Source organism: Lissotriton helveticus, chromosome 9 (assembly GCF_964261635.1).
Source record: "Lissotriton helveticus chromosome 9, aLisHel1.1, whole genome shotgun sequence".
Lineage (NCBI taxonomy): Eukaryota > Metazoa > Chordata > Amphibia > Caudata > Salamandridae > Lissotriton > Lissotriton helveticus.
The window spans coordinates 742054535-742198713 of record NC_136070.1 but is presented as its reverse complement, the minus strand read 5'-3'; the positions used below and the strand labels follow the sequence as shown (position 1 = coordinate 742198713).

Sequence of the window (144179 nt, the reverse complement as noted above, 5' to 3'; positions counted from 1 at the left end):
GCAAATAAAGCAACATATATGCATGATTTACTCACCAGTCTTCATGTTTTTGTCACAAATGAATGAACAGAAAGCACATTCATGCCGCTTTAGGTTAGTTTATAGCTGTTGCATTAATTTTGGACGTAACAACATCACTTAGTTAGTCGATTATAATTGCCACACAAGCAAATTAGTTTCCCACGTGTACTTGTGTGTGCATTCTATTCTAAGTTGATTAATTTTCAAAACCATACGATTAATTCATGTTAATGTTATGAGTATGTGACTTCACGAGTGATATACAAAATTTAGTTTTTCCACCTCGCTCCATAAACTCCCTCCTTTGGTGATTTATCACCAAATATCTCCCAAAATTTAGCAAATGTTTCTTAACATGTTTCAAGTTCTTTTGATTTGTATGAATTATTCTCTAGTATCTTCTATTTTTCTACTGTCTCAATAGAGTTTCTCTTGAATCTCTTCCATCTCTATATCACCCTTTTCACATTCTCTTTCTTGTTTTTCTTGAATCATCTTCTTTATTGACCTTTTAACATTTCTTCTCTTTCTAATCATGCAACATAATCTTAATATCAAAATCACTACTATTATTATTGTTACTGGGATTAATACTTTACCTATAATGGAACTACCTATTTCATGTAACCAATCTTTAACTGCTGAGAAACTTCTAACAAGTCGTTCAAGGACACTATCACCCTCCAGTGGTTCAATTTCTTTGTGTAATTCCGTAATATTTTCAATATATCTTTCAATGTATTGACTTTTATCTGGAATGTAAGTGCAACAATGTTGTACTTCCAGAATTCCACAAACTCATCCTTCTTTTACCAAAATTATATCAAGAGCAAGACGATTTTGCATTACCATAGCTCTCATAGCAACCAATTCAGTATTTACTATCAAAAATCCACCTGCAGTGTCTGTTGACAAACGATCTACTATCATTGACAGTTTCTGAATTCTGTTTGCATTAAAAGATATCCCCACTGCTGGTATCAGTGCTCCAAAAATATCACCTATTATTTCTACTACACTCTCTCTTTTTCTACGACTTAAAAGTTTACCTATCTCATGTATTACATTAGTACCTCTATCTGCATGAAAAAGTTTAGGAAAAACCAGGCCTACATAACAGGCCTCATACCAATGATCAGGCAACTTTTAGTAAGCCTTGTTCCCACAAATGAAATAGATCCCAGGAAAAACAGGGTCATTACCACCTTTAAATCCCCAACCCCCTATTATGCGATAAGTATCTTCACATTGACTCGCTCCCACAAAATAATTGTCATACACAGTATTGTCTCTACGAATACAAAATTTTCCTAATGATTGGATATCTATATTTATAGCCACATTTACATTTCATCCATCTACTTTTTCATCTTCAGATTCCCAAAATTTAGATTTAGCATGCTTCACTTTTTCATTTTTTATATTCAGTTCTCCTTTCCTCAACCATATCTAAAAATGCTTTTTATTCACTTCTCATTTTACAAGTCAAATTATGTCTAAAAGCGTAATTGAGTCAATTCTTGAGTTTCTAAGAAAAATTCTCCCATAACTTTTGCAGGCTTAACTTTGTTCAATGCATTTATAACTTTCAATTTTTCAAGACATCATCACAATTTGAATAATAATACTATAATTTGCCTGTTTTGTAAAACAAACTTGTAATTACACTACATGTAACCCCATATGTAAGTGGAAGGTGGTGGTAGGTCACCCCTTCTGAAACTGACGCTGGCAATTTCACACAAACATAGCAGTCTCTAGCATCCATAGTTCTAACATACTCAGATAATAACCTTGAAAAACTATTCTTCGAGAAATTACTAATTAATTTATCCCTATGAATTTCTGGCTTATACACATGTACTTTCTCAGTTTTTAATTCATTATTTTGTCCATTCATAGTCCCATTTGCTTTCATTTTCTCAAAATTTTCTCTAAAAGGTATAATAATAGCTAAAATCAACCATACTAATATTAATAATCCAGTACATATTAACCACATTCTACACCATTTTCTAAAAATAGAACATTTCGTAGTTACATCATTAGTAGCAATTTGTTATTTATTTTTTTATACAGCAATTACAACAATTTTTCACAGTTCTTTCTAGCTATTCGGAATTTTGTCTTTAATGGACTTTCACTTTACACTCATAACGTTTTTCTTTTACCAAAGTTTCAAGTCTGGTTTTTACTTTGCAATTTCAGATCAAATATCTTTTTTCTTTCTTTGAGTTTCAATTCTTTACTCACTTTCTTTTTCCTGACTTGTGAAATTCAGGTTCTCTTGGCTGCTGTTTACTTCCTCAATAGGAGGTAAAAACATGTAAGTCCATTTAGGTGATTTATATTTCTGGTTGGTCTCCTCACTTTTTTGGGCCTTCGAACAACCTCTATTGTCTTTCCCAACAACTCTTTTCTGACTTGTTATCTCATTTACTTGATCTTCTGGTTTTCTTGCTTTGTTAACCAGCTTGAATTTCAGTCCATCATTCTCTTTAGGCTAATTATCTCCTTTACGAGCTCTTTTTGTCTTTGGTTCTGTAGTGTTATGTTCCACTATCCAAGTTCTTTTCCTTGAACTTCTTCTCAACTGAGTTTCATCTTCACTGTCATCAGTTTCACTTTCAGTATTTTCAACATTATCCTTTATAACGAATTTTATAATGAATGTTTCCTTTCCAGGATCTATTATTTCTCTGGTCAGTATTTTCACTCTGTTAGGAACATCTCCATAACTGGTACTTGGAATCTCATCCTTGTCGTGCGTTGTTTCCTCTTTTCCAGTGTCAAGATTTTGGTTCCTGCTTTCAGAGCTTTCTGACTTTTCCTCAGTATTTTCTTGATTACCAGTTTTATCTCCACTTTGTTCAATGTCCTTACTGGCATCACTTCTTACCAAATCTCGACTTTCGGGTTGATCTTCAAAATTTGGTATTTCAACAGTGTCACCTTCTCCATCAGATGCAGAACTAGCATCCGATACTTCCAGATGTCGACGTTCTTGTTGAGCTTTAGTATCTGGATTTCTTTCTGGTTCTCCTTCAGAATCAGAATCAGTTGTGCTTTCACATTCCTCGTGTGGATTTTCAGGTTCAGGCACACGGATGGTATGACTTTCATCTATGCATAGAGATACTGAGACGCGCTCACAGTGGGTCATAACAATGGGTCATAACAAACTAGACTCTGACCAGCGATTGATAGAGTGTGTGCAGGTAGTACAGATCACATGAGGACACAGTTATATTGTGTAGATGTCTCCCGATCACTCAGACCACACGAGCGGTGCAGACGTATCCTGCATGATAGCTTTTCAGTGTGGTCTATCATAGCACGAAACGAGTCTTTGACTAATCTAAATCATTCCATCTACATTTGGGGCACTTGTGTATATGTATACATTTTTTGCAACATCGATTACATATGGTCAGTGATTGAAATCATTTACCACTGACTATTCTCTCATTGTTCTCTTCAATTAGAGCGGTGCTCTGCCTACCTGAGCCGCAGCCAGGTGAGGCGTAGTACCTTCCTCCTACCCAAAAGGTAAGCGGTTTGCTGGCTCATATATGGGCTCGAGGTGTACATTTAATTGACACATGAGGTGTTATTAGTTGTTAACACCTACCATTGGCTGTACTTGATACTAAACTTATCTGACGCCAATGTCTGTCTGTTTTTTCTCTCTATGTCTGTCTGTTTGTCTGACCCTACCACCCTCCCACCCTGGACATCCACCATTATCCAGGAGGACTGATACACACCTAGGACGTCCAGGTGATATTATTACGACACGTATTTTGTTTTTCACCACTATTTTATAAGCAGTAGCGACTTTTGGTCCTGATTAAAGCAGCGGATACCTAGCTGAGTCCAAAGACTGCAGAAACATGTTGACCTACACGATCTAAATAGTAGCTATTTGTTAAAACTACTATGCTCCCGCACTGGTTTTTAACTATTGGAAGTCTGAGAGGTACTTAATAAATTTCTTTTCCTCCCGGCTCTCCAATTTTAGACATCCTCACTTTTCCCACACTCACCTTGTTCACGAACTGCTTTGCAGCTATCAGTACACGCTAATTTTTTACATACTCGCAAAACACTGGGGCATCCACTTTCAAAAACAACAAGTGGCTGCAAGATATACTCTTCTCTGTGTGAGAAGTCCCAGATGATGACAAGGGCGGTACCGGACGATAACTGATGGGTATTTTCACATTTTTAAAGTATCTTGTTGTGCTTGGATCACACCCTATCACACATAGTTATAAGTTGTTAGGAGGTTTTTGTCCGACACAGAATAGCTAGCAGATTGTATAGACCCGGATCTGCACGTTCTGCTCTTCTGCCCGTTCTACTCCCGGGCTAGAGCCAAATAGATTGTCCAACTATGCAAGTCCAGGGGTCTCAGGGATTACAGGGAGGCATTTAGAATATTAAAATATGACACCTCCCCTCTGATTGTGTTTGCAATCTTCAGATACCTTTGGGCTATGTGGTGCACAAGAGGCGCCAACATTAAAAAATCCCAAACTGCCCCAATTGTGCCAGCGTAATTTGTGTAATCTAGTAGGTTCCCACACACTATACGCCCAGGGTCTGATCTTCCCTTTTCTAAAAAAAATTCTGCCCGTCTTGTTCTTGTTTTTATTCTTTTTTTTATTGTAACCTGTACAGGATTCTGTCGTGCTTTTTATCATTCTGTTTAAACCATTCTAGGACTTCGGTCCGCAATCTTGTATGCACTACTTGTTTCAAAGGAAAGTTTTTTATCTAATGTTTTAAAGGATAGTTTTTATCTAATGTATGTACCCATGTGCTTTTATGGTTTTTAACCGATAATAAAGCTTTTTGACTGACTGACTGTATAAACCCACAGTTACTCTTTGTTTGTCTACATGACTGGCATGCACCCATCTTTTTACTCTGGCACATTTAACTGCAGTCGTACTGACCAAAATAACTTGTCTCGGTCTCTACCAATGAGGCACTAAGCAGTTTCTTCTTCAGCGTACCTTTATCCGAACCCAATCTCCAGGAACTAGATCATGAGCTGCATGTTTTTCTTTTGTGTTTGATTCAGTTCCCATCTGATGGAACACAGAAGTTACCACATCAGACAGATTTTTGCAGTAATCCAGTATGATGTCATCATTAATAGTTAACAGTTTACTGGAAAACCGTATCGTGGTATGATTTCACGCAAAAGCAGTTTTGCGAGGGCGTGGCTTGCAGCCAAGCATGGCGGCAGCGTAAACCGAGAGCTCCCTGAGGCATCACGGCCTTTTCTGCAATCCGACACACTGATCCGTTACATCTCCCACCCAAAGAAGCGGTGACCGGGTCCGGTGCCGGAGCGGCGCCGTTCGGTCCGACCCAGGCGAGAATCGGAGTCCGGGAGCTGCGACCTCAACCCTGCTGACACTGGGCCTGCGGCTGGAGTACAGCACCGGTCTCAAGTGGCTGACCGACCCCGGCGGAAGTGAGGGCTGACCGGCCGATCCCGGAGACGCCCGCCGCCCTCCCGACCAAGACGTCGCCAAGGGCACCCCCGCGCCAACAGAAGCTAGAAGGACCTCTGGGGCACCGCCGAAGACTGCAACGGCTGAGGTGCTTACCAGAACCACACGTTGGCACCTAGGTACGGCGGCGACCACGAGATCGCGCCTGCGACCGGACTTCTGGCGGCACCTGGCACGAACGTGAACCCCCCCCCAGAGGAGGTGAGAATTCGTCGGCGCGAGTGAAACCAAGCACACACACCCCCTTTCGCCTTCAGCGGCGCCACTACCGGACACGCGTGGCGCTGGCCATCAACAGTGCGTACTGGTGCCCCCGGGGCCCCGCAGAGGACATAGGCGGCGTGAGGGACACATCGTAGGGGCCGGAGGCAGTCCAGACGGCCACAGGAGCAGCAATAGTCCCGGCAGGTGAGGGGAGCAGCAGGGGGTGCCCTGCCCGAGTTAACAACACCTACGTGACTCTAGCCGAGCCACTAAACCCGACAACGCCAGCGGCGGCCTTGCTGACTGGACAAAAGTGAACACAACAGGCTAACACACCGAGGTTGCCGCCACCAGAACGCGACCGGAACTTTGCCCCGTCACTGTGCGGTGAACGCACACGAGCTGCGGCACTACAGAACACGCCACCCTGAACAGACGACCAATTTCCTGGCCAGTGCAGACACAGAAGATAAGCGCCAGACTAGTCGTGCACAACTGGTGAGGGGGCTGGGACACACAGACGGCTACACAGTGGGGGCTCATCGAGGTGCGAAACGGGCATGAAGTGCTGAACACCCAGGTTTGAGGGAGCCGAGATTAGCCAGAGTGAGGTATTCTACCTGACCCACGGGGAGACGGGAGACACACCGAGCGGCTCTCCCCACACCCGTGACGAAAATGAACAGCAGCCCGCAGTGCAGTGACCACAGTACTAACTGGAACTGGGACCAGTTTCCAAAAACCTCGAGCCATGGCGGGTAAAGGAACAAGGAGTGGATCAACCCAGGCCAGACTGGATAAATTCGCCTATAACCAGCACGGACAATCACAGGTACCTGGGCGCAGTTCCACGGGCGCTACTCCAGAAACTGAAGGGACCAAGAAGGTGACGCTAGAAGACATTATGAAAACCCTCTCTGAAGTGCGGACGACAGTGGGCTCCATTTCTTCCGAGGTTACCCTGCTGCGAGTAGACTTCCAAAAAATGACTGAAAGGGTGTCACAGGTGGAAGTGGTTACGAAATCCCTCGTGGAGGACACTTCGGACCTACAAATAGCTATGGAGCGTATGGAGAAGGTCACCAGACACCTGCATGACAGATTGGACGACCAGGAAGGGCGTTCTCGAAGAAATAATGTACGCATCCTAGGTCTTCCGGAGACAGAGGGTAAGAGGGCAATGGACCTCTACGTCGAGGATCTCATCAAAAATAAGTTGCAACCTAAAGGACTGTCGCACTTCTTCTCCGTTGAAAGGGCTCATAGGGTGCCTGGTGGCACGCCCAAACCAGGGGCAGCGGCACGGCCTGTGTTGGCTAGACTGTTCAACTTTAGGGACAGAGATGCCATTCTACAAGCGGCAAGAGTCTCACCACCCGTTAAAGTCCAAAACTCAACCTTGGCTTTCTTCCCGGACTACACGGCGGAAGTAGCCAGACGCCGGAAATCATTTAACGAGGTAAAAAAGGCGCTAAGAGACAGAGAACTGCCGTACTCGATGTTATTCCCTGCCAAATTGAGGATTGTAGCCGAAGGGAAGACGTGGTTCTTTGACAAGCCGGAAGTGGCACAGGACTGGATTGACGGATGGAGACAGGTGGGACGACCTCCCCGTCCACACAGGGATCGACCGAACCATCGCAACGGTGACCACGCGGACAGGCGGACCGACCAGGGGGAGTAACGAGAGGATGTAACGAGAGAATACCCCGATGGGAATCAACGCCCAACTGACTCAGGGCAGCCGGCCCCAGTCCGAGGACAGAATGAGGATGGGTTGGCCCGGATGCGGGCTGTGGACCCTGGACCTGGTGAAGCGGAGTAGGGTGGGCAGAGCCGGTGCCTGTAGGGGACTCACCGACCCCACGAGCAAGTAAGATAGTTGGGAATGGGTTAAAGCACTCTGCAAAGTTGGGGAAGCGGGCGGGGGTTTGTCCGTGGAGCAGGGGAGCAGGGAGGGGGGATGGCAGGGGAGTTTTTCAGTTCATGTTAATGTTACTAGTCATCACATACACCACATGGTACATGACCGCGAGGTATACTACACCACTCCTTGGCACTGTCGCGGAGCGATGCGCTAGCACTGGATCCAGCAGCCTGTCCTTCAAAATACTACCCACACGATCCAATGACCCAGCGGTTACGCACTGCACCCGTTGAGGGCGCTAGTACGACGGTGGAAGTACCCCCCCTGCGCCTGCTCACCTGGAACGTCAGGGGACTGGGGGATAAAATAAAAAGAGGGTTGGTCCTGCAGGCTGTTAAGCGCCAGAGCCCTGATCTAGTTATGCTCCAAGAAACGCACCTCTCCGGGACAACCTGTAAAGCCCTTGATAGACGGGGATATGTAATGGCAGTACATGCGGAATTCACAACAGGGTCCAGGGGAGTAGGGATACTTATAAAAAAGACATCGCCCTTTATGGTGGAGCACCGCCGAACGGACGATCAGGGCCGTTTTGCGGCATTGCACGGCCAATGGGAGGGGAGGCCCCTCAACGTGGTGTCTGTTTACATCCCCCCGGCGCTCCACTCTATAGCATTGCCTGCCCTAGGTAAATTCCTCCTAGACCTCCCGGAGGGAGACACAATTATAGGGGTGATCTCAATGCGATAATGGACCCCACGCTAGATACATATCTCATCAGAGACCGCCCCCGAGGGACTGCAACGCTCCCTAGCTTTCTAGAAGCAATGGGCATTACTGACGTATGGCGGCAACTGTACCCTGCAGCGACACAATACACATTTTACTCTGCGGCGCACAATAGCCTATCGCGAATAGACTACTTCCTGTTCCTGGGGGTTGGACTGGGGAAAATTGACATGATGGACATCCTGCCCAGAGGCATAGCTGACCACTCACCCATATTGCTGTCACTCACCACTAAAGAAAAGAAGTGCACTAGAATCTACCCCTTATACCCCAACTATTTGAAGATCCCTAAGATTAGGAAGAAACTCAAATTGGCGACCACACACTATTTTGAAGAAAACGCAGGAACGGTTTCTTCTCCCACGGATCTATGGGAGGCGTACAAAACGGTCCTGCGGGGGAAGCAATTGCAGCCATAACAGGTCACAAACGAGAATCCCGACAGGATCTCACAGAACTCGAACTGGCACTCCACAACGCGAACAACAAACACATGGCGAATCCCACCCCGGAAACAGCACACTTCCTGCAGTTGCGACAGCAGCAATATCAGGCCCACCTGAAGACAAAAGTCCAAGGATATATCACAAGCACAGCACATAGAATATATGATGTAGGCGATAAGGTCGGGAAAATGTTGGCATGGTTGGATAGGCGAGGGGGTAGTAATAGAGGGATACAGAGGCTCCACGCACATAACGGACAGCTGCAGACACACCCAGAAGAAATAGTACGCACCTTGGCGCGCCATTTTCAAGAGATATATACCCCGGAACATGACATCACTGCCTCAGCGGCATCACTCTCGCTTGAGAACATTGCTATCCCCGAGCTCACACACGAGGCGAGGCAGGAACTAGAGGCTGAACCGACAGTGGACGAAGTGCAATTGGCGGTTCAGGCGCTGCAGTCGGGTAAAGCGCTGGGTCCCAATGGACAACCGGTGGAGTGGTATAAGTCGATGGCTTCCGACCTCAGCAAACCTCTTCTAGATATGTATCTGGAGAGCCGGGATAAGGCAGAATTACCGCTGGACCAGCGTACAGCCACGATTGTGGCCATACTGAAGCCCGGGAAGCCTCCGACCGCCTGCACCTCATACCGCCCAATTTCGCTGCTAAACGTGGAGGCCAAGGTTCTGGCAAAACTACTGGCTAACCGTCTGATACAACATCTACAGACACTGATCCACCCTGATCAGTCAGGCTTTATGCCTCACAGGAGTACAGCACTGAACCTCAGGCGGGTCCATGGGGTGATGACACGTGCGCACCTTCTCCCTGAAAAGGCAGTAATTCTCTCCCTTGATGCCAAAATGGCTTTCGATCTAGTGGAGTGGGAATACCTCTTTGCAGTGCTGGCTCGTATGGGCTTTGGACCGAACTTTATAGCATGGGTAAGACTACTCTACACGAAACCGGTAGCGCAGGTGGTGGCGAATGGCCACATCTCGCGGACATTCCCGCTGGGGCGGGGGACTAGACAGGGGTGCCCTCTGTTGCCCTTACTCTTTGCCTTAGTGCTAGAACCCCTAGCTGTCCTGATTAGAACAACGCCATTGCTCAGGGGAATCAGATGGGAGGATAGAATCTCCCTATACGCGGACGATATGCTCATTTACATGGTTGAACCGGAAAACGGAATCCTGGCCTTATTAAATCTCTGTAACACGCATGGGAAATCGTCAGGCTATACCCTGAACTGGTCCAAATCGGTAATATACATACTGAAGGGTCCGGAGCCGGTGTTGCAGGAGGACTGCCCCTGGCATTGACGGCAAACTCCTTTAAATACCTGGGCATTGTCATTACAAAGACTGACACGGAATTTTTTGATAAAAACTTAAAACCACCTATGGAACGCCTGCGCGCAGACGTTAAACACTGGGCGACCCTGCCACTGACTCTCCTCGGACGAGCGGCCCTGTATAAAATGATGGCGCTCCCCCGGTTCCTCTAAGTGCTGGAAAACATCCCATATCTTGTCACACCGAGGTACTTCAAACAGGTGGCAGCGCTGATCTCCAACCTACTCTGGAGTAGTGGCCCGGCGCGTATAGCGTACGACAAGTTGGTTAAAAGTTGGTATGAGGGGGGAATTGCTCTACCTAACATTCAACTATATTACTGGGCAGCCCAGCTTAAAATAATTAACCAGTGGATCCACGCCCCGCGGAATGATCCAGCATACACTGCGGACTGGTCACAACTGGGGACAGAGGGCATGCTTTCTGTATTGTATAACAAACAACGTGTCAAAAAACTGTTGGGACCAACGCAGCACACGGTGGCCCTATGGCATATCGCACAAACATGGTTGGGGTGGAAGGGGAAAATCACCAAACTAACACCACTATGGGACACAAACTCACTAGGGAACCTCAGATCTTGTAAAGGCTTTAAACAATGGGACTACATTGGAATTTCCACTGTGGAGGACCTATGGGATAAGGGAACGGCGATCACATTCTCACAGCTTCAGCAACAATATGGCCTGAGCCCCGCAGAAACGTTTAGATATGTGCAGATACGTCACGCGCTGCTGCAGGCGGTTCCGGCGGGCACTGAGCTACCAGAGTCCTCCCCATTAGAGGATAGGCTGCTTACTGACTTTATGCAACAGAGCGCGACCTCCCTCACATATAAAAAACTAGTCAACAACCTGGAGGACCCCACATTGAAACTAAAAGAGAAATGGGTCGGGGAGGTGGGTGAGGTTGATGAGGCAGAATGGAATGAAGCACTAGCCTCCCCGAGAGAAGTTGGCATTTCAGCTAAATTCAGATTAGTACAACTCAAAATACTTTACCGCATTTACTACACGAGGACGCTACTCCATAAAATACATAGAGCGCCCCACCCTTTTTGCCTTAGGGGGTGCGGGGAGGAGGGGACTCTGTTTCATACGTTATGGGACTGCCCACAGATACAAGAATTTTGGAAGCAGGTCATGCGCACTGTCTCACAAGCGCTTAAAATCTCTGTTCTACCAGAACCTCGCAAATGCTTGTTGAACATATGGGATCCCAACGATCTGGATAGATATGGGCTGCTTTGGGCTACACTGGCCATTACAGTGGCTAAACGGGACATTGCGCAGAAGTGGGGTGCGCCAGAACTGCCTACAGCGCACAGATGGGCTAACAACATGGACATGCTGATGGTCACAGAAAGGGAGGTTTATGTGCTCAGAGCCTGCCCCCGCAAATGGAACAAGGTATGGGCAGCATGGAATGTGTATAGGGGGGAGATCTGTGAACTCCTTCCGGAAGGAGAGGATCTGGACTCGGAAGAGGAAGACGAGTAGATAACAGGGTGGTGGCTTGCAGAATTTCCAGGATCAGAAGGGGTATTGTTCTGAATTAGCTATGTTGAGTGGCGGGTCAAGGGATTTCTGGGGTGGCGGGTTACTCACTGTACCAATGTGATGAAGAGCGAATTGTGATGACTTATGTTAAGTTTTAAGTTTCAACGTTATGAGGGTTAATGAGCTGTGGAGTACACATCGGAAAGCATTTATGAACTGCGTTAAACATGGCCTTCGAAACAAATAGTTGTGATCCTGAACGTTTTGGATTACACCAAACTAAAAGTATGTAAGAAGCATGTGACAGATATCCTACCCATCAGACGAACGACTACATGTATGCAGAATTGAGACTCGAATGTGTTACTGTATGTACATCTTAAGCATTCAAATCAATAAAGATTGTTAAAAAAAAAAAAGCAGTTTTGCAACAGTTACTCCATCATTCCTCCTGGTGGGGAAAGCTTCTACCCACCGATCGAACAGACAAATGATTACCAGCACATATCTGAGTCTATTACAAGTTGGCAATTCAATGACGTCTAATTGCATTCGTGTAAATGGACCTCCCTCCCGTCCTATGGTTCCCAAGCTCACAATTGTTTTTATTTTTGGATTAAACTGCTGACACACCAGACATCTCTGATCCAGGCTTTCGGCGATCATCCTAATCTTAGGATTATACCGTGTCTGTCTGAACATTCTTATCATAGCATCCCTCCCAACATGAGCTTGACCATGGTACATTCAGGCCATATTTGAAATCATGTTATCAGGCATTACTGGTCTTTCATCTGTGTAAACCCAGATTTCATCTTCTTCTCTTCGTCTACATCCTGCTTTTAGCCAAATGTTTTTCTCTTCCTCACTAGCTTTTTTCTGCATCAGTCTCACTTCCTGCCAAGTCTCAACTACTGTGGTTAGCATTAACCTCTTCGATGCTAATGACAAGGTCAGCTCGTCATGCAGTACCCTGGACATGTGCTTATGACGAGCTGCCCTTGTCATGAACAATGGGAAATAAGGATCTTCAGCGTAGGAGAAAAATCTCCATAGCATTGAAGGTGTTTTAAAGGACTTGAAACATGTTCTTCTTTTCGGTCTCGATTTATGGATGCAAGAGTTCTGGCACAATATTTTGCAATGGAATCAACATACCTATTGCCTCTAGTGACATAATCATCTCCTTTCTTGTGAGCAGCACATTTTACCACTGCAATCTTGTCAGACAACTGAATAGCATCAATCAACATTTTCACAAAATCAGCATTTCTGATGGGGGATCCTGCAGAAGTTAAGTAACCTCTTTGGGACCACAATTGCCCGTAACCATGGACAACCCCAAATCCATATTGACTGTCAGTCACTATGGTGACTCTTATCTCTTTTCCTAGTTCACATGCTCGAATCACAGCAATCAATTCTGCTATTTGAGCAGAACAAATTCCTTTCAGACAAGATGCTTCTAGGACATCTGCCACTGTACATACGGTATATGCAGCACTCAAAGCACCCTCCTCTGTTCTCAAGCATGAACCATCAACAAACATCACATAGTCAGATTCAGTTAATGGCTCATCCTTGATGTCAGGTCTTGGTTTGGTACAATATTCAAGAACATCCAAACACTTGTGATCAACCTCATTTCTTACTTCAGCTTCCATAGCATCGGGCAACAATGTAGATGGATTTATGTTCACACATCTTGAGATTGTCACATTGTTTGCACCTAGAATTGTTTTCTCATATTGTGTCATTCTGTTGTTAGTAAGGTACTGTGTTTTGTCCTAGTGAGGAGAATCTCCACTGAATGAGGTGCATATAACCTCACAGGAAATCCCATCACTATTCCTTCACTCTGTTCTAAACTCACACTTGTAGCTGCTACTGCTTTCAGACAACCTGGCAAAGCTTTTGCAACTGGATCCAAAACAGCTGAGAAATATGCAATTGGTTTCCTCAGTTTTCCATGTCTCTGAATTAACACTGACAATGCACATCCTTCTCGTGTACTGCAATACAGCTCAAACTCTTTTTCATAGTCAGGCATTCCCAACGCTGGAGCTTCACACAAACTTGTTTTTAGCTGTTCAAATGCTTCCATTTCAGTCTAATTCAATACAATAGGGTCTTTGATGACTGCTTTAGTTAATCTCTGCAAGCGTTTTGCTATTCATGAGAATCCATTAATCCACTGTCTACAGTGACCCACCATTCCTAGGAACATCCTAACTTGTCTCTGTGTTTTTGGTGGTTGCATTCCTTGTATTATTGTATTATTTTAATTCTTTCTGCAGTGACTTGTCTAGTTCCTTTAGCAATCTTATGACCTAAGTATTGCACTTCTTTCTGACAAAATTGTAATTTCGAAGGAGACAATTTATGTCCCTCCTTTGCCAAATGGTTCAACAATGCAACAGTATCTGATATGCATTCCTCTTTTGCCTTTGATGCCACTAACAGGTCATCAATGTATTGAACCAATACACATTCTTCAGGCATGCTCAAACCTTCTAATGACTTCTTTAGCAATTGATTAAAAATGGATGGACTCTCAGTATACCCCTGAGGAATTCGGCACCATGCCAAAATGTGATCTCTGAACCAGAATGTATATATTGGCTGACTTTCTGGGTGTAATGGAACTGTAAAGAATGCATTGCATAAATCAATCACGGTATACCATTCTGCATCATGTGGAATTTGATATAGAATCACTGCTGGATTTGGTACAATTTAACAACATGGGACAACGATCTTGTTAACCTTTCTAAGATCTTGTACAATCCTAAATGTTCTGTTAGGCTTTTTCAATCCAATTATCGGTGAATTACAAGGACTGCTTTCTATTTCTCTTAGAATGCCTTGTTCAATCATTTTGTTTATTACTGGTGTTATTCCTTCAATTACTTCTGCTGTCATTTTATATTGGGGAATGTTTGGGTAACTCACTCCTTCCTTTACAGAAACTTTCACAGGATCTACAACTTTCATTAATCCAATATCTTCTCCTGTAAAATCCCATACTTGCTTGTTCACTCTTTCAATTCAGCATGTATCTTTTCTCGATCAAACTCAGGAAACAATTTATTCCTTTCTTATTCTATCACTAACATAGTCATTTTATACAAACTATCTTCATCTGGGGTTTGGAGCTCTATGCCATCTGGTGAACAATATATATCACAGTTCATTTTACATAGAATATCTCTGCCTAACAGGTTAACAGGACTACTATCACACACCACAAATCAGTGCATATCTTTGAAATGTCCAATTTCTACTTCAACTGGTTTTGTTAAGGAGGTTTTAATCTGTCTATTAGCTACACCTACAACTGGATTTGTTCTCCTGAGAGAGGAAGGTTTTGGACTTCCACTGATCTGATGGTAGAACGGGTAGCACCAGTGTCCACTAGGAAAGTTACTTTTCCATCATTCACTTTTCCATTCACAAACTGATCTACCTCAAGAGTGGCTCCAAGCACACACTCTTCCTCCTCTCTCAGGCACCATCAGAAGCTGTCATCCAAATCACTCCCGCCTTCTTCTTGTAACCAATATTGAGGACTCACATTCACTCTGGGCGATCGGTTTACCTGCTCGCCTCCTCTGAATCCTGTCTCTGCACTGTATCTCTGTAAATTTACACTGAGTGGTAGTGGCGATTGTGGGACCTGACCTTGCTGAGTAACTACCTGCTGCAGTTGCTGTGGCTGTTGAATTACCTCATTCTGCACCTGTGGATTCAATGATGTATTTTCAGGATTAATTCTTGGTGGACACTTACACTCTTTCTTCAAATGCCCTATCCTGCCGCAATTGTGAGAAGGATACTTTTTCTTAAGCTCCTCTATGTTCCCTACTAATTTAGGTTTATTGAAATTTCCCTTCATTTTTCCTTGACTCCGTCTACATTTTTATTTTCCAATTGTGCCACTTGATGTTCTGCTACTTTCACTTGTGCCCACATTGCTTTCTCTTTGAGCTTTCTCTGCTTAACTTCAGTTTCATCACTACAGTATTTTGCATGTCTCAATACCTCGTCCACGGAACATGATTGCCATCCCATCAAATTATGCTTAATCAGGGCTCCTATTTCTGGTCTTAATCCAAACACAAATCGGTATACAAAATGACTCATATCTTTTTCATTCAGCTCCTCATATCTACTGTATTGTTTAAATACTAACAACAGTCTTTCATAAAATGCATGTACGGATTCATTCAGTTCTTGTAAAGTCCTGTCAATTTTTACCCAATCAGTTTCTTTTGGTGGAATTTTATTTTTCAAAAACACTATTACTTGCTCATATTTCCTCATTACTTCAGGCGCAGGAGTACCTGTCACTTTGTCTCGAGGATACTCAGTTTTCGGCCAATTCACTGTTATACCACCTGTCGATACCATTCTACTGGTTTTTCTCTCAATCTAGGGAAGTCATTAGTAAATGATAATATGTCCTGTCTAGCTCACGGAACATGTACATATCCTCCTCCCGGTATTTCTCTCATAGGAAATTCATTTACTACTGTCTCTTTTTCTCTCACTGGGAATGCTAATGTAGATTTATCACTTGCTTCTTGTTTTTTCTTTGTCCACTTTGCTTTCCATTTATTCACATCTCCTCATCCTCTTAATAAAACAATTAGCTCTTTTATTTGGGTCAACCTTCCTGCAGTATTCATATTTTCAATGTCTTTTTCAGTAAAATCTACTCTGTAGGTTTTCTGTAATGTTTTATTCTCCATAAAATCTACATCTAATGTACTAGCTAATCCTTCCAATTGGTCATGTATAGATGTTGCTTTCCAAGTAATACTTTTACATATAAACATCAGTTCATCATCCTGATATGTTTTTAGTCTGTTTGTTCCAATTGTTCCAATAATGAATTCTTCCATGTCAACCTTTAGTCTAGCCACATCTAATACTTTAGGTTCATGATCTTTTACTTTCAGAGTTTTAAGCCAATCGCTTAATTCTTGTTCTGTTGGTCCTACTGGGGTTTGTGTTAAATCTATTTTCTCTACATTTCTTTCATGTGTCGCAGAATCAGATTCCGCTCCGGTTGGAAACCTATATGGTAGGCTCTGATTAAAAGTCAAGACAGGCGATATTATGTTACTTTTTCGTCTTATTTCTGATAAATCCGGATAAACTTTCTCCTTTACTTTTTGCAAACTCTGGTTTAAAGGTATCGTCAAAGTTGTTTCTTTTATTTTCTGATTTTCAAACACTGGAATTACAGGACCTATTGTTACTGGAACTGTTAGAGCTTCTATATTTTTAATAAGTTCCTGTATCTTTTCTGTTAATTAATTTGTAGAACGTATATATTCAGAAGTATTTGGGTGTTCTTCAATTTGTCTCTCTACTCTTGCTGTACCTCTTCTGATTTCATAATTTTTCTTAGGAGTACCGGTAAGTCTGGTTTCTACCACTGGGGTGTTTGAATCATATCTCATTTCTACTCTTTCCGGAAGATCTCTAAAATGAGAAATTCATTTTAGGGTTTCAGTAAATCTATCTTCTATTGGTGGAGCATTTGGAGTGGTCCATATAGAACCTGGTTGATATTGTGGTGGTCTCCTATTTAATATCTCTTCCAGCACCGTATCCTCTGATTCACAATCTCCATAATTTCTTCTTCCTGTCTCCACAGTATTCCTTTTCTCTATGCATTTTCGCCCCTCCATTTCATCTACCAATCTAACCGGATACATTCCATCACACATGTCAGCATTTCTCCATCTTCTCATCCTGCTTTCATGTGTTTCTCCCCATAATCCACGCAATCTACCTCTTGGTCCTCGAGGATTTTCCAACCTTTCTCGTTCTAACTCATGCATCTCATCTTCCCACTCAACTAGTGCTTCAAATTGAGTCGGTCTAGGTCTCGGTTCAAGCTTCATCATCTTTTCTCTCAAATTTCATAAAACTGCCAAATTTAAAAGATCCTACTTCTGGAAATGCTAGGGCACCATCATTTTTAGTATATCTAGCCCAATTCTCTAACCAAATGCATGTATGAAAGCCAAATTTCATCATCATGTAGGAAGCAGGTGTTTTTGGCAGAGGTAGTAATTTTCCCTCTCTTGTTACTATCGTCTTCTCTTTCTTGAATATATTACCTATTGAGAAATTAGAATGAACTATGACACATCGATGTTAGGATGAATTCATATAATTGAACATTATAATTATATTGAGGTTGATATGCCCATCCAGGGCTTAATCATGTACACACTGATAAGTTAATAAATGTAAATTGTGTATATAGTTCACTCATTCGTGGATGTACACTCAGAAATGGCGTCTGAATTTTGTTTTACGGAAGAAAAGTGTGTCCGTCCTTTATGTCAATGAAATACACGACACCACGAACAGGCGACTGCAAAAATAAAATGGCAGCGCTAAGCTTGTTGAAATGTATAGCGGTAGAGAAAAGCTTACGCCGAAACGCGTCCCGCTTTTTTGAAATAATAAAACTGTTATGAAGTACCCGAGAGTGCGGCACCTTCTTTGTTTCAAGGAAGTTTTTGAGCTGGGATATATATATATATATTTGCAACGAAATTTAGCTGTGGATAAATTAATATGACTGGCAAATCACAATGTCTGATTTTTCTGTGTCGCCTCCCGGTATATTCGGCAGCTGTGGTGGTTGGGCAAAATGGGAAGCAGGACAAATATAGCAGGGGCACAGCCCCATCTGCCCCCTTATAGAGACTTTTAAAGGTATTTTTACATGCATTTCACCGTCTTTTTCGGAAACCTACAATTTTCATAAAACAAATTCAATAAAACTTATCAAACACATAAATATGCATAAAAAGCTATATTTCAACAGAGCAGGGAAAATGTTCTGTTACATTTAATAAATCAGCATTTAACAATGTACTAATAAATCAACAAATTCATGAAGCAAGCAAATGAAATCCTAACGTAATACATCTTGGGTGAGGCCAATCCGCCTCTTTGCATAAGACCATGGTCTGAAAAGAAAATTCGCGGTCCAAAACTAGACATCTATTAGATCTGTCTTCGTTTGTAAATCACAGTACCAACTAAAACAAGCATTTGCATAGCCAATAGGTCTCACCTTTGGGACTTTATAAGTATTTAGTTATGCAGCACAATATCCTTACTGCAACAACATTAACTGTTACATGGCTAAACACTTATAAGGTTCCAAAGGCGAGACCTATTGGCTATGCCAATGCTTGTTTACTTTTGTATTTTCACCGTTCTTCACTCTTCCCATACTTTTACCCGACATGCTTAAAGAACATCATTTTCCAAATTCCCCTCTTATTTTTTCCCTCTCTCCTTTATCAAACATAGTCATTTCTACACTCATTTGCTCTGCCTCTCGCACTCTAAGCTTTTTTTGCTCTTCTGCCTATGTTTAAAATAGTACATTCTCTTTCCTGTTGCTTATCTGTTTCTTCATCATTCCATTGTCTTGCTTCTTTGTCCCCTCTTTTTTCGCCCTCTTTTTCATTCTTCTAGGACATGCTCTTTTTCCCTCTCCTATTTTACCCCTTACTCAAGTGTTTTCTTTTAGCTCCCTTAATCTTCAAACTTTCTGTCACTCCAGCCTTTGTTGCGCTCTGAAACCTAAAAAAAGTTAGATTTTTTTTGCAAAGTGGAAACTGGAAAACGTAACGAGACACAGGACATTAAGGGGCATATTCTCAAGGACCTATCGCCGAGTTAGCGGCACTTCATTACGGCCAAAGTGGCGATAATTACATCGCACTATTCAAAAGCTGGTGCTAACTGCAGATATCACCAGTTTTCCGGTGATAGCAGCCGCAAAAAACATTGCCACAGATGACACCGGCAACTAACGCTAATGAGATGCAGAATAGGCGATCCCGTGCAAAAAGCCGCAACAACACCACTTCACAACATTTTCAACAACCAGCCAGATCAGTGATAAGTACACAGCACATGCATTAAGGCGCGTTAGCAGCAGGGATTTAACACCTACTCTGACCATAAAGGGAGCCCAGCGCAGTGCCACACCTGAAGAACAACCGATGCCATGGAGCCACTCATCATGCAGCTCGGAGCCCCAAGAGGGCCACAACACCCACCGCTACCATCCCCAGGCCTGCCAACACCCCCTGGACCCCCTCCCCCAGACCACCACAGAGGCTGCGCAGACAAAGACTGTGGACCTTCAGAAAACGCACCAGCCTCACAGACTTAACACCAGAGGATGTCATTGCCCACTACAGGCTCAAAAGGACAACCATTCCAGGCATCCTGACCATCGCTGCCCACAGGCTGACCAAACCAACACAGCGGACAACCAATATCCCTCCGCAGACAAAGTTGCTGGCTGTGCTGCACATGTTGACATCTGGGACCTTCCAACCAACAACTGCCAGAGTCGGAGGAGTCTCACAGCCATCCCTATCCAAGTTCCTCACACCTGTCTTAGATGCCATCATCAGCTTAGTACCCCAGTACCTTCACTTCCCACACACTGCGCAGGAATAGCTGGAAACCAAGCAAGGCTTCTACGCCATAGCTGCCTTCCCGCACATGTTTTGGGCAATCGACTGCACACATGTAGTCCTCATGCTCCCTGCCTCCACTGAACACAATTACCACAACAAGAAGCACGCGCATTCCATCAATGTGCAGGCACTAGAGGTCCACCGTGGACTCTTCACCAATGTCGTCACCAACTACCCAGGCAGCATGCATGATTCCTTCATCTTCCGACAGTCCATCATCAACCAGCACTTTGAGGCTGGCACCTATGACAATGCAGTGCTCGTTGGTAAGTACCAAATCGACACGCCACATACCTTAACTCCACAATCATGCAACTCACAACCCTGGGAATGCACACATTACAAACTCACACCCAACATGCCAAACAACATGCCCACCTACCAGACACGAAAGCACAACTTAATGTGGTGACCTGGTTAGCCATGTACATGAGCTATCAACGGCTTGGCACCTCAGCCACACAATAGCAGAAAGTGGGGAGAGGTGGGACCCATGCATGTGCGAAGGTGGAAGTGACCCATGAATGAGAACGTACACAATGCCAAGTGTGGCGTTGATGCGCTGGCCAGACTGCAGTATGCAGACCACAGACATGCCCTTGTCGACATATACTGCTGGTGTCGGGAGTGTAGTGAACAGTGGACGCAACCATGTTATTCCAGGCAGTGGGGAAGAGCGTGGAAAGTAGTTCATTACGTCCCCCCCTGTAAACGTGAGCGGAGTGGGCTAGCCCGGCTAATGCCAGGCCAGCATAGGGGTGTGAATAAAAGGCCCATAGCTCTGGGCATGGTTCTCTTCTGGATTAGCCAACGTGTCTGCAAGGACGGAGTCTCCCAGCACGCCACGAGGCTGACCCTCAGAGCAACGGTGCCTGCAACCATGTGCGCCTGCTGCACCCCAGGCCCCCAGATCCGTCTTGGCCACTCCTGCGCAACCAGCCCACACTGCTCACCTGCCGACACCGGCATGTGTCAAAGAGGGCCCACAATGTGCCTGTTCAAGCTCCAAGCCCAAGGCCCGCGACCTTGGCAGCATCCTCAGACCATCGCTGTCCTCCCCGATGCAAGCGTGCAGCACTCCTTTCTCATTGACGTTCTCCACCGGTCTACACTGCGATCAGTAAGTCACACATATAGATCTGAGTCTTGATAATACAATGGCTGAGTACACACTTTATGGCTGAGTTTATATCACTATACTTCCTTCAATGTGGCGCCACCAACTCTGTGCCTAGCATCCGAACGATACCTGTCTGTGGTCCCCTGCTGACTACTGCCTTCGGCCTACACTGAGGTCGAGTAGGTCACACATTTGGAACTGAGTCTTGATTTCTGTATGGCAGAGTTCATATCATTGTACGCAAGGAGAGGAATCAGAGAAAGACATAGTTCAGTCTGGAGGAAAAATGCATCCACGTTAAGGGGGTGATCGAACACTACCAACAACTACTCTGTGCATCGCAAGCCAACGACACGCTGCTCTGGGCCAATGCTGACCACTGCCACCGGCCTACACTGTGGTCCTGTAGGTCACACATTTGGAACGGAGTCTTGATTTGTCCATTGCAGAGTTTGCATCATTGTACAGGCATCAACGCCGACTGCATCCCCTTTCCGCTCTGGTGCCACTGACTCTGTGCCCCGAAAGTCATGGACACTTTCTGGTTGGACTTTGGTGGCGTCTAAGTATATGGCCTGGGGGTTGTCTTCATCATAGTGGAGCTGATACTGACTTGGCGTTGTGAATGAGTCTGTAGTATTCATCTCCTCCATATTTCCTGTTTCTGCTTGGTACTGGCCTCTGCATCATGACTTGGAAGAACACCTTCCACTGTCCAGCAAAACACTCTGCGACATTCACCTTGGACATCGACGAGGACCTGCTCCGCTCTTGTGGCCCTACCTCAGTGCACCGCAAGGCACTGTCCCTTGCAGGTGTGCCTGTGCCGGCAGCACTGCATCCGGGTTCACTAACTCTGTGCAGCTCAAATCATGCACCCTGTATGATTGAATATTGGATGGCCTCTGGGTCGATGGCCTGGGGGTCCTCACCACCATGTGTCTGTGACCCTACGCTGACCACTGCCACTGGCCTCAACTGGGGTCCACCGGGGTTCACAGATCAAATCGGGTCCTGGCCAGCCCGGACGACCCCTCACCGCAGGAGGCACACGCCACCACCACCAGGGCCACCTCCAACCAACAACTGCCAGAGTCGAAAGAGTCCCACAGCCAGTCTTCCAGAGTTGCACACACCTGTCGTGGATGCCATCATCAGTTTGATACCCTGCTCAGCTCTTCATGTGCCACTGACTCAGTGCACCACAACTCATGGGCCCTTTCTGATTGAGTTTTGTGCTGTGGACAGCTCACACAGCAATGTCACCCCAGGCAGTGGGGAAGACCTGGGTCGATGATAGTGAAGATGAGGCAGGTGTAACACACCCCACTGCATCTGCAGCAGGAATATCCCGAAGGGACCAACCCTAGACAATCACATAACATGAGCACGCTCGGCTCTGGTGCCCCAACATCAATGCACTTCAACTCACGGACCCTTCTGATTGCATATTGGGTGACCTCTGTACTTGCTTCGGCTACTACCATGATGCTTCGCAGTTGTTTGCGTTATGTTGGTGTTTTCTGTTTCCGCTTCAATAGTGATCACTATCCAAGTTGTTGCTAGCAGCAACCACTACATGAGGGCTGTCTTACACTCACCCCACACCCATGCAGCATAGGCGTCACTGTACATGTGACCCTGGCAATAAAAGGAGTGCCCATAGCCAGTCCTGCAAACTATCTAAGTGTGTCCGTGTGTCCATTATGTATGCATGAGGGACACCGGGGCTCTGGCCATGGTTAAGTTATGGCCTTGCCAAGGCAGTAACTATTGCGTGTGTCTCTGTTGTGGTATCGGCGGTACCCGTCACGCAATGGATAATGTTGCAATGTATCATGCACCCGGAGTGTGGGCTCGACCGAAGGGGTAGATGAGGGAGCGCAAGTTGGCTTGGGGTCCGAGATCATACATGCCAACTGTTGTGTGAGGCGCCATTACCGCAGCATGAGCCAAAGGTCTACCCTCTACCCTCAACCGCAACGCGAGTTCAGCCAGCCATGAACTCTACATCTGTTTCCGCCCTGTCCTTACCATATGCCTACACACACATGACCGCCCACCTTCAACGCACAACATCACTGTGTCGTAGTCAGGCTTGTGGACATGCGCAGACAGGCATGACAATGGTGTGCCATAGGAGTGCAAGTGATGCAACCGTGCTGCGCACTTTAGTAAATAGGCTCGTGGGAAGGGAGGAGCAGCAGTGAGGCTATGTAATACACATTTATACCACTCATTTGCTACAAGCAGTACATGTCAAACAGGAATCACTAAGACACACATATCACACACCAATGAACCAGTGAGCCTGCCAACACATCATGCTGAACCAACTATTGTCTCGTGTCTCTCTGCACTGTCGCAGGTGCCAATATGCACTCTGCCCTTGGATGATGAGACCCCTCCGAGCCCCGAACACAGAAGCCCAGAGGCAGTACAATGCGGCCCACAAATGCACCAGGGGCACATTTGGCGTGTTGAAGTCACTTTTCAGGTGCCTGCACATCACAGGTGGAAGGCTTCTGTATAGCCCAGACATCGTGTGCAAGATGATCGTTGCATGTTGTGTGTTGTACAACATATGTGTACGCACCAATGCCCCAGATGCACCGGACGATGATGAGGAAGATGACGCATGTGGACCACACCAACTTTAGCTGCAGCAGGAGTAGCCCGTAGGAACACCATCATTGACAATTTCTTCACATGAGCACGTCACATTGTCACAGTCCTTAGCAGACATGGGACAGTACAGAATGAGCACAGGCACAGCATGTGGAAATAAAATCTTTCATACACACATTCCCTGACTGCATGTCACTCCTGTGTACAGACATATCACTCTGACAAGTGTAAGTGCAACATGTAGTGCTAACAATTTCAAAAATTTGGAATAGGTTTTGGGGGTGTCACCTCTGTACAGAGAGGCTGTTTGGGGTGTCACTTAGTCGAAATGCCATTTCTGTGTGTCAGGGATAGTACGGAATCCCACACATAAGCGTCTCACATGTGTCCCACTTAATTGCATATAGGCTATCCTTTGTGACCTACAATTTTTTTTAAGTAAGTAATTTATTATGCTTGATTAATTAAAACCTTGCATATAGCACATAACAATAAAATCAAGATTACAATAAATGAGGAGTTTACAAGACTAAAATAACTAGATTAAAAGAAAAAATAATCAATTGTGCAATTAATACTCAGTCACTGAAAAGTCAGTTTGATAAAATATATCACTTTGAACTAATGAGAAGCATCTGCGCGGCATGAGACAGCTGTCTGATGGCCCTGCTTGCAATTTGCAGTACCAATTTAGGAAACCATGAGATACCTTTACTAGGCAAGATCTTGTAGAGCCAGGGCCGTTGAACGGATCTAATCAATGACAACTGAGGGTGCATTTTAGCCTTTTTTCTGTTAGTTCAAAGAATTTTACAAGACGGCAATTGAGCTGTACTAAAGTTGGATTAAGGCACAGCATCACCGCCTGTCTGCAAGACCTGACGCCGTGCAGATTAAAGAATGGTTTCAACAAGGAGATCCGTATATCCTTTAAGTTTTTACAGATACATATAATATGGACGAGATTCTCCGTGCCGCAGGTGCACAGACGACAAAACTGTTTGCCTCCCTTTCTTTCCCAAGGCGGTAGAAATGGGTTAATCAGGCCAACTCCCAGCCGAAGTCTTAAAAACTTTTCCTTGGTGGCAATCTTTGTTTGTGCCATAAGGTAGGGTTGGAGTTTGAGGACTTCATAGTTATTAAGCACAGCCCAACCGTGAGCACGTTTGGACAATGTTTTCTTGTCCTCTATTGATGATATTAACCTTGTTGTCTTTGTTACTAATTTTTTAAACTCCAAGTGGCTGATTGAGATGTTCCAGGCTTCTGTCAAGCCTAAGGTTTTAATGGATTCTTGGAGATACTTGTAAGCTGGTAATTTTGTGGTTCGGTGCAACTCTACCCAGAGATGATTATTTAAGGACCCTAATTCTGCAGCTCTAATTTTGTGCCAGCTTTTTATAAAGGCTCCCATCCTGTCTACTGACTGGTTTTGAAGGCCAAATTCCAGCCTAATTTGAGCTGGTGAAGTGTAATTGGGAAGATGGAAAATTGCTCTATAGGAGGATGCCATTATGCTGTCAAGAGTTGCGGTGTCTCTACCGGTCATAGATTCACTTCCGTAGGTGATTATAGGTTTCAATTTGGCTCGGAGGACTTTTAGAAAAGGGTCGAGAGTTAAGTCCGGAAGCAGCTTCTTCAGAGGTTTCAGCGCCAAGTAGGTCGTGACTCCCTTCCTTCGCAAGGATTCCAGCTGCGGCTTAAATGAGTTGTTATGGTCTAGCAACACATCCAGGTATTTGTAGATTGTTACTTGGTCTAGATGCTTACCGGCCAGATACCAACTAGGTTTTTCCTTCTTGTGATGGTTTACTGCCATGGTTTTGGTTTTTTGAAAGTTTATATTTAGGCCATTCTGTTGCGAAAACTTGTGAGTCGCGTCTAGAAGGCGCTGTAATCCAATGGGTGTCCGGCTGATCAAGACCAGATCATCGGCGTATAGCAAATTTGTTAGTGTTATGCCGCCTAATTTTGGAGCGTGGGAAGAGCAGCAGTTGAGCTTATCAGGTAGGTCCGCCAGGAAAAGACTAAATAACAGAGGGGCCGAAACGCATCCTTGCTTTAGGCCCTTTGTTGTGGTTATTTTGGTAGAAAGGTGGGTCCCAGCTCCTAATTTAATTCTTACCCACGTATTACTATGCAGTTTAATAAGCTGATCTAAAAGGGGTGCTGGTATGCCCCATCTATCCAGCTTGTGCCAGAGCTTCTTACGATCAACGTGGTCAAAGGCTGCTGAATAGTCTATGAAGCAGAGGTATAAAGGATATTTGCCCTGCTTTACAGCATCCATAGTCATTGTTAGGGCCATGATGTTAGTAGTGGTGCCGTGCCATTGGCAGAAACCGGTTTGAGTTATGGGTATGATGTTGTTAGCAGAGGCCCAGCTGGCCAGATCGTTTAAAATGATGCCCGCATAGTATTTGGCTTCAGTATCTATGAGGGCTATCAATCGATAATTGTTTGGAGCTGTCCTTGACCCCTGCTTATGTATTGGGCTAATGATTGAGCCTCTCCATGTCTCTGGAAATACAGAGGTTCTTAAAGCGTGTCCTATCACTGGGGCTAGTGCCTTGCCCCATAATTCTGGGTCCTGTTTATACAGCATTGGGGGTATGCCATTTGGTCCAGGTTCACCCGCCCTTCTGCCTCTTGTTATTTGTTTCTTTATAGCCAAGGCCAGGAGGTCATTTTGTTCATCTGATGCACTGGGCTGATTGTGCTGATCTGGTTGTAGTTCTGTCTCCTGCTGCGTCGGCTCTGATTGTATACTGTCGCCATTATTTGGATGCTTGTAGATTACCACTGCCCCTATTGATTTGTCGGTATTGACGTGTCCATGGTTAAACGGGGGGTAGCAAGAGCCGGTACAGGGTCGTTAAAGTGTTGGGATAGATAATCAGCCCAGGTTGCCTCTGTAATGTTGGAGTCTATGCCACAGTGGTTAGGCCGCTGCAGTTTGTGTACGGATGCCCAGAACTTAGCACTATTTCGCTGTTTTGCATCATAAAGAAGTTGTGCCCATAGTACGTTTTCCTTTGCTCTCCCATCTCCGCTGTTTAGGCGATTTCCTTAGTTCCCGAAGGGTATCTTGCAGGCGCCTATTATTTGGAAATTTCCGTTGTTGCTTTAACGTTTGGTTTATAGATTGCTTTAATTTTTTAGAAGCAGGGCTCTTTCCAGCTTCGGTAGTGGTTGCTGGGACTTTCCTCTGGTTCAGGACTTGCCTTGATGCGAATTTACCTCTAAGGGATGTAACAAAGTTTACCCAACTTTCGACGGGCTGCTCCGAGTTTGCTCCTGCCTGATTGAATAGAGCCTTGGCGGTTGTTGTTATTTTGTCTATGTTACTAGACTTGCACCTTATTCTTTTAAGATTGCTGCTCTCCTCTGGCACAATTGGTCATCTGATTTCTGGTGGGTTACAAGCTGTTGTTTGAAGAAACAGTTCTTGTGGAAGATGGTCGCTGAATTCATTATTGCCTATCCTAAAAGTTGCAATTTTGTTGAACAAATTCAAGGTTGTGAAGGTGTAGTCTAGATGACTTGATGCTGTGGTCGAGTAATACGTTGCAGCTGGGGGGATATCCTCCTTAAACCGGCCGTTTAAAGCTCTCCTATTTAGGTGCTCCAAATCCTGGAGCAAGATCTTCGCTGTTCTTGAGACCTTTTTGTTCTATAGTTGACATTGTGTTGGAATTTCCCAAACATCCGAAAGGGCCTGTATTATTTCCTCGGCCTGGGTGGGCCCTAGAAGCTGCATGTTGAAATCTCCGGCCAGGATAAGGAGTTCTGTTGTCACTTCATCCATTATTCTCTTCAGCTCCATTATCAACTCCTTTGCTGCCTTTGATTTTTGTTTAGGATGTAGATAGACGTTCATTATTATTATATCCTCATTGTGCTGATTGATCTTAAGTGTTACTTTTACAGCTTGAATGCAGCTTGATGGTGATATATGTGTTGTGATATGAAGAAAGTCCCCAATTTCTGTTATTGAAGCTAGGAACAGTAACCCCCCTGAGCGACGGCCACAGTCAGATCCCTTGATTGCAGGTAGTGAGTAGGAGGTATAGCCTTGCAGATCGTATGGCTTCTCTTCCCAGGTTTCCTGAAGTAAAATCATATCAAAAGATTTCAGGAAATATAGAATCTCCTGCTCGCGCATTTTGGAAGCCAAGCCATTAATGTTCCAGATACAAATTGACGTTCCATTTTTCGCTGTGTAGGTTGGCTGTCCTGCAGACTTCTGTTGTCAATTTGGTCGTGCAGATGTTATTAGTCGTTGGGTACCTGTCCAGTTATCGGTTGTTGAGGAGTGAATTGGAACAGGGCGACCTTGAGTTGGTAATACTGAAATTGTCCTTGCTCCTTTCAAAACAGAGAAAGTAGTCTGTTGTGGAAAACAGGTTTCTTTTCGGAGAAAAGGAGTTGGATATAGTTGCTTTGAAATTGATTTCAGAGTTATTCCCCAGTTTTGAAATCTACTTACTTCCCGCAAAATTCTGCCTGCAACCTCCAGGGTTTGCCATCTTGTTTTGGTCGATTCAGAGCTCTGGCTATTGTTAGGTTGCATAAATTCGACTGATAGTAGGTCCGATGTGTCAATGTTGGCTAAGGATGTGATGGAATGTAGGAGCTGTAGAATATTCCCTCTGTTTAGCGTGTCCTCTTGCCCCCGTGTTTCATATTGAGGAATGAAAATTAGGGTATCGGTGTCTTCTTCCTTTGTTTTATCGTTGGCTTGAAGCATTGTACCTTCACTATTTATTGCTATGCAAGCAGGTGTTTAATGATGGTGGCAATGTGAGGTGGTGCTATTATGTAGTGTATGAACAACAGCCCCTTGATATAGAGGATTAACTTTGTCACTTCCTTGGTTTTGACTCTTGTGGGAAGGTATAGGTTGGCCAAAGGAGGACCGGGCATTATCTTGCGTGATCACAGTTTTGACTTAACAATAATGAAGGTTCAACACAGGTGTCCCGTGAGGCTAAATGTTTCAAATCTATTGCTTGTGGATCATCAGCAGATGCCTTCCTGTCTAAGGTAGTTATATGTGACTCTAGACTTGGGTTGGAGTTTGACTGTTTGGTGCTTTGGGTAAAAGAGCTAAGAAGGGGGATGCTATTGGAAGGTTTCCTGATTGAATCGTTGTCGACTTCACGATGGGCGCTGGCGCCGACTGAAAGGCTGGAAGACCTACACTGTATTTCTATGAGATTAGGTCTTGCATTAGATGGGTCCTTTTTCTCAGAGGTAGGCGCTGCAGCTGCTAAATCGGGAGTATCCTCTCTTGTTCTGTCCATTAGGGCTAGAGGAGACTGAGAATGAGTAGCCATATACCGAACCTGTATATTCTGTGTCTTTTTCCTGTCTTTCCTTTTTTGCTTACGACCTGTTTTTAGTGAGATTTCGTTTCCGTTTTGTGGTCCACTATTGGAAACTTGCAGTGGAGCACTTCCTCCTGTTGGGTTTTTGCTATTTGACGGTGATGGCCCTGTCAATTGCGGGGACAGTGTTGTTTTGTCTACCGTCATTTTTCCCTTGTTAGCAGTATTCAAAGTTGTAGCTGCTGGTTTCAGAGCAGTTAATACATCTCCCAAAATTGTCGGGAGCGTTAGAAGTTTATCAACAATTGGAGCACAGCAACATTCTTGTAGCACAGGCAGTGTGTTGAAGGCCGCTTCTTGCCCTCTCTTTATTAGGGCATTCAGATCGGCTAACTTTCTTTCAATCCCAGAAGTGAAGTCAGCCAGTGTTTGAAGAACTGTAAGTTGAAGGTCCAGTTTGTGGGACTGATATTGTAAGGCCGCAGTTGAATATTGCATATTACTTAGTAATGATTCCCATATCCGGTTTTTATTACTGTGGTCAATGTTGATTCTGTCTGCCTGTGATATTTTTGGGGTGGTGTTAGAGTCCTGATTATAAGAAGCAAGTAACTCTTCCCACTCTTGGGAGGCTAAAAAGGACATATCTCTATTGGTGGGGGACAGTTCTCCATTGAAGAGCGATTGACCATTCCCTATTTGCGATTTACCATAGAGTTTGTCCATTGGCGACAAGCCTGCCTGAGGTCCTTGAGCTACTGCGTCTTGGCTGATGGTTGCCAGAAGTTGAGGAGGTGAGTTTGTTAAGTATGATCCTTTGTCGTTTGATCTTTGTTCAATGTCTATTTGTTGTGAGGGTATTAGAATTTCTTCAATAGAAGTTGTCGCGGTTGCAGAAGAAGTATCTTGAAAATGCTGAGTATCCTACCGATCTGAACCTAATGATGAACCCTCCTGCCGCTGCGGTAATGTAGTTGTTAGAATTGGCAAATCCATTGAGTTCTCAGGTACTGGCCTGCACAGTTGAGAATGTGAAGTAGAGTTTGAAACAGTTCTTAAGCTGTCCTGTGATGTGTTTTGTAAGGAGGAAACTTGCTCTGTGTTACTGTCCGTCTGATGCGCAAGTTGGTATTGCAGTTGTTCACTATTGTTTCCCTTGTTTGTGCAGATCTCTGTTGTATTGTCAGCTGCTTGCGTTGCGCCAATTACTGCGCCATGTGTTTGTTCATGATTAACTTGAAAAAGGGTCTCATCACTGCTGGAAGAGCCCTTGGCGTTACTTCCAGTAGATGCTTGATGCCTGCCGTTAGGGTGAGTCAATACTGCGGTATCCTTTTTTTATTAAAGGTTGTTTTTGATCAAAGCTGTGTGTTGCTAAAGCTAGTAGAGGCGCTTGGAGCCCCTCTATGGTCCCGCTTTTTGAGAATATAGCTGAGCCTGGGTCCTTCAAAAAGGAAAATTTAGAGTATATCTTGGGCTGGAAGGAGTACTGGCTTTTCCTTAATTGTGGCACATCTGATCTAGTTATGGCCTGATCTTCTGGGACCAACCTTGTTTTGACTACTTTTTCCTTTGGTCCAGCCGCGACTTTTGGAGAGGAACTCTCTTCCTTGAGTGAAGAAGCGTGACTGATTGCGGCATTTGGGTGCAGACTGCTACAGGGACTGAAGGATGCTTCTTTGACCTTTCCACGTTTTGTTTTGTGGCTGTCTGGACCAAGATCCTGTAAGGTAGTGTCACTGTCACTGGGCCCTCTCGCTCCTTCATTTTTTCATTTGTTGGCTTTGTTTAGTAATTGTTGCTTTGTTTTTGCTGGTGCTTTTCTTACTTGACCCGATCTCATAATTCCCTGTTCTCGATTTGCACCTGCTTATCTCCTGCTTGTAGATTCTCGCCCACCTATCAGTACTTGGCCACTCGCTGCTCTCTGCTCTCTGCCAGCAGGTGAAAGGGGGTGAAAAATAAAGGGGGTGAAAGTGAGAGGCAGTTCTTGCCGCCTTGTTCGCACCTCTGCTGGTCGATACACTCTGCTCTCCTCAGCTCCCCTCAGCTTTCCTTTCGTCGTCAGACACACCTGGAGCCCTCTGATCTACTCAGCCTGTTCACTTAAGAGTTGTAGCTCCTGTCGCGCAGAGGAGTTCCTTGCAGCTGCTACAGAGTTCCACAGTTCCCTTTAGCAGAACCAAAAAAGGACTAGGCTCTCCGCCTTCAAGGAATGGCTCTCCAAAGGAAGCAAGGCTCTCGACGGACTATGTGCCACGACACAACCCGCTGCCTCAGGCGTGCTCAGCAAGCCAACGTGGATCCTCTGCTATGTAGAGCAAGCATTCTCATTTGTAATGTCTGCAGTGCCTGCCGCACTGTACGGTTTTACGCGGATCCTACCGCCCCGGGCGTCGCTGCAAGCCTTAGTAATGGGCAGTTGATGCTCCTTTACCATCCCACGCTAACCAAGTGGTTACCGAGATGAACTACCCGCCACTCAAAGCGGAGCCTTCGCGGCTCCCGCAGCGCCAATGGCACCGCTACAGCGCAGACAGTCCGGTCGCCACGCCACTGCCTGTTGAAAGGGGGCCAGATGGGGGGGGTCACTGTCTGTGGCTTCGGTGAGGCTTTTCAGTGGCGGTTTCAATGTTCCAGCGTTTTTCGGCGCCTCTGCAATGCTCTCAAACTTTTCGCTCACAGCTCACGCTCACTGCTCATGGCTGCCCTCGCTCCTCACTGACTCGCAGGCTCGCTGTCACCAGTTCCCCTCCGCGACCTTCACCTTTTCCCTGTGGTCAGGGGGGTCAAGCAACGATGACAGGGAGAGTTGCTGCTATACTGCTGTGAGGCGGCAGTGCTTAACAGAGAGGATTGCTACTGCGCTTCTGTTTGGTGAGGCGGAATTGTGCGGCTGGGGAGGAGGCGGGGGAAGGAAGGCAGTGCGAAGGCAGTGCGAGCGAGTGGCTCACCTCGGTTCGCTTGCTCTCCAGGTGGGCCCTCCTGCACGACGGCTCTCGGGTCTTGGCTCCTCACACAAACGCCGCGGTGCTCCACCAAATGCCGTTCTCCCAGCACTAGACACCGTATCCTAGGCTCGCACTCCTCGCACTCCTCCCACTGCATGCTGCCCGCCGGTGCTGGCGCAGTGAGGATGGTGGCACGCAGCCCAAAGCCCGAATTGCACGGAGCGAATCCCCACGCTGAAGCCGATGCCTGCCGCCTTCTCTCCGCTACGGGTTTTCGGCTTGCGGCAGTTCCGCAGCTCCGTAGCTCCGTAGCTCAGCTCAGCTCAGCTACTCGCTTGCTTCACTCACTCTCACTCTTACTCTTACTCTTACTCCTCCTCTTCCGCTTCCAAATGCTTCCAAAAGCTCGTGCAGTAATCCAAGACTTCAATATCTGGCACAGTATTTCATAGAATTGTTTCTCCGCAGCAGCAATTTTGGCACACGCTTCTGTCCAGGAAAAGTTTGCACTGCTCACCGAGGCCTTTTTCAGACCTACAATTGACAACGAGGTTTCTTTTGGGGTCAGATATGTACCACCATGATGCAGGGATACACCCTCTGACTGAAGTCCCACAACATGTGCAACATGGACGTAAGGGGGAATCACTGCCCCTACATTCGTACATGCTTTGATACTTTTTTTTTTTTATTTGTTTATTGGCATTTCAACAAATTACATTCCATTAACACAAATGCATCACATTATAATGTAGAACATGACGGAGATTGTACAAGAAGAGCACATCGTACAAAGGCAATATTGCCACCACTGTTCCACTACATGTTTTCATCACATATACAGTGCATCACCACCCTCCCAACTACATGGATGTTGTCAAGGTACAGTCCTTCTATTATATTGCCTGTATCAACAGTACAAACACAATTATCTAGAGTGGGGCTACAGCGTCCGAGGTACAGTCCTTCTATTATATTGCCTGTATCAACAATACAAACACAATTATCTAGAGTGGGGCTACAGCGTCCGAGCCCTGCAATGCATCCTCTCTTGTGTCTTCAGTGTCTACGGCTGAATGTGTGTCCCTCAGATCCCCATCCCCATGTGTTTGCTTATGCTCCAGGTACAGTGCCCAGAAATTCTTAGGGCGATTATGGGGAGGGAGGAATTCACTGTATAGCCCTGTTTGCGAGCAGCAATAGATCATATTGTTTGTCCATCAAGCCAATGTCGGAGTCGGGCCACGCATCCACGTGAGCGCAACACATCGCTTGGCGATTAAGAAAGCCATATCCACCAATCTCCGCAAAGCTGGGGTAATGTCCTTGGAATACCCCAATATGACTAGCAGCGGAGAAGGAGTCAGCGACAGGTCAGTGATGTCATTTATTTCGCCGTACACCGCAAGCCAAAAATCCGCTACTTTCGGGCAGAGCCAGGCCAAATGCAGAAAGTCCGCTGATTGTGATTTGCATCTCTCATACACAGGACTCTCCCTCAATCCGTATCTAAACAGCCACTCAGGGGTGTAATATACCCTGTGAAGGAATTTGAAGTGCAATAGACGATGGCGTCCATTAAGCGATATCCTCTTTACACTAGCGCAACATTACCTCCATTTGTCTTCCGTGAGATCTGTATTGAGATCCACGTGCCACGCCAAACGAGGTTTCGCATAGTGCACCGTCCGCTCCGCGAGCGTGATACGATAAAGTCGCTAGATTAGTTGAGTTGACGCTTTAGCTGTGAAAATGTAATCATACGGTAATACCGTTTGCGGTTCCGTCATTTCCTCGCCTACTAATTCTCGTAAAGCATGCCTCACCCTGTTATATTGTTATATTGTGTCTTTTATGTGGAATTGGAAACGAGGTAGGGTTAGGGTGCCCACATCAGCTCCATTTGCAACGTCTTCCCAGGTGCAGGCCGTACCGTGGACAAAGAGGTCGCCCGCAGTGGTGAGGTTCAGTTTAGCAAGCACTGCTAAGACTCCCTTTTCCCTACAAGGACTAAGCCATGCGCACCAAGACAAGTCCGCCTCCGGAGAATACAGCAGTGAACAGGCTTGAGCATCCATAAGGTGGTACCAGGCGTGCGTCACGGAGTTTAATGAATCCAATATACCTGTACGCCGGTCTCTGGTGCGGGCAAGCAGTGCTGGCAGTGGCGTCGGGTCAGCAACTATTCCTTCGATCCTTAAATGAGGTACATCTGTTGGACCATGCATCCATCCATACGCATGCGCACCTTGGGCCTCACGGTAATATAACTCGAAATCTGGGGCTTGCAGTCCGCCCTCCTCGAAGGGGCGAATCAATATGTCCCATCCCACCCTAGGCTGTTTACCAGACCAGTCGCAGTACCAAAGCGTGTAGCATTTGACAGCACCATCGGTATATTACTGAAAAGAAATAGCAGTCGTGGGAGGACTATCATCTTTAATAATGATATACGGCCTAATAGCGATAGAGGAAGATGTATCTATTTATCCACTGCATCTTCCAGTTTGGATATCGCTACCCCGTAGTTTTCCCGCAGTACAACTTCTGAATCCGTATGTAAACGGATGCCCAAGTATCAAACCGCTTCTGAGGTTTACTGTAAGGGACAGTCCGAGTCCACCCTACTGGTAGCAGGGGTGAGCGGAAACATGACAGTTTTGCTCCAGTTCACTTTAATTCCAGACAGTGAACTAAACCGTACCACTTCACGTAGTACCCGTGATAGATTTTCCACAGGGTTGCGCACGTATAAAAGCGTGTCGTCCGCGTATGTGGATACTTTTAAGTTATATCCAGGAAACCGAATACCGCGGTGACCATGGTGTTCCATAAGCGCACACGCCAGGGGCTCCGCGACTAAGGCGTATAGGAGGGGGAGAGGGGGCAGCCCTGTCTGGTGCTACGGCCTATCGAAAAAGGCGCAGTCGTAGTCGAGCCAATTCGAACCCGCGCCGTAGGGGAGGCATATAGTGTGTTTATCAGTTGGAGAAACAGCTCCCCAACGCCCATACGGTGAAGCACCAGACGGAGGAAAGGCCACTCAACAGAGTCGAAGGCTTTTTCCATATCTAGAAAGACCGCTACCGCAGGGATCTCCTGTCGCGTGTGCTGGAAAGCTGCAAAGACAGTGCGCAAGTTATAGGTTAAATCGCGATTGGGGACAAAGCCTGCCTGTTAGGGGGCAACCAGCGTGGGGACCAGAGTGTTGAGACCGTTCGCCACAATCTTAGCGAATATCTTTGCATCCACATTTAATAAAGACAGCGGTCGGTAAGAGGCACAATCATCCGCAGGTTTGCCAGGTTTTAAGATAGTCACTATGATCGCCTCTCTCATCGTTGGTGTCATCGTACCCCCCTCCGCTATCTGTTCGATCAGCATCAGCAATTTGGGTATTAATAGTTCCGAATATGTTTTATAGAAAGAGGCCGGGAAGCCTTCACTACCCGGAGCGCTGCTCGCCTTCATGGACGACAGTGCCCACACTACCTCCTCTCTCTCAAATGGGCGCGCTAGGAATGTACGGTGGGTGTCTGTTAGCCAGGGCAATTTGATATGTGTCAAATAGTCAAGGATGCGCTCCTCCGGGATCAGACCTCTAGTGGCATAGAGCTCCGCATAGTAACAGCTAAAGCGTTCCGCCAACTGCTCGTTTGTCAGTTCCATATCGTCATGTGACGACCGCAGTACCTGTTGTGTATTGCCATGTCTGCGCTGCTTGGCAATCTTGGCCAATACTGCCCCCGGTCGTTCGCTCTCCCCATATGATCTGGCTATGGCATATTTCTCCATATGTTTTACTTCTGCATCTGCCTCCGCATGATATTCTCTTAATGTGGTCGCAAGTTCCTACGTCAGCTCATCACTAGGGTCACTGTGGCGGCGCAGCTCGATATCTTTCAGCTTAGTCTCCAGTAGTGCAAGGCGACCCGGGATGGACTTAAGCACTCCCGCATGTTTTGAAATGGCAACCCCACGTATATATGCTTTATAGGCTTCCCAGACAGTCAAAAATGAGTCCACTGAGTCTGTATTTCGGTCAAAGAACTCTTCGGTAGCCGTTGCCAACTCTTCTCTGAAAGCGTCGTCCAGAAGCGCAAACGGCGGCAAGCGCCATAAAAACGGGGGGGTCTACACGTAGGGGCCACGAGTTTGACTAGGACCGGGGTGTGATCCGAGTAGGTGCGGGGCAGCGTCACACAGGCCTGTACCCTAGAGAGGAAAGGGGAGGAGAGTAGCCAATAGTCGATACGAGTGTGGATATTATGTTGTGCGGAGTAGTGCGTGTACCCCCCCAGTGTCGGGTATCTAGCTCTCCAAACGTCTTGTATCCCTAATCTAGTCATCTCAGCATCCAACACCCGGGCCGACGCTGATTGGCGTCTATCAGGGCCGTCCGAGCGATCAAGTGTCGGGCAGCGAGTCATGTTAAAGTCTCCGCCCCAAAGGACGTGTCCCTCACCCAGTTCTCTGATCTTGCTAGCTAACGTTAAATAAAAGTAGGGGCAGTCAAAATTAGGCCCGTAAGTGTTAACTATGTGAAAAGTCATGCCCTTGCCAATGCACTTCGTAATGGTATATCGCCCCTCCGTGTCCATGGCGCCAGGAGTAATGGTCAATGATGCCTTAGGATTCACCCAAGTAAGTACCCCTCTGGCATTGGAGGTGAAGCCGGCAGAATGTGTATTGTTTTGTAGGCCCCTGTAGGACAGCGTAGAGCTGTCTGGTCTCAGGTGTGTTTCTTGGAGTATGGCGATGTCAATCGCATGTCTTGAGAGGTATTGCAGTACCCGTCTGACCTTTCTGTGGTCATTCAAACCCCTCACATTCCATGTCAAGAGTTTAACTGTCTCTCTTTCATGAGTGTGTTCCGTCATAGTGGTAGTCGTGGCGTGCATTTGTAGTGGGGCATTATCATGCAAGCTAGCGTCCAAAGCATCTGTCTACATGTGCTATCTCCTATAAAGTTCAGATCAAAAACAACACCAATTAAACATTGTCTCTCATTTGTACACAACCAAGAAAAAACAACTAAAGGCCCAATCCCATCCCCCTCCCACGCTTGCCCAACCCCAACATGGCCGCGCCCCGTCCCCCTGGCTCCCCATACCCTCCCCTCCTCCCAAAGTTGAACTTCATGCACTCCCCTTCTCCCCCCTCCCCCACCCACCACCTCCAGTGCAATAGAAGAAAGACAAAATGTCACATACCAAGAACAAAACACCCAAAAATAAGAACCAAGTGAGGAAGTGTGCACACACACTGGGGCGTAGGTAGCACGCACATAAGTAGTCTATATCAGTATCTGTACATTGCTTCCGCCACAATGCCTCGCCCCCCCCGCCTCTGTAAAGAAAAAAGGTGTGTAATAGCTGGCGTCCCCCAGAATAACAAACATTGACCTATGTCGGTAAAAGGCTGCATCGTATAGCAAAACATATCTCCACTGCACCATCTCCCTCGCAAGATCCGGATTGACATTCACAGCAAACCTACCTCAGTCTAAAATGACAATATTAAGTATCAGTCTATTTCTTGTTTAAATGCTATATCACAGTTGGCCGTTGGTCACCAGTCCTCTTGTATACACATCATTGGCAAACTGAAGACGTCTAATTGAGCAATATTGTAGGAATGTCTCTCGTAGTAGAGCGTTCCCTCCCACCACACCTTGACGCCTCCTGACGTATCAGCAGTGAATCTAACAGTGTCTTAGGTGACTCTATTCAGTACAAACCGCCACCCACCCTGGGTAAGAGAAGTCTCGGTCACCAGAGAGTTGCACACCCCAGAGCAAGTCACATGTGCACAGATACCTCCGTGAGTAGTTGTTCACTTTCTCAGTCTTGTTCTTCTAAGGGACTGCCGGGTGCCTCCTCCGCTTCCCTGTCGCTGGGCGTATTTCGAGTGTCCCTGCCCCATTCTTTCATTGCTTTCTGCAGTGCCCTCGGATCCGTGAAAATAGTAGACCTTCCCTGCCTGTTAACCCTCAATTTCTCGGGATACAGCATCGCGTAGTCTATTCCAAGATCACAAAGTTGGCTCTTCATGGGGACAAATTGACGTCTCGCATCTTGTACTCTCGCAGTGAAATCAGGGAATAGGGAAAGCGTGCTGCCCTCGTAGTTTAACGGTTGTTTCTCTCGAGCCAGACTTAAAGCAGCGTCACAGTCTCTGTAATTCAGAAGCTTGGCCACTATGGGACGAGGTGGAGCCCCTGGTTTTGGTCTTGGGCCCAGGGTGCGGTGTGCTCTCTCTATAACAAACATTCCCGAGAACGCGGTATCTCCTAGCAATTTTTTCAACAGAGATTCCACGAACAATTCCATGTTTTGGGTGTTTTCTGGAAGGCCCGTGATTCGTATGTTGCATCTGCGTGAGCGCGCCTCTAAATCCTCAGCCTTGTCCTGTAGGAGCTGGATCACCTTTCCCAGTTGTTTATGTTCCGAATCCAAAGTCGTTTGTGCCTCTTCCACTTCGCCTATTCTGCGCTCCGACATGTCTAGACGTTCCGCGTGTTTGTCCAGGCGTTCCCCCATTCTGTCCATGCGGTACGTGAGTGCGTCCATTTTGGCACCAAGGGATCTAATTCCCCCCTGCAGGTTTTTTTCCATGGCCAATAACATGCCACGAATGTCAGGCTCAGATGCATCCCCCACACCTGAATTTCCAGCACCATCGTCCGCCTCTCCGGATGGCGGATCCGTGGTTTTAGTTTTCTTGTTTGAGTCGAATGTCAATTTGGGTTGAGTGCGGTCCGGGCGGCCCATAACACCGCAGTCCAAGTACGCACTATGCAGACCTCGAGTTGCACTTATGCTCCTAGCAGCTCTCAGCAGGAGAGGCCTGCAGTCAAACTGCCAGTGCCGTGTTCTCCAGTACGTCGAAAGCGGCATCCTTCGGGAGTGCTCTCGCGTGGTTCAGCCTTTTTTAGGGTGGAGGCTCAGGGATCGCACAGCCGCCTCCAGCCCCAAAGTAGAGCCCACGTGCACAGCGTCCTGCACAGAAATTGCTTGAGGACAGTGGGGGAAACACCAATCCTATTTGAGCTACTCCATGTTTGGCGTGACCGTGCACTCCGTGGCCAGTCTAATGGACCTCTCAGATAACTAGGCCCCACTCAACAGACAAGTTCCCTGGTCCTTAGCAGTCTACAGCAGTATGCTGTCGTCCATACATCTCAGCAGGGCAAAGGGGATGCACCATGACCGAGTCCTACACTCTCTACAGCCCGCAGTCTCGATGTTTAGGCCCCCATCCACTGACAGAGGCAAGGTGCAGCAATGTAGAGCCCCACACGACGGCCTCAAATCTTCTGAGTCACTCCACAAGTGCAGGTGTCCGTCCACGTCAAAGCGGGTACAAGGCAGCAGTGTAACCCAAGCCCGGAGTGTTGTGCCCTCAATCGCCCAGGCCGCAGCCAGTCTCAAGGATAGCGTGGGGACAGGCGGAGTCGCGGCCTTCCCGCCTTCCGGCAGATCTCAGATTCGGGCGTCCCCCCGTTTCCCTCTCCACAGGGCCGCAAGCGGCAGACCCGAGCTCTGTGGGGCCGTGGCTATATAGCAGCCAATGTCCCGTAGACTTGGGGAAAGGAATCCGGGTAGCAGAAGTCCCAGAAACCTCTCATCGCGCTGCCTCCAGATGCGTGAGGCCCAGAGGCCCTAACGAAGCCGGGTACTCGATTAGTGTATTGCTGCCGCCTCAGGAGCACTGCCAGCCCAGCTTGTTAAATTAGGCACCGCCGCTCACCGTAACTCCACCTGGGGGGGTCCCGCAGTCACCCGCTCTTCGTCCAGGCAGTCTCACTGTCTCCACTGATGTTCCTAGTGGGCGGAAGCAGTCGGGGCCCTCAAGGCCGGCTTCGCTCTCTCATCGGCAGCAGGCAGGCCGCGCTACCTCACGCCGCCGTCCGTGGCCGACGCAGTCCGGTACCGGCACTTCCCTCCGGATCTTAAAGACAGGGATCGCTCAGCATATGCCCCCACCGCTCCGCTGCCGATAATCGTGACTTCTGGGCACGATAAACTTAAGGATAGTTATAGAAACAGAGGAGCCGACGGCTTAGGCGGCCATCTCTGTTGAAGGCTAGCTCCGCCCCCACATGCTTTCATACTTCATTAATCATGTACATGACACATCTGTGTGTATTGGAAGGTATTATTCACGTACAGTGGAGTGTTGAAGCTGTCTTAGTTCTGGGCCATGCAGACAACACTTTACAATGTTGCCACGTGGAGGGCCAGCCATAGTCCTATGGGGATTGACAAGTTACTGGAAAGGGAAAGAGTCTAGTTTGCAGGCTGATTGCTGTGTCATAGTTTTGCAAACAAAATGTGGCAGGCCCAGGCGAGGTGCAAGGTTGGTGTGGCTGGTGTATCGGGGACAGTGGAAGGTGTCATTCCAGGGCACAGTGCAGATTGCAGAACCAAGCAGGGAGAAGCCATATGGTGGAGATGAATGCTACTGCTTCCTACTTACCACTGAGGCAGATTCATCCTCATCTTCAACCTCTGACGTTTCATGTGCCTCACATGTGGGTGGTTTTGTTTGGTCTGCAGCACTGTGTGAATCTGACAAATCAGGGGCCGGAGATGTGGATGTAGAAGTAGCAGCAGCATTCATATGCGCAATGTCTTGTGGCATCACTCCCATGATGAGGATCTGCAGGGCATGTAAGATTCCATCTACATCTACAGCTTTCTCATGTGCAGCTGTGGTAGCCATTCTTTGCGCCTGCATCCGCTCCATGTTCTCCATGACCCTTCTCATGATTCCCAAATCAAGGATGACATCGCTGTAGCCACTCTGACTGGACAGTTGTTGTTGTCTACAAGTCAAGACTCCAGCAACGCCGGACATGGATTGTTGGAGGGCTTGGGGTGGACTGTGGGTGACCATTAGGGAGTGTAAGTGGTCCCTGATGGGACTTAGACACCCACATATGGCATCCAGTTTGGCTGTCATGAGTTCGAACCCCAGCCGCACCTGTTCAGCCAGCCACCTCTGGCAGTCTAACACACGGCGTTGGAACGCCATGTGTTCTTTGGTGAGTTGTTGGGAGCCAGACCTGGTGGTGGGTGCTTCCTGCTGTGTGATCTGTGCAGGGAGTGGGCTCACCTTGCTGGTGCTGGGCTGACCTGCTACTGTAGGTGGGGTGAGGAGGGTGTCCATGAACCGTTGGAGTTCATCCAGGTCGATGTCCTGGTGGTCTTCTCCATCATTACTGACGTGATGTAGGGTCTGCTCTGCAGGAGGTATTGATTGTCCCTCTGCAATGTAACGGGCAGATGCAGTTTCACAGTGTGTTCCATGTATGTTGACGCATTGGTGAAGTTTACATACAGACTGCATGACAATGTACATTGTGACTGTTTGTGGTGAGTTGCCTATTTGACATGGGACATTTGTACGACATCAGGGATGTGAGGTTGTTCTTGTACCATGTCATCTCACATTTTCCTGCTATGCCAGGAGTGATTGGCACTTTTGTACACCCATGCGGCACCAGTTGTGTCTTGTGTACTGTTGTGAAAGTGTTGTAGTTTGTACCACATTGTTGTCAATGTTGAGGTGCTCTTATTTTAACGTGTGTGTGCAGCATTCTGGGTGAGTCTCGCCTGCAGCTCTGATTTTGTGGCCCCTTATCCCTTTCATGCGGTGTGCCTTTGCCTTCTATGCCTCTACAGTGCTGAGATGTCCCGGACTGTGCTGTTTAGGGCTGTTGGTCGAGTTGTGACTCTTGGGCATGGTTTGTCCGCAGATGTGTTGTTGACATCAGGGGTTGTTTGTGCACGTGGCTGTGTCAGGGTGTGGCCTGCTCCTTTCCGGAGTGGTCCACACTCAGCCACCTCAGTGTCGTGGTGTGCACAATATCATGATGATTGGCCTGCAGCCATGCTGATCGTCATGTAGTGTCACTTGCATTGTCAGTGTGGCTCACAAATGGGCATCTGTGCTGGGTTTTGCATGTGTGTATGTGTTGGTGGTGAGATTGGTGATGTGTCGTGTGGGACCCCTTTGAGGACATTGGGTACGGGGGCCTACTTGGTGTTTGTGTGTGTGCTGCAGTGTGCCACAGGGATCAGGGACATGATCCAGAAACATTGTGGGTGTGCAGTGTGCTCTACTTACATGTGCATGTTTGCCAGTGTGCCCATCTCTCCCTGTCCCCCCCCCCCGTCCCTGGTCGGTACTCACCCTGTTGATGTTGTGTCAGGTCATGTTGAGCAGTGTCCGGATCCTCAACTCCTGGCACCGTGTCCCGACTGATGACTGTAGCCTCCATTTTCTCCATGTCATCCAGCTCCTGATGTGCCACTGGATCAACACCTCCAATGAGCGTGGCTGCTTTCATGTTTGCATCGGGTTTCTTCTTGGTTTTGGCCTTCATATCATTCCAGCGCCTCTTGACCATTTCCATTGTCCTCCTCAACGCTGCAACTGCATTAACATGGTCCAAGACACTCTGCCATATTTGCGTCTTTGTTGCCAATGACACATTTGCGGTGCCGAAAGTTGTTGGTAGTGTCCTGTTTCCTCCGTAACAATAATCCTGTTTTCCTGCAGACTGAATTGCGCCTTCCTCTTTCTCTTCTTGTTAACCTTCCCCGGCCCGAGGTTCCTTGCTGGTCGTCTGTGGGGCTTGTGGGGTTCGCGTTGTCCTCTGCAGTTGGTCCAGGTGCATTCATGGTTCTACGCATTTTTTTTTTTTTCTTTTATAGTGCATTTTTCTCGCATGATGCATTGGAATTGCAGGCCTGTTTACTTGTTATCGCAGATTTTTGTAATGCCATTTGCCACATCGCAACGATTTTCGCATTCGTGTTTCATGTTTTTCCTGCGTCGTGTTAGCTTTAACGCGGTCATTTGGCGTGTTATCATGAGACTATCGCATGGTGCCGCTGGGTTGAGAATACAACGTTAAGACGGTGTTATTTTCCCGCGATAGACTGCGATATGCAAAGTTGTGTTAAGCTAATTTTGCGATAATTAACACACGTTCTTGAGAATATCCCACATAGTTTTTTTTTTCGACCAATGTGTTAGCAAGATGCAATTTAAGGCTAAGTATTTCGGTTCTGAGGTCTACAACGTAGCCACTACCTGCATGAAACCCTGAGCTTTGAGAGCCCAGCAGCTCTCCTTTACCTTAGACCTTAGACCTTAGACGATAGATCGTTAGGGGCAGCGCTTTTAGTCTAATTTTCCATGCCCGCTGTAAGAAACGGGAAACAGCAAGCACAATCTCTTCCCTTCGTATTACTTTTCAAAATTCTTAATGCCTCCCAATAATGCATCACACCCTTCAGCATAACACTACAATGATCCACTTCTAACGGGCTGTAAGTAGCTAGGGCAGGAAAAGTCAAAGTGATCTTCCGTTCCTTTAAGCTGTGGGCAATGAGGACAATGACCTTAGCAGTAAAACACCACATATAAATTGTACATGTAGCTTGGAGGGAAAACATTCTATCCATATATGGTTCAAACCTCGGGAACCATGGATGGCTCTGTACTGTTAAGGTCCCAACTCTCTGATCACTCCAGATCCACACCATGGTACTCTCCCAGTATAACCGTTTCAGCTTAATACTGTCAGTTATAACTATGTCTGCTGGGGAGTTCTTCAGCTCATCCATTTTAACCATTTTACATAGGTTCCTTACCTGTTTTAACCAAGGAGTACGGACTTGTTTATCGCAGGCAATACGTTCTAATAAAGATACTCTGTGACCAGCTCCAAGGGTGACCAAAGCCGCACCAAGAATAACAGATTCCTCCCTATTGCAGAAGCTCTCTGAAATATGATGTTTCTACTCTTCCCCGTTTGCAGCACACATGACTGGTTATTAGTCAATCTTACACCTAAATATTCTAAACTTTTGACCTGCTCTATTGGGGCACCCTCAATGGACATCCTTTCTCCAAAAGACCATTGAGGGTTTATAGCCATGAACTTAGATTTTGATGGATTAAGTTCAAGGCCCCTAGATGTACAAAAAAGCTGCAAAAGCGTCTAGTTCCGAGTGCAAGCCAATGGGGGTTTAGAGCTGAGAAGAGTATCATCGGCAAACACAAGGAGTGGTAGGCACCTGGGGACCTAGGGACGTCCTGCTTGCACTGCATTAACCATTCAACCACTCCATTGATGTAGAGGCAAAAAAGTGTGGTTGCCAGTACTCATTCCTGTCTGAGTCCTCGTTGAATGGGGATCCTGTCCGTTACATCCCCTCACCTATTCTACCTCACCTTGGCATAGGTTTCAGCATGTAGAACGCGAAATATCAAGACAAAATCACTCGGGCTCTATAAGCTTCCACAACCCTCCATAGATTGCCCCTTGGGACTAGGTCGAATGCTACTCTCCGGTCTATAAAAGCAACATAAAGCGGCGCGTGGCCAAGATGGCGGAGTGAGCAGACGTGTCTGATCAGCGCTCCATCCTCACCCGGCAACGAGCACCTTCAATAGCGACCCCCTGCAGCTGGGACAGAACCAGGGGGTGTGACCTGGCATTGGAGGACGAGCGGTAAGTGTTTGGGAGCCGCTTGGTGCCTGGCAGGCTCCAATCTGGTGTGGCCTACGAAGGGAGTGTACCTCATGCCAGCCGGTGTCTCGCAGAGACCGGGTGTGCCTACGCCAGTCACTCGGGCGACGCTGCTTCCGTTGAGGTCCACCGAGCTCGGGACTCAGCCTTCCCGGTTGCTGTCTGAGCCCTGCGAGAGACGACTGCCCTGGGAGAGTGACGCTGGACGGAGGTTGAGGTCCCCTGCCAGGATACGCCGGTGGTGTGATGACCTTACATTTTGTTGCAGCCTGACAGTGCTGCCTGGGGTGCGGGCTCGCAGACACCGTCTACCAGCAGTGAGTGTACCGGGCCGCGTTTGGTCCTAGGGTCTAGCCCACACTTGGTTACACCACTGCACTTGCACTGGCCCCCCACTGCATCTTCCGTCATGCCACTACTTCCCCGGCCTTGGGAGAGGGGGACCACTCAGATCGGACACCAGGGCCCGGGGCACATGACTGGGCCAGAAGTGGGGCTCACACTTGCCCATTAAGACTCCCTGCTTGCGGGCCTTCCTTGGCCGCCGCTTTCTGGATCACGAACCTCACCAGGACTGGGAGTAGCCAACAAACCAGGAGAGGTCTTTGTGGTGGCTGTGACCTACCGTGGAGCGCCTTCTGGGGCCGCTTTTGCACTAGGGGAGCTGTGGGGTCGGCCCCTAGGACATTGCCGAGGATCAAAACGGGCCCGTAGTCTGCCACAGGGTTCCGCCAACTTTCCAGAAGCTCACTCTGCCATTCCCTCACCTGTGAGGCCGGGGCCCACACAGGTTCTCGGATGGCTTCACACCCTTGTTGCTCGACATAGACCCCTGAGTAGGCACAGTTCAGCGCTACACTGCCCCGTTATCACGCCTACACACACAGCCCTGCCCTGGACAGGGGGCCCTTGGGGGAGCGAGGGTCGACCCCAACAATCTATTACGCTTGCGCCCTTCCTGGGACTTGTCGCCTGCGCAGCCTCTGATCCCTAGAAACACCAACTAGCATCTCTGGACACTGGCAGCGGTGTGGGTGAGCGACTCCCATGCCCTGGCCCACTGGGACTTCTAGACACCTTGGTAGCACCTACGCGACCCTTGGACCTTCTACTCCCCTGACCCGGGATGGCAGAATCATGGCCACAGCCAAGGGTAAAAAATACAAATCTATAAAGGAAATGCTGTTCAAAAGAACAGACTCCCAACAGGAGAAAGTGCTCACTGAAGATACTAAACATTCAAGAGAAGACGGAGGTGCAGATGGCCCGGTGACACGCGAGTTCCTAGAAGCGCTATTCGCATCTTTACGGGAGGATTTACAGACAGTTAAAAAAGATCTCACTTTGGTGCTCAGAGAGGTGCACTGGGACATCGATGAGGGAGGGAGAAGGTGGCGGCCCTAGAGGAGAGCTCCCTAACAAGAGACGTGGTCATTGAACCTCTCCAGCAAGAGTTCTTGCTCCTTCAGGACCAACAGCTGGACCTCCCGGCTCAAGCAGAGGATCTGGAAAATAGATCAAGAAGAAACAACGTTCGCATTAGGGGTCCCCAAAAACGCACAGGGATCGGACTTGGAGGGCTATGTCCAGGCCCTGTTTGGAAGCTTCCTGGGAGACAACACACTGAGCAGCATCAAGCTAGATAGATGTCATAGAGCTGGCCTCCTGCAGAATGCCCCCTCGCCTTCCTGCGTACATCCTGGTCTGCCTCCACAACTTCAAGGATAAGGAGGCAATCCTCAAAGCTGCACGCTCAAACCAGAAGATACAATCCCGCGGCCACCCTCAGCATCTATTCCAAGACCTGGAGGCCTCCACTCTTCTAAAATGGAAGGAATTCCACCCGTTCACTGGCCACCTCCGTTCTTGTGACATCTCCTACTCCTGGGACCATCCATTTTGCCATATCTTTTGAATGATCGGCAAAACACACAAACTACGTTCTTTGTCAGAAGCCTACAAAACTCTTGAGATCGCACCCTCCGACTTGGTCTCCACGCGCCCCTCCCAGGAGGAAAAGGTACAGAATAGGAATGGCTGCGGGCCTTGACTAGGTCTGTGGCCCATGCCATAAAGGCCAGGTCTGGAGACCATGGCGAAGGAGAGGTCTGAGGTGCTGCGCTCCCTCTCTGCTGGAGACAAACAGAATGCTGAACCCCCCCATAAGGTAATGTGCATTTGCTGAAGGGTAACTGTCTTGAACTTCTTCGAACAGCGATGTCTCACTCTGCCCTGGTGAGCCCCATGGACCCAGACTTCCAAGTCACGAAAGACTCTATGGACTACTTTTTGATCTCGGTTTTTTGTTTTTTGTTGAGGATTTGGGGTACTGTTGAAGGACTTCTCTTCCGACTGACCACTTATGGGATAGGCGAGGTATCTAAGTACTACTGTGATAGCCCCCCGTATATCCAGCTCTCATACACGGTACATATAGCATACCTGGATCCACTGCTTACACCAGCTTAGGTTTCACTACCACCTGTTCAATGGAGGACAAACTACTTAGTCTTAATGTAAAAGGTCTTAACAACCCTTCTAAAAGAACTGCGATACTCTCCCTACTAGAAAACTTGCAGGGGGATATTTTTTGTTTCAAGAAAAGCCTAGGTACCTATTTTGAGATTAAGGGTCGCCTACTAGCCATCCGGGTACAACTGGGTACACTTCACTTCACAATAGCCTTATTATATGCCCTCAACGAACATAAGGAAACATTTGTCACGGAAGCACTCGCCGGGGTCCTTCAGTCCCCGGATAAGGCAATTTTTGTGGGTGGAGATTTTAACCTTGTCATGGACGGAGGGTGGGACAAGCAAGTGTTCTCTCCCCCGAAAGGTCAGACTTGGCTGGCGGATTGTGGGCTACCAGATGTGTGGCACCTACAACACCCAGACGAGCGGGACCACACATTCTACTCCACGGCTCACAAGACCTATGCCTGATTAGACCACTTCCCAGCTTCATCCTCAGCGTGGGAGCTAATCCCAGACTCTTCCATTGAGCCCTTTCCCTTTCGGACCATGCAGCAATCACCTTCACCTTCACAACTCGTATACCTCTCCCTCAATGCCTGCCCTGGCATCTGTGTGAGACACTGTTGCATTCCCCTGAAGTAGTGTCCTCAATTAGGCAAACAATCTCCAACTACTTATTAGTCAATGATGAAGGCGAGGTCCCGCTCTCTTCCATATGGAAGCCCTCAAATTGGTCTTATTGCGAAAGCAGCACGTGACAACAAGGCCTGAAGGGTTAGGATGGAGGAGCTGGGTAAATCGGTATTAGAACTTGAATCCATTCATAAACGCACAGCAGATTAAGTGCTATCTTTTATGAAACGTTCTGTCCCGAATGTCCCAAACTGTTCAGTGGGTAACTCCCTATTGTATCTGCTTTTCCCCATCATGGCGTTGTGCAGTGGGGATGCCCCATTGTGAGCTTCACAGCGATATCAGCAGAGTTCCCAAGGTGACAGGGGGAAAGACTGTCTCAATACCCGCTTCGCAAGAAGATGTAGCTGAGGAAGCAGGAGGGTGTAAGCAAGTTCAGGATATTCAGAGCGCCTTGTCGCATGCGCCCCCCACCACCTGGCGCCACAGAGAAAGTGTCACAAACAGACCCTGGGAGGATTTATGGCTCCTTGATAAAGATCTCTTGCTGCGAGTGATGCAGGCTTTGGGGCACAGACTTCGGGGCACACAGGAGTCACAGCCACTGGGAGGGTACACCGGGGGCAGGAGGTTCACTAGGGCAGCCCAATCATGGCAGTATCCAGCCTTGTGCTGGGGGGCCTACCCAACAATGACTAATAGGCTCAAAGCAAGCAGGCAACCACACATGCCCACATGGCCTTGCCGCAGTGGATCAGCAGTGCAGGCGCCACCATCTTCAGGCCACCAGGATGGTCAACGGTTGCAGGGCAGCTTCTTCCTCATGTAGGCAACACAACTTAAATAGCTGGGCACGAGAGAGGCCACCAAAAACATTGGCATCCTTGCTTGGTTTCCGAATCCAGCGGTGGTCTCCGCCAGGTCTCTCTAGTCCCTAGGTGAGGGGGGCTATGAGCGGGCACGCGGCAAGAGTCCCAGGTTGTAGGGCCCAGCAGGTGGTAGTTTGCACCGCCGTGCATCTCCTCCAGTGCTCACCGGCCATAAGTGGTTACTGGTCAGAAAATCACGGCCCTCCATGGCCAAGGACCTGCCCAAATGTCCAACTTCTCGGGCTCAGAGGTTTAGTAACGGTATAGCACTGGATTGGCTTACATCTTTCTTGATGGACCGTACCTTTCAAATTTATTCCCACTCGTCCACTTCTAATTGCTATCCTTCCCTGCACGGTGTGCCCCAGGGTTCGATCCTTAGTCCCCTTCTTTTTAATGTTTATGTTGCCCCCCTGGCTCACATTGCACAATGCTCTGGGCTGAATTTATTTACTTACGCAGACGACTCTCAAATTGTCTTTTCTTTATCCCAAGCGGACCCTACCTCATCCTCCCCCCTGCAAGCAGGTCTCAGCGAAATATCTGGCTGGATGAACCGTAACCTGCTCAAATTAAAATGGTGGGAAGACTGAGGTCTTGGTACTGGGGAATAACCCTGATCTCTGGAGCCCGAGGCACTGGCCAGCTGCCATGGGCTCCTTACCGCCCCGTCTGAACGCGTGCGCAATCTTGGGGTGGTCATTGACAAGGGCTTATCCATGAAAGATCAAGCCAATAAAGTGTCCGCCACCAGCTTCATCATATTGCGGTGGCTGAGAAAAATCTTCTGGATATTGCCATCTAATACCCAGAGAACCGTTGTGAGTGCCTTGGTGACCTCCAGGTTGGACTACGGTAACGTGCTCTACCTGGGGTTCACCAAGGTGGTCACACGTCGCCTTCAATTGGTCAAAAATGCTGCCACACGGCTTCTTTGTGGTTGCCGGAAAAGTGATCACATCACAGAACGTTTGAGGGAGCTCCATTGGCTCCGAGTTGAAAGTCGTGTAAAGTTCAAGGCGTTGAGCTACATGCACAAGATCAAGGCTGGAGTAGCTCCCCTGTACCTTCAGGCCCTTGTCACACCCTACACCCCTGCTCGTTCACTTCGTTCCTCGTCTCAATATTTATTTTGTGTACCTAAGTTTAGACTCTCTAGAATGGGCGGCAGCTCCTTCACAAACCTAGGACCCAGACTCTGGAATTCACTTCCGTTGGATATCCGGATGGAGAACTGCCACACTCGCTTTCGTAGAGCTGTGAAAACCTGGCTTTTTGACCAATAACTTCTTACTGGTTTATGTCTTACTGCTTTGCCTTTTTGCGCCGGGAAACCCTTACGGGTAGCTGTCGCGCTTTACAAACTCAATAAATAAAATAAATAAATAAATAAATAGTGATCCCACTCAGCCAGTTGCGACAAGGCCGCTATCCAGTTGGCGGTGACTCTGGCAAGATGCGGTGTGGTGCAGAATGCAGAGCCACTCCCTTCATGGCTTCCACCAGGGAGACACCCCAGGCACCCCACGGATGATGGACCAAACAATCGGGATTGTTCGGCTCTCCAGGATGGCGAGTTGAGCCCCAGCCTCTCGTAACTTCTCCACCGGCCCTCTATCCTGCTCCAGCGCCGTCCAGCTGCCTGGAGCACGAACGCAATGCAGGCCTCACCCGGTAGGACCCACTGGTTCTTGCTGTCACAGGGTGCCGAATGACCCCGGGCTGGATAATGTGGCAAACAAGTTGTTGGCACAACAGGGGGCTAACTCTGCATATGGATCAGGATTTTGGTCGGCCTGGCACCAATGTTCTCAGCAAGTGCCCAATGTGGCCGCCATCTTGGGCATGCCCGCTCGAGGGCATTACTGATTATAACACTTACATCACTAATGGTTTACCTAACGTGGATTTTTCTAAACTTTGCTTCATTTATGGTTTTGGCTCAACACACCGCTCTCATATTCTCATTCATCATGCACGTGTCTCTCAGTGAGGCCTAAAGACCTACAGCTGTGCAAATAAAATCCACTCCTGCCTCTCTGTCACCGTACCCCGGCCCCTGTAGCTATTCTTACCGACAGCCTGAGATACTGCTCCAGTGCTGATCTGTGCCTACCACTGTAACATACGTGCTCCGGCGAGCAGGCCAGCCCAATTTGGCATGGAGGCCCTCTGTTACTACCACTGCTCTGCTCACCATCGAGCCTCGAAGAAGCAGTTACTGTTAAGTGATATCAGCGTCTCTTAAAGAGAACATCCTTGCTGCCCTTCTCACTCTTCTTTGTGTCGCCCTCCTTGGACAAACCCAGTGGGCCATACTGCGACATCTGCCAAACTTCTTTTATCAGCACTAATACTGCAGTGGCCAACGGGCAGCAGAAAAGGTCATTGTGGTGGGCAGATCATACCCCAGCATGCACGTGCATACTGTTACTGACCAGTTAGCGCCAGGAGGAGGCAGCCATGACAGCCTAAGCTCAGCAAAACAGCCCCTCTCATTATAACTGACTGGTGCATCCATCAAATGCTGTGTGCCACCTGCCCCATATGTGCCAGTGTACCCTCACAAAACGGAGCTGATACTACAAAGCATGAAAAGAGGTAATATACTCCGCTTTTTTAATAAGCTGATTTGTGCGACAATCTTTCTACTTGCGGAAATGCGATACAGTGACTTAAAAGGCGCTAGTAAAATGTGAGATGTATGACATTTGGCAGGACTGTGTAACAGGCTGGATATAGAGAGTGGGACTCTGTTACTAAAGATTTTCAGAGCTTATTTGTGTGCCAGGCCAGCTAGGATGCTATGTTAAGTGCATTTGAAAGGCACAAACAATAACTTGTAGCTATTAAGGAGTCGCACATCATGGGGTCGATTCCGATCCGGTAAAAAATCAGTCCGTATGATTCGTATCCGGAGCCCTCTCCGTACGAATCGTACACACGCCGTACAACCCGACGAGTACGATCCGGACCGGGGTATCAGGACGCGATACATACGGTCCACGTCAGGTAAGGGCGATTCATACGGAAGAGTGCACAATCACATACACACCGTACGGTGCGTACCCCCCATGATCGCAGGGGTATGCACCATACACCCAGCGCACATGGGGTACGGTGCGTACCCCCATGACCGCATGGGTACGCACCTTACCCCATGTACGTTGGGTGTACGATACGTACCCCTGCGATCATGGGGGCTACGCACCGTACCCGGGGGGCGTTCCATACCTGTTTTGTCGCAAACTCTGCTTTTACGGCTGTTTTCAGCTCCCATAGAAAAAGGGTCAAACGGTGCGTACCCGACACGTATCGTACTTGCTGGGTCATATAAACCAGCCATGAGCTGTACAGATGCCGTGTACAGCGGGTTCCGACGGAGACTCATATGGGGATTCGAGTCGTACGGTCTCTGTACGATTCGTACGGAGTCCGGCTCCTGGTACGAATCGTACTTCGTCGTACGTACGGGGGACATTGCAGGGTACGATTCGTATGGGAAAAACACTCAGAACTGCTATTTGGAGCGGTTTTTACCGGATCGGAATCGACCCCCATATGTGCCATGTTAGTCCAGGTGTTTTAGGCAAGTTTGAAACCTAAGAAAGTTTGAAATAATTCTTGCAATTTTAAAGTTACACTGCAAGTCCCATTGTTCGAACCCCTTTCAGAGGGCCACAAGGTACACAGGAGCTATTGGGCCCAACTGTGATGATTGAGGCCTTTTACGCCTGATGTCCCGGGGTCTGACCTACCTTGGGACCTGAGCAACTTGGCCAAGTACCCCTTCATCACTTGAATCTTAGTGTAAGCTCAGGTCAAGCAGGTGCAGGTAGAAAAAAGCCTCTAGACCCAAAATACACCCAGCAACCGCATTTGCCAGATACTCGCTTTTATGACAAAAGTAGTATTTATAAATGAACACAAAGTGAAATATGACATGCACAGACAATATTCACAGCCCTCCTAAGGCCGTCACTCTAGCATGTTCGGGCAGGGTCCTGAGTCCAACTTCCCTGTCTTCTGGCAGTCGTTATTATCCATTTACAATAGGTAACATTCAGGTCAAGCTCCGCTACCAGTCCAAGTCTTAGACGTTCCGCTGTGGCTATCTAGAAATCAGAATGTTCCATCACTGGATCCAATTCCCCCTGGGCTCCCCGACTTGGCAATCAGTCTTACCTGCTCCTGCTGGTGATGCCATAGACCTCTGCAGTTTTCATCTGGTGTCACAATGGACTGTGAGTCATTGTAGCTTTATTTTAGCAAAATGCCATAAAAAGCATGTAACACATACATTGAATAACATTTAATATAAAAACAGTAATGATCAATAATCAATACAGCACATCAAAATTGCATTAAGTAATAGCTCTAAAATTCAGGAAAAGTTTATTTCTCATTTAGAACAAGGCCTCAATAGAAATTTACAATCTCATAACGGTTTCAAATCCGGATCACACTCCTAATAAAATCTAGCACTGCATGGAACATGTCTATCGTGATTAATTTTTGCAAAAAATCCATTGCAGGCCATTATTGCTTGATCTCAACCTGGCGCAACAAAGGAATTAGAGAGGTACTTCTTGGGCCTGCATAAAGTGGACAAAATAAGATAAAGTGACATGTGCTTTGTTTGGTGGCGTTATCACAGTGACATGGGGGTAATTCCCGCTGCCAAGCGAATTGTAATGGAAAAGCCACTTTGAAGTGAATTAAATTACATCTGAAATATGCTGAAAGGAGCCAGTGATTTGTATTCTCAATCAATCCCAGATATGGTTCAATCAATTTGACTGTGGAGATTTGCAAGTAATGTTCAACTGTTTTCATATCCAGTGTGCCTCATAACCTTTCCTCTATACAATGGCGGGCGTACTTGGATTTCACAATAATTTAAGCATTTGGTGGGAGATGGGTTAGCCCAAGTTGTGAAGACCTGATTTTACATACATCAACAAAGGTATCTTATTCTCATTATTTAGGGCTAAACAGTCTGACAGCCAAGCTCTGACCAAAGCTGCCTCTGGATTTTGCCAACACTTAATCCACAAAAGAAGTGGTACAATTTTTAATTGGTAGTCTATAAAGGGAAGGCCCAACTCCTCATGACATATAGAATTTGCAGTTTTATTGGGAACTGCAAGCAACCTGTGTGTGAAACCATTCTTGATATATTGAAGATTGTCTGTTTTTTTATATTCCCATGCCCCTGTCCCGTATGAGGCAGTGGCGATACATTTGGCTTTATACAGGATTATCATCTATGCCAAAGGTTGTTAACTTAATGACCCTAAAAAGTGAAAAATACCCTCCATATTCCTTCTCAATTGTTGAGCTTTCATGAGAAGGTGCGATATTCAGCCTCGGGATGAGCTAAAAACAATACCTAAATAGCTAAAATAATTTACTCGTTTTAGGAGGGTGCCCCCATTTTAAAGTGCATCGATTTTGAGTGCAATCGCCCACTTGCCATAGTGTACAATTTTAAATCATTCACTTTCAGGTCCAGGCATTCCATGTGCTCAGTAAAAAGATCTAGTAACTTCTGCAGTGCGTTTGGGGTGCGTGAGATTTCAGGACTGCATCATGTGCGTATAAAAGTATCAGCAGAGTTTGATCCCTTATTATTATTATTATAGATTTATAGAGCGCGCAGCTACCAAACAGAGTCTCTGGACGCTGACCAGGACAACAGACAAGCCACAGCCTGCAAAACGAAAACCCCAGGATATAGAATTATACTTGGCTATAAAGGAAAGTCTTTAGATTCTTACGAAAGGCTAGCAACGAGTGATATATCCACAGTTCCACAGTTGAGGGCCCAAGTAGGAAAACGAGCGACCTCTCATGCGAGCAAGACAGAACCTGGATACAGAAAACAGTGAAAGGCTAGCTGATCTTAGCTGTCGGATGGGGGCATGAGGTTTCACCAGGCTTTGTATGTAAGAGGGCGCCAAGCCATGTTTAATCCAGAACATGTAACATAAAGCCTTGAATTCGGTGCGCTTGATCACCTTGTGCCAATGGAGTTTATGAAGCAAAGGTGAAGCAGAGGCATGTCTAGGCAGCCAAAAAGGAGGCGGGCAGCCGCATTCTGCATAATTTGCAGACAATGGACTGAGGCTTTATCTGTGCCCAGGTACAAGACATTGCCGTAATCTAATCTGGAATCCACCAATGTCTGCATTACTGTTCTCTTAGCTGCTGGTGGCATTTTTTAAGCCATTTGAGAACCGCAAAGCAGGTTGCAATGACCCCAGACACCTGGGATTTGATGGAGAGGTTGTTATCAATAGTAAAACCCAGGTTGTTAACTTTTGGGGACCAGAACAGGTAATGGTCTCAAAATGTCAGGCCAATGGTTAATTCCCCAAAGTTCGGGGTTGTTACCCTGAACAAGGACCTCCATTTTAGTACCGTTCAGCTTCAAGGCATTTCTGGTCATCCACAAAGAGATATTATTCAGGCCGAGCTGGAGCAGGGAGGCGTCCTGATGCTGAGGGGCTGTGAGAGAAAAGATGATCTGGGTATCATGTTCATATGAAAAAATGCTCAGTCACGACTTCTAAGCAATGTCCGCCAGAGGGCGAACATAGAGAATAACAAGCATTTGCAATGCAATAGGTCTCGCAGTTGTTAGAGTTTGAGCCATTGCCATTGTAAATGGCACTGCCTTTTATTTATGTGTTGGTTTTTAAAACGTAAATAAAAGGCATTGCCATTTACAATGCCAATAGCTCAAACTCTCACAATTGCGAGACCTATTGCATTGCTCAGACTGTGGGGGGGCTGGTGGGAGCCTGGTGCGCACCGTGCCATCTAGTAGCAGACTGCCCCTCTATGCCCCGGCTCGGGCCTGCCTCTGAGGGTTGCAGCAGGTACCAGCGCTGAGTCTGGCAGCGGAGCAGCACTCGCTCCCGGCCCCCACACTCTTCGGCTCGCTGTAGGCCCGTCCTACTGTGGGATTCCACTGTGCCCTCTATTGGGTGGCCTGGGCTGAGGACACAGTGCAGAGCCGCCGCAGCTACAGTCTCCGGACAGTGGCCGATCACTTCAGATAATCTACTGCAGTGCTTTTCGACAGCACCGTAAAAGCAAAAACTATTGAATAAAAGAGCCATGCTAGTATTTACCTTCAGAAGCAAACAGAAACCTAAGCCTCAAATTAAGTTATGTACATGGCGCCCGTAAAACGCGAGTGCTCTTGCGAAAGCAGAGCGCACAACGGAGGACTCCTCTGTGGATTTGCCATTGTGCTAATAGAAGAAACAAGAGGGAGCGAGCCGTAATAAATCCAGCGCGCGGTGGGAGACGCCATGCGCGTGCACATCGCCTGTCCGGCGGCGGGCGTGCACATGGTTTGTCTCCCTTATCGAACTAAAGCAACAAGGAGCAGAATGTAATACACCCGGGTACCGGAGGCGGGGAGGCGGCTGGAGCGTTTCCGGGTCAGCAGAGGCGGCTGCTACAGGCAAGGGGTGCGCTGGGGACGCGGCATCCGCTTCCACTCGGTTTCGGCGCATGGCTGTTGGGTGCCGTTTCAATTATGCTGGCCAGGCGATGCGGCGGAGATACGGGGAGTCACGACAAAAGAGCCAGGTGAGTGGGGGGGTGGCTGCGTGCATTTGTGTGTGCGCGCGCGCGCGTGTGTGTGTGTGTGTATATATGCAGTGTGTGTCTGTGTGCGCATGCGTGAGTGAGCCTGTGAATCTGAGGCATGGCATCTGCACGGCGCCGTGCCCGCCCTCGAGGGCAAATCGGAGACGCTCGTGCCTGTACGCCGTCTCACATTCCCCCTAACACGCCATCAAAAGGTCCATCGCTACGCTCGACCTAAAAAGATTTGAAAGGAGCGATCTTTTAAAAAAAGAGATCAGCCACCTCAAGGCCACACCCTCAATACCTGCGGCTTCAAGACGATCTGCCAAGATGGAATGTGACACCGTATTAGATGCCACACTCAAGTCCAGTAAAATGAGAGCAGCAGTACCTCCCCAATCAAGCTGTAGCCTGAGATATTCAGTGACCCCAAGCAGAGCCACTTCAGTGCTATAGCCAGATCTGAAGCCAGACTGTGATGGATGAAACAAATTGTGGATAGCAACAAAAGAGGAGAGTTGGGCATTGATGTGTCTTTCCAATACTCAGATAAAACAGAAAGGGGGGATATCAGGTGGAACTTTGACCAACAGAGAGGATCAAGAATGTTCTTTTTCAGTAAAATAAGAACATGGGCGTGTTTCCAATTATGAGGAATGTGTCCTGAGCTTTGAGAGTAATTGAGAAGGTTAAGAATCACAGTAAGGGGGGGAGGAGCCAAGCTGGCGACCGAGATGGCTGCATAGACGCTCGGCTCCGTGAGCCTTCTCACCCTGCGCATACATCCTGGCAACTATCCTGAGCCGTAACGGCATATTTAAGTAGGCGAAGGACAACTTTCACTGACCGTTTGCTCCTGAGGCTTTTACGTGCGGCAGACCCGTGGAAATGTCCCCGACTGTTTTGCGGCCTTCACAGAGCTGGGACCGGGGTGTCGAGTGAGGAGAGTAGCCGGCCGCGACTGCGACAACAGCGGCCTCTGGTGGAGGTGAGGAATCGTCCGGAGGGCACCGGAGATCTGATGGGCCGATGGCGACAGTGCCGACCCAGTCCATCTAGCGGAGTGCCTTGTGGGATGTGTGGTAAAGCAGGGTCGAGGGGAGTGCACGATACTTGGCCCCCTTTCCAGTGTTGTGTCCGGGCATGACTAATGACTTCTCCCGGAATCGGCGGGCGGCTCCCAGGGAGCGGCGGAGATTTTGTTTAGCCTTTTGGTGACCCTTCGCTGGGAAGCCTGCCTTGACTTTCGGGGTCCTCGTGGTGAATCCTGTTGCGCCCTGGTGTGGGGCCCGGTCCCGAGGTGAGGTGGAGAAGGACGAGGCCGGATCAGCTAAGATGGCGGATGGCACCCTCTTACGCAGACCACATCCAGGCGGAGAAGCTGCTGTGCGGGAGAGTCCTGGGGTCTGGCGACACGAGACAGAGCCCACGTCCAGAGATATACTGGCTGCGCTAACAACCCTGCATACGACCCTGATCCGGGACGCCCGGGATCTGGGAAGAAGGATGGCCGCCATTGTTGTTCCACACTGGCATAGTTCGATCTCAAGGAAGCGCCGATGTGCCCGCCTCTGCGTCAGTGATGAGTGCTCCAGCTACGCCTATGTTCGTGGAGACGCTGGAAGACCCGGTTCATGAGATCGCTTTGGACAGATCTGTTGTACATGTGAGTGACTCGTCGGGGCACTTATCTATTCGGCGGCTGGGGAAACAACGTCGATCTATGGTTTGGGCTGCCCCGGCGGCGTTTCAGCGCTTACCGGATGGTGTGACTCTCTTTCCCTGTCTGGTGAGACTGTGTTCGGACTGGAGGATGTTTTCGGGGTCGAAACTGACACTGACGGATTTCCGCCATAAATATTCGGCTGGGTTTTGGTGGCTGAAGTCCCATGGAGTAACAACACTGCCCGGTCCGCCAGGATCACTTGGACCCTCCACGCTGCTCTGTATGCCGATTGATAAGTGGACGTATGTTGGTACTACTGATAGAAAAGGCCAGGGGTGAGACCGTCTAGGACATAGTGGAACTTATTGTTGGCTGACGGTGATTTGGGGGACACTCGGCGGGGATGTTATTGATTGTGCTATCGGTGATTAATGTTTTCCATGGCTATTCTGATCTTGCTTTTAGGATGTTTACTGTGCGCGGTGGTGGGGGGGGCGGGTGGCCAGATCGATGGCCCTTCCCCACATTTTTCCTCTTTTTCTTCTTTTTCTCTTATTCTATATTTTGGGTCTCTTATTTAGGGCGACAGGCACGCTGCTGGGGGGGGGGATAGGCCGTAGCCTTCTGCAGGGATGCAGGGTGGGGGGTAGGGGGATGGGGTTTGTTAATTTGTCCTTTCTTTGTTTTTTATGGCCCTTTGTCTTTCTTCCTTTTTGGTGTCGTCGTTTTTCATGTTTCCTACAGTATGTTTCGTTTTGAGGGGTGGGGTGCAGCTTTGCTACGAAACGTGTTTCTTTTTACATTTATCCTGACTCGTATGCCTTACCCCCAATGCTTCATACGTATTTGCACTATTTGCGGATTTCCTGCTTCATGCTTGCTATTGTAGGACCATGTATGACCGTATGGCATTGATTCTGAGTTTTTCTTTATTGTAAAATGAACCTTCTCGAATCCTGAATCTTGCACAGTACGCTTGAATACAAGTTATATCCTGGACACTTATTAGACCCCGATTTTCGGGCTGCTGTATTTTTCTACATTGATTTGCTGTACTTACGACTTGACTAGCGGCCGGCCGGGGTGGTTGTAGGCCCATGCTTGTATTTACTTGAAGTAACAATAAAGGTTCTCAAAAAAAAAAAAAAAGAATCACAGTAAGGGCAGCTTCATACAAGAGTCTGAGCTTGGAAGGGGGTCAAGTGGGTAGCTGGAATTTGTAGATTCCATTAATGAATTAAGTGTGGCAAGTCCATTGGGAGCCAAGCCCTGATTTGTCAAGGTTCATCAGAATAAGAGGCTTGGGAAGATGTATCAGACTGACCAACATTTAAAGTAACAGGGAAAGTAAAGTTGCCTTGATGGGAAGTATCCAAGTCAAGTTGGCAGTGAATGGACTCGACTTTATTATGGAAAAACATTGCTAGCTCATTACACTGGTGTTGAGAAAGTGAGAGAGGAGGTAGGAAAGTGCTAGCTGCCGAAAGTTCATTCACGACTTCAAACAAAGTTTTCTGGCAGTATACAGAATTTGTGATCCTTTCCGTAAAGAAGGTAGGGCAAGCAGATCTAAAAAGAATACTTTTTTTTTCAATGCTGCCAAATAAACTGACTTAGCCACAGGAGCGTAGTGCTTCCTCCAATGTCTCTCTAAGACTTTGCAACGTTTTTTGTCTTTTTTAAGGGAGTCCGTGAACCAAGGGGCAGGAGGGTGCATTCTGTGGTTTAGCTAACAGTGGAAGGGTCGAGTCAATAGCCTCCGCTAGCCAATGATGCACTGAGGTTCGGTCTGGGTTAGTTTGGGAAGTAAGGATAGGAATTTAGTTTAACAGCAGTTTATTAAGTGCCCACAATTCCTAGAATTAGGCGGTAAAGTCGTCTGGGAAAGAGGAGCTGGGAAAGATTTGATAGTAAAAGGTACTGCAAAGCGATCTATCCAGCAGAGCTGAATAGGTGGTACAACAGATAAAGTTGAAAGATTAGAAAAATGGGGTCCAAAAGGTGCCCTCCTGAGTGAGTCGGTGAGGAATTAGGAAGCCAAAGATTAAGAGTGTTCAGGTCCTCTATGAGTTCTAATGCCGGTTTATTATTGGAGTCCTCAAGATGTAAGTTGAGGTTGCCAAGCACAGAAAAATTGGCTACCCGTAAAATATGGAGGGGCCAGTGAATCAGAAAGAGCTGAGCCCCAGTTGTAAGAAGACCCAGGCGGGCAATAAACAAGCGCACCAGAGAAGGTGAATTTAGGAGAAAAAGGTATGGAGAAGAGCAAGCCTTCACAATTAGGAATCTGAAAGTCCTCAATTTTGCAATTGTAGATTTTCTTTAAAGTAATGGCGAAACACCGCCTATTTTGTGGGGCCTATTTATTCCCAGCAGTGCAAAGTTGTCAGCAAGTGCACCATTCACATCTAGTAGGGACCTGTCATGAAGCCAGGTTTCAATTAAAAAAACACATATGGGCCAACATGTAAAAGAAAGGTAAATAAATGGAGCTGATGTTTGAGTAGAGAGCGACAGTTAAGGCTGAAACATCCAAATTCATTAGATAGAGGAGAGTCAACCCAAGCATAGGCGAGGGGCCGGGTTGCATCCACCCTGGCCAAGGGGTCAAAAATAGTCCACTGCTGGGAGTTAAGGGTACTATCAAACTGGCAACTAGTACAGTACAAAGGACAAGTAGCAGGATCAAAAACCTGACAGTATGCATTAGGTATGGGCCTTAAATTAGACTGGGCCAGAGAGGAATAAGTTCTGGAGGCTTGCTGAGAAGGAACATAGGTTCTGGCCTGGCCGGACGCTGACAGGCGCAGATGGGCTTGCCTTTGGCGCTCCAGTGGCAAGCGTCTGCTTCGACATAAGTTTATATACGGTGGTTGCAGTAAAGACTAGATCGTATACCACCTGAAATGCAAGCAAAAGGCTGGAAGTGGCCTGAAACAGTGTCACAACACCCTCCCCACAAATGGCATACAGCCCCGATGGAACGGGCGTGTGCCACATCAGGCAAAGAAGAGCCGTCAAGGAAGTATGGGCAAGACTGACAAAGTGCAAGTGCAGGTACGGTAAGTAAAATAGAATAAAAGTAGCAAGACTGACAAAGTGCAAGTGCAGGAACGGTAAGTAAAATAGTAAAAAGCTGCAATAAAATATTAAGAGAGTTCCTAGACAGTTAAAATGTAAGCTGTGAAGCAGCTGTTAACAATGATGCATTGCCCGGAGGGAAATGCATGAAGCGACGGCAGCAGGGTTACCAGTGTCTGGCTTATCTTTCGTATGTCCACACTGCCCATGATAAATGTTCTATAATACCATTGATATATACCAGAAACAAGAAAGGTGCTTAAATAAACCCTGTCTAGCACCTCTCATGGACTTTATTTGTTACGAGAATTCCCCTTGTGGGCCATATTGGATGAAAACTTTAAGGTCATGGTATAAGCGTTTTATTGGAATGAGCAGATTCAGTTCCATCCCCATTTTCTGCTTGATCTCCCATAATTTGTCCCTGTTGACGAGATCAAAGGCGCTTGACAGGTCGATGAACACCATGTGAATGGCGCCCCCTTTTACCCCCACGTATTTTCTGGTGATCAGGTTCAGATTTAATTTTTGTTCCACAGTCCCGTACTGGTGCGGCTTTAAAACCTTGTTCTCTACTGCCCATGTCTCAGGGAATCATCCATCCCAGGATTTCTGCTGTTGCTTCTATTAAGAAAAGTGTCCTATAACAAGTTGGGTGTAGTTTGTCTCTCTATTTGAAAATGGGGACAAGGATGGCTGATCTCCATGACTCAGGGATTTCCCCCACCACAGTGCTTCTTAAGACATTTGTTAACACTGGACCCCATAAAACACATCCGGGCCTGGAGCTTTTCCAGGGACAAGTTTATCTGATGCGGAAAGTACATCTGTAATTTCAATAGGGATTTCAAGGGGTGCTGGGGCTGGATATGACTGAAGGAAGCAATTTAGAACCCCATTTAGAGGTGGCTCACTTTCTGTATGTTGAATACGCCCGTGAAATGTGCCACCCACTGGGCTTTTGAGATTGTGACTTCCAGCTTAGGCGTGCCTTGTTCAGAGAAGAGATAATGATTTATAATAGCTCAGAACTTCACACTATCCCTTAGTGATAAGGCCAGGGCCAGCTCTTCCCAGGCCTCCTCCCTTGTTGCCCTCTTCCCTTCCTTTACAACAGACTGTTACTCTTGCCTAGCCTTTTAGGTCTTGCCTACGCAGCTTTCTAGGCCAAAAACGGGCACGCATTGCATTGCTTTCAATGGGAAGGTGTGCACGTTTGGCGATTCCCTTGCGGGAGCGAGCTTTGAAACCATCTGTTTGTAATTAACTTTCAAACAGATGGTGCCCCTGCTCGCTCCCGCAAGGCGAACACTGTTTGTGCTGTCGGCCGCACTCCCCCTACCCCTCCCACTTGTTTTTCCTCTTGTAGCTTTATATTTCTTAGTGGCAATAAATCACCGTACAAAGCCGAACCTATTAGCTTTGTCAATGACAGTTACTTTTGCATTTCCAGTGTATGTCGATCTAGCATTACTCCTCCTTGATACTGCATGTCCTTGAGGCACACTAGCATGCGCTTAGAGTCCCGCATCCATGGCACCTCTGAAACAGAGAGGAGCAGTTTTCACGTCTTACTCGTGAAATTGATGAGGCGCTAAATTGCTTTTGACAGAAAGACCGGCTGAATGCGGGTTCTGTTTTTGTTAGAGTGCCCGATAGCTGTGTGACAGCTTCCTCAATTGTTTTTGTTGCTGCTGCATGAAATGACAAAACGCAGTCAATTAAATAAATGAATAGGACTTTAATCTGGCTCATTTGGACAATTTGGAGCAAACGGTATTAGTCTTATCAAGCCGCGATTAGAAGGAAATTGCTCTGCACGTTCCCAACAGCTCCTGCATGTTGTGGGCCCAGCGAACTCTCTTAGTTATGTTAACAGCCCGGGAAAACAAGGACTAGGGCGCCATTTTCAACACTCGCCAGCAATTTTTAACATCCGCATGCATACCCGCATTGTTAAAGCAGGCACGGGGGGGCAGAGGATTGTACGAGATTGATCATTTAATTTCCTCTCACTCTTTCTAAAGTGACCAGAAAATCAATGGGAATTGCTTTATAAACATGCAATTATGGTGTCCCATTTTGCGGGGAAGTGTGGCTGAATGGCAGCTGTCTCTTGGCACCAATTCCGTCTGTAGCATGTAGTCCGGGCTGGGGCCCACCCACGAACCCCAGTTATGACGTCCTGCACTAGCGATCGGACTGGATCACTGACAGAATATCGAGGAGCAAAATATCAACCTGCCAAAATATTGTGGAAAACATATAGAATGCGCTAATATCGAATTCCTATCTACAAACAAGTGCAAAAATATCGAATCCAAAATATCGTTGTAAATAATGTCGTTTGTTAAAATATCGAGTTTTTTAAATGTCTTAAAAGTAATGTAAAATTAATGAAATAATTAATATAATTAACTAAAATATACTTAAAAATACTTAAATAACCTTAAAATTAATAAATATTGAATGTAAGTAAAAAAAATGCAGTTTTATTTTTAAATACATATATATATTAACTTAATATCAATTAAAAATATTCCATATTTTTTAGCATAGAATAGCGGGAGGGTTAAATGTACTATTCCCACTCGAGTCAGTGTAACAGTAGGGAAAGCGTTGGATAGCGGGAGGGTAAAAATTACTATTCCCACTCCAGTGAGTGCAACAGTAGGGAAAGCGTTGGATAGCGTAGGGGGAAAAATTACTATTCCCACTCCATAGAGTGCAACATTAGGGGAAGTGCTGGATAGCGCAGGGGTAAAAATTACTATTCCCACTCCAGAGAGTGCAAAAGTAGGGAAAGTGCTGGATAGCGTAGTGGTAAAAATTACTATTCCCACTCCAGTGAGTGCAACAGTAGGGAAAGTAATGATTTAATATTTAAATAAAAATAAACTAATGATCAATACCAATAAAATATTAATTAAAATGATTACCAATTACAAAAAATCAAATAATTAATTATGAACTTCATCGGCCTACTCTCCCACAGGAGATTTTTACAACATTCTGTTGCTTTGTTTCTTTGTACACTGTATACTTATTGTTACATAACTTTTAATTGATTTCTTGTGTGTGCATAGGGTATTTCTGTTATCCACCTTTAAGAAGAGTCTGTGTGCCGCCGTGCAGGCGGCGTAAAACCATTGGTGTGGAATAATCCCAGAACGGGTGCTTTGAGTAGCCAAACCATCAAAGATTGCCTCGCATAAACTTTTAAATTTGGATAAAACAGAAGCGTGAGTGTGGTTTTTCTCCAAGCATGCAAAAATAGACTCCATATTATCATGGACAATTTTCAGAGTGAAGCTAACAAGACCTACTTTTGCCCATTTAAACCAGAGCGCTTTAGTCCTAGTGAGACCCATATTGCACTCCTTGAGTGCCGGATTTTTATTTCCATGGTAAAGCACACAGGGCTATAATCGGTGAGGCAATTAGCCAACATTTTATAGTTCGAGACTAGGGGCACAGTAACTGTGATTATTAATATGAAATTTATGAAGTTTCCTGTGCCCCCCGTAAATGTTGTGATCCGCTCAATGTTATTTAACTGGGCCTCACAAATATTACATCATGTTTCAGAACTAGCATGTTCAGAGTGTCCCCCCAACCTAGTTGTCCTCACATTCATCTGTTCAAGGCCACATACACTATTATCTGCTATAGGACACCGTGTGATATTAAAATCCCCCAGCTATATTAGGATTACATGTTTAGTCAGTTGGGCAAAAAAAGTCTAAGAATTCATCCAAATCACTAATTTCTCTATCGACTTCATGATTGAGATGATTAAGAAAAGCATTGTAGAAATCTATCCACAAAATATCGCACTCTTCTATCAGCGAAATTAGTGATACCAAGAACTGTGGAGGAGATCATTTGGGTACAACATGTATGTTAGGGATTTTAATGGAAACAAAAGTGGAAGGCCCCCTCATGCCCTTCCTGCTGCAGAAGCGAGTGCTGGTTGGAATAAGGGGGTTAAACTATCTAGGTAAAAGGTGTCAAGCATTCAAGTTTCTTGAGCACAGAAAATGTCAAAGGACGCAATAAGCTTTTGCCAGTCTGGATTCATCCCTTCCTGCTGGAGAAGCGAGTGCTGGTTGGAATAAGGGGGTTAAACTATCTAGGTAAAAGGTGTCAAGCATTCAAGTTTCTTGAGCACAGAAAATGTCAAAGGACGCAATAAGCTTTTGCCAGTCTGGATTCATTAGCTTATGGCGAGCACCTGCGATATTGCAAGTGGCCACCGTCACCCCCTTCAGACAGGATTTTTCATTTCTTGTTGACTGAGCCTCCAAATCTAAGCTCCCCATGCTATGAGCATGAGAGGCTTTGCCCTTCCTGGTTTGTGGATCTGACATTTGTGTAGGGCCAAAACTCAAGCTCCAAATCAGTGCTCAGGCCAATGTTGTGAGGCTGTCACTATCGGCAAACAATGCCGTGGAGAGGCAGAGTCAGAGGCATAGGCATGAAGATCCACGTGTGGCACTGCAACCACAACCACAAAGCCTATAAGGCACACAGAGCGGCCCCACCCCTGCCGCCCTGCCTTACATTTGAGCCTGCCGGTCTCCACACGCAAGCCGGGCACAGTTACGAGCAGTCAGGGCAGAGAAACAATGTGACCTGGTGGCCTGATGGCCTGACATCGGTGCCTAAGTTGGCGGCAGCTACAGGGAGCTTAGTAGCCTCCTGCTGACAGCTCACAGCGAGGATTGGGGGCTACAAGACACCATACGCAGCCCAAGTCCAAACCTACGGTCTTCCCTCTAGCTCCAGCTCTCTCCTATGACAGGCGTGCGATGTATGTGTGTGGGTGGGCACGAGCACGGCATCAGGGGAGGGGTTCCAGTCAATTACTCATGTTAGGGAGGAGAAACAGAGGTTCTCTGGACTGAAGCAGATGCTGGCCATGAGCAGTAGTCTTGCTCCTGCAACGTGGCTGGTCAACCACACTGCTTCTCAAATGATGCAGTAATTTCCTCTGATCCTGCTGGCAGGCCGATGGCACTTGGCTTTTGATGGTTTGGTCTGGGCTCCAGGATCAGCACCCCCTGCTCTTGGAGGTCACACGCTGTACACACCGACGGCAATCTGTTGTAATTAAACAAAGACAGAGCTTCATATAAATCTTCACGTTGTAGTTTAAAAGTTAGAGAAAACCCCAAACGATCCCCGCCAGATGCAGCTGGGCCAACTGTCAAAGATCCCTACAAGATGACATCAATCATGGAACACTCCATACATCACAAAGAGGCGTCATCTCAGCCTGGCTGGAAAAGCCCTAATACAATATAACACATCACCCCATCTTACATTTCACAAAACAAAATAGACAATTATGGAACAAATCAGGGAAGAATAAGAAATGAGTAAAAAAACAAAAGAAAAGTGAATGAAAAACAGATTGAAACAGAAATGACTCAAAAAGGTTTAATTGCAGACTAAAGCAACATAGTCGTTCAAATAAGCCGGAGCTCTTCTTTCCCCCGCCTCCCTCAAGACACGAGATGAGCCTGTCTACCCATCTCTTTCCCTTCCATCATTAACTTCCCCATCAAATCCTGAAATACCATCCATATGCAAATTACAATCAGATTCTCCCTTTGAAAATTCTGCATCAGTCATCAACATCCAGGGTGAAGATGCAGAGTAGTCAGCAACCTGTTCTGAATTCACTCTCAACTTTCCATTTTGCCTTTGATACAAAGCAACACGTCTCAAATTCCATGTTTGCCCATTCATCAACTTAACCCAATTTCCACCAACAACCTTCAGTTTGAACAGGCCTGAATTTATTCAAAAAATGAGTGTGAAGACCAGGCTTGACTTTGACCCAATCACCCACATTAATGAAACCTTTTTAATCTTTTCCCTTATTATCACATTCTCTTATATCATCTGAAATTGACTTTTCACGCATCCATGATGGGAGTAATTTTGTACCAGCTTCCCTTCCACGCATCATCGCAAATGGACTTTCCCCCAAACTAGTGTTTGAAGTTGTCCTATATGCCCACAGCATCTCACTTACAGATCCAACTACTGACAACCCTGCACTATGTGCTAATTGCATAGTTCCCTTTACCATTCTATTTATGCGCTCAACCAATCCATTTCCCCGAGGATCATACAATGAACAACAGGAGTGTTTAACCCCTACAGAATCCAAAATTTCTTTCATTTCACAAGACATCAATTGCGTTCCATTATCAGTAAGAAGCACTGATGGAAATCCCTTCTTCTTGAACACCTCACGCGAAACACTAATGGTGGCACTCGTGTTAATGGAACTCATAAAGGCCACTTCAATCCACTTAGACTTTACATCAACCAAAACCAATGCATATTTCTCATTTTCATATAAAAGTGTAAAAGGGCCTAAAAAATCCAAATACACCTTCTCTCATACTCTTTCCGGCTGAGAAATATGCTGTGGCTCTTTAGAAACTCCTAAACCTACCCTCAATCTATTTTCTGATTCTTTGCAAGCCTGGCACCTCACCATCCAATCTTTGACCTCTCTGTCCATATTTGGCCACCAATAATTCTCCCTCAACCTCCTTAAAGTCATATTTTGCCCTAAATGCCCCTCATGTGCTAAACTAATTAGTCTAGAGTGCAAACCATAGGGTGGAACAAATTTGTCACTACGCATGATGATTCCATCCTCAGTCAAAGACAATTCATCTACAATCTTAAGAAATGGTCTGACCCCCTCCGGTAAGTTACTCTCTCTCCGAATACTGCCTTTCATCATACGCACAACACCATTCAAAACTCCATCCTCTTTCATATGCTTGTAGCAAGTACTCCTTTGGACAGCATTAGCAAACGCTTCCAAGGCATCATCCACATTCGACACCACCTCTTCAGTAGGTAAGTCCACAACTAATCCTTGTTTGTCAGGCAAACGTGACAAACAGTCTGCCACCTTGTTTCTCCACCCTGGTACATATTCAAGCTTGCAGTCAAATTCCTGTAATCTCACAGCCAGCCTAGCTAGTCTACCAGAGCAATTCTTAATTCCCCCTGGACCCAGAACCTTTAATAAAGGTTTGTGGAAAAGTAAATTTTGCCATGTTCTGTGTCCCTACGCCTCATCCATCATATGTTATGTGTGCATGATCAATATGCATATGTTATTCCCCATGTCCGATTAAAGACGCAATTACAGTTGTGTCCACCTCTAGTATGCTATTTTCCAGTCCTCGTGAATACTACGAATATCAGGCCTATGTAAGTAATGTTGCCACGTTTCTCAGTGTGCACGTTATTCAATTATAAAGTCTCCGTTTCCAGGCCTCAAAAGGGCCCGGACCACAGATTCAGCTCCTGTCTCCTGAAAGCCTCGCTAAGGAGCGATACAGCCCCCACCTGTATCCTCGACCCTTCACTTACTTCCTGCCTCGCAGTGCCCGGTGCAGCCCGGCTCTGCCTCTGAGTCTGCCAAAAGTATGTTATAGTTCCTGCTATCAGTTCAGTCCTCCTCCTCTGCATTCCTAAGCTACTGAACTGCATCAATAGTTTCCGTCATTGTCTAGCCTTCTCGTCTTCACGTTAGAGAAATACTGTATTTAATGGTCATTTAATATTCTTCACGCACTACATGTAGAATAATGCATGGTCCAGTCTTAGAATCAAGTTAGCCTCTCCCCTCATGACTTCTAGTTTATATCAACATGTTCCCTAAACATGAGATACCAGATAGGGTTTAGGTACATGTCGCTCCGACCCTCCAGACTCTAGTCTCTGCTCCTAGTACAGAGTTCGTAGCCCCCAGCTTCTCCTAGTAACACGTCATTGCCAGTTTTCGCGCACCATTAGGTTAGAGGTCCCGGCTCCTTAGGAAGCCCCCTCCAATGTTTCCGCCCATTCATGACATATTCTGTTACGTTTTACATCACATGTCTATGTATACTCCCAGTTACACCTCTTTTTATTCTTATCTCTCGCGACTGCTACGCGTCACGCCTTCTACTCCACCCACTGTTACGCCTACTGCAATGTAATGCTATGTGTTTGCGCTATGTATATAAGTCAATGTTTTGTTATTAAATGTTAGCGCGCTCATCCCAGATCAAGCCCCGGCAGCTGCTGGGCCCCAGTTGTCCTGCTGGGCCTCTTTTTCCCTGTTCCTATGCAGGTTGTCCTGATCCTGTCCTTATGCTGTAATAAACCTGCAGAAACTCCTACTACCTCGAATCTTGACTCTTATTTATTGAGCTATCTGTTATGCTATAAGTCTAGTCAAAAATAGGGTATTATTTATTTATTTACCACATAATGGCGCCCGAATAGGGACTTGCCCTTTCCCCACGCGTCGGTGAAGCCACGCCGACCCCCTGACCCTCTGCAGCCGTGACGGAACCATACCGGCCAAGTGCAGATATTTCTGCTTCAAGTATCCCTCAGGCCCACGGAGGAGACGGAGGAGGCGGTCCAGCATCCGAACGAGACGGTGGAGGAACGCGGCGAGTCCCGACCAGAGCCCAAGCCGAGAGTCCAAGGTCCGAGGTATCCGGAGGTCCACCCGTAACTGAAGTCCGAAGTCCGAAGTTCGTCGTCGTAGTCCAGTCCCGTCCGAGGCCTTCCGTTCCGTGCTGCCCGGTGAGTACCATTGCTGGGGTAGTGTCTAGACAGGGTCAGTCTAAATTGACTCCTGGTCCGTGGGTTGGTGGTACCCAAGCCCACAAACGAAGTGTTCACCTAGGTGGATACGGGTCTTGATGCGTTCCTTTATGGGACCGATATGTTCCGTACTGTTACAGCAGTGCATCCAGTAACTCTAGTCTGTTCCGTTCTCGAGAATTCTGTTCTGTTTCTTTTTTCAGTTTTTTCAGGTAATATTCTGTTCGAGCTGTTATTTATAATGTTGTTCAATGTATTTTCAATGTCGTGGTATGCCTGAATTGTTTTCCCAATTGTTATTGTTTTTCGTGTATTGTATTGTGTTCCGATTCAAGTTTAGAATGCCGCTCTTTTCCAAGTTACGTCAGTTAAAAACTAGAAAGGGTCTGCTGGAAGCAGCAGTTCCTGTTCCGCCTAGGGACAGTCCAGGTCACTTTATGTATCAGAAACATGGCATAAGCGCCATATTGTATCTAGATTTATGGGTAGAGTATACCAAACAGTTAGAAGAAAAGTATAGATGGCCCGTATCGGGTACATGGGATGCCGAATGTATCATGCGAGTAGAAGAAGCATTATGGAAAAAGAAAGCCAGACAGTCACAGAAAGATGCCATCGAGTTATGGCGCAAGGAAGCTCATAAAAGAACGGAAAAGGAAGTCAGAAAGTCAGAGTTAAGTAGAGAATCCCAAGAACGAGCCCAAGAAAGAGAATTAATCGAGATAGGTGAACAAGTCAAAGCAGAACAGTCAGACAGACAGAGGCATGCCCTTATTAAGGGTATGTATCCTCTTCTTGCCGAAGGAGTGCCAAAAGCGACCCCAGAGGCATCCAGTAATTTCCCGCCACCATTAATTCCGACCAAGCTACGTCACAAACCGACCGCAGCTGATATTTTTATTTCGTCCTATTTGGACGACACAGTCCCCGAATATGCAAATCCTGTCCGCGCTCCGCCAGTCCCTGTAAACCAGGTAATTCATGCTTCTCCAGACACCGGAGTACCTGTTACGGTACCCCCGGTCCAGCCTACAGTTCCATTTCCCACTCTGCCAGGACGTAGAGCCTCAGTAGACGACTCTAGTCTAGGGGCCGCAGGAGGTTTTCCTCAAACCCCGCCGCCACACAAGCGTTTATCAGCACTCGAATTACATGCTCAAGCATCACAGCGTACTCCTAAAAGTAATAAGTCCGTTACAGAAATCAGACAAGCCCTTACCGAATGTGTCTATGACACAGTCCCAGGCGAGTACAATATGGTTTTATATTCCGTACGCGTAAGAAGGGTGACCGAGTATCTAGTCACCTTACCAAATATGAAAGAAGATCTAGACAGAATATATCGTTTCATCCGTACAGGGGATGATCCAGAAAATATTGGCGAGATTATGTCTCAAAGGAAAGCCGAGATTCAGCTCATGATATTAAAGTTCCTGATCAATTGTCTAATAAGGGAACAAGATTACCCGTCTAAAGATCCCGCCGAAATGAGAATCCTGACAAGGTGGAGTGATAATATAGCCGAGGGTAAGCACAAGACCATTAGTGCCATGGAAAGTATGTACAAGAAAATTCGTAAAGAAATAATAAGGTTACACGAACAGCGTAAAGCAGCACAAGTAAGCGAGAAAGAAAGTATCTCTGATCCTGAAGAGGAAGACGAGAATCCCGCCAGAATAGCGTATGTAGGAAAATCCAGATTTCCAGATCGCCATTTACGTCCAGAACCTAAGTCTATTTTTCATCATCCAACACGAGAGCCTCGCTCTCTAGAACAAGTATTTCAAGCTACCGATCACATTCTGAAATCACGAGTCGGTTATAGCGAATTAAGTACCATGCACGAACAAGAACTAGCCCGATCAGCAGTCCGATGGATTACTGATTCTACCACTTTTCCAGACGAAATAGTGGCACAAATGTTTCTGAAACTGCCCCCAGCCGAGCAACGACTGGTGGGTATGTATATGATCCAGCACCTCATTACCCTGTATGAGGGTCAACATTCCGATCCAGGCCCGTTACATGATATCCTGAACGAGTTACTCCAGTACAGGTGGAGAGGTCTAGGTACCGATTTAATTAGTGTCATTCTAGAACAGCGTCACAAGTATAGAACGTTCCTGAACCCGCATTTTGTTCATGTCTCACCCCCAGAAAGTAAACCATTCTACATAGACAGACAGAATCCGCTACGAGAAGTCCACCCAGTCCAAGGGGCGGGTGGCGTAATGCAACGAGTGTTTGTATACACTCCGATTTCAAAGATGGAACTTCTTGAAATGAAGAAATTAATCCCCTGCCATGACAGAGATCCAGCGGGGTTCCATCGAGAATTAAAAGACATGCTCCGTATGGGAGAATACACTTATCCAGATATCATAAAAATGTTAAAGGTCCTGCTACCCGCAGGGGTGTATGAAAAGTTAAAGGAAAAAGAATGGGAGGTGGGAGAGAAAAAGATCGATTGGACAGCTCTAGAAGCTGAAGACAAGGCACGAGTACCAGGGACCGGTCTTGGGGATAAATGTAAAGAATTACCAGAATTATTGATTCAAGTTTTACCCAGATTATTGACAACTAGGAAAGAAGACTGGGATGCAATCTCAGCCTGTAAACAGAAACAAGATGAGGATATTAGTGATTTTTATTCTAGATTTGAGAAATGTTTCAGTATTAACAGTGGTCTCAAGACAAGTAGTGAGTCATACCCTCACCTTTTCGTTACCAAATTAGTCGAGAATTCAAGTCCACAAATTAAAAATCGAGTTTTGAAAGTCGAAAGCACCTGGCAAGCAAATACTCCGTCCCAGATGCTCCAGATGCTCCAGTATCACCAGAATAGAATCAGAGAAGAGCAAGAACACGAAAGAAAACGTATGAAAGACACGAAAATGAAAGTGCTAGTTGCACAATCTATTCCTCAAGACAGTCAGAAGAGGGGTCCGAATCAAGCCAGTCATCCTGCGGCTCCTGTTAAAGGGAACTGCAATTATTGTAAACAGCCAGGTCATTTTATAAACGAGTGTGCAGTTCTGAAACACAACATAGCTACTGGTAAGACTAAAGAAAGACCACGTCCGCCGAGACAAGAACAAGTTTCACAGACTCCTCAGTCACAGAATGCACCACAGACAGTTACAGTACCGCAGCCTATTGCTGCAACACAGCACGTTACATCGCAGATGTACCAGTATGCACAGTCCGAGTATCCAGAGTACCAGTCATATTCATGAAACAGCCTAGAGAGGGAGGTAGGTTTGCCTCTCATCGAGATACCTGTAGACCAAGAAGGTCCCTATGTTCATAGTCAAGTATTAGGGAAAGACAGAAAGTTTTTGATCGATACAGGGGCAAGTAGGACCACAATTAGTCACGCCGAAGTTCCAGGGGCTCCGCTCTCAGGCTCAAGAAATGTTTCCCTTGGATTTTCAGGAAAACCAATAGTTAATGAGATTTCAAAGCCAGTTACTCTAGAAGTAGGTCCATTGTCCCGTACTACTGATCTGTTACTTACTAAGTCATGTCCAGAAAATCTATTAGGCATTAAGACACTGAAAGAATTAGGTGCAGTTATTTGCTGTTCCCCAGAGGGAATACGTCTGTTCCTACGTGACTTTAAGGGTCACTATGTATTACGAGATTTTGATTCAAGATTGTCTAATGTTCCGCAGCATTTATGGGCGCAAGGTCCAACTGATGTAGGTTACATGCAAATCACACCCTATCGTGTGACTCTCAAACCAGGTGTAGTGTTACCACGAATCAGGCAGTACAGATTGCCACCTGAGGCTGTAGCAGCCTTATCCAAAATTATTGACGAGCTCATGGCTCAAGGAGTAGTTGTAGAAACTGACTCCAATGTATGCAATTCTCCGATCATTCCAGTCATGAAACGTACTGATCCAAATGCACCCCCAGTATATCGATTAGTGATTGATTTACGAGAGCTTAATAAATGTATTATTCCTCAGTACCCAGTTGTCCCAGACATTTCTTCCCTGTTAACTGCTATTGATTCCGAAGCCATGTTTTTCACTGTTATTGACCTCAAGAATGCATTTTTTAGTGTTCCAATTCATCCAGACAGCCAGTTTCTTTTCGGATTTTGTTTAAATGGAAGGAGCTATATGTTTACACGCGCTCCTCAAGGTTTCACAGAAAGCCCTAGTATTTACAGTCAAGCACTCAAGAGACAACTAGACAATATTCACATGCCACCTGACACTGCCCTGCTCCAGTATGTCGATGATCTACTGGTCACAGCCCGTTCTGAACGTGATTGCGAGCGTGCATCACTTACAGTTCTGTATTTTCTAGCCGAGATGGGGCACAAGGTGTCACCTTCGAAGCTTCAATTCTGTGTCCAGCAAGTGGTATACTTAGGACACTTGCTGTCCAAGAGGGGTAGGCAGTTGACACCCGACCGTATCCAGTTAATAGCGAGTCTTCCCCAGCCCAGAACCCAGAAGGAGGTACGTGCTTTTATCGGCCTTACTTCTTATTGTAGACAATGGATTCCCCAGTATGCATTTCTAGCCAAGCCACTGATACAGTTAACGACACAGGAGGCAGCCGTATCGACTGTCCTCCCTTGGACATCTGAACATACACTTAGTTTTAACGAGTTAAAGAAAGCTTTATGCCAAGCTCCAGTTCTAGCTACACCGAACTACAGTAAGCCTTTTACACTTTTCGTTACTGAACGGGAAGGTACAGCATTATCTGTTCTCACACAAGATCAAGCAGGTCAATACAAGCCCTGTGCTTATTTTTCGAGCACATTAGATCCAGTCGCCCAGGCGTTGCCTGCGTGCCTCAAGTCAGTTGCAGCCACAGCACTAGCTATCAGACAAAGTGATTCCATAGTTTTAGGACATTCCCTGACAGTACAAGTCCCACATTCAGTAGAAGTTCTTTTAAACCGAACACAAACTCAGCACTTGACAATTGCACGTTTAACAGGTTATGAATTGACACTGTTCCAGCCACACATAGAAATTAGACGCTGCAACGTCCTGAATCCTGCTACACTGTTACCATCAGTTAGTTCAAATCCAGACACACATGATTGTGTGGAAGTAGTTAACATTACGACAAAGCCAAGACAAGACCTGACAGATATTCCGTTACCAGATCCTGACCTGACACTTTATGTGGATGGTTCATGTATGAGAACTAGTACAGGAGAACTAGTCGCCGCGTATGCAGTGACTACTGACACTGAAGTTATTGAAACACACCGTATTGATACTCTGTCCGCTCAAGCAGCAGAGCTAGTCGCTCTGACACAAGCCTGTATACATGCCAAGAACCTGAAGGTTAATGTTTACACAGATTCACGTTACGCATTCGGAGTTGTACACGACTTCGGAGTGCTCTGGCAGGAGAGAGGTTTTATGACTTCTCATGGAACCAAGATTCAGCATGGTCTCCTTATTCAAGCTCTGTTAGATGCCATACATTTACCGACATCTATTGCTATCATGAAGTGCAAAGCACATACGAAAGTTACTGACATTATTTCCCAAGGTAATGATTTAGCAGACCGCACAGCCAAGCTTACAGCACAGACTCCAGACATTCCAGTTAACATGACACATACTCCAGATCCGACTAAATGCATGACAGTTAAAGACCCTACTCAAGATGTCATAGATATCCAGTTACATGCTACTCCCGATGAAATCAAGAAATGGTCTGTACAAGGAGGGGTCCAGACAGATCAAGGATGGTTAACAAAGGGTAGAGCCACATGGTTTCTCCCCGATTCTATGGTTCAAGTCATTATCAATACCGCACATAGTCCAGCACATTTAGGAGAAAAGGCTATGTTAGACAGTATCCAGAACATTTGGTTCAACAAGCATTTACGAGCTGCAGCCAAGCAGAAAGTCCGTACCTGTATGATATGTTGTCAGTTTAATCCAGGTAAAAGTGTCCCGGTGGAACAAGGTGGTTTCCAGCCCCCTGACCACCCTTTTGAGGTCCTCCAGATGGATTATATTCAAATGGAGCGATGTCGAGGTTTCAAGTATGTCCTTGTAGTTGTATGCGCTTTGTCCAGATGGACAGAAGCATATCCAGTCCCAGATTACACAGCCGCGACCACTGCCAAGCAGTTGGTTCGTGAATTCTTCCCTAGATATGGACTCCCTAGAGTCGTATATTCTGATAACGGCCAGCCATTCTCATCTGAACTCATGAGACACGTTTCCCTTTTGTTAGGGTACCAGTGGAAGTTCCATTGTGTACGCCATCCAGAAGCAGCTGGACTAGTCGAAAGACACAATCAGACTCTGAAAATCCGTATAGCAAAAGTCTGTAAAGACAAGGGTGTGGACTGGTTAGTAGCTTTGCCAGTCGCTTTGTTTTATATGCGTATGGTCGCACATTCTAGATCAGGTCTGTCCCCGTATGAGGTCGTATTCGGCCGCCCCCCTAACATGTGGGGTACTCCTAGACCCCGAAGTATTACCGATGTTTCCTGTAATATGCTGACAGATTACCTAGCTTCCTTGATGTCTGCCCTCAACTCATGTCGTTCACAGGTTGCCGCCGCATTTCCAGACAATACCGAGGTGGCACCGCACGAGATCGTTCCAGGTTCCCTTGTGATGATCAGAAATTTCGACAGGTCAAGTCCGCTGGAACCACGTTGGAAGGAGCCACGTCAGGTCCTCTTGACCACCCGAACTGCCGTCAAGTTGGAAGGCAGGAAGGGGTGGGTCCACCTTTCTCATGTAAAACTTTTCAAAGGACCGAAACCAGTCTTCAAAAACATTTCCAAGAACATTTCCCGGGATTCGAAGGATTGCCAGAACATTGTTTTAAAGGACTGTCCCGCACAAGACATTATTACAACCCCTCCCTTGTTAGAGAAAACTCCGCAACAGGAGTATAAATTAAAGCTCAGGTCTAATAAGTCAGCCAGTTTGATTGTATAAGTCCTCCCCTAGGTGAAACGGTTAGACTGTTTCTGACATGTATAAAATAGACCCCCATAGTGAGAGAGTCAGTCAAAGCTCAATCAAATGTATCGTTTTTCTGGGTTTCATATTATTCATCAGCATAATGATTTCCTGCACTAGTTACGCACTTTTCCTGTGTTTTCCAGTTCCTCATGTAAATATGTCTGCTAATGCTACAGTAGAGCACACGTTTAGTGATCTGCCTCCTCACGAATATGCATACCGCCTCGCTATGCGTAATAACACATTTATCCGTATGTTACATTATTCACACCAGACCAGCAATGCCACTAATTGTTGGGTGTGTGGTCGACTCCCCCCTTTCCAGACACTGAAGGGAGTTCTGCCACTCTTTCCTTATCCATTCTCACACAATGGTTCGTGTGGAGCATGGTCCACGTTAACGTCATCCTCAACAGATATGTCTTTTCTTAACAGTACATGTTTCCCAGACAAGCAAGGTTTCCCCCACAGAACAGGTTCAGATTTAGAAAATGAAGTATATGATTTAGGAAATTATTCGTCGAATTTCATGGTTCTGAATGTTCAGTCTGATACTACTCCAGACTCACCCGCTATTTCAGTACTACCAGTCAAAGGCGAATTATGTGTCCGTAGTTATGGTTCTGTACATATAGGTCATAGTGAATGTACTACTGTTATCAAGTATAGTGACAGTGGGAAATCTATTTTCAAAGCATCACGTCATTCTTATTTTATTTGTGGTCAAACTGCATATGTCCGTCTGCCTCTCGATTGGGAGGGAACCTGTTATATTGCTTTCCTACTGCCACCTGTTTTTCTAGCCCCACCTGACTATCATAGGAATTCTTTCTTAGTACACACTAGACACAAGAGAAATCTCCCGATTGTTGATTATACTGAAACCGCCGCAGAGCAATTCATTGATATAGATAAAGGTGTTTTCCCTTATTTAGGTACAGTTGTAAATAGTAAACTCATTCGTAGGTTAACAAGAACCCTTGAAGCAGTAGTAGATGAGACTGCCTCCGCTCTAGGTAACTTAACTGAAGAGCAATCCTTTATGAGAATTGTCGTTTTACAGAATCGTCTCGTCCTTGACGTCATACTGGCCGATAGGGGCGGGGCCTGTAGAATTCTCGGATCCAGTTGTTGTATTTTCATTCCAAATAACGCGCCGTCTGTTTATTCAGCTATAACCAGACTCCATAAAATTGCCCATCTGTTACACCAAGATCCAGGCACCTGGACATGGTCCGGTTGGTTCTGGAATATAATTTCCGCATGGGGTTGGAAAGTCCTGTCCTTTTTAGGTATTGCAGTAGCGATCATATTTAGCTGCTGCCTCTGTATACAATGTGGCCCTGCGATTTGCAGCATGTGTGCTACCTCTTGTATTCCCAGTCCCAAGCCCTGTTCTAAATCCCGTTCCAAGACAATTCGAGACGAGCAAATGGTACTGTATGAAATGATAGATGGTATCATGAATATTGATGTTTCCTGATGGAAACGTAGTGACAAGGAGGGAATGTGGAAAAGTAAATTTTGCCATGTTCTGTGTCCCTACGCCTCATCCATCATATGTTATGTGTGCATGATCAATATGCATATGTTATTCCCCATGTCCGATTAAAGACGCAATTACAGTTGTGTCCACCTCTAGTATGCTATTTTCCAGTCCTCGTGAATACTACGAATATCAGGCCTATGTAAGTAATGTTGCCACGTTTCTCAGTGTGCACGTTATTCAATTATAAAGTCTCCGTTTCCAGGCCTCAAAAGGGCCCGGACCACAGATTCAGCTCCTGTCTCCTGAAAGCCTCGCTAAGGAGCGATACAGCCCCCACCTGTATCCTCGACCCTTCACTTACTTCCTGCCTCGCAGTGCCCGGTGCAGCCCGGCTCTGCCTCTGAGTCTGCCAAAAGTATGTTATAGTTCCTGCTATCAGTTCAGTCCTCCTCCTCTGCATTCCTAAGCTACTGAACTGCATCAATAGTTTCCGTCATTGTCTAGCCTTCTCGTCTTCACGTTAGAGAAATACTGTATTTAATGGTCATTTAATATTCTTCACGCACTACATGTAGAATAATGCATGGTCCAGTCTTAGAATCAAGTTAGCCTCTCCCCTCATGACTTCTAGTTTATATCAACATGTTCCCTAAACATGAGATACCAGATAGGGTTTAGGTACATGTCGCTCCGACCCTCCAGACTCTAGTCTCTGCTCCTAGTACAGAGTTCGTAGCCCCCAGCTTCTCCTAGTAACACGTCATTGCCAGTTTTCGCGCACCATTAGGTTAGAGGTCCCGGCTCCTTAGGAAGCCCCCTCCAATGTTTCCGCCCATTCATGACATATTCTGTTACGTTTTACATCACATGTCTATGTATACTCCCAGTTACACCTCTTTTTATTCTTATCTCTCGCGACTGCTACGCGTCACGCCTTCTACTCCACCCACTGTTACGCCTACTGCAATGTAATGCTATGTGTTTGCGCTATGTATATAAGTCAATGTTTTGTTATTAAATGTTAGCGCGCTCATCCCAGATCAAGCCCCGGCAGCTGCTGGGCCCCAGTTGTCCTGCTGGGCCTCTTTTTCCCTGTTCCTATGCAGGTTGTCCTGATCCTGTCCTTATGCTGTAATAAACCTGCAGAAACTCCTACTACCTCGAATCTTGACTCTTATTTATTGAGCTATCTGTTATGCTATAAGTCTAGTCAAAAATAGGGTATTATTTATTTATTTACCACAGGTTTACGGTCCATTCGCAATATAAATGGACTACCCCACAAAAATACTCTGAAATAGTTAGTTGCCCAAGCTGCCGCCAATGCCTCCCTCTCAATCACTGCATAATTCCATTCTACCTCAGTTAAAGATCGTGATGCAAAAGCGACAGTTTTCTCTTCCTTTCCATGCTTTTGTGCAAATACCGCTCCAATACCCCCTAATAGACCTACCCCCAATCACGGCTGACAACCTGGGCGGGGATCCTTCTAAATCTCCCATTTACTGCCCTCACTCCCCTGATGGCAACCTACCCTTTCTGGACACCTTTGGCCCAGTGTCTACGGAAGAGGTAGCCGCGACATTGGCTACAATTAAAAGTGGCTCTCCTCGCGATCCCGCCCCCCTCCGTTTTCTGAAAAAAGTGTCTAGCACCATCCCCCCCCCCCCTCACGTCCCTCATTAATTCCTCCCTCTCGCAGGGTCTAGTCCCTCCTAGCTGGAAGGCGGCAGTGGTCAAAGGCCTTTTAAAGAAACCCTCTCTAGACCCCCTGGACCTAGCCAACTACAGACCTATCTCCCTCCTCCCAGGAAATAGCAAGATCACGGAGAAGCTAGTGAATAAAAAACTATCACTATTCCTTGAGAGCAACAACCTACTCGGGACCTCCCAGACAGGGTTTCGTCCAGGACAGGGCACTGACACAGCCCTCCTGGCAGCAGTGGAGAAGGCCAGAAGCATTCTGGACACGGGAGGATCAGTGGCAGTGATCCTCCTGGACCTCAGTGCGGCCTTCGACACTGTGAGCCACCACACCCTAATCCAACGACTGGGAGACATCGGAGTAAGGGGCACGGCCTTGAAGTGGCTAAAATCTTTCCTAGACGGACGCTCCTTCCAAGTCTGGGAGAATGACAGCCACTCCCCCGCAATCCCCCTCCGTTGTGGAGTACCGCAGGGCTCATCTCTCAGCCCTACGTTATTTAACGTGTATATGTCCCCGCTGGAGAAACTGGTCAACCCGTTCGGCGTCTCGATTATCAACTACGCCGATGACACCCAGCTGGTGGTAACCCTCTCACACCCGCACCAATCCCCACCCGACCTTCACAGCTGTCTCTCGGAAATTCATAACTGGATGAACTCCTCGGCACTGAAACTGAACGGGTCCAAGACCGAGATCCTGCTGCTCGGACATAAAGAGCCCTCCCTGCCGCCTGACATCTGGCCCGTCTGTCTAGGTGACCCCCCTACACCGAAGGAGGAGGTCAAGAGCCTGGGCGTATGGCTCGAAAAGGACCTGAGCTTCAGATCACAGGCCAAAAAAACGGCAGGAATCTGCTTTGGACTCCTTAGGGCCTGCAGAAAGGTCTTCCCCCTGCTCCCCGCTACCTCCAAGAAACTCCTGATTCAGGGCCTCATTATGGCGAGGCTGGACTACTGCAACGCAATCTACCTGGGTGCCCCCGAAGCCACCCTCAATACCCTGCAGAAAGTCCAAAACGCCGCGGCCCGCCTACTTACCGACACCCCCGCCAGATCCTCGGCAAAGCCAGCCTTGAAGCTCCTGCATTGGCTCCCAGTCAGAGAAAGGGTGGCTTTCAAGGCCCTCTGTCTGGCCCATAAGACCCTCCATGACAAAGGCCCACCCATCCTCAAGGATTTCATCATCCCTTACAATGCGAGTAGGGTCCTCCGCTCAGGCGGAGAGAACTTCATCACTGTTCCCAGAGTCAAAAAGGCCCGGTCCGGAGGACGCCGCTTCTCGGTCCACACGGCCAAACACTGGAACAACCTTCCTCGGAGACTGAGAACTGAACCTAATCTTCTCCAATTCAGGAAGGCCTTGAAAATCTTTCTCTTTCCTTAAATCCCCCCCCTTCGATTCTGACCTCTCCTGAGTTCTGGTTCTAGCGCTGGGATGCTCTAGGGTTACTACGCGCTCTATAAAACCTTAAAATAAAATAAATAATAATACCCACAGCACTCGCATCTACAGTAACAACACTCTCAATTCCACTTTTAAATTGAGTTAATACCCCAGCATGTGTAATGTCATTTCTGATCATGTCAAAAGCTTTTTGTTGTTGTTCTTCCCAAACAAACTTCCTTCCACGTCTTAGCAATTCTCTCAACGGTTCTGTCTTTTGAGCAAAATCAAACACAAACTTAGAATAATATTCTACAAGACCCATAAAGGATCTCAACATGTCTCTGTCATGTGGAGTTTGAGCATTAACTATTGCACTGACTAGATTATCTTTTGGTCTAACCCCCTCAATTGTAACCAAATGGCCTAAGTACTCTACCTCCTTTGTGAAAAATTTAAATTTCTCTCTGCGCAAAGTCAAACCTGCCTTGGCAATACACTTTAACACTTTTGCTAAAGATTGGTTGTGCTCCTCTTCATCCCCTCCAAACACCAGAACGTCGTCTTGGAAGACAACCGCTTTCTCCACACCTGCAAGAACAGAGGACATCAAACGTTGAAACACACTTGCAGCCGAACATAATCCGAAAGGAAGTCTGCAAAACTGAAAAGTGCATTCACCAGTTATAAAAGAAGTTAAAGGTTTAGATTGTGAAGCTAACTTGACCTGATGATATGCACTTCTCATATCTAGCTTAGAAAATAGCTTTGCGCCATTTAGCATTAGCACCAATTCATTAATATTTGGAAGAGGATATCTGTCCATTATGTTCTCATTCAAGCTTCTTAAGTCTACACACAACCTGAGTGAGCCATCCGCCTTCTTAGTTATCACCACCGGAGATAACCACTCTGTCGCTTCAACAGGTTCTATAACCTTATCCTCCAACAGTTGTTGAATGATCTCTTTTACTTTTCCCCTTGCAGCCATAGGTACTCTCCTTGCCACATGTTTTACAGGAATTGAGTTTTTCTTCAATTTTATTTCATGCTCATATTGCTTGAATTGTCCTAGCCTTGGCTCAAAAACAGCCTTTTGCTGTTCCAATATTTCATCCAGATTTAGATTATCCACGACCATAACAGGAACTTCAGACCTTGGATCAACCTTTATTCCTAAATCGAATTGATGTGGCCATCCTAAAATAGGTGGTCCTTCTTCAGCCACATACACTTTCTCTTGGGTATGCCTTCCTTGGAAAGTAATTTTCACTTCCAAGTATCCCACCACACAGATATCATTTCCTTGATAGGATTTCAAAACAACATCAGAAGAAGACAAAGTCCTTTCTGGCCATATCTCTTTAAATACCTTATGTGGAATAATGGTATAGAGCGATCCAGTATCCACCATCAAAAATACATTCCTTCCAATAATTTCAAATTCAGCTCTAGGACGTGATCTTCTATTTTCTTCTCCTGCCATTTCCGCAATTCCGTGGTCATTTCCTCCATCAACAAATATCACTCTATAAGATGTTTGTGCTTCTTCCACAGCACCCACTTTGTTTCCTTGCTGTTTGCACATTCTTGCCAGATGACCTTTCCTTCCGCACTTTAGGCAATCCTTTCCAACTGCATAGCATTGTTTCGAATCAGCCAAATGATAGCTGCTCCCACACCTGGCACAATGCCGACCAACACTTTTCCCAGGCACTTTACTCCAGGGTTTTTGATACTTGTTTTTACTACTAGTACCAGTAATGTTCTGAGCTTTGTTCTTTACAGCATTTACACTCTGTGTCATCCTCCAGAACTGCCACATCATCATCTTTTCCCTTGTTAGCATTGATCTTCATTTCCCGCATACATTTCTCAGACTCTTCCACAACTTTAGCAATAGCTATTGCATCCTTGAGCATAGGATTACTAGCTGCCCAAAGTCTCTCCTGAGTCTTCTTGCAAGAGCACTGACCAATTAGTTGATCCCTTATCATTTCCTCTTTCATAGGACCAAATTTGCATGTTACTGACAGTTCCCTCAACCTAACAACAAAATCATCAATACTCTCATTTGATCGTTGAGGTTGAGTGTAAAATTTATGTCGTCTCATCACCACATTAACTTGTTTGGCAAACTTCTTCTGCAATCTTAACACTGCCTCCTTATACACATCCTCCATGGCTCCCCCTTGTGCATTACCCTCAGGTGGCAGATATTTGAAGATGTGTTGCCCCTCCTTTCCCAATGATCCTAACAGCAAGGCTTTCTTTCTAATTGGTGGAAATGTTGTGCCATCTAGTGCTATTAGATAATTTTCAAAACACTCTATCCACTCCTCCCACTCTATAGGTGGTTCACCTGGAGCCGCTAGAAAAGGTGGTGGAACAACAATTGCATTGCTAACATCCATTTCAGATCAGCAGTTCTGTTTCTGTCCAGTATGTGGCAGCAAAATGTAACAGATCCAGTCAAAACGCGAATTCCCTTTGCCACTGCATTTTCCTGACCAATGGGAATGTTCTTACATTCCTCACTATCGATTCCCCTCAAGGTTTTGCCAAATATCGATGTGAAGCTCTTTCAGTAAGTTTGTTTCCCTACTTCTGCTTCCACTCTTATTTCTTTTAATTTAGTGGCTTTTACTGCACCACACACTCCACTTAACACCACTTTTAACTTGTTTACTGTTGTAGACTGTTTGTACTGTACTTTTCTTTGACTGTGCTCATACACCGAGTGTGTTTCTGAATCTTTGCCTGCTACAACGTGACGTAAACACTTCTGTCTTCGCTCTGCCACACTAAATAATTGCTCTAACACGAACATTTCACATGCTACGCAGCACTAATATGACTGGATTTCACGTTGTGCCTGCGGTCATCTCGCTACTCGCTCCACTCTTCCTTACTGTAGCCGCTGTATTATCTTTGCCTGCGCTACATATACGAAGTGTGTTATCTGTTATTTTATTCCTTGCCTGCCACAACGTCACGCCAACGCTAAATCCTTCGGTCTGGCACAGTATATAATTGCGCTATCACCAACATAAGATGTGCTACGCAGCACTAATTACATTTCTGTGGCGTTTACTAGCTACGCATCGCTGGTGTTCTAACGGCAGTCATGGCGAACGTTGATGGGCAAGCCTCCTTTTAACTTCAAATTTCTTTCTCTGCAGATGGTAATTTGCTTAATTCTCGATTTTTAACTGTTAGATTAACCTTGCACTATTGCGTTTGGCTTCTTTCTTTATATTCGATATCATTCAAACCGAGATCGCTTACTTGTAATTGCCGATGTGCGACTCCGTTCCTCCTGCAATTCCTCACGCAGTATCACCACTCGCTCACTACTCACAGGGTGTAATGCGTGTCTTAGCTTCAATACTGACACAACATTTCTACCTTTCCCTGTCGTGAGCACTTCTGTACGCATCGATTCAAATTCCTGTTCGGGGTTTCTGCTATCTCTAACTCATCTCGCGTCTGGTCAAGCGTCGCCAAAAATGTTGTAATTAAACAAAGACAGAGCTTCATATAAATCTTCATGTTGTAGTTTAATAGTTATAGAAAACCCCAAACGATCCCTGCCAGACGCAGCTGGGCCAACTGTCAAAGATCCCAACAATATGACATCAATCATGGAACACTCCATACATCACAAAGAGGCGTCATCCCAGCCTGGCTGGAAAAGCCCTAATACAATATAGCACAATCCCTCTTGGCATGCAGTGCACTGGGGTGACAGCTCTTTTCTTTCATGGCAGCCCTTTCTGGCATATGAGGTCTCTGATTATTGAACAGCACAAGGGCAGACCTGTCTGATCGGTGCAGCTGCGAATAGCTTCGTGGTTACCCTCTCTGGCGTACGGGGTCGCCAACATTGACCAGCACATGGGCAAACTGCCTGATCAGTGTGGCAGCAGATATCTTAATGGCAGCACCCTCTGGTATATGGGGGTCAATGTTTTTCGGCAGCACACAGTGGTGGAAGGCCAATTGATGTGGCATCAGATACCTTAAGGTGTCTTCTTCTGGCATATACGGGATCACCAACAGGGGTCAGCACACTGGCAGATTACCCGATTGGTGTGGTTAACAGCAACCGCCTCTGCATACAGGGTCCCAGACTTTGATCAGCACATGGGCAGATGGCATCAGTGCTGTAGCATTTATCTTGCTCAGAGATTCATTCATCAGGATTACCCTGTGGACTTTGCTTCCTTAATGTAATCTCCTTTTCCTCACAATGTCCTCTGGTCCCTGGGGGCATGCAGGTGCTAGTCCTCCAGGCTCCAGGGAAGGTGGTTTGATTTCTGTGCGTGATGTCCTCTATTCCAGCTGAAAGACTGGCAGACTTTGATCCCTGGTCACACAAGGCAAAACTCTTGCTGAGCTTCTCAACGTGAGGTAGAAATCTTACCTTTTTAAAGACCATTTCCAGACACAGATGAGATTTAGTTTCTCATGCTTTCAAGTTTGCGTGAGCCAACTGGTGAGTACCAACCAGTAGCTCCTCGGGTGATGCTTACGTGTGGTACTTTCTGACCTCTCACACTTTTTTTCTTCTCTATTTTTTTTATTTGTATATATTTTTATTTGTATTTTATCATGGAACAACAATACAGTCATGTCATCATCGGTCAGCACACCCCATCCCCCCGCCCCCCACCCACTGATCCTCACCAATAAAATCGATACAATATTATTCACATCGAGAAAGGTCACCAGAGCTTTCCGCACCCATGGTAATAGTGCCCTGGCCGACTGCCTTACACCGTACTCATATCTGTGGGTGCGCTTTGACCCATTATCCCTTTTCATAGCCCCCCCATCGAGGCCATGATACTTCCGCCACCGACTCCATACTTTACCAAATTTCTTAGGGCAGCCCGTGCCTTTAGGTGACCCTTTCGGCTGCCATGTAGAGATCCATACCTCTCCGCCATTCCTCCAATTGTGGTATTGTGGCTGCCCCCCACTTCCTTGCCACGTCCCTCTTCGCAACCACCAAGGCCAGGACCAGGACCAGGAAAATCAGGTGCGGGCGTGCGAGATCAACATCATTGGTCTTACCCAACAGGACTAATTTAGGGTCAAGTGGCAGGGAAGTCTCCAGTACCTTCCCCAATTATCTCAGGATCCCCGCCCAATACTCCTGAATCATCGGACAAGACCATATTACGTGGTAGAAATCCCCTCCCTCTTGTCCACATCTCAGGCAATTTGTATCTCCGGCTCTACCCATTTTGTGTAGGCGTACCCTATCGAAATAGGTTCTATGAAGTACATTGAGCTGAATGAGCCTCAACCGGGACTTAATAGCTACCTCCCTCGGGTGCATGAGTACAGTGTCCCAGCCTACCGTGTCCATTTCACCCACCTCCCTCTCCCACTTACTCCTAAGGGTACTTAGATCGTTTGGCATGTTGTTCATAAGAGTTCTGTATGTGAGCGATACTGCCCTTTCCTGTACTTGTTCCTGGAGCAGGCGGCCTTCTAATGGTGCATATTCAGGGAGTGTGCCTGTTGGGACCCCCTTCGCCTGCCATGCATGTCTCAGTTGTGCATATTTAAAATATTGCGTTCGGAGAAAGCCAAATTCCACCCACAACACCTGGAACGACTTCAAGTCCCCCTTGGCCGTCACGTCCCCGAGCGTCGAGATCCCTATATTGTCCCACCTCTTAAACCCCTTCAATTTATTCAGTTCCTGCAGCCAGGTGCAATGCCACAACAGCGTTTGTCTGGTGGGCCTCCTTTCCCAGCCTATTGTCTTATTCGCTCGGTTCCATACCGTCAACGTAAGTCTAGTAGCCGGCAGCAGCCTCCATTTCCCTTTGCCCCCGTATAAATAATGGTTATACGGGCGAGCGCCCATCGTGTATCTTTCAAGTACATATGTGGAGTGTGAGGCCGGGGCGTGGAACCAGTCATTGATGGGCACTAAGTGTTCCGCCCAGTAATAGGCCTCGATATTAGGAAGTGAGATCCCTCCACTGTACTGGTGACTCTGTAGGGTCGTCAGTGCTATCCGGGGTTGTTTCCCTAACCACAGGAGGGTTCTCAGTTCTGCATTAGTTTCCGTGAACACCCTACGGGCAAGGAGATAATATTCGTTTTGGAATGCGTACAGGAGCTTGGGCAGCGTCATCATTTTAAACATGGTCGCACGGCCCAGGAGTGTAAGGGGTCGGAGTCGCCATCTACTCGCATCCTCTATAAAATTACGCACTATCCGTCTAATGTTTTTGTCATACGAGCCGCCACTATCTAGTGTCACAAACACTCCAAGGTACGTAAAGCCCTCACTAGTCGTCTGTAGCCTCTCTGGGAGGTTCGTCCATTGTTCCTGTCCCCGGGGACCATACAGAATTGACTTATGCCAGTTTATCCTGTAGCCTGCGTGGGCTCCGTATCGTTCAAGCTCTGTAAACAGTGCCGGAATTGTCGTTTCCGGGTGTGTTATGTAAAGGAGGACGTCGTCCGCGTAGAGGGATATTTTTTCCTCCCCGGTGTCATGCTGCCCCAGCCGAAAACCTCTGATGTCTGTATTTTGCCTAATTGCAGTCGCAAGTACCTCTATCGTCAGCGTAAAGAGCAAGGGTGATAGGGGGCACCCCTGTCTGGTCCCCCGTCGCACTGGGAAGTCCCTTGATATGGCCTCGTTTACCTTAACCTTGGCTCTAGGGTCCGTATATAGCAGTCGCACCCACTGCCTAAACTTCGGACCAAGACCCAGTCGCTCCAGGACTCCCTCCAGAAAAGGCCAGTGGACCGCATCGAACGCCTTTTCAGCGTCGAGCGACAGAAACCAATGAGGGTCTCGTCTCTTTCCCACCTCCTGTAGCCAATTGTGAGTCCGTTGGAGGTTAAATCTAGTGGCCCTACCCGGGAGGAACCTAGTTTGATCCAAATGGACCAGGTCCGGTATGACCCTTCTCAGTCTGAGGGCTAACACTGATGCCAATAGCTTCACTTCGATATTTAAAAGGGAGATAGGGCGGTAGGACGAACACTCATCAGGTGGTTTACCTTCCTTATATATCGGGACTATCGTGGCCATGCGGAGATCCGGAGGCAGACCCCCCTCTTGTACCGCCCCTTCAAAGAGTCCCAGCAGGTGGCGTACCAGCAGATCTGCTGTTTGCTTAAAAAACACCGCCGGGAATCCATTGGGGCCGGAGGATTTTCCCGCACGCAGTTTAGCGAGGGCCGCCTTCACTTCATCTATCGTGATGTCGGCCTCCAAATCGTCACTGTCCCCAACATCCAGCACAGGGAGGTCTAAGTGTGTCATATATTGCAGAGCGTCCTCTTGGGTCCCTAAGTCTCGTGCATCATAGAAGAGTCGGTAGTGCTCTGCAAAGGCTTCAGCAACCTGAACATCTGAGCTCGTCAGGTTCCCTTGTGCGTCATGTACCTGTTCCACCCACCGGGCATCTCTTTCTTTCCTGCTCAACCATGCCAGTAGTTTACCTGATTTGTCCCCCACATCGTACAGACTGTGTGGCATCGCCAGTGCCTGCACTTTGGCCTCCCCCGTTACTAGAGCCCTGGACTGACATTGAGTATCCATCAACTTACGAAGGGTCCCCATGGCTTTATTAGCCTGATATTCTCTTTCCAACTCCAGTATGTGGGCTTCCAACTCCTCAATTTCTCTCTGGCCTTTCCAGGTCTCTTCTGCCAGCCTGTTCTGTGCCCTGTCTCTCATGACCATCTTGAAGGCCTCCCAAAGGACCACTTTAGACGTGACCGACCCCTCATTTTCAGCTACGTAGACCTTTAGATCGGCCCTAAGGCCCTTCAATATAACCGGGTTCTGCAGGTCCCAGGCTGACAGTCTCCACGTTCCACCTCACTGTGCCCCCCTCCTCCCCATCTTCACCAGGAGGGGCGAGTGGTCTGAGATCCCCCTTGCTTTGTATTCCACTAAATCGCCTCTCGGCAGGACATGTCGTGCCAGGAAAATATAGTCTAGTCTAGAATAGACCCTATGTGCGCTCGAAAAGAAGGAATAGGCCCTGTCGTCTGGGTGTAGCCACTTCCAGACAACTGTTAGTCCCAGGGTATCAATCATGATAGAGAGGAGGGTCGGGGATTGGTCCCTGGTCCTGTCTCCAGTTCTGTCTAAGGTCGGGGTCAACACGTCATTGAAATCCCCCCCAACACCTGTAATGTATCGGATGTGTTAAATAGGATATCTGTGACCCCTTCAGTGTGGCCGCCTGCAATTTTGGGGGGGCATAAGAAAATATAATCGTGTATTCCTTCCTTCTCCAAGTGCCCCTCACTCCTACATATGTCCCCTGCGGGTTTGTCCATACCTTCGCCACCCGGAATGGTTGGTTCTTCCTGATCATTATCACCACCCCTCTTGAGCCTGTCGTAAAACCTGCATGTGCGAGAACTTTGTATTGCCCTCTAGCCAGGAAGCCGCAATTATTGCCCTGAAGATGCGTTTCCTGTAACAGGACGATGTCGGGCTCACTCTTTTGATATATGCGTTCACTAGGCCCCGTTTAATCTTACTGCCTAGACCATTCACATTCCATGTTAATATCGTGAGCCCTCCCAGGTCCTGCATTGCCTCTACATGTTCATCCGTCATCCTGCCTTAAGTCTCGATATGTGGTGTTCTGGCTCAGTGTTAGTGGCGCGTCCTGGACGCTGGCGTGCGTGACATTGCTGATATGTCCTGTCCCCTCCCGCCTCCCATCATCTCCCCCCAATCTCTCCCCCCAACCCCTCAACATCCCCAAACTCAAGGCAAAAACAACTCCCCCACCCCACCTCCCTCCCCCTCCAGTCCCATCATCCACAGACACAGAGTATAGGACTGTCAGTGCCGAAGGTCTGTCGCCCTCCCACAATTCACCCCCCACCAGCCAGCACTTACAGTCTATCTAGAGGGCATGTAGATTTTCTTCTCTATTTTTGATGTGAGTCTGTATGTGGTAGGTTGACAAACTGTAAAAGATTTAGAACGCAGAACAATCGGAGTTTTGGGACGACTGTTAAATAAGCGGAGCCTGACCCAGTGCCAGATAGAGTGCAAAACTATCCTTTTTCTTGAAATTTAAATCACATTGAAAGTTTGTAGTGTTCTATGTAATCGGGCTAGAATGCTTCCTGTAACCAACAGGATCTGGAGAAAATGGCAGACATGCAGTTATTTCGAACCGCTGGAACAGGCACACAGAACAGGCGCAGCAAGTGACAGTGTTACTAGTTTTGAGGGTGCAACTTTTGAGGACCATCTCATTTCTATGACCGGTTTGAGCAGGTGCAGCACTGCAAATGACTATTATATACATGACTAGGTAACCCCAACTCTTTAATTAGAGTTAGGAGGAGTGAGGAATATAAATTTGAGGGACAGGCACATGGTCAACGAGTAAAGACATTGACCCATCCAAGCACAGGCAGCATCTCTGCATCCAACCATGAACATGGGATAAGCATTCTGAGATGTTGAAGGGATGCTCTGAGCAGTGGGGGCCTCCATGAGCCATTTTTACTTGCTGAGTCATTTATCCCCACCTTCAATACAGAAAATACCCCTCTCATAACATAAGATATCCCCTTTCACTTGTCACCCCATGCTCTCTGAATCCCTCCCAACTTCGAGACCATAAGAAAAAGTTGAAGATTCCATCCTTATGCAGTAGAGGCTTAAACATATCTCCCCAGGCAGCTCTTTCTTGCTACGCAAAAGAGCCTCAGAAAAAGATACAATTTGCTATTTGGGCTCACTCCCTCCTCTAGATGCAGGCCCATTGGTGGCACTCATAAAGTCTCTTGTAGGGCTGCCATATCACAGCTTTCTATAGAGGCCCTGAAATAGTATTAAGCTGGTCAAGAAAGCATTGCTTTGATCCAGATGTTTGTATAACTCCAACTTACTGCATGTTGACACTTCAAATGTATTTGAACTACTTCAATCATAAAACCCATCAGGTAGCTGCTTTATAGTACCACAGCTGCACTCCTTAATGACATTGGCCTTGTCTTTAACGTTTTCATAACCTCTTGGTTAGATATATCAGTTAGTCGCCTTTTTCTTAAAGAATCTAGGAAATATGTCCAAGACAAGTAATTAACACAAAGGTTGTGGTGATGCGAGCACTATTATGTAATTCCATCTTATATATTTAAAGAAGAATGTAAATCATACAATTTTTCAGTAGCCTACATAAAGTTTGGCAGCTTAATTGTTGGAGCGCAACATGTCACTTGAAATTATAGAGATATATCTATATTCAAATCAACTTGGATAAGGTTATGAGTTATTCTTGAAACTTTTTTATGGTGTCAAAGATCACCCTTATTTACCACACACTACACTGGGACGCAGGGCCAAAGTCAAACCCAAAGAATTGATAACCAGCACCTTAATCCACTAATATTCTAACCAAACGTCTTAAGGGGTGGAGCCAAGCCCACCCACTACAGACGAGTTGTAGACCTGGCTCCAGGTATCCAACAAGAAGACTGTATCCTTAATAAGCAAAATGACACTAACTGACTACAGTCCTAGAGCTGGGTTAGAACAGTTACACCATGTTGACAAATGGAGGAGCATTCCTGGTGCCCTACAGCCAGACCACAAGGTGCAAATATGAACATTGGAACTTTCTTAATAAAGCAAAATATGCTGGATAGAGAAGCTGCGACTAACTTCAACCAATTTATATTCTTGCGCACAACTTTAGTAGCTAATAATGCATGGAAAGGTGAAGATTATTTCCACACACCTTGTCCACTGTCAATAAGTTATACTTAGAAAGTTCTTTTTGACTGTTACATGCCACAGTGCATATTTACAACAAGGGGTGGTGAGGGACAGAGTCTCTGAATTAAGCAGAATACTCTCACCCTGTCAAGAGATCAGGGCTAGATCCAACACCGTTTTTTAGCTCTGATCTGTTGACTGGGTAGGATTGTTCTGATTAACTCAGATACTCTGTCCATCACCACCCCCCTTTTTGAATCATTTTGGCCACCACAAGCGTGGAAGGGTATGCTCAGATGTGAGTCCCTTGCTCACTGCACCATCAGGATTCAAGCAAGCTGGGCCGAAGACGGCTGTAATGCCAGAAACCGGTCCCCGGAAGCTTGTTTCCTTTCCAGTAAAGAATTGGCTTGGTAGTTTGGTCTGCCCTGTTCCCATGATGCACTGGGCCAGGGACAGACTAATTTGCATATAGCCAGGTTCTGAACTGGGATGGTGCAGTGAGCTAAAAAACGGTGATGGATCAAGCCCTGATCTGTTGACTGGGTAGGATTGTTCTGATTAACTCAGATACTCTGTCCATCACCACCCCACTTTTTGAATCATTTTGGCCACCACAAGCGTGGAAGGGTATGCTCAGATGTGAGTCCCTTGCTCACTGCACCATCAGGATTCAAGCAAGCCGGGCCGAAGACGGCTGTAATGCCAGAAACCGGTCCCCGGAAGCTTGTTTCCTTTCCAGTAAAGAATTGGCTTGGTAGTTTGGTCTGCCCTGTTCCCATGATGCACTGGGCCAGGGACAGACTAATTTGCATATAGCCAGGTTCTGAACTGGGATGGTGCAGTGAGCTAAAAAACGGTGATGGATCAAGCCCTGATCTGTTGACTGGGTAGGATTGTTCTGATTAACTCAGATACTCTGTCCATCACCACCCCCCTTTTTGAATCATTTTGGCCACCACAAGCGTGGAAGGGTATGCTCAGATGTGAGTCCCTTGCTCACTGCACCATCAGGATTCAAGCAAGCCGGGCCGAAGACGGCTGTAATGCCAGAAATCGGTCCCCGGAAGCTTGTTTCCTTTCCAGTAAAGAATTGGCTTGGTAGTTTGGTCTGCCCTGTTCCCATGATGCACTGGGCCAGGGACAGACTAATTTGCATATAGCCAGGTTCTGAACTGGGATGGTGCAGTGAGCTAAAAAACGGTGATGGATCAAGCCCTGATCTGTTGACTGGGTAGGATTGTTCTGATTAACTCAGATACTCTGTCCATCACCACCCCCCTTTTTGAATCATTTTGGCCACCACAAGCGTGGAAGGGTATGCTCAGATGTGAGTCCCTTGCTCACTGCACCATCAGGATTCAAGCAAGCCGGGCCGAAGACGGCTGTAATGCCAGAAACCGGTCCCCGGAAGCTTGTTTCCTTTCCAGTAAAGAATTGGCTTGGTAGTTTGGTCTGCCCTGTTCCCATGATGCACTGGGCCAGGGACAGACTAATTTGCATATAGCCAGGTTCTGAACTGGGATGGTGCAGTGAGCTAAAAAACGGTGATGGATCAAGCCCTGATCTGTTGACTGGGTAGGATTGTTCTAATTAACTCAGATACTCTGTCCATCACCACCCCCCTTTTTGAATCATTTTGGCCACCACAAGCGTGGAAGGGTATGCTCAGATGTGAGTCCCTTGCTCACTGCACCATCAGGATTCAAGCAAGCCGGGCCGAAGACGGCTGTAATGCCAGAAACCGGTCCCCGGAAGCTTGTTTCCTTTCCAGTAAAGAATTGGCTTGGTAGTTTGGTCTGCCCTGTTCCCATGATGCACTGGGCCAGGGACAGACTAATTTGCATATAGCCAGGTTCTGAACTGGGATGGTGCAGTGAGCTAAAAAACGGTGATGGATCAAGCCCTGATCTGTTGACTGGGTAGGATTGTTCTGATTAACTCAGATACTCTGTCCATCACCACCCCCCTTTTTGAATCATTTTGGCCACCACAAGCGTGGAAGGGTATGCTCAGATGTGAGTCCCTTGCTCACTGCACCATCAGGATTCAAGCAAGCCGGTCCGAAGACGGCTGTAATGCCAGAAATCGGTCCCCGGAAGCTTGTTTCCTTTCCAGTAAAGAATTGGCTTGGTAGTTTGGTCTGCCCTGTTCCCATGATGCACTGGGCCAGGGACAGACTAATTTGCATATAGCCAGGTTCTGAACTGGGATGGTGCAGTGAGCTAAAAAACGGTGATGGATCAAGCCCTGATCTGTTGACTGGGTAGGATTGTTCTGATTAACTCAGATACTCTGTCCATCACCACCCCCCTTTTTGAATCAACATGCCACAGTGCAGCACAAAGGGCTTTAAAATAATTTCATGCAAGCCGTCTTTACTTAAAAATGCATAAAAGATATCTGAAGAGTGTGGAAGAGTCGAGGTCAACTTAAGTGCATTGAACTGTCCAATAGATTAAGTAAATCACATAAAAAACAAGCAGCTTGTACAATAAAACGGTGCATGGGCTGGGGTCAAAAACTCAAGACTTTTGCATACCTATGCTATGTTCAAGCCACTCTGCACTGTAGATAAGTTAGAAACTGGCCAAATTCTGAACGCTCCCCTGACCGAGGCCCCACCACTGTACTGCCGTCTGAAAGTAAGTATTTCCCACAGAGTCTTGCCTAACTTTAAGCTTCTTAAAAGCGCTCCTAAAAAATATTTAAACTGATGCAATTTGAAGACATGTACATATTTTGATAGCAATAATGTGTCATCAGGATATCTTTGACATCAACGATCAGAACATGAGTTTTTTGTATGAAGCATTGAGCTCCAACCCCTCTCCTGCCAAGCTGTCTCTACTGAGAAATCCCTTATCAATCCCCAGAGCGCACTCCTGAACTCCCCAGTCTGAGTCTTTAATGGCGGTGTTGGATTTGATCCTAAAGGCTTTTGTGAGAATGACGTGCCTGTGTTGGGTTTGCTTGTGTGACGGAGGCCGCGAGATGGGTGTGGAAGAAGCACCAACTGATCAATGCTCCACTCCTATCTGCTACCATCTAAGTTTGTCATGCCGGAAAACAAGCCAACGTCCTGTAAATTTGTTTTGAAACAATCTTATTCCCACATAAAGATGTAAATTGGTAAAAAAAATACTGACATCCTAAAAATCGACAGTTTAAACTCATGTTTCCGAATAGGAACCCCAATATGTAGGAACCTAAATTAATTGCGAAAAATTGTGTTCTTTTTACGTCCTGCTTGAAAGTGCCCTGTTGTGGCGCCACACCATATTTAATCAACAGAAGACGAAATTTCAGAGCTTACTGCTCAATGCTAGAGCGCCAGCTCTAGAGCCCACGTCGGTTAAATTAGGACCATGAAGCCAATGTCAAGGTGCGTGGATGCTTGATTAAGTGCTGAATGGATATCATCCCCAACATGGATGGTTAACAACTAGTAACATCAATAACAATATAGATGGAATGAAAATGAGCACCTGGGAGCAGCAACGGGCACCGGAGCTGAACAAGCGCAGAAGACAGCAGGAAACAATAAATACAAGCGAGCTGCGAGGACAGGGCAGTAAGAAAAAGCAGTGCACTGAAACAAAACATATGGCCAGTACTGAAAGTGGCCATGTAACAGAGGCAGTCGCCAGGACAGTAAAAAAAAAAACAGCCACAAGGCAGGACAAATGCCCACTGTTCACCAATAAAAGCAATGGAATTTATAAAGGCAGACCAAGCAACCAATGAAAAAGTGGTGGGTGTGTTCAAAGCCCAGAGAGGGATTACAGCATGCCTTGCAGAGCAGCGCATGCCCGCTGACTCTAGACTTGCCCTAAAAAAGAGGATGCAGATTCAGGGGTCTAAGAGGGAAGGTACTGATTTTCAGTGGTGTAGGAGTGTGACATCTTCAGGGTGATATGAGTGCAGGAGTGAAAGAGCTCATTTGGAAATGTAAGACCAGTGCCTATTATGTAACATGAGTGCCGGTGTCCAATGCACTGCTTAAAATACAGCGGCTGGTGTTGTTAAATGTCCCTGTGCTGATTACCATGACTACATAGTCCTGAATCCACTTCATGCCTCTTTAATCCACTGCCAGACACTCTCTGCCCCTTTATCTCACTTTTGCACGCCCCTGCTTTCTCCCTTGTTGACTGTTTTTCCATCTTCTCTTCATTCTTCTTTCCCATTTGTGTTTTTTCCCCTCTCATGCTCTCAGGGAAGGTCTGATGAGGAAAAATAAGTGCTGATGGGCCCCGCTGTAATCAAAAATGAGTGCTGGTAGGCCCCACCGGAAACCACTGGCTCAAATTAAGCACTGCATGAGAGAACAAATCTTTTCAGGTACTCAGTAGAGGGTACGGATTTACGCACAGTTGTGCAAGTAAGGCCACATATTTAGGCATGCAAAAGAGAGGACATGCAGCGAATCATTTGAGCCTGTGGTTGCAAGATGAGCTCACCGGAACACATTTTTAGGGGACCAGGACATATTTTTCGTCATCAGGGTTTGACCATAACAAGATAGAGAAAGGCAGGAAAGGGGGAAAGGAGGAGGGAGAGAAAGGTAGAAAACAGTGACAAAGGGAAAAAGCAGAGATAACGAAGAACCTGCAGGAGTGGAGGGGTGTGGCCTGACTGCCTAAGAAAGTGGACTCAAAGCTTTGAGCTCCACTACTCAGACAGCTGAAAAACCACCCTGATCTGACAACTGACCAAATGTCCGAAGCCGGCTAGAGATGTCGACATCTTGCCATCGGCAGAGATGCATCCTGTAGCAAGCCAACCCTGTGAAACATGCTTGATCCCCTTAGCCCACCCATGTGCTGCCTGGCGATGGTGGCACAGCTCGGTGGGGTGCTGCGAAAGAGAGTGGCTGGTCTGTAGTCCTGGGTGATATCAGAGGCAACCTGGGGAGTCCGTTTGCCATGGGCAGCCCGTCACGCCAAGAGACAAGCAGCACAACAGAGCACTGCAGATGGGATCCCGAATTAGTGTTGAATACACGATGAGTCATCTGGTTGCACCTAAAATACCAGAGGAGATGCCTTAGAGGCCCTGGAAGAGTTCTCCTCTGCTGAAGGGGCGGCAGTGGCAGGCACCATTAGAACTGGTCAGTGCACTCAATGCTGCCATCCTTTTATATTAGTCACAGGTGCAGATGGAGAATAGTGGCACCGTACAGGTTGACATGATTGTATGGTGAGCCGAGTGCTGAGGTCTGCTGCCTGACTGGCCCTGTGAGAGCAAGAGGATGATGTCTGTAAGAGGGGTGGCCACGTTGGAGCAATCCCGCACCAGGGAAAGTGCCAACCCCATCTTTCGATGTATGTACCAACACTCAGCTTGCTACTCTGGCCATGGGAAAAGATGAGCAGCTGCTGCAGGCCAGTCAGGGATGCATTGACCAATTTGCAAAACCTGCCTGAACCCCTGAGTCACAGACGCCGCCCTTGCCGCAATCTCCAGAGGACCCACTACAGACTCAGCTATTACGATTTTGCAGGCAATCCAGCACTCCAGAACATACTTGGAGGGAAAAATTGTGGAATTCAGTAATGATCTATCACTTCGTTACCAAGACTTGCGCTACACTGTGGACAGTCACAGAGGCCGAGGGCCACATCTCTAAAACAGAAACCCCTAGTTCGCACACTCCTGGAAATTATCCCCAATACCAGAAAATGGTCCAGACATTGAAAGGCCAAGCTGAGGATGAAGAGGGTCACTCCAAGTGCAACAACATCTGACTGGTGTGTTTTCCTGAGAGAGCATGAAAACCTAACCCCACACAGTTCATCATGCAGTGGCTGAAATCCTGTGTAATGGTAGAGAAGCTATCTTTGTGCTTTATTGTGACAAGAGCTCACAGGTCCCTTACCTCCGGACCCCTGGTGGAGGCTCCTACACATCCTATAATCGCAAGCATCTTTAACTTTACAGACAGAGATGCAATCCTTTGAGCACTCTGCAGGCGTTATAGCCTGTCTCATGAATCCTACAAAATCATGCTGTTCCCTGACTACACGCTGCCGGTGCAGCAGCAGCGCCACTCATTTCTCAGTGTCAGGCAAATACTGAGAACACTGCAAATATAATATATATGCTGCATTTACAGGCACGGCTCAAAGACCTGTATGCAGAGAAATATTTCTTGTTTTGCTCCTTTGAAAGCGCATGGCACTAGATAGAGGAGCACCTGGACCATCGAGTGTGGGGAGCACCTACCTTCGGGGGACCCCCTGGAACCCAGATTCAAACACCACATCGTAGATGAAGAAACAATATCCTAGGCTCCAATGGATTCCCAGTGGAGTTCATAAAGACACACTGGTCAGGATTGGGCCAGACGATGATGGAGGTCTTTACAGATGCTCTAAAAACTAGCCAGCTGCCCCCTGATCTGCACACATCCGGTATAACAATTATCCCTAAATTGGGTCAAACCCAACCTGCTGCTCCTCCTATCGCCCGCTCTTTCTCTTAAACACTGAGTAGAATATCTGGGCAGAAGCCCTAGCTAATAGATTGTTGAAGGTGGTGGGCTTGTTGGTCCACCTGGATCAGTTCAGTTTTACGACCGGCCGAGCTACGAGACACAATATCCAACAGGTCCTGAATGCCTTAGCACTGGTGCCAAGAATACAAGGGAAGAAGGCACTGCTTCTGGTAGATTTCCACAAAGCATTCGATTCAGTGGGGTGGAGTCATCTTTTTGCCCTCCTCACTAAAATTAACTTCAGCCCCTGCTACATTAGCTTTCTGAAACTACACCAATCTTAGAGCCCAGTCTGCACAAGGTGAGTGACTTCTCACAAGTTCCTTCTACAACGGGGCTTGCGGCAGGGATGCCCTTTACCCCCCTCCACAATTTTTGCACTGGCCATAGAACTGCTGGCAGAGTTGGTGCCGATAGATGATTTTGTCCGGGGATTTGTGTGAGATCAGGGAGTCTCCGATGAGCTCTTCAGGTGCATGGCCTTCACATCTTCCCGTTGGAACCATAGTGATCAGCCCAGAGAACACTTCAGAGCTTACAGATTTTTGGTGATCACACTGGCTTGCGCTTCAACAAGACTAAATCCTTCCTATACCCATTAGGAGCCTACGGGGGCAGATACAACCACTGACTTGGGTGGAGGGACTGCAGGTGTGTATGGCGGGCTTCCAATACTAGCTGAGAGTTTACATTACTTAAAACAGCCAGAGGGCTTGGGACGAAAATCTGAAGCCTCACCTCCTGGACTGTAGACTGATTTCGACTTCTGAGTGAAACTCCCGCTCTTAATAATGGGTAGATCAGGGATCTATAAGATAGGTGGTCTCCCTCACCCACTGTACCAGCTGCAAAACTTTCCATACTCCATACTCAAGACGTTCTTCACTTGCTGTGATGGGACTTTGCTCTCTTCTTCTGGAAGAGGCCACCACCCAGAATCGCACTCACTAAGTGTTACAAAACCACCTTCTATGGCGGTCTAGCCACGCCTGATATCCTTTCATATTACAGAGCCGCACACCTGGTAGTTCTTAATGAGTGTTTATATGGGAACACAGGCATCCAGGCATAATCCATGGAGAAATAATCATGCAGATCACCCTATTTGCCCTCATCCCTTATGGTGGCACACTTTCCCCAGTGACAAAGGTGGTGTTGTCAGTTCAGTCTGATGCCCTTCAGCCCTGGGGTGGCACAGTCATCTAATCAGGGAGACCCCACTGTGGACTGAACACTGGCTCCTTCAGGTTACCGGGCTAGAGGGCTTTAGCAGTTGGAATCACATAGGGATCTCAGCAGTGGAGGACGTTATGGCAGTTACAACAATCAAATCATTTACTGACCTCCAGGAAGAATAAAAACTTCACAAAGCCCCATTCTGTTGCTTTCTGCAGCTCAGACATGCACTTCAACTCCATGTCTCTGGCCTGGAGGACCTCCTTGAATTTAGCCCTGTTGAGGCCTAAGTTCTTCTGAACCCGCCCATCAGACATAAGCTATCGTTCATATATAAGACATATAGACTCCTTTTAGGCCCTAAGGGTGACTTGGACACGGGATCTCGAACAGATCGATGACGACAACTTGTAGGAGTCCCTGGTTTCCCTGATAGAAGCAGCTAACGTGGCATAATACTGCCTCATACAGTTCAAATATCACCACAGAGCCTACCATACATGATCAAAATTATGGAGTATTGGTGTGATTGCCTCCCTGACATGCCTACACTGCTATGTTCATCAGGGAGATTTCCTTCACATGGTGTGGGGCTGCCCAGCCCTTGTCCCCTTATGAGATGGTGTCCTGGCCTGTCTGGGGGGAGTCCTGGGCTGTCCCATCCCACGCAATCCCAAATTGGTTTTGTTGCATGTCTCCGATGGAGTCAAGGGCAATACTTACAAAAAACACTACTGTGAATGGGACTGGTGGTGGCAAATGCATGAACCGGGAAAGGCCGGTCTACGTGGCCAGGGGTTGGCCAAAGAAACATGGAAGGATATGTGGGAGACTGGGCCTGATATCGGGGGATTACACTTGCACCGCATACCACCTTCTCAAAGGTCATTGATATTGAGGTGCATAGTTACAAAGCCGGAAGAAGACGGTCACCACGCAGCCTAGCTATTGGGAGCAGGCCATGAGAACTTTTCAGCATGTGGGGGTAGGTTGGGGGGAGTTAATGTTCAGCAGTCATTGTCCTTTTTCTTTTGTGATCAACTCAGCGGTCTTCTCTGGACAGTGTATTATTTTTTCACAACATATTTTATTAGGTTTTCATCAATGATGTGCTCAGGTGTGGGGGGGCTGTATATATACATACAGACCATCCCATAGTGACATGCTATTATTATCAATAACAGAGTGTGCTTTTTGCTGTAGGAGAGTAGGGAATGCTTCCTATGGTTACCCCCACTTTTTGTTGTGATTCTCTGGTTTTTTGACTTTAGTATGGCTGTGGTCCTGCTAATCAGGCCCGCAGCCTAGCTGTTCTCTCTCTAAATTGATACCATATACTTTAGGTACATACCGGATTGGTTACTGGGTCACCCTTGTGAGCCCCTGTATAGCGTACCATAGGTACCCAGGGCATAGGTGCACCCTAGGCGTACCAGGAGCTGCAGCATGTATTGTGCCACCCCTGGTTTGCCTCCCCACAGGTCTGTTCTTACAGATATATTTACCTATAAGCCATTCCTAAGGCAGACCTCGACAATCCAGGAGGTAGAGTGCTTGGTTTTATGTGAGAGGGTGCCCTAGCATGAGCTGATCCCCTCTGCAGCTTTCGGAACCATCTCCTTATAGCTGTTCTATGATATAGCCATACCATATACTCTAAAGTGCATTATAATCCTCGCGGTTAATGCTAACTTTGATTTGGCTTTATCAAAACATGTCATGTAAGGTTTGGAATACTACCGCCCCCACCAGACCTGGCGGCGGGGGTACCATTCCACCGTTCTAGAGGGAGAAGACATGTAGTAACGGTTAAACCCGGTTAAAGTTAAACAGAGCCCCAGCATCACAAAATGGATGCTGCTGCCACAGACACAAGTCTGCCCTCCTGCTGCTGGACGAAACCCCGGCAGGGAAGACCTGGACAATAGGTTTCCTGTCCAGGGAGGTGCTGGCACCTCCCCAGACAGGCTTTAGTGTATTGGGGCAGGGAGGGCTGCATTCAGTGAATGCTTTCCTGACACTGCCTTGAGCACACAAGGTGCTCCATGCATTTCCCAGTTCACTCCGGTTGCTGGGGCGCTCAGCCCCAGCTCTGGCACAAAACTGGACAAAGGGAAAGGGGTGTAACCACCCACTCCCCAGGTCCACCCATAGGAGGGACCTTCGAGTTAGTCCAACCCCTAAACTTACTATAAGCATAGAACCCCAGTCCCTAGGACTTTAGATTAACCTGGACGAAACTCTGAAACATATATTCTGGACCTACGATATTCCATTTCGACTGGAACACGGAAGACATCTCCCTTGTGGTCAAGGAGTGACCACCCTGTTCAAACAGGCACCAGCAGCAACTTTGCTGGTCTGTATTTTCTAGGCTCTCGCCAGATCCCGAAGAATCTGTGACACAGGACACAGACTTCCAGACATCTCTGACCCCGAACTTCGTTCACAGCAAAGCTGAGACCCGTGGCAGACACGAGAGACGTGGGACCGGAACTCCTGGACATCCTGCATTTTGCAAGCTGCACCTACTTCCCGAGAAAGCCTGAAGTTGGGCGTTGGGGTGCTTGAAGCCTCAGCCCGAGCACCATTTGCACCGAAGCTCAGAGGCCCACACTCCACGAGTGTCCCGTGGGCCCGATTTGTGCATTTCCGCTCGACACATCTTCGCGGTTTCTGGACTGTTGGCAAGTGAGCCTTCAAGAAGACCAATCTTGAATCAACCTTGCTTTCCTGGTTGCTCCAGGCTTGTTGAATAGAATTTTAGGACCCTAGTGTAATTTTCCTGATTCATGCCCTTATATAGGTATAAAGTACTGTATCCTTATATAGGCATGGAAATCATAACCATATTAAGACATAGCTCATGCAGTCCTAATACCGCATGGCTACTTCCACTAGTTCCGAAAATCTACAGCGATTTCTTGTAAAAACCCGCCTTCAGCAGTCAGGGACTTCCCCCTGCTTGAATATTGATTTCTCCAAGAATTCATGGAGTTTTCAAAGAACTGAGACCCTTTGATGACGTTATTATGTCCAACCTTACGTCAAACTCGGCACCTTCAAGGTATAAATATGCCCACACTTGCCCAAGCAAACACACAGTGGTTTGGAGCAGTTCGACTATCTACTTGCCCGACGCATCTCGCTGCAGCAAGTGCCGAAGGAACTCGACCCTCCAGCAGACGCACTGAGAGAGACTCTGTCTTTTCTCTTGCCGAGAAATCCAGCTCCAGTGTTGCCAAGCTACCCTTGCGGGTTGTTGGGAAATCGAGTCCTGAGAGAGAGATACCAGACCTCCTTCATTCTAAAACCAAGGTACGGAGCTGATTAGACCCTTAGAGAATTCTTGGATAGATTCTTGGCAAAGAATACTGAAACTAAGCTACACCTCACTTACTTCTTCCCTTGTACTAGACCTAGGTTAGGTACACCGGGGTAGGCGTATTTTAGAAGCACCAGTTGAGTACTTGTTTAGTCTTTATTTATTAATGTATGTATTCTATGTATTTTATGGCTTAGAAACCATATCATGCTTTTACAGTATTATTTTATAACACTCTTCGTACTGTATGCATTGTACTTTGCAACCAGTATTACGATTGTAGGAGTTAATTTCTTCTGCATGAGAAAGAAGACTGTTCAATAAATACTTTTATTGAAAACGCCCTTCTCTCTATTTCTTTGCACCTCTGGTGAAACGAAGCATGCACGAATGACTGAGTTAAATAACTATCTATTGTTTCCACGACTCTAGAGATACATTTCTTATTCTTGAGAAACAAAGTTGTCCTGTTTATGCGGTTATCAGAAACTAATCCCTTCTTGTGTATTCGAGAAAGTTTCTAGTGATCTCTGAGCTAGCTGGCACTCACAATTAATTCTAATATATTCGATAGAGACCTAGTGGATATAAGTCCTACGTCAGATCTATAGGAGATGTTATCCCAATGCGCAGAGCCTATTGGGAATATTGGAACTACACTACAGGTTTGCTCCAGCTTCCCTGCAAAGGAGAAGTGCCACAGACCTTGCTGGTCTGCAACAAAGCCAATCTTGACATCCTGCATGGGTTGCAATTGTCAAGGCTTGTTGGGTCCAATCCAGATACCGACACCGCAGTTAAGTAGATCCTTTGTGGGACAGCTCGAATCCAGCTCCTGGTCGTCGTCGACGCCTCCAGGACCTCGTGGCTGAAGAGACAAACTTCACCTTTTCACCTGAAATCACCCGACATTGGCTGGCAGCTTTCCATCGCCATCCTGGTCACTGGCAAGTGACCCAGACTCTGTTCCTTCTGCTTTCAGGTTCTTCAGATCTTCGATCCACCCTTGGATCCACCCAGACACTTTTCCTCTAGTCGCCTGCAGCACGTCTTTGCAGATCTCCATTGAAATCGACGCCGAAACCCGACACCAAAAGACACCTATGCACCCGGCTTCGTGGGTGAGGTAACACGAGTTCTCTGGTAGTCTCGAGGATATTGGCCCTCCTAGTGTCGAAGTCTAAAAGGGTTCCATCGTAGTTCATTTAGAAGTGTCCTTAAATTGTAAATTTGTAACGTGTTTGTGTCCCATAGAAAGTCAATGGTAACCCGCGGCTGTGTTTAGCCACTGCACGCGTCTCCAGTGGGCCTCCTACTTCCTAACCTTTGGTTGTGCCTAGAAGCCCCAGCAATTCCACAGGCCCTAGGCCTACTTTCTATCCCAGACGTGGTTCTTATACCACTATTTTAGTATATGGTTTTGAGGCCCCTAGGGCAAAACATATACTGTGCAACTTATCGTATGCTAATTAAGTTCCTTGTATTGTACTTTTACCTTTGACCTCAAAAAGAGTGCAGGGGGGTTGTGTTTAGAATAAATACATATATATTTGATATATACCTTGTGTGGTGTGCTTTCATTTGGTACTCAAGGGATTATAATTGGCAAACAACTAGCTTAATTCGCTCTCTGAAGTCTTAGCCTGAAGACTGCTCGCCATTGCTACCCCTAAAATAGCTTTCTATAAGGTTGACTTTACAACCACCATCAATAAGGATGGATTAGACTGGTGCAAGGTGCCCACTAGAACTAGTGGATCATATGCCAGGCTAACTTCTCACATTAGAGGCAGCGGAAGGATTGTTTTACCAAATAATCTTGAGAATATGATTTGAAAAATCACATCAAGGTACCTGTAGGTACATATAAATCAAGTCTTATAACACATAAGTTCTACTTAGCAGTTGTTGGTGGTAAGGGCTTAGCACACCCTGACTACAACTTCTAGTGAGGTTCTAGTAGGAAACAAGTAGTGTAGGTAGGTGCACACACCACACCTCACTAGTCATGGCTTTAAAAGCAGGGCCTAGTGTGTCTCTGCAAGAAGACAACCCAGTTTTGCCTTCTAAATATGACACCATCACTTTTCAAGAATTGAGAAGCTTGTGTGCCATAACAAAATTAAAGCAAGGACAGAGTCCAACCTTTCAACACCTGGTAGATATCTTTGTGATAGAAGATGTAGCAAAAACATCAGATCCAGATACTCAGGGTAGTAGGGAGGGGTCCATCCTTCATCAGAGGAAGATCGTAGTGGGGCAGCCCCCCTGGTATCTGAGGATGATGAGGATGTAGGCCAGAAGGAGGTTCCTGAACCTATCCTGGTAGTGACAGGACTACCTGAGGGTGGAGAGGGCCTAGGAAGGCCTCCCTCTATCCCTCCACGTAGGCCTAATGGTGTGCCCAGAAGACACAGATCTCTTTCAGAAGAATCTGGACATTCTGACTCATCAGCAGGGTCCTCTGCCTCAGCTCAAAGAAGAAGAACTTCCCCTCAGAGAAGAGAACATGAAGCTAGAATGAAAGAAGTCAAGCTTAGGATAAAGAGGCAAGAAGTTGCCCTTGCAAAAGAGACCCTGGCTCTTGAAAGAGAGAGGAAATTGTGTGGGCTAGAGCCCACTGGTGGCAGCAATATCCCTAGTGGTAGGGATAGGTCTCATGACCATAGAAACCCGAAAAGGATTGTCCCTCCCTATCAGGTTGGGGATGGCCTGCAAAGTACAGCAGGTACCCCAGAGTCAGTGGGCAGCAATCTTGTGGCTCTCCTTTACAGACAAAGGTAGAGACAAGCTCCTCACTATTTATTTATTTATTTATTTGTGTATTTTGTAAAGCGCAACAGCTGCCCCAATGGGGCGTCCCGGCGCTAATAAATCATGGAACTTAGAGGCTAGGCACCAATGGGGCATTATATGGGGAAGAGATGTGTTTTCAGGGACTTTCGGAATGCTAATTCAGTTTGACAGGCTCGTAATGCAACCGGGAGGTTATTCCAACACCGAGTGGCACAGACCTCGAATGTTTTCCCTCCGGCGCGAGTACGTTTAAATCTAGGGGTTTCCAGCAGAAGTAGGGAATTTGAGCGTAATGTCCTGGTGTTGACATACGGTCTCAGAGTGCTTTTCAGATGGGCCGAGCCTTTGCCCTTGGAGGCCCGGAAAGCCAGGGTCATGGCCTTAAAAATACATCTCTTGGAAATGGGGAGCCAGTGGAGTTTACTGAGGTGTGGGGAGATGTGATGTCTGGCAGGAATTCTCTCAACCAGCCGAGCAGCAGCATTCTGGACAGTTTGTAACTTGTGGCATAGGCCTGCTGTGATGCCAAGATATAGTGCGTTGGCGTAGTCCAGGTGAGATATTATCAGGGCTTGTACCACAGTCTTACGGCAGTCCATCGGCAGGTAGTTGATGAGCCGTCTAATTGTCTTGATCTTAGCAAAACAGGATGCTGCTACTGTTTGAACCTGGGCGTTGAAACTGAGATGATTATCCCAGCGCACTCCCAGGTTTCTCACCGAGTCTTTAGGCGTGGGGGCATGGCTGAGATCATCCGGCCACCATAAATTAGAATCAAGAGGGGATGATGAGTTAAAAAACAAAATCTCTGTCTTTCCAGCGTTGAGTCGGAGGGAATTGGAGTCCATCCAGCTAGAGATGTCTCTTAGACAGTTTTTCAATGGGTCGAAGGCAGAGGCAGTGGGGGTATCAAAGGTGAAGAGTAACTGAATGTCGTCAGCGTAGGAGGTGGATTTAATCCCAGTTTGCGCAATCAGTTTAGCCAAGGGGGAAAAGTAAACATTGAACAAGAGCGGGCTCAGGGAGGAGCCCTGTGGAACTCCCCATTTAAGTGGTCTAGCAGTGGAGGTGTAGGGAGGGGTGTATACCTGCTGAGTACGGTCACCCAGGTAGGAAGAGAGCCATCTCAACACTGTACCGCCAATACCCAGGTCTCCCAGCCTTCTCAGCAGGATCTTATGAGAGACGGTGTCAAATGCTGCTGAGAGATCCAGCAGCACTAACACCGCCCTCGACCCTCGATCCAGCGTCCATCTCACCGAGTCAGCCATTTCAACAAGGGCCGACTCCGTGCTGTGGCCCGATCGAAAGCCGTGCTGAGAGTCATGCAGGAGCCCATGGGATTCAATATAGTTGGCAAGCTGGGCGTGCACCAGTTTTTCCAGGATCTTAGCTGGGGCAGGCAGGAGAGAGATGGGCCTGTAGTTACTAGGGTTATCTGGGTCAAGATCAGGTTTCTTAAGGATGGGGACTAAGGACGCATGCTTCCATTTTGCGGGAAAAATGCCCGTTCTCAGGGATTCGTTCCAGATATGGTTAAGGAATGGGTTGAGCAGGGGTGCCAGTTTTTTATATTGTTTGGCTGGCAAAGGGTCCTTGGGGGAGCCAGATTTACAGTTGAGTAATTCTACCAGTGTGACAGCCTCAGAGATTTCTGCAAACTCTAGCAATGAGGGTGACTGTAGCGGGTACGTAGTAGATTCCTCACCCGACCCTGCACTACTGCTGATGGGAAAGGAGGAGTAAATAGCCTGGATTTTTTCCTCAAAGAATTGTGAGAGTTTATCACACAGAGACTGGGAGGCTGGTTGAGTTCGAGTCAGAGCGCTGGGGTCCGTAAAGGATCTGACTATGTTGAAAATCTCCTTGGCGCCGTTACTGGCATGTTTAATTCTGGAAGCCAGGAAGTCCCTTTTATGATCCTCAATCATTCTGCGGTATTCTTTTAGAGCTGTTTTATAGGTGATTTTACTGTCGAGGGAATAGTTCTGCCTCCAGGAGCGTTCGAGGGCTTTACATGAAGCCTTTTTCTGGCGAAGCATGTCAGAGTACCAGGGTGCGGATGGAGTGGCCCTGTAGGTTTTGATGGGTTTGAGAGGGGCCATAGCCTCTAGGGCTTGGCCGATCCAGGCGTCAAAATGGTCAATACCACCATCCGGATCAGATGATGGGGAGGGTGGAAAATTATTCTGGTGTTCCTGGAGCGTTTCAAGGGTGATACGACTCCAGTTTCTGCCTGATGCTTTGGGGGCGATGGTAGGTCTGATGGAGCGGGAGATGCTGATCTCAAAAGAGATGAGAAAGTGATCTGACCAGGTGACCGGGATGGGAGAGGCTACCAGAATGCTAGGTAGGTTGGAACAAATCAGGTCAAGGGTGTGTCCCGCTTTGTGAGCGGGGGAATCTATTTTTTGCTCTAGATTGCAGGTCGCCAGTGTAGAAATAAAATTATTGCTATGTGAGCATGATTCATCGTTTACGTGAAGGTTAAAATCTCCTAAAGCAGTGAAGTTGGTGTAGCGAGTGCTAAGCTGGATGATGTAATCCGTCAAAGCCGGCAGGTAGGAGAGGTTGGAATGGGGAGGGCGGTAGATAAGTATTCCAGAGCAGGAGGTGGACGAGGAAAAATGGATAGTAAAAGGTAGACCCTCTATGCAGTCAATAGGGTCATATGTAGGGAAGGAAGCCGTCCATTTGGATTTGTGGATTAAGGCAACACCACCCCCCTGTTTACCGTTTGGTCTATTGGCGCAGGCGATGCTGTAGCCGTCCGGCAAGGCAAGAGTAATGGTGGGGTTAGTGGTCTCGTTCAACCAGGTTTCAGTTAAGAAAAGCAGGTCCCAGTTGTTGTCCTGGAGGGACTGCCAGATGTCAATAGCATGTTTATTCAGAGACCTGCAGTTAATCAGTGCCGCTCTGAGGGAAAGAGAAGGGTCGGCTCCATGGGAGGAAGCAGAGCACCGAGCGAGAGCCGGGCCAAGAGTTGAGTCCAGAGAGGATAGTGAGAACTGGCAGGTTTCACATACGTACATGTGGCTCTGGGCGTCCGGGATAGACCAGAGGCAGGTGGGGCAGGGAGGGGGTCTCAGAGAAAGCAACATGGCCTGAGAATGGATTGTGGGGGTAGTGCTGGTGAGTCGGGCAAGGGAACCGGCCCCGGTCGCGTCATGATCGCGGACGAGCGCAGACGAGCTTGCCTTAAGCACGCCTTCGGCGCGCAATCGGCGCGCCCGCTGCGCTCGTCCGCTGCGCTTCCGGTAGATACACATGTATAAAGTGAGGGGGCGTGGCCTCGAAGTGGGCGTGTCCCTGTCGCAACGAGGACAATGGCGGGAGAAGTGGATCGGCGATTTTCGCCCGTTTCTAGCGCTCGTTTTTGCTGCAGAAGGGTACCTGCACACTGTACTCGTGTGTCAGGAAGTGAAGGTGGGTGCAGGTTAAAAACACAGAAATGCACTTTTAAAATGAAGAGCTGCGCAAAGTTCTAACTACTCCCGGCTGTGCCTCAGGAGGTTCCGTGATTAATCTGCCGCGCTAGTGATCAGCGCGCTATTTGTAGGTCGGCAGGGGGCGTGGCCTCGAAGTGGGCGTGTCCCTGTCGCAACGAGGACAATGGCGGGAGAAGTGGATCGGCGATTTTCGCCCGTTTCTAGCGCTCGTTTTTGCTGCAGAAGGGTACCTGCACACTGTACTCGTGTGTCAGGAAGTGAAGGTGGGTGCAGGTTAAAAACACAGAAATGCACTTTTAAAATGAAGAGCTGCGCAAAGTTCTAACTACTCCCGGCTGTGCCTCAGGAGGTTCCGTGATTAATCTGCCGCGCTAGTGATCAGCGCGCTATTTGTAGGTCGGCAGGGGGCGTGGCCTCGAAGTGGGCGTGTCCCTGTCGCAACGAGGACAATGGCGGGAGAAGTGGATCGGCGATTTTCGCCCGTTTCTAGCGCTCGTTTTTGCTGCAGAAGGGTACCTGCACACTGTACTCGTGTGTCAGGAAGTGAAGGTGGGTGCAGGTTAAAAACACAGAAATGCACTTTTAAAATGAAGAGCTGCGCAAAGTTCTAACTACTCCCGGCTGTGCCTCAGGAGGTTCCGTGACTATCAGAGAAGAGGATGCTGACAACTACAATGTCCTGAAGAGTGCTGTTACAGATGGGTTTGGCCTAACCACTGAGCAGTACAGGTTGCTGTTCTGAGACACTCAGAAGGCACAGACCCAGGACTGGACAGACTTTGTAGATTGTGCTACTAAGGCTCTGGAAGGATGGTTACTGGGCAGTAAAGTAAGTGACTTTGAGAGGGACGGGTGGAAAAAGAAGCTAGGAGGTCTTATGCGTGGATCAATTTTGGCATATTTATTTAAATCTTGGTGTACAAACTACAAAATAAACACAGGTGAGCCTTTGTGGGTGTTGTGTTCAGATTGTTGCTGAGCTTCCTCTTCTGGTTTTCCTCTTCTCCGGGTGGATGGCGTTGACGTTCCCCGGGTAGCGTGTAAAAAGAAGAGACAGAGGCGGTAAGTGTATTTGTTACGGTTTGTAGTTTGGCCAAAAGAATACCATCACCAGGGTGGTAGGGTTCACCGGGTGCACTCAAGGTAAGGTTAGTGCAGGAATTGGGAAGATTTAGTGATATTCAGTAAGGGAAAACAAAACGATACAGCTTTCTGTAGCTCGTTCCATACTTCAGAACACAAGCTCACACACATGGTTACGAGAGTTACAGCGGTCTAGGAAGCCACCATAAGATTAGTCACCAGTCCGGACTAGGGCACGTAAAGAACAGAACGTCAGGGCTAACACTCTTTATGCTTACACCCGCTTTTCTCAAAGTAGAAGAATACCGAGGGACAGAAAGTCAGGGCTATCAAACGTCACAGTGCGCCCACTCCCCTCCCAAAAGCAAAACACGTTTTAAGGCAAATTAAATCCCTGTGCCCGTACTCCCGCTACGGTTAACTCCCTCCCCCACCCCCTCGCCCTATTCACATACCGCGTATGCCGTAACTCTCCAGAGTTACGGCGGCATACAGGCGTCCTCCGGGGACGTCCACCAATCCTCCGACCAGGCTTCTGCTTCATCAGTGGCAATGTCGTCCTTGTCTTCTTTGGGACCGGCGCTGCTCTTGGGTCGGTCCTTATTTGTTCTGGTCTTTTCTTGCTGCTGGCTTTCTTGGTTTCTCTTGTCCGGGTTCAGTGTGTCCTCCTCCTCGATCTTGGCATCTTCCGGGTACTCCTCTTCTCCCACCAGGTCTGCCTTTTCCGCTCTCCCATCTCCTCCCATTGGTCGGCTGAGCGTTCCTGCACAGAAGAGGAGTTAGGGTTAGTTAACCCCCTTCTTGGCTGGCGCTGAGGACTGCAATACATCCTGTGAATCCCGTCGGGGTTCTATCATGGGGTGAAGTCGGACTCCTCCTCACAGTGTCTATACAGGATTGTATAACCTTATAATGAGAGAACAGATTCTTAATAATTGTCAGAACCAGTTATTGCATCAACACCTGATTGACTCTGATTTGACCTCTCCACAAGAATTCGGTAAGAGGGCAGACAAATGGGTCAGAACCAGGGTGAAGCAGAAGGTACAGAACCAAGGTGGTGACCAGAAAAAGCAAGACCAAAAGGGTGGGGAGAAAGCAAAAGACCAGAAGTCTTCCCAAGGTACCCAAAAAGCTTCTAATGGTGGGGGTCCCCAACAATCCAAAAAGAAAGAAGGTCCAAAGAAACCCTGGTGCAAGATTTGTAAAGTTAATTCTCACTGGGCCAGTGATTGCACCAAAAAGGAGACAGCTCCAGCCACCATTGCCCCCAAGGCAACTGTTTCCCCTAGCTCAGCTCCAAGTGGTGGTTCTCAACAGAAGGGTGTGGTAAGGTTAACTCTGGGAACTGAGATGGACTCTGGCCTAGTCAGAGTACCAACTCAAGCTGTTTTGATCTGTGATGGAGGCATGGATATGTCCTTCCCTGTGAGTCCCAATAACTTGGGCAAGTACAGACAAACTTGTTTAGTCAATGAAAAAGAGGCTCATGCCTATAGGGACACAGGGGCTAGTGTCACCATGGTGATACCTGACTTTGTGAACCCTGGACAGATCATACTAGGTGAAACTTACCTAGTGACCGATGCTAGCATGTCACTACCGCACTTGATATGGCAGTTGTTAATTTCTCCTGGGGAGGGGTAACTGGCCTTAAGAAGGTTGTTGTTAGCTCAGACCTCCCTGTAGAATGTTTGCTTGGCAATGACCTAGAGACTTCAGCCTGGTCTGAAGTGGAGTGTAGGACCCATGCAGAAATGTTGGACATCTCAGCACATGTTCGTTCTGTGACTAGGCCACAGGTCAAAAATTGCAACACTGAACAGGCACTGGATTCTGAAATAATGGACCAGTTGCCTACCAGGAAAAGGAGCAGTAGGGTTAAGGCTGTGCCTTCCCCCCGGCCTCAGGATGAGGATCAGCCTTCTGAGAAAGCTGATTGTGGGCCTGAAGAAAGAACTGTCCTATAAGAGCTTGAGCCTGATCAGGTTGAGTTTCTTGGGACAGGGGTATCTTCCAGGGCATATCTGAGGAAGGCGCGGTTAGACTGCCCTTCTCTTGAACCCCTCAGACAGCAAGCTGCTGCTGAGGCTGCAGGGAATGCTAGTGGAACCCATAAAGTTTATTGGGATGAAGGGCTCCTGTATTCAGAGGCTAGAGACCCCAAGCCTGGTGCTTCCAGGAGGTTGGTCATATCTTTGGCATTCAGGGGCTTCTTTTTGACACTAGCCCATGATATTCCCCTTGCAGGACATCTTGGCCTGAACAAGACTTGGGACAGGCTTGTCCCTCACTTTCACTGTCCTCACATGTCAGAAGACACCAAGGAGTTTTGTCACTCCTGTGTGACCTGCAAAGACAGTGGCAAAGCAGGCAGCACTACAAAGGCCCCCATTATATCACTACCTGTGGTGGGGGTTCCCTTTGAAAGAGTTGGGATTGACATTGTTGGACCAATGGATCCCCAAACAGCCTCTGGTCACAGGTTTATTCTGGTGGTAGTGGATCATGCCACCAGATACCCAGAAGCTATCCCACTTAGGACCACTATAACACCTGTTGTGGCAAAATCCCTCTTGGGAGTTTTCTCAAGAGTGGGTTTCCTTAAGGAGGTTGTATCAGACAGAGGTGCAAACTTCATGTCTAGTTACCTGACTGCAACGTGGAAGGAGTGTGGAGTGAACTATAGGTTCACCACACCCTATCACCCACAATGCAATGGTCTAGTTGAAAGGTTCAGCAAGACCTTAAAGGGCATGATTAAGGGTCTCCCTGAAAAGCTCAGGCGGAGATGGGATCCTACTGCCCTGCCTTTTGTTTTCTTACAGAGGTCCCACAGAAGGGGGTTGGCTACAGCCCTTTTGAAATTTTGTTTGGGCATCCTGTAAGAGGACCCCTTTGTCTGGTGAAGGAAGGATGGGAGTTACCTCTCAAACTTCCCAAGCAAGACATTGTGGACTATGTACTTGGTCTCCGCTCCCTGATGGCAGAGTGCATGAAAAAGGTACCCTAAAACCTTGAGGCTAGTCAGGAATTGCGAAAGGCCTGGCATGACCAAAAGGCTATACTGACTGTTTACCAGCCAGGACAGAAAGTGTGGGTGTTGGAGCCAGTGGCCCCAGCAGCTCTCCAAGACACGTGGAGTGGACCCCACACTATTGTTGAACAGAAGGGAGAAGTCACCTATTTGGTAGATCTTGGAACTCCCAGGAGCCCCCATAGGGTGCTTCACGTCAACAGACTGAAACCATATGTTGACAGGGCGTGCATGAGCTTGCTCATGACTACTGATGAAGGACAGGAGGAAGAGAGTGACCCTCTCCCAGACCTGCTCTCTCAGAACCCTGATGATGGGTCAGTTGATGGTGTAGCCTTGGCAGGCAGCCTCACTGATCAGCAGCAGAGTGACAGTAGACACGTTCTGCAGACATACAGACATATGTTTTCACTGGCTCCAAGTCAGACTACCTGGTGCACTCATAAAGTGGACACTGGGTACAGTCTGCCTGTTAAAAGTAAGATTTACAGGCAACCTGATCATGTCAGGGACTGTATTAGGACAGAAGTCCAGAAAATGTTGGAATTGGGAGTAATTGAACCTTCAGATAGCCCTTGGGCTAGTCCAGTAGTCCTGGTGCCAAAACCTCACACCCAAGATGGTAAGAGAGAGATGAGTTTTTGTGTAGACTACAGAGGTCTCAATGCTGTCACTAAGACAGATGCCCATCCAATACACAGAGCAGATGAGCTCATAGATAAGATGGCCTCAGCCAAATATCTGAGTACATTTGATCTGACAGCTGGCTACTGGCAAATCAGGTTAGCCGAGGAGGCCAAGCCAAAAACAGCATTTTCAAACCCGGTGGACATTATCAGTTTGTGGTAATGCCCTTTGGTCTGAAAAAAGCACCTGCCACATTTCAAAGGTTGATGAACAAAGTCCTCTCAGGCCTGGATGACTACTGTGCAGCTTATCTTGATGATATTGCTGTCTTTAGCTCCACCTGGGAAGATCACCTGATCCACCTAAAAATGTTTTGGAGGCCCTGCAAAAGGCAGGCCTAACTATCAAGGCTACCAAGTGCCATATAGGGCAGAGTCAGGTTGTATACCTGGGCCACCTTGTAGATGGAGGCCAGATTCAACCATTGCAGAGCAAAATCCAGACCATAATGGACTGGACTGCTCCAACCACCCAGACTCAGGTCAGAGTTTTCTTGGGCCTGACTGGGTACTACAGGAGATTTGTCAAGGGGTATGGTTCCATTGTGACACCCCTTAATGACTTAACTTCTAAAAGAATGCCCAAGAAAGTTCAGTGGACAGTCAGCTGTCAAAAGGCATTTGGTGACCTGAAGTAGGCCATGTGCACTGCTCCCATTCTGCAAAGTCCAAACTACTCCAAAGAATTCATTGTTCAAACAGATGCTTCTGAGTTGGGTGTAGGAGCTGTGCTATCACAATTGCATAAAGAAGGTCAAGACCAGCCAGTAGCTTTTATAAGCAGAAGGCTGACCCCTAGAGAGAAACGTTGGTCAGCTATTGAGAGGGAGGCCTTTGCTGTGGTTTAGGCCCTGAAGAAGCTGAGGCCATAATTGTTTGGTATTCCCTTCACAGTTCAGACAGACCATAAGCCCCTCTTGTGGCTAAAACAAATGAAGGGTGAAAATCCCAAACTGCTCAGGTGGTCCATTTCCCTACAGGGGATGGAATTTACAGTGGAACATATACCTGGGAGTAACCATGCCAATGCAGATGGACTATCCAGATATTTCCACTTAGAACATGAAGACTCAACTGGTCAAGGTTAGTTTAATGTCCCTGCCTTGGGGGGGGGGGGTGTTAAGAGATCAGGGTCTGATTCCTATTGTTGCCCCCACTTTTTGCTGTGATTCACTTGTTTTTCGACTTTAGTATGGCTGTGGTCCTGCAAATCAGCCTAGCTGTTCTCTCTCTAAATTGATACCATGTACTTTAGGTACATACCAGATTGGTTACTGGGTCACCCTTGTGAGCCCCTGTATAGTGTACCATAGGTACCCAGGGCATAGGTGCACCCTAGGCCTACCAGGGGCTGCAGCATGTATTGTGCCACCCCTGGTTTGCCTTCCAAACTGACACCACAGGTCTGTTCTTACAGTCTGGATAAGGTGGTGTAAACACCCCTTACTTAGATATAGTATACCTATATCTATATACATATATAGACACATATGCACCTATAAGCCACTCCTAAGGCAGACCTCGACAATCCTGGAGGTAGAGTGCTTGGTTTTATGTGAGAGGGTGCCCTAGCATGAGCTGAGCCCCTATGATATAGCCACACCATATACTCTTAAGTGCATTATAATCCTCGCGGTTAATTCTAACTTTGGTTTGGCTTCATCAATACATGTTGTGTAATGTGTCAAACACTTTGGAATACTACCCCCTCGCCAGTCCTGGTGGCGGTGGTAGCATTCCACCCTTCTAGAGGGAGAAGACATGTAGTTACTGTTAAACCCGGTTAAAGTTAAACAGAGCCCCAGCATCAAAAAATGGATGCTTCTGCCACAGACACGAGTCTGCCCTCCTGCTTCTGGACGAAACTCTGGCAGGGGAGGCCTGGACAATAGATGTCCTGTCCAGGGAGGTGCTGGCACCTCCCCAGACAGGCTTTAGTGTATTGGGGTAGGGAGGGCTGCATTCAGTGAATGCTTTCCAGACACTGCCTGGGGCACACAAGGTGCTCCATGCATTTCCCAGTTCAAACCGGTTGCTGTGGTGCTCAGCCCCAGCTCTGGCGCAAAACTGGACAAAGGGAAAGGGGTGTAACCACCAACTCCCCAGGCCCACCCATAGGGGGACCTTAGAGTTAGTCCAAACCCTAAACTTACTATAAGTATAGAACCCCAGTCCCTAGGACTTTAGATTACCCTGGACGAAACTCTGAAACATATATCCTGGACCTTGGACATTCCATTTCAACTGGTAGACGGAAGACATCTCCCTTGTGGTCAAGGAGTGACCACCCTGTTCAAACAGGCACCAACAGCAACTTTGCCGGTCTGCATTTTTGAGGCTCCGACCAGATCCCGAAGAATCTGTGACACAGGACATGGACTTCCAGACATCTCTGACCCCGACCTTCATTCACAGCAAAGCTGAGACCCGTGGCGGACACGAGAGATGTGGGACCGGAACTCCTGGGTGTGAGAAGCTGGCCTGGTATATGATGTTCACTATTCTAGTGAGCACCTTGCACCAGTCCAAACAACCCTTATGGTGATGGTTGTAAAGTCAACCTTATAGACCAGGTATCCTAGTGGTAGCATGGACAAAGCAGTCTTAGGCTAAAACTTCAGAGAGCATGTGAAGCAAGCTGTTTTACCAATATAATCCCTTGAATACCAGATGAAAGGCCACCACACAAGGTATATATATAAAATATATATGTATTTATTTTTAACACAACCTCTCTGCACTCTTTATGAGGTAAGAGTTCGAGATACAGCACAAGTTACTCAATAAGCATACTAAAAGTTGCACAAATACAATTCTGCCCTAGGGACTTCACGAACCATATACTAAGTAAGTGGTATAAGAACCACTTCAGGAAAGGTGAGTAGGCCTAGGGCCTAGGAAATCGCTGAGGCTACACTGAACAACCTAGGGATTGGAATTAGGAGACCCACGGGATGCGTGTGCAGTGTCTAAACACACACACGAGTTACCATAGAGTTTAAATGGGAGCGTAAAAGTTACAAAGTAATAGATTTCGGGCACTTCCGGATGGACTACGGGAAAACCCTGTTAAACTAGGACACTTGGATAGTTGATACCCATGGGAGCACCAGAGTACTCGAGTTACCTCACCCAGGGAAGCTGAGTGCATAGGTGTGAAGTCGTGTCGGGTTTCGTCGCTGTTTCCTATGGAGCGCTGCAAGAAAGGCTGCAGGTGACCAGGAGGAAAGTGTCCGGGTGGATCCAAGGGTGGATCGGAGTCGAGAAGAACCTGAAAGCAGAGGGGACAGAGTCTGGGTCACTAGCCAGTGACCAGGAAGGAACCAGGCGATGTCGAGATGCAATCAGGTGAAGAAGTGAAGCTTGTCTCTGCAGCTACGTGGACTAGGAGGTGTTGATGATGACCAGGAGCTGGATACAGTCTTTCCCACAAAGGATCTAGCAGTTGGTGGTGTCGGTATCCGGATTAGACCCAAAAGGCCTTGGCAAAGGCAACCCACGCAGGAAGTGAAGATAGGCTTCTGTTCAGACCAGCAAGGTCTGGGGTGCTTCTCTTTCACAGGGAAGCTGGAGCAAGACTGGAGAAACCAGGCAAGCATTGTAGTTTCAAAGGATGTCTTCAGAGGGGCCACTAGCCAACGGGCTAGCAACCGCAAAGACGCGTTGAGGAGAAATGCAGGCGCAGGCCCCACGCGGCACTCATGAAGTGTGGAGGGCTGAGCTTCAGTGCAAATGCTCCTTGGGTCTGGGGTTTTCAACCCCCAATGCACAACTTCGAGGGAACCTCAGAAGCTGCACAGTTAGAAAAAAGCAGGTAGTTCAGGATGTCCGGTCCCACGTCGCTCGTGTCCGCCACGGGTCTCAGCTTTGCTGGAGTTGTGGGTCGCAGTCAGAGACGTATGAGAATCCAGTTCCTGGGTCGCTAAGTCTTCGGGATCCGGCTGGAGCATCGACAAAGCAAACCAGGAAGTTACTGGTGATGCCTGTTTGCACAGGGTGGTCACTCCTTGACCACAAGGGAGATGTCTTCAGTCTTCCAGTCGATGTGGAACGTCGAAGGTCCAAGAGTTCATGTCAAAGTTTCTTCCAGGATAAATCTAAAGTCTCTAGACTCAGCTCCTATCTTTATACTAAACTAAGGGGCTGGATTACCTGCTAGGTCCCTCCTATGGGTGGAACCTGGGAAGGGGGTGGTTACACCCCTTTCCCTTTGTCCAGTTTTGCACCAGAGCTGGGGCTGGAGTTCCCCAGCAACTGGTTTGAACCGGGCTATGCGTGGAGCACCTTGTGTGCCCCAGGCAGTGTCTCATTTCATCCAACCCACCCTGCGCCAATACACTAAAGCCTGTCTGAGGAGTTGCTCGCACCTATCAAGGCAGGGAACCTATTGTCCGGGCCTACCCTGCGGGAGTTTCGTCCAGCAGCAGGAGGTCAGACTCGTGTCTGTGGCAGCAGCATCCATTTTGTGATGCTGAGGCTCTGTTTAACTTTAACCGGGTAAAGCAGTAACTACATGTCTTTTCCCTCTAGAAGGGTGGTATGCTACCCCCGCCACCAGAACTGGCGGGGGGGGGGGGTAGTATTCCAAAGCGTATGACACCTTACGCAACATGTTTTGATAAAGCTAAACCAAAGTTAGCATTAACTGCGAGGATTATAATGCACTTAAGAGTATATGGTATGGCTATATCATAGAACAGCTATAAGGACATGGTTCCGAAAGCTGCAGACAGGCTCATTGTCAAGGCCTGCCATAGGAGTGACTTATAGGTATATATGTGTCTATATATAGGGGTAGATATAGGTATACTATATGTAAGCAAGGGGTGATGATTACACGACCTTGCCCAAGCTGAGTGATCAGCCTGTGGTGTCAGTTTGGATGGCCAGCCAGGGGTGGCATAATACATGCTGCAGCCCCTGGTAGGCCTTGGATGCACCTATGCCAAGGGTACCTATGGTACACTATACAGGTGCTCACAAGGTGACCCAATACCCAATTGGATATGTACTTAAAGTACATGGAGTCCATTTTACAGTGAGAGCAGATAGCCTGGGCCCTGATTAGCAGGATCCCAGGCCAACTAAGTCGAAAACCAGCTAAGCACTAGGGAAAAAGTTGGGGGTAACCATAGTCAGATGTCCACCTTCCTACACTGGACATCCTGCATTTTGCTAACTGCATGAACTCCCGAGGTAACTCACAGTTGTGCATTGGGGTGCTTGAAGCCCCGCCCCGAGCACCATTTGCACCAAAGCTCAGAGGCCCACGCTCCACGAGTGCCCCGTGGGCCTAATTTGTGCATTTTGGCTCAACGCGTCTTCGCGGTTCCTGTCCTGTTGGCTAGTGACCCCCCAAGAAGACCAATCTTGAATAAAACTTGCTTTTCTGGTTGCTCTAGGCTTGCTCCAGCTTCCCTGCAAAGGAGATGCGCCACAAACCTTGCTGGTCTGCAACAAAGCCATTCTCGATATCCTGTGTGGGTTGCATTTGCCAAGGCTTGTTGGGTCCAATCCAGATACCGACACCGCAGTCAACTAGATCCTTTGTGGGACAGCTCGAATCCAGCTCCTGGTCATCGTCGATGCCTCCTGGACCTCGTGGCTGAAGAGACAAACTTCACCTTTTCACCTGAAATCACCCGACATTGGCTGGCAGCTTTCCATCGCCATCCTGGTCACTGGCAAGTGACCCAGACTCTGTCCCTTCTGCTTTCAGGTTGTTCAGATCTTCGATCCACCCTTGGATCCACCCGGACACTTTTCCTCTGGTCGCCTACAGCACGTCTTTGCAGATCTCCATTGAAATCGTCGATGAAACCTGACACCAAAAGACACCTATGCACCTGGCTTCTGTGGGTGAGGTAACACGAGTACTCTGGTAGTCTCGAGGGTATTGGCCCTAAGTCTTAAAGGGTTCCATCGTAGTTCATTTAGAAGTGTCCTTAAATTGTAAATTTGTAACTTGTTCTTTTCCCACGGAAAGTCAATGGTAACCAGCGGCTGTGTTTAGCCACTGCACGTGTCTCCCGTGGGCCTCCTACTTCCTAACCCTTGGTTGTTCCTAGAAGCCTCAGCGATTCCACAGGCCCTAGGCCTTCTTTCTATCCCAGACGTGGTTCTTATACCACTATTTTAGTATATGGTTTGTGAGGCCCCTAGGGCAAAAAGTATACTGTGCAACTTATCGTATGCTAATTAAGTTCCTTGTATTGTACTTTTACCTCTGACCTCATAAAGAGTGCAGAGGGGTTGTGTTTAGAATTAATACATATATATTTGATATATACCTTGTGTAGTGTGCTTTCATTTGGTACTCAAGGGATTATAATTGGTAAAACAACTAGCTTAATTCGCTCTCTAAAGTCTTAGCCTGAAGACTGCTCGCCATTGCTACCCCTACAATAGCTTTCTTTATGGTTGACTTTACAACCACCATCAATAAGGGTCGATTAGACTGGTGCAAGGTGCCCACTAGAACTAGTGGACATCATATGCCAGGCTAACTTCTCACATATGCCAACTGTGATCCCCGCATCTAGCCAACCTATGCCTCGAAGTCCACCCCGTACATGAAGTGTAAGCAGTTCATAAGACCAGTACATCTTATCGGAAGTCATTGTCTAGTTGTTTGTCCACAGAGGTTGGAGTCTCCAGGAGCAGGCCTCGATAATTGGCCCATTGTTGCTAGATTTTAGGTGGTTTCTGAGGAAATCCCCTTGCCTTGAATATAGGTATCTCTAAGCCTATACAAAAGTCTATACCCCTCTTCCATACACCCAGTGGTGGGAGAGTCGGCCCTCTAAAGTCCAGCTATGTCCTGCTTAGCCTGGGTAATACCAAGAAACAATTTGTGACGTGTATATCTGTTACCCCCAATCTCATCCGTGGTGTGCAGAAGGATTAATTTTGGGGGCATGAGAGGGTCCCAGGCCTATACCTCACTCAAACACTCCACAACCCCCGTGCCACATCGTAGGAAAATGGGGGAGTCCACAATCCCCATTCTCCAAAGCCCGTGCCGGGTATAGTATTTGCGATGAAGGTATTTGAATTGGATAAGATGTAGGCTCCACGTGGGGACTCTAATGCCTCGGTCCAATCATCATCATCAATCTGACCTTGAACGCTCTGCCAAGCAGCACAGAGAGCATCTAAGGTGGTAATGCTATTGGTGATTAGGGATTAATATATCATAATAATTTTATGATCTCCAAGGTCTACAATGAGCTGTTTGCCCTTAAATGGGTTAAACTCCAGAAGAGCCACGAGGTCCTTGATATAGCGGGTCAAGGCATGGCGACATTGTAAATATTTATAGAATTGACAATGGGGCATGGAGAATTCACCCTGCAGGTCTTGGAAAGATTTCTGAGTTAGGCCTCACATGATGACCTCTAATATGGAAATGCCAATATTGTCCCAGCCCCGAAACCCGGGGAGATTTGCCACTTGGGGAAGGAGTCCATTCTGCCACAACAGAGTCTCTCGCATGAGGTGACCCCACCCCTCATCCGACTCAGTGATTCTCTCCATACCAAAATCACCACCCTCGTCGCAGGCAGCAAAGCCCAAAACTCTGAACGGGTATAGAGATAGGAGTGAAGGTCGGTATCTCCCATCATCCATTGATCAGCCACGTAGGCTGGGTCATCCCTGGTGCAGTACCACCGCTTGTTAAGCATCAGCAGATGTGAGACTGAGTGGTAGGACTTGATGTCTGCTGCAGCTATGCCTCCGCAGTAGGTGGACTGAAAGCAGGTGCGTAGGGCCACCCAGGAAGCGCTGCCTCTCCATAGAAACGGACCCAGGAGCGCATTAATCTGCCGGAGCCAAGCAGTGGTATTCTGGTATGGGTGGCTCTGTAGTTGATAGAGAAGGCGGGGGAGGGAGACCATCCGGAAAATGGCAGGTCAGCCATAAAGCGACAGGGGCAGACGTGACCATGATCTCACCTCTGTAGTCAGTTGTTCCGTCAATGGGGCCAAGTTGTGATCCCAAGAGATAGGTTGAGTGCTGGACAAAAATGCATGCAGGTATTGCAACTCTGATGATTAAGTCAGCCTCCCACGAACCAGACCTGAAGGTCCCCGCAATGGCCACAGAATAGACTTGCCGACGTTTATGTATGATCCTGTTGTTTCCCTGTAGACTTGCATAATTTGAAGGATCCTGGGACCGTATCTAAGTGTGTCTGTTAGGAAGAAAAATATGTCATCTCCGTATAGCGCAATGCGATCGGAGACCTCCCGCGACCACTCAAAGCCCCAGACAAGAGCATGAATTCTAACCAAGGCAGCTAAAGGCTTCATAGCCAGGGCGAATAGAAGTGAGGACAGGGGACAGCCCTGCCTCGGACGACGCCGAACTGGGAACAGGGGAGAAACTAAACCCGCCACACGTACTACTGCTATAAGGTCTGTATATAACAGGAGAGCAGACAGATAAGTCCAACTGACTGAATCGAAGACCTTAACAGTACTATTGTTAAAATGCCAATAAAATATAAAGGACCTTCAAGACTGAGATAAAAAGGCAGGATGTTTAGGGAGGAGGATGAAATAGGCATGAATTGAAATCAGGAGTGGATAACACAAAAGGCAAGGGTTGAGGCAAAGAGATAATGCACCTACTTTCACCTGTGGCTTGAGAGTAGTAGGGGATGGTGCTTGTGATTCCAAAGAACACAACCCTGTCTGTTCTTTCAAGGGCAAAGCCCGAAAAATGCAATAAATAATAAGGAATCAGCACCCATCCAAGAAGTGTTTTCTTAGTAATTTCAAATGTCCACAATACATATAAGAGTACACGGTCTTGTGAGAAATAAGTCCGGACTTTGGTAGGATTTTCTTTTCAAAATTCTTTATTGTTGTGATGCAAGACAGGAAAAAATCCAAGAACACATATGGATTTCCTTCTTAGCCGACGCATTCGTCTCAAACATTGAGACTTCTTCAGGGCTCAAATAATGAGTAATAGTCAACAGTCAGTACATCTCGATATGGGTTCTTGAAAGCAGCAAAATAACCTAATTTCTTTGTATCTTGATTAAATAGGTTCACAAAAATGTAACTTGTGCAGGTTCAGGGGTCCCTGTCTATAACCTGCTTAGACTTGTGCTGCTGTTCTTACCGTACTCAATCTTGTTATGCAGGAAGAGGCATGGTAGCCAGCAAAAATAACACATCACAGGTAGGGCAGCATCATCGAGATGCTGCCCTACCTGTGATGTGTTATTTTTGCTGGCTACCATGCCTCTTCCTGCATAACAAGATTGAGTACGGCAAGCACAGCAGGTTATTTTGCTGGATGGGTGCTGATTCCTTATTATTTATTGAAATCAGGAGTGGGCAGCTTTGGTATTCGACACCCTTACATTCGGTAGCATCGACTGTGGACTTTTGAACAAAACTTTGTGCCCTAGCACTTTTACAAATTAAGAACTAGGTGCATTGGTATGGAAGAGGGGACATGTGTTCTTAGTTGCCACATGGGGGTCTTTGGAAGTCAGGGGGTACAGGCCCCCCCCCTGGCCGTATTTATTAAAATATAAAAACAAATCAAAAATTTTAATAAAATAAACATTTCTGACAATTATTAAAATGCACATTTCAGAACATTAGATTGACATCCGTTTCGACATGGTATGATGGGCTAACCTTAACAAATATCTAGTACAGCGTGTTTCCTAACCGAATCTAAACATCCTGAAAATTAAACTGCATTCTAATAATAAAGTCGTACGGCAAGGTCGTCAACCGGTGTCAGATCCTTTTACAGCTGCGCTCTCACGTTCGAGATGCGCATGCGCAACCCAGGGCACGTTTCGCCCACGTGCGCTCCCTGAACTCCATTTAACCATAACAGGAGGGCCCAGACACTCGCGCACCTTAGTGACGTCATAGTGTTGTGAGGGGTGGCTACCAGCCTGAGGAAAGCGTAGACTCCCTCCCCCGCACCCTTTAAAATACGGGATATCATATCCTGCCCCATAAGTTCTGAGAGAGACCAATGGCCCCTCCCGCGGGCGGCCCCTTTCGTGAATGGGTCCGCCCCCCCGTAAGGACCTTAAAATGCTGCTCACCGATTAATGACCTTACCGCCACAGGCCAGGTAGTTGACCGACTATCTGGCCCCCCCCAACCGCCTACATTGAAAGGTCATATCTTCCTAATCAAGAAACCCCCTACCCCTGCTAGTTTGCTCCCTATCCTTAGGACATTCCTTGACTGTCAACTGGACCCCCCACCCTGTGAGTAGAGACAACCCCTCCAATAATCAGCCGACTGGCAATTAAGGTGTTTGAACTAATTTCTCAAACCAAGTGTTGATCCTCTTTATCGAGTGATTCTTCACCGAGTGACTCCGTGCACTCGCCTAGTCCCCCCCCCTTGTACGTGCAGCCTGGGGAAAAACTGCCCCCTTATGGTGCAGTCTGGGTCCTATCATCGTTACCCCATGTCCTATAATGCATGAGGGTGTGGGGGCACGCCTATCGAGGATCCCTGGCTGTGACCGGGGGTATCCTGGTACTATCATTCTACCCCTCCCACTGGCATACTGTACAGTCTGCTAACCATCCACACCTAGCCACTACGCTCTGGAAAGTGCTAAGTGTATGGTACACTTTTACTATGGAAGTCCCCGCTTCCTGAACAGGGGAAATGAGGCGTTGCATAGGCCTATCATTCCCGGTGTTGCAGAGGCCAGGAATGCACACCCTTGTGTACTGTTCCATCTCTACCGTTGTCAATACCAATTGGCGATCTATGCATATACCATGCTGACACTGGTGGCCCTGCGTGCACAGGCGCCGTTACTGTAGGTATACAATTTCCTGTTAAGGCAAATACTGCCATTTTTTGTGAAGCAACATCCTGCTACATTACTGCCGCCAGCCCAATTAAGGGCTTACACACCAAAACAATCAGCTCCGTGTTGGCACCTCCTGCGTCTTTTGATCGCTCGCCCATCACACTTGCGTTGTTGCTTGCCATCCTCTACCTGACGTAAGCATCCCTTGGGCTGTCCACCTGTAGCAGCTGTTGTGATGTGGAGCACTGCAGATATCCACCATGGACCCGGCCATACATAAATGGAAAAGATAAACACAAACCATTAGTGTTTCTGGCGATAACTGCTGTACACGTGCTAATCTTACATTGCCATCACTTGCTACGTTTGCGATACGATTAGCGTCAGATGCATACTCTTAAACACTTCCGACTAAGTGTTGAGCATAGCCTCAGTTTGTGTCCCCTGTAGCGTGACTGGATTAGTGTTATGAAGCGTGCCCTGTAAAATGGCCTTCGTTAACAAATACCACCCAGTGTGCAGTGCAGTGACCCAAAGCCTGGAGTCCCCAGTGAATCCCATAGCGCCCTCATGACTCCTTAAGGATGATTATGATATCAGTTTAAAAGGAACAATCTGTTTGGATTAGCACCCCCCCAACCACAACTTGATGAGCTATACGTATTCTAAGTATCGAACCCCTCGCACCTGACTGTTGGCTTCGACCGTGGCTGACATTAGTAATGCGTAATATAACTAAGGGGCAACCATAACCTAAATATATTATCGTTATGATACCAAACTGAGCACCATTCCCTTAACAAGTTGCCTGAAACAGGTGGCCCTCCAGCTGCCCCACATGAATTTCCAATCAATTCATAGTATACTGCCACCTCTCGTAAATCATGCTGCAACATTAGTTTCAACAGATCAGGGTTTAATGCGTTACCGTTCATTAACCCATTCTGCCTCACCCAGTTCAGCCCTGGTCATATGCAAATCTGTCCGACCCTCCTGCCCATATAAGAGCACCAGCAGTATCAGAGATGGGATTTAGGCATGGTCACGACCTTTACCTGAAACTAACAGGCATACTCTGGAATGGCAATTTCCTGGCTGACATTTGGTACGGCTGACGTACTTAGGCAATAAAACAGGGGGGGAAGAATTTAGTGACAAATGCTGTTAAGTAGACACGCAAGTGCACGCAGGTGACCCAGAACTAGTATTGTCAATATTCCCGATAGATATATCCCTTACGTCGCCACTTTACCATGTTACCGTTGGTAAGTAGCATTACCTTTGTCCGGGGGCGTCAAGCGTTTTTTACCACTGTAACCAGGCTTAAATCGCACTGTGCCTGGTAATTTGTGCTACACATTTCATAGCTTTGTCCTGTCATCGAATCGAGGCCTACCACCTAGGCAAGTACGCCCGCAAGTGTAACTTGAATCAGCAAGCCCACCGGTCACCCCGAACTATCATTGTCGATTACGTAGACCACTCTGCCATGTTCCCGTTGTAGGTAGTATTAGCTTGGTCTGGGGGCGGATACCCAGGTGAAGCGGACACACAGTATTGTTTACTGAGATCACTCCTGTTGTACCAGCGGACACACAGTATTGTTTACTGAGATCACTCCTGTTGAACCAGACAGGATCTATTATTTTATGAACAGTGAGGACGTTCTGAAACAACAAAAATCCCCGCACCCAGAAAGAAATTTTGTGGGGGTGGCGGGGTCAGTGCAAGGAGGGTGTTAAACAGGGATCAGATTACAGTGCCCGCCCAGCAATTATGGTTACATTGTCTTATTACCACATAAATAGCAACCACGACTGTCTTGTCGCTGAGTCAGAAAGGAAAAAACAAGGGCACAGTAATTGTCATCCTAATGTCACAGCATTTAACCCCATGTGGGCAGCTTTTCATGCTCCTTGCACTCAACCAATCTGACAAATGATCGTTTAAAGTGTTCTTGCCCCCATGTAGGTATACAATGGGCAGCATCTCGGAGATTAGAATTAACATATTAAATGCATTTAGATGCAGTGCATCTAAATATAACATATTGTAAAGCGTGTTGATTATCCTGCAAATCTGTCATGGGTACAGCCCTCCTGTGCCTACATTGGACATTCTTGATTTAAAGAGAGAAAAAGATCTTCCAATTTCAGCAGGCAATTATTTGTGGCCCTGAACCATCCTTTTGATTAACTTGTGAGCTAAAAGCCCCATTGCCATATTGCTATCCCCAGTAGCAGGTGGTCACCCTGGCCAACTATTTACTGAACACACTTGTTTGTAACAGGTGTGGTAGGATGTGGGATAGTACTTTACCTACCCACACTATTCTACTTAACAGTCCCACTGCCTTATTGCTATCCCCAGTAGCAGGTGGTCACCCTGGTCAACAATTTACTGGACCAACTGGTTTGTAAACAGGTGTGATAGGATGTGGGGTAGTACCTTTCCTACCCCACTATTCTACTTAAATGAAAATTCGTGAACATCAGAGGCTGGCATATATCTGCCCAACCTCCTTACACCCGCATGAGGAAGGTGGTGAACTTAACATTTAAATGGTCTCCTTGCCTCAATTTAATATAATCACGGTGATATCACATACTAAAGCGCTACAGGATCTCAATAGTTAAGGGTAAGAATCCTGGCAATGAAAGGATACTGATAGAAGAAGAGGACATTAACATCGCACTGTGCATTTCTCATCAGGTCTATAGGCAGTGCTTTATGCATCACACTCCTTTGAGCATTAAGTGTATGCAAGCTGGCTAACCTTGGCCTACCGGATGCCTCCCTCTAAAGGCTACACTTAACCGTTGCTTTACTTTATATAACCCACTGTGGTAGCCAGTGAAGTTGTGCCGCAGCAGAAGACTACATTATGTGTCCTTTGGATACCTTACTATGCAATATGCGCCGCAGCACGTCCCGTGAATTGATCCAAAAGGAATAGCTACGCTCGCATCTCAAGAGAGCAGAAAGAACACACTCGTCGGATTAATTTAAATTGTGTATTTAGCACAGATCTGTTTTTAACCTATACAAGACGCATAGAAACCCCACTACCCATGTAATAGCAACATTAAATGTTTAGAGGAATTGTGACCACTGTTTACTTGGTGCCACTGCACCTACTGCACCATTCAACTCATGCCCTGCTGTCCACAAGCTAACAGTACTCGTAACTGCCTGTTCAGTAGCAAAACCTAGTAATATTCGGTGTTTAAACAGGGTTTTTAGAACTTTTGGGCCCCTGTGTCACTGCACCTGTTGCACCATTGAAATCATGAAGCTCAGTACTGTAAAGAAACTGTATTTTCGTTCACCTCTGCCCGACAGTTCTGCCTGCGCATGGAAATGATGTCTGTGAGGCGCACCTGGCCCTTGCAGAGACAATTCGGTTTAAACAATCATAAACGCAGTGTAATGAGCCAAATCCAGACTGGCTTCATTAACGCCAGGGACGGTTTCCAGCGTGAGTAATATTATAGACAAATTAGGAGTTCATATCCCAGACTCCTGCCAGGGACTAACATCATGCATATGAAAAGATGTGCTTTACACTAACTGTATATTCTCGCTGTATTGTGCGAATGGTGACGTTATTGGCCTATGAGCAATGGAAGGGGAAACCTATCGACGTGGGAATACCCTCCATTTAAATCATCTGCTTCTCATCCAGCTGTCTACCCTACTGTGAACCCACCCGGGCCACATTGCACGCGGAATCGCAGTGCATTTATTTATGCCCTTACATATAGCGCAGACTTTACCCGAAGGCTTCATAACGCTTACGATAGGAACATTCATACATGAATGAGAACAGTACCTGAGAACAGATTACAACAGCGTACGTTAATTATGTTAGGTAAAAGCGCAAATGCGAGCAAACAAAATATATAGGTGGCCAAAAGTGCACAGGCGGAAAATTTGACCAGCGTGTAGACCTTCAAAAACTGTGTTCAGTGCCCCTGACTTGCGTGATCCTTGGGCAATCACTTTATCTACCCATGTCTCCCCTATACAGTATCGAGTGCAGGAAGAGTAACTATACAGTCCGTGGCAAGAAATAAATATCAATCTACAACCCGCCATGTTGGTGCTTCATTTAAATACTAATAATACTAAAAAGCAATAAACATTGATAATGTACTTCATCGTTGTTTGCAGTCTGTCCCAATGAAAATGTACTGCATTATTTAACAAGGTGCAGGTGTGCATAACATAAATCAAACAACCTGCCAGCCTTGAATGCAAAATTACAAACATAAGTATTGTTCTTTTGCTGGCGCCATAAATCATACTAGTGATATTCACCCATTTCAGCTTCGCTTTGATGTAAGATAGGGGCTGGATTATCAGGAACTGCAACAACAGAATCCATTTCCCATGCTCTTTTGTCCACAAATACAGCACTAACATACAAATAAATTACGCAGTCTGTGCTGACTTTCAATCTCGGAATTCAAAGCTCCTTCAATGCCCAAGAGCTCAACAATTTTACTGAACTGCTCCTTATTGGCTGACAGGTAATATACGTTACACTGGCATTTTGCCCATACAGTTCTCTGTGCACACTGGCCATACTACCAGTCCCTTAATCCATCAATGAATTCCACCTCGGTCATTGCAATCCGCCACCATTAGCATCAGTTATAGCTGTTTTGCTAAGTCGGGGGAGGCCTGCCCATACATAACGCAAATCATCTGTCCATAGACCTCACCATATAAGCGATACTTCCACAGTGCCCAGTCCCCAAATTGCAGTTGGCCTTTGAATAATGTTACCCGTCCGTAGCAGGAAGACATGGTACCCACGCTGCCAATTACGACCACCTTCACACAATATGCTCACCTATGAGACAGCAGAGTGCTCCTACGCACGTTCCTCAGCCCCGCTCCGCAGCTTCTCTGTCCTCATTGTCCTCCCGACGGCCGAGGACCCGCGCCGATGACCCTCGCCTCCGAGCACCACCGGGCATTAAAACCGCCTCTCCTGTTTTCGTGCATCTCCGGGCGCTATCGCGACCTCCTTAACCCCGTCTTGGCTTGATGTCTGCACCACCTGTAGCAGGAAGATAAAAAGAAAATTACACAGCCCCACGGTGGGGCGAGGAGCGAGCCTGGGAGCGCGGGCACAAAGAGGCCGCTTCCCGCGCTCCCCAGACTTTTAACCCTTTCGCCGCCGCGGCCCCGCCCCCTCACCCCGGAAGTGCACAATTACTTCCGGGGTGAGGGCGCGGGGCAAGCGACCCCGAAAGGAACGGGGTGTGGGAGGGGCCGGGCCCCGCCATACTTGCGTGGGGGCCGATTGGCCCCCCCTTCTCTAGAGAGCTGCATGAAACCTGAAAGCACGTGACACAATCCAATACCTGTTAGTTTCAGTGAGGAAAATGTAATATACAATTGCCATTTTTATGGGTGGAGAACCTCCCTAATCCTTCCTTAAGGAGGTGTATTCACTGCAATCCAGCTGTGGCCATTTCTATTGAGTACACCGCGGGCAGTGCCAGTGGTTCACGTGGACAGTGCTGTATAGGAAAGGGGGCGACCATCTTCTACGAAATATTTTCGGCACCTACGTTTACTCTTGTGGAAATTAAGCACCTCTCTAAATCCCGTCCTTAACAGACAACCTCTCTGCCCTCAGTCCACACCACCCGCCCGACAAGTCAGAAGGAAAACTCCCAAGTCGCCTTCAGAGGCGTCCTATTGGACAAAGTGAGGCCTCCGTCCACACCAGTCGTCCAGAGCTAACTTGTCTTTACCGAAAAGAACAGCGCTGGCGTGGAGAAAGCTCCTCGCTCTGAAACTCAAGGGAGCGTTGCATGCTGCATTAGGGCCCTTCTTAATGTAAGTATTTCTCTCTCCTGCTTCAGTCAGGGAAAGGAGTGATCTGACTGTACCTTCGTAGACTGGGCCTCCTCACAGCGCACGTTTTCTGTGGCCTTTACTGCACTTGGCCCAGAGCAGCTACATAATAAAGGCCCCCTCACCTCTCTCAAATGAATTCCAGTTACGCAAAGGTAGAGCATGTTGTGTATTAATAAATACAAAATAGAGCTGCGATGGCTTTGGTGGGGTTGTGGTTTCAATGCTCTTCGAAACAAGATGCACAAATGTGAATCGCATTTTGGGGCATATTTACAAGGGCTTTATCTCAGCTGCGGAGATAAAACTATAGCCCTATTTACAAGAGGGTGCTAACATGCATAATCACATGTTAGCACCCTTTTTCCCAACGCCTCCCTTTGCATCTCTAATGAGACTACCTTGCAACTATTGCTGATGTTCACATCGCGATATTTACAAGGCAGCCCACGGGATTTTAGCATACGTTCGTTTTTGGAGAAAACCGCTGTTTTCTCCAAAAACTAATGTCTGCTAAAATGCAGACTTACCTATCTCTAACATTGGTATGGGTCGTATCAGCAAGTTTATTGCCGTTTTGCAGGGAACATCCCTGGAAAACCAGCGATGTTCCATGCAAAATGGCGATAACCTCTCTATCTCTGGAATTTTTATCGCCCTGGAGAAACGCGTTGTTAATAACGCGCTACTAGGGTGATAAATTCCAGAGATAGCCTGCAATAAGAAATTTATTGCTAAGCACGGCCAGCGAATAATATGCTCCTTTGTTTTTTAAACAAACGACAAAGTAAAGTGTTGTTTTTAGCATCGGCAGCTTGGAAGAGAGCATCCATTAGTACTATCTGTAACAATTTAGGGCACATAAACAAATGTCACCAGTCCTGTGTTATTTATTAAACTGTTCTTGTCACAGACAGTTTCTAGATAGAAAAAAGTAGCATATAAAGAAACATCAAATACTTTTAATACCCCGCTATCTCAGCAGAACTGTGAGTGGTAATGTTAAAAAAAGACGCATAACCGCTGGGTAGTACCTTTTAACATGCTCTAAAACATCGAGCATATATCACCACAGTAATACTGATTCAAAGGTCAACCTAAAGATAGGATAGAATGAGAAACTGCAAATGCAGCGAATAACTGAGATTTTTGGCTGCGTAGGTGAGGCCACATATTTTTGTTTTTTTTCACACAAAAATTTGCCGCGGTAATCCAGTATGTCCTGTTCGGCAGTGCATGCAGCGTGTTAAATATGTGCATACCGAAACCAATATAGAGGAATTTGAGAAAAGCACAGTCTCGATGATTCATGCATTCAGTGTGTGCAGAGCTGCCACGTTCTGTTCAATCTTTCGCAGTATCACAGATTCAGTAGATATGTCATGTTCTCAATATATAAAGTATGTGATGTGCTAAATATATATTATACATGTGTATTCTGTGAATAACAGGTACAGGAGAGACTAAGCCAAACATTAAATTATAGCTTGTCCCCATCTCTTTCTCTCCTCCAGGCCTACAGCACATAAGATCTTTGGATCCCTGTAGTTAGCACAAAATGAGTTGGCACTGGGCAGTAGTGTAGCTAGCATTGGGCGGAGGTGGGGCCAAGGGTCACCTTCAGTGGCATTGTAGTAGAAAATTGAGGGTCATGGCAATTATTTTTACTTTTTTTTTTTACAGATTAAAATACTATTCGTAAGCACTGGAGGATGTCCTCCCTACATTTTTCAGTCCTTTCAATGCCATTCTTGGATCACAATACCACCAATTATTGGTAATAAGTCAGCCACATCTCTGTCCATCATTTTTTTGCCCAACATGCTGATCTGCTTATGCCACATCCAGGCATATGCAGATCAGCCTTGGTGCTGCTCTAATATGAAAAGTCCAGCCCAAACCAGGCCAGGTCTCCTGTGAACAGAAACACAAGCAATACCAAACGAATTTCAGCCTAGTTAGGTCTCATCAGTGGGGTATAGCTTGAGCCCTATGGCACAGTGAGCATGGGATCCTCATTTGGGCATACTCATTGAACTTGGGGTATCGCAGTGATTAAAAAATTGGTATGTGTGGGAGGCTTGTATTGATCTCAGCAAACTGGTAATTACTCGGGTCCGCATCCCAGTACATTGTTTATCCCACCATGCCATCACAGACAGGGGCCAGCCATATGCAAATTAGCCTTAGTGTATAGGAACAGTCCAGCTTGAACTGCCAGGTCAGGTCCCATCTGAATATTAACACAAACAACCCCATATTGGTTTTGGCCTAGTTAGGCCTTTAAGTGAGGTATAGTTTAAGTAGCCACATGACTCAAGCTGTACCTCACTGATGAGGCCTAAGTAGGCTGAAACCAGTTTGCACCATCTTGGCAAGCTTATTCAGTGATGAATGCCCAGGAACCAATTGGAACTTAAATGTAGACAGAATCATGGTGGCATCATTTCGGGCGACTGCATTACGCTGCCTTGCCAGGTTTTTTAACTTTCACCCATGTAAAAGAGAGTGCGCAATAAAATGACACAATATTCACCCCTCTACACGTTTTTACATTTCTTGTTTTTGGTTCCCGAGAATCCTGAAAACAGACAACTACACTCGCCCACTCCTTCACTTAAAGAGCTCCAGGGAGAGCCCACTGTGTATAGCCGTGTCTTTTCCACAGTTAAGAAGGGGCCATTTGATACAGCATAAAATCTCTGCAAATTAGGGTTTCCTCCTTTTTAATGGGGAAACCACAACCATGTGCGTTTCAATTGTAGGAAAGTTTCCATTGAACATAGGGACTCCCCATACCGCAACAAAACTATTAGGGTGTTTCAAGTACTTTGGTGGTAAAGTCTATCAGTTATGAGTAATGGAACCCCTTCATAGGCTAGCTAACACAACTGCTGCCCAGTCAAATTTTCATAACGAAGACAAATAAACGGGCAGGTCCAAGGTTCTGGGGCAACCTACACCTGGCCCCAAACTAAGTACCAAGTACTGAGCACCGACGGTCTTGCAGACTGATTCCCCATATGTGTTGGAAGAACTGAATTTTAACTGTATGGGTTATTTGTCGCGGATGTATGACGTTACAACGCATGCTTTTACCACGCATGCTGTTACAACTCAAGTATTACAACGCAAACCTTTACAAGGCATAGCGCTTTGGGGTGCTGCATAGTGAATAGTTTAATTTACTATTCCAACTCCAGTCCCCGTGGATACTAGGGAAGGTGTTGGATAGTAACTTAAATCTATTCCCTATCCTAGAGCGCCCCCCAGCGCAATGCGTTGTAATGGTTTTCGTTGTAAAACCTGCGTTGTAAAAGCACTGCGTTGTAAAAGTTTCGTTGTAAAGGATGTTTCCCATTTGTCGCATACAGAGTAATCCTCAAGTGCACCAAATTACAAAGACTGCTCGGGTCGAATTTCAATTTGAAAAGAATTGTAGCAGGCTTTTATAACGTATATTAGTTCCACTTTGATGTCAAGATGAAGGTAGCTGATGTTTGTGCCACTGGCACTATGGGTGAGCCAACTTTATGTTATTATCATGGTTACTCACCCAATTTAGGAACAGAGTGTTCTTCGAACCTTTCAGATAAAGCAAGAAAATTATGTATGTATCTCAGCAATGTCCGTAAGAGAATTAGTGTCAGGCTGTATATATTGAACTTCAGCAAGTACAGCATATTCATCAGGTTGGGTGCACAATGAGGACCCAATTGCCACCCCTTTAAACTGTAACTTCACCTAGAAAGATGCAATAGTAAATGGTGATGGCCAAAAGTGTCAGAGTCACAATGATATCACTACTCCCTCGGTATGGGTTGACACAAGTCTAGAGTTTTTCTTATAACATCAAACATATAATTCTGAGAAATGTTAGTGCACAGCTGTTCTATACCTATGGTATACAACTAATTAGGTGGAGAGTCAAAATTAAAATACTCTGTCAGTAGATGTGGAAGGAATGGAGGTAGCTTTTCAGAGGAGTTTAGTAGATTACGAGGATGTAGGCCAGCAGGGTGTTACCTAAGATGAGATGGGAAAGGATCAGAACTTGATGGCGGTTCTGACTCCTGCTCTCAATAGGAAGAATTTCACTTTGTGGAGCAGGGACAGTGTATGCAACAGAGCTTTTGTCTGCTGTGCAGTGTCAGCACTTGGCATCAGTATACACGTTCAGGGACTTAGTGCTGTTTATTACATGAGTAGGGAAAACCAGCAAGATATGTTTCAGAAAGCCAGCCTTGCATTTGTTTATGTTTCCAGTCACTTGTGGTGAACACAAATTCTGTCTTTATGGGAATGCTGTTGTCGAGGGCCTTGAACATCTAGGCTTGGGTCATACTTGTAGTCCTTCTGGTCATCAGCATTGCAACCTGTGACACCTTCAGATATGTGTTTTGCCAACAACATGTTGTTGGATTCTAAAAATCGATTTCTACTAGAAAGATTCTTAAGGGATCCATGGACACATTGAAGATAATCGGCAAAAAGATGGAGCCTTCAGGAACTCCATAGGATGTGGGGATAGGTTCAGATCTGAAGGAACTCATTTAGAGCAGGTGGTCTATGTTCTCCAGGTATGACACAAACAATTGACCTATGCATGATACCATTGGAGTTCCTTCAAGATTTTAGGATGTCAAGTAGGGTTCATTTTTCATTAGTGTCAATGGGTACAGAAAGGACAAAGAAGCGGAAGAAGCAGGAGTCATAACTATAGCAGATTTGTAGGGTGTTATCAAACACTTGAATAGTTACCTTCTCCATACTGCACGGTGACATCAACCCAGAAAGATAATCACGAGAACTGTTCTCATTGACATTCCTTAAGAATGGCATATGGGTGATCAAGTGGCCTTTACAAGGTCATGGGTCAAGGGTGGACTTTTATCAGAATAAAAGTTTCAGGTTTTGTCTTGAGGTCACCCAGGAATGACTCTTGGATGTTTGAGGCTCTGCTGATGTTAAGCAGACATCTTGTTGTGGTGTTGTTTCTGCGGCTTGTTTGTTGGCCAAAGGATATTAGGTCGGGGGCCAGGGAAAGCAGAATCTCAAGTTTGCATCCTGGAGGGTTGCCCCCTGTACTACCAGGCCAATCTGGCATTGGTGATTGATTGTCAATACAAGATGTTTCACCCATTTATGAGCAAAAAACAATGCTGTTACCTAACAGTCATCCTGATCGGCTTGCCTCTAGGTACCAATTGAACTTTAACAACTTTCTATTGAATGAAAATATTATGGTCTTTAAAAAGTATATAATTCAGTTGCTTTTCGGACATACTGGATCGTATTGATGTAACTAGATTATCAGCACAATTTGGCAGGACACACAAGACAGTTTACTGATGTTCTACAAATACACATGTTAAAATTGTGGTCCTTCTTATGCTTCCTTAGCAGGGCAGATTAATGCAGTTTGAAAGAGAAGCATGGAAAGGATACAACACTATTCAGGTCATTTTAACCATGAATATATATATATATATATATATATATATATTTTTTTTAAAGGTTTTATATAGAGCGAACAAGACCCATTAGGGTATCAGAGCGCTGTACATTGAGGTTGAGAAGTTGCACTGGCAACAAAGAAGGATACATCAAATTCACCAATGCAGAAAACAATAGAGATAAACATAGTTACAATGGATGCACACTGCTTGATCGATAAGTAGGTCAAAGCTGTGAAACGAATACAGATGGCTTGCAAGGTTACAGGTCTATTTTCGCAGGTGGCTCTTCAGGAGTAATGCTTTGACTTCACTTCTAAAAGCAGCGATCGAAGGGTTCGTTCTGATATGGGGATGGAGAGCATTCCATATTCTGGGAGCAAGACCAGAAAATGCTTTGTGTTGCAACCTGACATTGAAGAAAAGGCCCAACTGGATCTGCTTTTGACTGTTGTTTGCGACCTACACAGTCTAAACCTGCACTGAAATCGGTAAAGTCGGAAAAGAATCCTGCTCCCCTTATCCTATTGTACTTCTTTCCAGTTGACTACATCTGCAGCAGTGATAAATCCTACTGGCCTTTATTGATTCCATGTTCCATTCCTTATTCCATACCTTTATTATGAGGTAAGTTCCACCTACAAGACAGCAACATTTCATTTTAAATGCTGACAATATTGCTCACACCCACCGTTTACTGGATTTCATTGAAAGGAGGTGACCGTCTCAGCATCCTGCTAGTTTCTACCTATTTTCATTGGGTCAGGGAGCTTCTGTTTAACCCCTTCAATGCTGATGACGAGCTCAGCTCGTCATCAGCTACGGCGCTCGTGTGCTGATGACGAGCTCAGCTCGTCATGTAACGCGGCTTTTTGAAAAATCTAGCGCACAGCGGGAAAACCGCTAGCGCTCAAGTGGTTAAGGTCTCTGCCAGGCTTTGGCTTCCACCCTCTCTCCTTTGATGACAGCGCCCCGCTCAGCGCAGGTCAATTAAAAGCACATCAAGGGACCTTTATGTGAGGAAATGATTGGGTTCAATGCCTACTTGCTAGGTATGAAATGGGATTTTTAATTGTTTATCTGAGGGTACTGAGGGGTTTTGAAGTAGATGAACACTCTTACAGAGGGACAGAGACCAAGTGTTTTCTCTATGTGCTGTTTTAGTAGGTTTTCTGGAGGGGCTTTTGTGAGCGCCCCCACCCTCATGGGCATTGCAGGAGGAGATGCCTAAGTTCAATGTATTTGTTATCTTTCAGTACTGCTACTTTGGTTGGTATGCAGTAACAGCAGGTAAGGGTGACTTCCTCATTCTGGTATTTGGGCATTGTCGATGCCTGGAAGGTCTAACTACTAGCTACCAAAGTGAAGGGTAACTCATTCACCTTTCAGAGTTGAGTGGTACTAGCTACACATCTGGAGTGTGAGTGTCCGCTTGGATTCTTATTTTGTAAATGGGGAGTGACAGAACTCCTTTCAGAGGGCCATGGGGGGGACATGGGGTTGCTGGGCCCAACTGTGGGGGTTGTGGCCTTTTACTCCTGTTGTCCTTTGGCGCGACTTGCTTTGAGTCCCGAGCATCTGAGCCAAGTACTACCCCTTCAGCATTTGACTGTCAGTGCTACGGTGCGTCAACCAATCTAGGGCTTCTCTGAAGAGGTAGGTGTGAGGCATACACAGACACTTAAAGTATAAACAGTAACCCCAATAAGCTGATTTCCTAGTTAAATACTCACTTTTGTGATATAAGTAGTAATTATTACAAGCACACAAAGTATATCAACAGCACATTAAATAATATGCACACTCTCTTAAGATCAGCTGACTGGCATCATCCTGGGCAGTGTCCTTGAGTCCCCCCTTCCCTTCTAACAGAGCTGGTTATTACCCATTTGATAATGGAGGGGACTTTCAGATGTGGCCCATGCTCCTCTCTATGTGACATGTCATTGCTTTAAGAGGCTTTTTGAGCAGCACTACGTGGTAAGTTCATGCAAGTGCCAGAGAGGCCTGACCGGGGAGTTTAGGGAAGACTGAGGAAGGTCTTCTCAGGCTCCTGTGGAGCGCAAGGGCCATGGCATCCTGTAGTCCCCTTTGGATGATTCATCTGGATGCCACAGTCTCCGGGTGGCCCTCTGCAGTGTCAGACTTCTCTGCGGCTTCCTCTGCTTTAGATAAATGTTACCACAGGCGGTGGTCTCTCTTTGTTGATTACTTCATGGTGGCCCCCACTTGGCATATGGGGGTTGCCGACATCACCACAAGGGCGATGGCCCTAATTATTATGTGACCCCCATCTGGCATATGGGAGGGTACCTGACTTTCAACAGCAAGGACGATGACCGTAAACTTCACAGTGGCCCCCTGGCATACTGGGGTCACTGATCGTCCACAAGAGGGGTGGAAAGACCTTCCGCTCGCAGTGGTTCAGACTGGACTGGACATCACTCACTCACCAGGATCCCATCAATAGAAAAATCGCTGTGCCTCGCAGCCTCGCTCCCTCAGGCACCCTCCCTCTTCCCACAGGGTCCACTTGCCTTGGCAGGCAAGAGGCTGATGCTCCAGGCTCAGGGCAATTTCTCTTTACTTCCTGGACCCTCATCCAACGGGGAGACTAATGGACGTTGGTCCCCAGTCCAGGTTATAGCAGCTGGAAGTCTTGTTGATCTTCTTTCCACGCTGATGTACTGCATGTGGGATTCTTGCCCCCACTTTAATAGTCCATATCGAACAGACACAAATGTGATTTAGTGTCTGGCCCTTTGAATTTCGTGTTGTGGGTTTTGACACTCCTTTGAAGTGTCCTCTCTGTCCTGTCCTTTGTCAAAAAGAAAGTCTGTCACAGCAGGTGCATCTGCAATACCTCACATCATAGGGCAAGGGAGTAAACAGCGATCACACCTGGCTGTCAAACTCCACTGAATGCCTCAAAAAGTTCAAAGGCCTAAGCTGTCCCCTCAGTTATGAGTCCCTTGTCCTACAGTGGCAACCTTATCAGACCCACCATCCTGCTTGACAAGGAGCACAGGTCCAACTGACCAATCGCTCTTCCTCGAACAAAGAGACCATTGATGTGCACAGTGGATACTCTGCTCGCCTTCCTCCAGAGTGGGTGTTCCCATCCGAGCTCACATGAATAACAACAATCCACATCTTTTTTCTGGGGTTACCCTCCTCACCTCCAATTAGCATTTTCAAGCCCAGAGCTTCCATAATGGAGCCCACTGACCTCCATGTTATATACCACGCACAGGCACACATACAACACAGTACACACACACTATTACCACACGCTGACCAGCGCTACATACAGTCATCTTGTAGGCCAAGGGTGAGTTAAGTAAAAAGAAGCAGAACTTGGCATAAGTGGGATGGAAGGTCCCACTGCAGTGGCACAGGTAAAAAGGCCTGTTCACACTACTGACTCTTATGAAACTCAAAACGGGTATGCTTCCACCACCGCTCTTGTGCTAATTTCTGACAAGGGCAGTACCCCTCTACCACAATGAGGGTGGCTCATGGTGTGCCCCTCCCAGTTGAATATAGCACTTTATATCGCATGCGTTTACAACACATGTGATTATAAGGCGGTCGTAACAACGACCGCGTTGTTACATCGCAGTACCATTACAACGCAAGTTGTTACAACGACTTGCTCTAGGGGGCGCGCTGGACTTAGGAATAGTATAATTACTATTCCAACTCCAGTGTGTGCAACAGTAGGGAAGGTGTTGGAATAGTAAATGATACTATTCCTTAGTTAGGAGCCCCTCCCTAGAGCAAGTCGTTGTAACAACTTGTCTTGTACTGGTACTGCGATGTACCAACGTGGGCGTTGTAATTGCATGTTTTGTAATGCATGCAATGTGATGACTGTTTCCCCTCCCAGTCTAGCAAGACATGCATTACCATGAGACATGCCTACATCATGGCATATATGCATGATTTGTTTCCGCCCATGACCAATATTCAGCACCAGGGGTCCAGATATCCATACTGCTGGAGCACACAGGGTAGGGGTAAACATCCATCACCATGCAGACTACTTTTCTGTCCCTACAAGGATGTGCTCCCTGTCTCATTTCAGAACTGACACACAATTCTTTCAAAAAGTGAATTTGCTTCATATATATTTACGCAACATTAAAAGGTACTGCAGTTCTCCCTCACACTTTCTACTGGTTATTCAACCAGCCTGCAGTACATTATGGAATGCATTTATTTGTGTATGGGACAGGTATGGATTTTTAAAAAATTCTTTGCATTTTTTGTACATCTTTGGGATTTCACTCGCCCTTGGATTACATTATCATTCTACTACTTGTATCTTCCCATTTTTAGGTCTAGCATTCGAGACCTCCTGTATACTTTAGTATACTTCTATGTGGGGTTACAGCCAACCCACTGCTTTTCTTTATATTGGGTCAGTGTCCTTTAAAATTCCTTGCTTGCCAGTGGTCAATCCTTCCCATTTGTCCTTCCTTTTCAAGCATTGTTCACTCCCATGGAGCAGAGCCTCATTACTTGTAGCCTTCCACTTGGCCTATTATAGCAGCTGTTAAAGGGACTACTTTTTTCTTTGTTTAGGAGCATTCACATGAGTACTGGATGTTTTCGGTTACTCCAGCTTGGCCGTATGTTTGTGTAAATAGGGCTGTAATTCTTGATTTTATCCACACACATTTGCTGTGCATTCAAAGCTGTTCCATAATTACCAGGCCAATAATAGTGGCTGCTCTCTCCTCTGGCTAATAGTATTGCCCCATGCTGGCTGTCCCTGACTCCTTACCTCCCATCTCCATGGCTGCGTTTCATGCGCCCGCTTCCATCTGCCCCTGCTACCTCAGCACTTCCCTCGCTGCTGCAGGTGATGCCCCGCCCTTGCCACAGCCTTGAATTAACATGTTGTGTTGTTAAGTTATCGTTTCTCTTAAGCCTTGGTCCGGGCCACCAACTCCGAACCACTTGGATTTGGAGTGTCAATAGAAGTCCACGTGGCGACCCAAGAGGGCCATTCCAACGCATAATCTATACCGAGTGCCTAGTGCATCTGGTAACTTGTGTTCACAAAATTTCCAAGTGTGCATATATACCGCATCATTATGCCATTATTATATAGTACACTACTCAAAGGAAAAAATAGAATGTATTTCTTTCTCTACTTATCTATATAAACTACCATATAATACTTATATATAGCTTGCTAAAGGAAAATAAAGGCTTTATACATATTAGGTTCCTAAAGTTATACTATATAAGCTACCACATATTGTTTGTCTATATCTTAATAAGAGAAAATAAAAGCTTCATACATATTAAGCTCCCAATAGTTATACGGGTCCCTGTCCAAAGAGAACACTATCGACTGACAAAAGGACTTGGCCGGTACAAGCTAATATATCAGTTGAAGTTATCTCATGTTGGACAGTAGCCTCAAAGATAAATTATTTATAATTAATATTTCTGCCTTATCTACAGTATACTCAATTGACTAATTTCATCCAGTCATCCTTCGTATTCAAATCAGTTCTTATGGTGTCCTGAATGGAAATGTACCACTGCTCGCGATTTTTACGTTTGATCGTTAGATCACCTCCTCTTCTGTTACCTTTGATCTTTTCTAAAATAAACCAAATAAAATCCGTGCAAGTATGGCCAGCTTTTCACTTTAGAATAAAAATAGTTTAAAATTGAGTGGAAGCACCTGAGGCCTTATCAGCTAACCTCCAGCCCGATAGAGTAAAATATGTGAAGAACAGAACAAAAACATTGCTTTCGCTTCAGTAAATCAACAATATTTTTCTTGAGCAGGTCATCTCTTGTATCTCTTCAGATAGCTCATACAGCAGTGCTACCTATCTCCAAACATGATCTACTGAGCATAGCTAAGGGTAATGCACTATCAGTAGGTTTGTGGCAGCATCTGGCAGAACTTTAAGAATGTCTTTTCCTGCTATAACTGTACTTCACTGTGATGAGCTATGACACCATGGCCATAATATCAAGAAGGGATTTCTTCATAGTGCTCCAACATATTTCATCCTTTAGGTGCAAGCAGAAAATGCTGACTTACCACCTCAAGTCTTAAACGAAACCATGGCAAAAACAACCAGCATTTCAGCTGCTGCTATCTTAAAAGTTATTGCATTTGAACAATGAGATACTTGGTTTGCCATCTATGATAGAAAAGGCAGAAGGGCAAGGGCATTGGGGGGTAGGATTTGGTTTCTTATGGAGCAATGGAAGAATAGGGGGAAATAGGCGTTATAATCTGGTTTTATTTTCTTTTTTGTTCGACTTTTTGTTGCTCTTTCTCTCAAGTGATGGTTTTTATGTGTAAGTTATATTTGTACTGTAAAAATGTATTGGATCAATTGGAAAAATGTGGGGGGGGGAAATTTAATAAAAATATTTTTTTTAAAAATAAAAAAATAAAAAAGTATGGCCAGCTTTCTTAAAATGTCCTACTAATGGTGCATTTTCCTTACTGTTTTTTATGGCAGACTTATGTTCTAATAAGCGAGTAGGCCATTTCCGTGATGTTTCGCCTATATACCCCATGTCACATGGGCACAGCAGTAGGTAAACCAAATTTGTAGTCCTACAATTATTAAACTCTCTAGAAACCAGTGTGTGTTGTTGTGTTATATCTTTACCTACTATGCATTGATAACACATAGTGCAACTGCTGCATTTGTAGTTGCCAACTACTTTAGTGCACCAGTTCTTTTCTTAGATTGTTGTTGCGTTTGAACTGGTTTGCCCAGAGTCCTTAGTTCATTATCATTAAGAATACTCCAATTAGAGTTCATGATATTTTTAATTTTATGACTGATGCTAGAAAATTGACTTACAAACACTAATTTCTGGTTATTCTTTCCTATATTTTTCTTACTAACCGGATTGGATAACATGCTCTCACGGTTATAAAACCTAGCACGTTTAAAGGAATGAGTAATTCATTTTTTCGGGTAACCCTTTCCTTTTAATTTGGTCTTCAGGGTTTCTGAATGTTTATATTAATCATCCAATGACAAAAATTCCTTTGTAAATGAAGGAACTGTCCGAAAGGGAGGTCTGTGCCTTTGGGTGGAAGCATGAATAGTGCAGTAGAGTATTTATATCCGTGGGTTTGGAAAACAGCTCCACTGCCAGACACCCTCAACATCCTTAATGCTCAGTCCAGGAAATTAACTACACTGTCACTATACTGTGATGTGAATTTTAAATTCACATCACCCAGATTCAGGCAATGTAAGAATTCTTCTAGGAGGTCTGCTGTGCCTTCCCAGATAAAAAGAATATCATCTATGAATCTACTCCACTTTAGCACATTCTCAAAATAAGGAGCAGATTCATAAAAAATATGGATATCCTCAAAGTGCCCCACACAGAGACACACCAGCCTTGGGGCACATGTGGCCCCCATGCTGGTCCCCTTACACTGTAAGTAAAGGTCATCTTTAACGAGGAACATATTATATTCTTGAGGACCAATAATGCACAAGCCAAGATAAACTCAACATTTGCACCTCTGCTTTCTGTCGGTCCCAGGATGTGTCTGATGACATTAAGTGTAGCATCCTGGGGTATATCCATATATAATTCTTCAATATCTAACGTCACAAGTATTTGTGTACGGTTATTGAAGCTACGCCCTTCGATTATGTTAATCATATGGGCTGAATCCTTGATATAGGATTTTTGTTCCTGAACTAGTCATCTTAAAAGCTGTCCACATATTTACTAAGTGGTTCAAGTGACAAATGTATGCAGCTCACAATGGGTCTGAGGGGGGGATTGTTTACATTTTTATGAATTTTTGGCAAGCCATATATCGCAGGGATAATGGCTGTGTCATTACACAAAAACCTATATTCACTCTCAGT

The 144179-nt window shown here is 46.7% G+C and overlaps 1 long non-coding RNA gene across 1 annotated transcript; it reads right to left on the bottom strand.

Moving 5' to 3' along the window:
• Positions 1 to 65071: 65071 nt before the first annotated feature.
• LOC144782954 (uncharacterized) lies at positions 65072 to 130122 on the bottom strand. The gene is made up of 3 exons (XR_013601333.1): positions 129819 to 130122; positions 125065 to 125205; positions 65072 to 66262 (listed from the first exon to the last, which is right to left on the bottom strand). It is a non-coding gene; the product is annotated as an uncharacterized LOC144782954 (long non-coding RNA).
• Positions 130123 to 144179: the final 14057 nt, after the last annotated feature.